At 39.9% G+C, this 141,494-nt stretch overlaps 12 protein-coding genes across 17 annotated transcripts; 7 read left to right on the top strand and 5 right to left on the bottom strand.

The window, feature by feature from the left end:
* Positions 1–3,872: 3,872 nt before the first annotated feature.
* Positions 3,873–8,392, top strand: LOC122010167 (GPN-loop GTPase QQT2-like). Its single transcript, XM_042566606.1, has 7 exons — positions 3,873–4,139; positions 4,232–4,381; positions 4,471–4,582; positions 4,659–4,885; positions 5,045–5,335; positions 7,638–7,843; positions 7,923–8,392. The coding sequence occupies exons 2-7, from the start codon at positions 4,310–4,312 to the stop codon at positions 8,203–8,205; spliced, it is 1,191 nt and encodes a 396-aa protein (XP_042422540.1). The 5' UTR covers positions 3,873–4,139; positions 4,232–4,309; the 3' UTR covers positions 8,206–8,392.
* A 2,335-nt stretch (positions 8,393–10,727) lies between these two features.
* On the top strand, positions 10,728–13,575 carry LOC122010164 (probable NADH dehydrogenase [ubiquinone] 1 alpha subcomplex subunit 5, mitochondrial). Its single transcript, XM_042566601.1, has 2 exons — positions 10,728–11,124; positions 13,200–13,575. Exons 1-2 carry the CDS (start codon positions 10,743–10,745, stop codon positions 13,382–13,384), a joined length of 567 nt encoding a protein of 188 aa, XP_042422535.1. The 5' UTR covers positions 10,728–10,742; the 3' UTR covers positions 13,385–13,575.
* Positions 13,576–13,602: 27 nt separating this feature from the next.
* LOC122010166 (probable NADH dehydrogenase [ubiquinone] 1 alpha subcomplex subunit 5, mitochondrial) lies at positions 13,603–15,630 on the bottom strand. 3 transcript variants are annotated; one of them, XM_042566603.1, is made up of 2 exons: positions 15,157–15,625; positions 13,603–13,730 (listed from the first exon to the last, which is right to left on the bottom strand). In XM_042566603.1, exons 1-2 carry the CDS (start codon positions 15,536–15,538, stop codon positions 13,633–13,635), a joined length of 480 nt encoding a protein of 159 aa, XP_042422537.1. In that variant the 5' UTR covers positions 15,539–15,625; the 3' UTR covers positions 13,603–13,632. The 3 variants fall into 3 exon arrangements, with proteins under 3 accessions (XP_042422537.1, XP_042422538.1, XP_042422536.1); XM_042566604.1 differs by having other exon boundaries at positions 13,609–13,760; positions 15,157–15,606; XM_042566602.1 differs by lacking the exon at positions 13,603–13,730 and adding an exon at positions 13,788–14,840 and having other exon boundaries at positions 15,157–15,630.
* A 12,255-nt stretch (positions 15,631–27,885) lies between these two features.
* On the top strand, positions 27,886–32,395 carry LOC122010163 (GPN-loop GTPase QQT2-like). The gene is made up of 7 exons (XM_042566600.1): positions 27,886–28,152; positions 28,245–28,394; positions 28,484–28,595; positions 28,672–28,898; positions 29,058–29,348; positions 31,641–31,846; positions 31,926–32,395. Exons 2-7 carry the CDS (start codon positions 28,323–28,325, stop codon positions 32,206–32,208), a joined length of 1,191 nt encoding a protein of 396 aa, XP_042422534.1. The 5' UTR covers positions 27,886–28,152; positions 28,245–28,322; the 3' UTR covers positions 32,209–32,395.
* Positions 32,396–34,692: 2,297 nt separating this feature from the next.
* LOC122010161 (probable NADH dehydrogenase [ubiquinone] 1 alpha subcomplex subunit 5, mitochondrial) lies at positions 34,693–37,540 on the top strand. The gene is made up of 2 exons (XM_042566596.1): positions 34,693–35,089; positions 37,165–37,540. Exons 1-2 carry the CDS (start codon positions 34,708–34,710, stop codon positions 37,347–37,349), a joined length of 567 nt encoding a protein of 188 aa, XP_042422530.1. The 5' UTR covers positions 34,693–34,707; the 3' UTR covers positions 37,350–37,540.
* A 27-nt stretch (positions 37,541–37,567) lies between these two features.
* Positions 37,568–39,596, bottom strand: LOC122010162 (probable NADH dehydrogenase [ubiquinone] 1 alpha subcomplex subunit 5, mitochondrial). 3 transcript variants are annotated; one of them, XM_042566598.1, is made up of 2 exons: positions 39,123–39,591; positions 37,568–37,695 (listed from the first exon to the last, which is right to left on the bottom strand). In XM_042566598.1, exons 1-2 carry the CDS (start codon positions 39,502–39,504, stop codon positions 37,598–37,600), a joined length of 480 nt encoding a protein of 159 aa, XP_042422532.1. In that variant the 5' UTR covers positions 39,505–39,591; the 3' UTR covers positions 37,568–37,597. The 3 variants fall into 3 exon arrangements, with proteins under 3 accessions (XP_042422532.1, XP_042422533.1, XP_042422531.1); XM_042566599.1 differs by having other exon boundaries at positions 37,574–37,725; positions 39,123–39,572; XM_042566597.1 differs by lacking the exon at positions 37,568–37,695 and adding an exon at positions 37,753–38,805 and having other exon boundaries at positions 39,123–39,596.
* Positions 39,597–47,373: 7,777 nt separating this feature from the next.
* LOC122012769 (GPN-loop GTPase QQT2-like) lies at positions 47,374–48,034 on the top strand. Its single transcript, XM_042569416.1, has 2 exons — positions 47,374–47,696; positions 47,776–48,034. Exons 1-2 carry the CDS (start codon positions 47,494–47,496, stop codon positions 48,032–48,034), a joined length of 462 nt encoding a protein of 153 aa, XP_042425350.1. The 5' UTR covers positions 47,374–47,493.
* Positions 48,035–50,588: 2,554 nt separating this feature from the next.
* Positions 50,589–52,355, top strand: LOC122010160 (probable NADH dehydrogenase [ubiquinone] 1 alpha subcomplex subunit 5, mitochondrial). 2 transcript variants are annotated; one of them, XM_042566594.1, is made up of 2 exons: positions 50,589–51,067; positions 51,385–52,135. In XM_042566594.1, exons 1-2 carry the CDS (start codon positions 50,686–50,688, stop codon positions 51,546–51,548), a joined length of 546 nt encoding a protein of 181 aa, XP_042422528.1. In that variant the 5' UTR covers positions 50,589–50,685; the 3' UTR covers positions 51,549–52,135. The 2 variants fall into 2 exon arrangements, with proteins under 2 accessions (XP_042422528.1, XP_042422529.1); XM_042566595.1 differs by having other exon boundaries at positions 50,598–51,067; positions 52,123–52,355.
* A 1,396-nt stretch (positions 52,356–53,751) lies between these two features.
* Positions 53,752–54,871, bottom strand: LOC122010159 (transcription factor MYB108-like). Its single transcript, XM_042566592.1, has 3 exons — positions 54,692–54,871; positions 54,469–54,598; positions 53,752–54,389 (listed from the first exon to the last, which is right to left on the bottom strand). The coding sequence occupies exons 1-3, from the start codon at positions 54,810–54,812 to the stop codon at positions 53,909–53,911; spliced, it is 732 nt and encodes a 243-aa protein (XP_042422526.1). The 5' UTR covers positions 54,813–54,871; the 3' UTR covers positions 53,752–53,908.
* A 9,824-nt stretch (positions 54,872–64,695) lies between these two features.
* Positions 64,696–68,133, top strand: LOC122010158 (probable NADH dehydrogenase [ubiquinone] 1 alpha subcomplex subunit 5, mitochondrial). The gene is made up of 2 exons (XM_042566591.1): positions 64,696–65,087; positions 67,758–68,133. Exons 1-2 carry the CDS (start codon positions 64,748–64,750, stop codon positions 67,940–67,942), a joined length of 525 nt encoding a protein of 174 aa, XP_042422525.1. The 5' UTR covers positions 64,696–64,747; the 3' UTR covers positions 67,943–68,133.
* Positions 68,134–70,255: 2,122 nt separating this feature from the next.
* Positions 70,256–71,378, bottom strand: LOC122010157 (transcription factor MYB108-like). Its single transcript, XM_042566590.1, has 3 exons — positions 71,197–71,378; positions 70,973–71,102; positions 70,256–70,893 (listed from the first exon to the last, which is right to left on the bottom strand). The coding sequence occupies exons 1-3, from the start codon at positions 71,315–71,317 to the stop codon at positions 70,413–70,415; spliced, it is 732 nt and encodes a 243-aa protein (XP_042422524.1). The 5' UTR covers positions 71,318–71,378; the 3' UTR covers positions 70,256–70,412.
* A 54,229-nt stretch (positions 71,379–125,607) lies between these two features.
* On the bottom strand, positions 125,608–127,122 carry LOC122010156 (galactinol synthase 1-like). The gene is made up of 4 exons (XM_042566589.1): positions 126,717–127,122; positions 126,297–126,623; positions 126,067–126,201; positions 125,608–125,968 (listed from the first exon to the last, which is right to left on the bottom strand). The coding sequence occupies exons 1-4, from the start codon at positions 127,038–127,040 to the stop codon at positions 125,744–125,746; spliced, it is 1,011 nt and encodes a 336-aa protein (XP_042422523.1). The 5' UTR covers positions 127,041–127,122; the 3' UTR covers positions 125,608–125,743.
* Positions 127,123–141,494: the final 14,372 nt, after the last annotated feature.

The following is a 141,494-nucleotide window of genomic DNA, read 5'->3' as shown; positions in this document are numbered from 1 at the left end:
GGAGGAGAGCCAGAGGGCTGTGCGGTGGGCGAGGTCACGTGGGTCCCGATCTGCGACGGCGTGCGATCTGGCGAGGCGATCTCGATCGGCGCCTGTGGTTCGCCCTCTTGGTTCGGCGGAAGGCTGGAGTTTCTTCGACGTTTTTTCCGAACTTCCAATGATGAATCCCCGGCCTGGGGGACCCCCAGCTCGGCTGGAGCAGAGGAAACAGGATCCGCCTCAACTTCCGTTGAAGCGGATTGGGTAACTTCTGTTTCAGGGGCGGACTGCGTCCCCCCCTCTCCTGCAGCTGCCGGTCGGCTGGGGATAAGACCCCGCTCGGCGAGTTCTTTTTTGGTAGCCGCCTCAATTTCCACGGCCTTCAATTTCAAATGATCGGTAGCCTTGGAGCGCCACATGACTTCAGCTGCAGTAGAAGAAATTAAAATTAGTTAGACACAAAAGGCGAAGGAAGTAAAGAGTCCTTACCCATGCGGTAGGGGAGATTGGCCCGAACGGGAGATAGTCCAAAAATGTACAGCACCCCCTTGAGAAGCAGCTGGTCGATTTTATACTGCTGACCGGATAAGCAGTTTGCCGCATGAAGGTAGGCCGGATTGCTTCTGAATTTGCCGAGCTCTGGCTGGGTCGGCACAGCGGTCTGCCATTTGGTTCGGAATGCTGGACGCTCGGGAAGCCGTATATAGAAGAAGAACTCCTTCCAGTGCTTGTTGGAGGTCGGCATGTTCTCAAAAAATTTGAAGCCTATTCTACTTTGGAAAATAAAAGTACCCAACTCGGATTGTTTGGGGTAGAAGAAGTAGTGGAATATTTCGGGGTCGAGTGGGATACTATGTAGCCTAAAAAGGACGACCACCCCGCTCAGTAGCCTAAAGGAATTCGGCACAAGTTGGCCGAGCGGGATGCGGAAATAATTACAAACTTCCAAAATAAATGGATGGGTAGGAAATCTAAGGCCGCCCTGGAATTGGTCCAGAAAAAAACAAATGGTACCGGTCGGCGGGTTATGGGGCCGGTCAGTCGGGCCGGCTACTACTATTTCATAGTCGTTCGGGATCCCGAAGGTCCTAACAGCGCGCCGGGTGCGCTCCTCATCGAACCTACTCTCCATACTCATATACCACGGACCGTGAACCGCGGTAGCGGGTGCAGAGGTGCTCGCCATGACTAAAGAAGGGAAGGAAGCCTAGCGATACTCGGAAACAAGGGAGCGAGAGGAGAGAAGAAGCTTACTGAGGGGAGATCAAAGGAAAGAATTCCCAGGAAGTCGAAAACCGCCGGAAAGCAAGCACGGGAAGTCGCCGGAGTAAGGTAGCAGCAGGCAGCTTCGATAGAGGACGCGCGATGAAACAGAGAGTGCGGCGTGACGGCAAGAACGAGGGCTTTATACAAACGAGACCGCTCAGCCTCGTCCGTCGGATGCAGGGCACAAGAGACAAGGTCATCATCTAGCCGTTCATTTCAAAACAAAGGGCGTCCCATCGTACGGAGCGTCACCGCCACTAGAGACGAGCCACGTGGCGCTCTATCACCGGGCGCCATTAATGCGCCCATACCGCGCATGCTTCGGCTTAATGAAAAAGACTTGCGCGATTTTCGAGAGGATTTATACAAGCAAACATCCACGTTGAGCGCCAAGGCATACAAAGCGAAGGGCCGAACGGCTCAAGGGATATCAGCAGCAGCGATAAGGCGACGACCGCCCACTCGGATACACAGTCCAGTCAGTCGGACTCACTGCCTCCTTCGACTAGACTTGAAGGGGAGACAAGTGATCCGGCGGAAAGAATGGGGGACCCACAGAGGGGGTCCCGTCCGAGCGGAATCAGAGATTACCCAGCCAAAGGTTTGAGTTTCCGACGCCCAAGCAGTAGAACCGGAGCCGAGTGGCCGAGCGGAGGTGTCCGCTCGGCCGAGGACAGAGTGGCCGAGCGGAGGTGTCTGTTCGGCCGGAATCGTGGCGAGGGAACAGTGCTTAGCCGAGCGGCCTATTCGCTCTGCTCAGGATATGGTATGTCAGCAAAGGCATGATGATTAAACTGTACGCAAGATTGCACTATTAAAGGCCCCACCATCACATCACGGAGAGGTTGATACAATAGCGGTATGGTCTTATGGATGCCCTTCTGACAGGCCCATACCTAGGCATGGTCGAAAGCAGGTGATTGCTTCGATTGGTGTGCCCAGGCTCCTTCGAGAGGCCTATATAAGGCCTCCACTTCTTCACCGGAGAGGGGGAAGTCTACATTTTCTAAGCCACTTTCTTATTCCTTCGCCTAACTTGAGCGTCGGAGGGCCGTCGCCGGGACACCCCACCCCCCCCCCCCGGCTCGGTTTTGTTGCAGGTTCGCCGAAGCACTCGAGGATCCAGCAGGGAACGCCGCGTCCCCAGCGTCCGTTGACTCCTGGTTCGGACAGGATCAACATACTTTTTAAAGAGGACTACTTTTCCCACCCCTCTTACACTCTCCCCTCCCGGTCCCACTTGATTGTTTACCTTTATACCCTTTTCCCTTATTCTCTTTTCCCTTATTCTTAAGTCCACGGTTTTTTTTTTAAATTTTGTTTTTTTGTTATTGGTTTTTTTTTAATCATTTTTTTATCAATTTTATTTTTTTTAATAATTATTTTATTATATGTTTATAATTTTTTTATTTATTTTTAAATTGTAAATTTTAGGAGTTATTATTTGTAAAAAATTTAAAAAGTATAAAAATATTTATATTGATCAGAATAAAAATTATATAAATGAAACTAATAAAAATACTAATAATTAATAGTAACACATTTATATCTTATGAATAAATATTTTTTTCAAATGAAGAGTACATGTATTAATACATAAAAAAATACATAAAAATATATAAAAATAAATTTTTTAATTAATATTATCTTCAAATTATGCTCCCGACACGTTTGATGGTGACGTGTTTATTATTTTGTATCACAAATGAACATGTGCCTTATAATGAGTGATCCATCCTTTAGCTTTGTTCGATGAATGTTGTCATCACCATGTTGGAATGGGTGGTACAAGGTAATGAGGGTGTAACAAAATTTGTACGAAGCGATTGTCAATATGGACAATAGCTATTTCTCGACGTTCTTGGTTTGAAATTGGAGGAGTTCTTAATAGCAAATGAGTAAAAAACTCTCAACATTCTCACCAAATGTATACAGTACAAGATTGTACCTTGATATAAAATTAAAAAATTGATAAAAATAATAATAAATAAAATTGATTAAAAATAAAACTAAATAAAAATTAAATAAAATAAAAAAAATAAAATAATAAATAAAATTGATTAAAAAATAAAATTAAATAAAAATGAATAAAAAAAATTTGATAAAAATAATAAATACAATTGATTAAAAAAATAAAACTAAATAAAATTTAAAAATATATAAGTACTGATGAGAAAAAATAATAAATAAAATTAATTAAAAAAATTAAATTAAATTAAAATGAAAAAAAAAGAGGAGGATAGAAGTGTCATTTGGAAGGGAGAGAGAGGAGAGGGGGAGGGGGGTGCTGTCAGATGGGAGGGGGAAAAGTAATTTATCTTTTTAAATCATGAAAAATATTTATTCTAGTATAATAATCCTTTATTCAAATAAGATTAATCATCCAATATAATATTTTATATCAATGGTGAATTAATCGGTTGATGCCAATATATAAAAGCTAAGTAACCACCCATATACCAATGCTACCGATCCGTGAGAATTTTGGCTATTTAAAAGCTACTTAAATCGGTGAATCAAACAACATTTATTAAAGTTTTAATCCGAATAACTATTTTAAAGACGGGCACGTTCTGACAATATTTATCAAATTGTGAGCATTCATATTGACTAAAAAAACTTTTTCTTTTTCTTTTTAATCATTTCCCTACAGTTTCCTGAACCCTAAACTTCCTTCTCTCCTCACCACCGCCGCCCCGACCGCCGCGCAGCAGATCCATCAAAGCTACGCCGCCGAAGCTTATTGCCCTACCTCTGCACCCGCCTTGGTCGAGCTCCGCCACTACGCCGCTACAGACGGGTCGGCCGCCCCCTCCGTTATAGCCGAGCTTCACCGTCTCATACCACGTCTTCCTCTCCTCTCCCGAAAAGCACGACGAACGTATCGCGAACAGGTACTTGTCAAAAACCCTAGTCCCGAAGTCTTTATTCGTAGCACACTATCGCGAGCGTCCATACCCATTTGCTTCACCGTCGTTCTCCGGAGAACGTATCGGCGTCGTCCTTACCTCCCTCCTGCACCGACTTATTTGCTCGAGGCAATTTAGTACCCCGGTGGCATATCATGGATGTGGATCCGAACCCCAATTCGAGCATACAGATGCTCATAGATTCGAAAGAACCAGTTGCTGATAAGGTTGGAAACAGTTAATTATCCCTTATTTTTTCTATTGGTGATCGTTTTTTTTAGTCCCTGTCCCTCATGCCTGTTTGCCAATTCGAAAGGGAAAGGCGAAGGATGATCTCTCAGACTCGATCAAGGGCTTGCAGATATCTGATTCATCAAGTATTACGTTCAAAAGGAAACCTGTTATCATCATCCTTGTTGGAATGGCAGGTATGTTATAGAATTGTTATCTTCTTTTTTTTTCCTCCAAGTTTGTAATTGCAGCAGTGGTTTCCCATTTTTGTAGGGAGCGGTAAGACTACATTTCTCCACAGATTGGTCTGCCACACTCAGGCTTCGAACATTCGAGGCTATGTGTTGAACCTTGACCCGGCTGTGATGACCCTTCCTTTTGGTGCAAATATTGACATTAGGGACACTGTTCGCTACAAGGAAGTAATGAAGGAGTACAATCTTGGCCCTAATGGTGGAATTATGACATCACTGAATCTCTTTGCAACAAAGTTCGATGAGGTTGAATATTTTTCTGTTCTTCTAAGTTGTGAGCATCTAGTTTTGTAAAAGTTTCGGTTTTCCTTCAGATGTTTCTAGTTTCATGGATTAACAAATCATAGCCTCTTTTTGGCAATGAGATAGTTTAGTCTCAATCATTCCACGTCGTGTGTTTTGTAGGTAATATCAGTCATAGAAAGACGGGCTGATCAGCTTGACTATGTTTTGGTGGATACACCTGGCCAGATTGAAATTTTTACTTGGTCAGCTTCTGGAGCAATAATTACTGAAGCCTTTGCTTCGACATTTCCCACGATAATTGCTTATGTTATGGATACACCTCGCTCTTCAAATCCAGTTACTTTTATGAGCAATATGCTATATGCTTGTAGCATACTCTACAAAACGAGGCTGCCTTTAGTACTGACTTTTAACAAGATTGATGTGGCTAAACATGGATTTGCGTTGGAGGTATTCTAGTTCCTACTCCGTTACTTCTTCCTTGTTTTTCATATTATTTTTTTGTCATCCTGAAGATATTAGCTTGACTGGCATGCTCTTGAATGTATTTAGCATTCTTAACTAGTAGAGAACCAAAAACACAAATGCATATCGGCTACTCTGATCACTACCTATCAAACAACAAACTTACCTCGTCTCCTCAGAATTATTCTGCCCTCTAGATTTTGTTAAACATGATGCATACTTCTTCATGTTGACAATAGCAAGTGTCTTAACCTTTTTGAATAAATACTGATGTGCTTACTTCTTGTGTTTACATTATAGACAAGACATTTGTATAAATCATAACCTTGTCACTGGCTCGTATATGTGCTTATCTATTATTGTCTTTGTGTTGTAAGTCCATAGTGGAACATTTTCTATATTATAAATCATGTCAGAATTATCCATTGAATTAGTTAATTCTGTAAAAAACAGACATGGTAAAGAATCTCATACTCATTTACTAATTTTGAAATTATCCATCTAATTTGGAAATTTAGAATCTCAAATTCTTTAGACATGGCAAAGAATAAAATATGGGTCTAATGAAATTAAGAGATGAAGTAAAGAGCTTTGAATGTGGGAAGTTACACTTGCTGCTGTAAAAATTTTATGATAAGTTGCTTGAAACGAATACAAGGTAGACAAGGAGATCAGAACATCAAGCAAATAGGTCTGAATAGATCTGAGAGAGTGAGAGAAGAAGTCTGCTTTGTCTGTCTCTGTTATTGTTTAGTTGTCTCAGCTTTACTCATTGCGATTTTATTTTTGAGATAGCCATCCTACTTCACTAATAACTGTCTTTGGTGTGTCTTCTCTTTTGGCATGTAAGAAAAAGTCATTTAAACTATATTCTTGCCTTTTTTAAACTTTACAATCCATAAAAATATTCCTTGATCTTCCCAAACTTTTAAATCCACATGGTACTTTCAATTTAAAGATACTTTTGGGAAGCCTTAAGTCAAGTCCTCCAACTCAGTCAAACCAACTATTTCGCCATTTTAAGTTTTCTCCAAACTGAACACAGTTAGCCTCTGTTTGGATGGGGGTGAGGGAAGGTTTATTAACGGAAGGGGAAGGGAGGGGAAATAAAGTATCTATGTTTCCCTTTGTTTGGGAGGGAGGGAGGAAAGGTTCATTAACGTAATATATATTACCTTGTTTGGGAGGAAGGAAGGGTAATGAAGGTTAAATATATAAAACTACAAATGTATTCTCATTGACAAGATAAGGTTATATTTTCCCGCTCTTCTCTTCTCTTCTCTTCTCTTCTCCTCCCTGATCTTTCCCCAACTCCTCTCAAATTCCCTCCTTGTAAATGTCCTCAGGACCTTGTGCCTGTACTATCGGCATGAAAATTAAACATCTTGTTTCACTGGACTGGTTTGGATAGAAATTTGAGTAACAAGAGTACTTAATTTACATCAAAATCTAATATAAACTAAGTAATATTTTAATTGGATGAAGCAATGTTGTCTGGGGAAACCGGAGTGGTGTTGCAGGAGGCTCCGGTGCTTTGGCTGCTGTTCCTAGTGGCTCAGCCTCCGCCGCCGCCGCCGCTTCTGCTGCCGGAGAAGGCCCTCTTTTGCTGAGTCATCAAATTGATCTCATGCGGAGAAGAGCATGGCAGAGGCCATGTCGATTGGGGGAGATTGAGACAGAGGAGAAGGTGAAGTGAGGGCCTACGGGAGGAGGAAGAGAAGGAAGGCGAGAGGAAGGGAATTAATATTATGAAACAGGGATAAAATTGAGATAATTTTTTTTGATTCCCCTTACCCTTGGGGTGCAAGAAAATCCTCCATGTCATGGGTAAGGAAGGTTAAAGCTAACCCTTCCTTACCTTTCTTTCCTTAGCTCACTCCCTTCCAAACAAGGTTTGGAGTACCCCTTCCCTTTAGTTACCCTCCCCTTCCCCTTCCCTCACCTCCTCCCAAACAGAGGGTTGATGTCTCTTTCCTGAGACTAAAGAGGATTGTGTCTATCTTTTCTTGTTTCATTGGAATCCATGCTCCAACTTAAAAACAAGATGACACCAAATTTGTGACGTTACCTTCTTCATAGTTTGTGTTCTCCCACAGCAGAGGCCGATAGTAAAGTGTTTTTTTTTTTTTTTTTTTTTTGCTGAAATCACTCAGAAGATTGAGGAAATCACTGATTTCCGTTTCACTTAACCTTTGCGTAATAAACTTAACCTAGGCTACATATTAATTTGCATGTACCTCATAATTTCTTTTTCTTCACAATTTACAGTTCATTGTTCTGGTATCAGTGGATGCAGGATTTTGAAGCATTTCAGGCAGCATTGGACACTGATTCATCCTACACATCAACTTTAGCAAGAAGTCTTGCTCTGGCGCTCGAAGAGTTTTACAAAAATATGCACTCCGTGGGAGTTTCAGCAGTTTCTGGTGATGGAATGGAAGCCTTTTTCACTGCAATTGAATCAAGTGTTAAAGAATACATGGAGAACTACAAGTAACAACCAACCACCGAACTTATTTTGTTCTAAAATCGACTTCAATTATTATTGAAATTTATTCCATTTTCTATACAGAGCTGACCTCGACAAGAGAAGGGCCGAGAAACAGCGTCTAGAAACTGACCGCAGGAAGGAAAACATGGAGAGACTACGCAAAGACATGGAGAAATCTAAAGGGCAAACAGTCGTACTTAACACTGGTCTAAAAGACAAAGGATCTCTTAAGATGGAGGAAGAGGAAGAGGAAGAGGAAGAGGAAGAGGAAGAGGAAGAGGAGTTGGAGGATATTAGATTCTCTGAGGAAGAGACAGAGGAAGATGATGGTGAAGATGAAGAGGTTGCGCACTTTGGTTTTTGATACTTCCAGTACAGTTTGTGTCTTACTGAATGTTGTCGAACTGGTAGTAGGTCTTTATTCAACTGCTGCACTTGTTCGTAAAGTGTTCATCTTGTAGTTTATTTTTCTTAGTCTTTTTGGTGCATACGAGACTTGCTGAATGCTTTGCTGAATGCTTTCCAAAATGAATATAATGTTTTTTTGTATATGTTTTTATCTGTTTTTGTTTATATCATATGAATTGATTTGCATTTATCTTTTATCATAGACGACATTTATCATAATTTGAATGGTAATTTCAAAAGAATAAAATGGAAGCGTTCTGTTATTTTGATGTTATTAAATATTAAAAGGTAATTTTTAGGTGGCGTTTAGTTAAATGATGGGAATGATTTTGATGCTATTAAATATTAAAGGGTAATTCTTAGGCGGTGTTTGGTTAAATGACGAGAATGACTATGAGTATGAGTTTGATAATGAGGTGGAATGAGAATGAGAATGAGAATGAGAATAAAATATACTTAGTTATATGAGTTTGGTTGATTCTCATAAATTTAAAAATTATTTCTAAATTATCATTTCTAAATTCATAATTCAAACACTATCTTCTATCATTTCACTCCCTTGTGCCCAAATTCATCAATCAAAGATTCCCTTAACGGGCGTTTGATATATATTTGGCAATGAAAATGATAATGGATTTTGATTGAGGGGTTAATGATAATGGGAATGATTACTGGATTGATGGTGCTTGGTATACATACTGGAATGAATATTATTCCCATTAATGTTGCTTGGTTTGACTTAAATTATGGAATGAGAATCGACCAAAATTCTCATTTTACCCTTATAAGTAAAATATAAAAATAATCACATAGAGTCATGAACTGAACAATTTTATTAAAAAAACACAACTCTGTCAACGGTTTTACATAATCAAAACATCTATCACAATATCAAAAATGATAGAAGCAAAAAAGTATTCATCAAATCCAACGACATCACAAACATATTATTCCAAGCAACTGAGTATAAAATCTTCAACTTCAGAGGGATCCAAACTGAACAATAACTCAACCTTCACAAGATCTTCACAAATTACTTGAGCAACCTTATATTTGTTTTTACCAACAAAATCATATTTATCCAACATCTCAAGAACTTGTGGCATTTTTGAAGATTTACCTTGAACCCAAGGTGACATTGACTCAAATTATGAGCTAACAGTTTGCATAAATCCCTCAACCTATGCACTGAGTAATTTGAAGTCAAAATCGACATTTTGCACCGATGTTAGAAATCGAATAAAGAGAAGATACCCTCTTGCCCATTAGTTTATTAGGAATAAGCAAGTACTGTGAAATATTAATTCATCGCCATAGATTAATAGAAGACAAAACCTGATGAATAGATTTCGCATGGCCTCTCCATTTTAATTTTTTATATGATTAAAGAAAATATGTATGCTTTAGCAGTTAATTAATGCCATGTTAATTAATTTACTATGACAAGTTACATTTGATTGTGTTCACATTTTACTGATGCATACAGAATTAAAATACATTCACATTTTACATACGACAAGTTACACAATTAATTTTATTGATACGTACACATAAAGAAATCGTCTGTCACAACTTACCAGGGGTGGCCGAGAGGAAGAGGTGTTGGCGGCCGGGTTGGGGAAGAAGAAGCGCGGGCGACCGACCGGGGAAGCAGAGCCACGGGCGGGGTCGGGGAAAATGAATCGCGGGTGGGGTCGGGGAAGAAGAAGCACCGGTGATCGGGCGAGCAGCCGGGGAAGCAATGCGGGTGGGCCAATGAGCGGGGAAGCAAAGACGCGACAACGAGCGAGGAAGATAGACACTGAGATGAAACACGCAAAGTAAAAGAGAAAAAAAAAAAGAAAAGAAGAAAAAGGCTCGGAGGAGAGGGGTTGGGTCGTGAAAAAGAAAACCAAATGAATAAGGAGGAATGAGTTTAACAATAACCTAGGAGTGGGTGGGTTATGAAATTAGGGCTATCAAATTTATATTTTGATTCTTATTCTCATTTACCAAGCATCAAGAATGAGAATGAGGTCTGGGGTTCGAATGGGTCTTAGGGTTTAGAATGAGTCCCCTCGGATAGGTCTAGTGGCTAGCACATGAGGTGTTGCCACAATGAGGTCTGGGGTTTGAATCTCTACAAAGCCGAGGTAAATACCTCCTTTATGTGCTAGTCACTATTCCAAAGGCTAGTAGCTGCCCGTGATTTACATTCTCCGTATTGGCCTTGGGACGGATTGGCGGGGGCGCTGGGAACGAGCATATTCACCTTTTACCGCAAAGAATGAGAATGAAACAAATTTCATTCCCACTCCAACATCATAAATCCGCCTACCCAACACCTCCTTAAAGTAATCATTGAGGATATTTTAGCAGTTCCAATATCCCTAAGATGAGCCCAGAATTTTTAGCCCATGAATCGTCAAATTACTGGACCTATCGATAGACGATTTGGAGCCGTCGGATCGGATTCCGCAGTCATCCTGGAGTTGCCCTTTTCTGTCTGTTTATATGCGCTCTTCCACGGTGATCGAGTTCGATTTTGAGGCGAAGATGTTCCTGCGGCGAGTGCTGTTGGGCGGCGGATGGCGGGCTATGTCGACGCAGGTAGGGAAGAAGGTGAAGGAGACGACCGGGATTGTGGGGCTCGACGTGGTGCCTAACGCCCGCGAGGTGTTGATCTCCCTCTACACCCGCACCCTAAGGGAGATCCAGGCCGTGCCCCCGGACGAGGGCTACCGCAAGGCCGTCGAGAGCTTCACCCGCCAACGCCTCAACGTCTGCCTGGAGGAGGATGACTGGGAGGAGATCGAGAACCGCCTGGGGTGCGGCCAGGTCGAGGAGCTCATCGAGGAGGCGAAGGACGAGCTCACGCTTATCTCCAAGATGATCGGTTCGTACCTCTTTATTCTTAGTCCTTTCAATTCTGTTGATGTTTGTTTTTATCTATGCGTTGGTTTGACGTTGGATTTGGCGATTTCTCCAGTAGATCTGCGTGGTAGATTCTATTTGCTTTCCTTCGCTGATTTTCAATTAGTTAAAGGATCATTTCGGCATTTAACAATTAAAATTAGATAGTATTAACAGTTTCTTCAAAATGAGATCTTTTAGGGTCCTATGATATTTTGATGGAGATTCAATACTGTTGGGCTGTTCTGGGTGGCAATTTTTTTTTTCTTTCCTGTCCATTTCGTGGAGTTCGATTGCAGAGTACTCTGTCACGATCTTGATTTTGGGAGTGTGTCTCCGTGCGTTGAGGCACTATGTGACAGCTGAGGGAAGAACCTTCAAGAGATTGATTGGACGGATCATTCCCCGTCTTCTTCTTCTGCATCCCTTTGTTGAAACCTGGATGTCTTATATCTATTGTTAATATCTATTTATAGAGTTATATCATGAAGCAGTAAACTGGTTTTTACAAGTTAATCATGGTTAGGGTCTGTACTTTGGCTGGCAATGAGTGACGAGGATGATACTGCTGTTTACTTTGCTAGATGGGTTAGAATGGATGGAATACTGGGAAAACTGAAATGGGGTTTCTTACTTCATTTTGATTCCCCTAATTGGGTGGATCAAGTTGGGATTGATGCTTTCCAATACTTTTGTTCTTATGCATCTTCCAATCTGTCCATCCAAGCAAACAACACAGTGGAAATGCTTATAAGCTATCCATCTTGATCAATCTATCCAACTGTTAAAACACAATAACCAGTAGGTTCTCTGCCCTTCTTTTTTGCCTTGTTAGCTTTAAAAGGATACTCACACTTAATCTAGAGATTTCCTTGCTTGTGGAGTAAGCTCCAATAATAGGAAAATAGACAGTGCATTAGACCCAATCTTTGCATCCTAAGTCTGCATTTTGTATGCTTTTCAGCATTGACATTTGGCAATCCCAATTAACGTCCCTTTCACTCTGAGTCTTCTAGCCGTCCTTGTTGCATGACTGTGATTGTTGCTTAGTTCATTTATCTTCATCTGTTGATAACCTCTTCCACTTCGTTTCGTCCCATACTCTCTGATTACTGCAGACTCAAAGCTCACACAATTCTGGTTAATAGAGAAGTCTCTCAAAAAAACATTTTCTTCAAATTTTATACATAACAATCTTGTACTCATTTTTTTTGATGATGTGGGTCTTTCTTATCAGCTATTTGTGCCAGAATGCCTTCCCTCACATACTCTATTGCTTGTGTGCATGGCCTAGGAATCAATTTCTGGTCGTATATCTTTGTCACAAATTTGTAACGTTTCTCCATAGTTTCCTTAAGATTGAGCCAACGCTTGTTGTTATGGTCATTCATTCTATTGAAAGAATCTTCATTCAAGAACTCTACCTGAATTTCTTATTTCATACACTGCATATTACTAAAGCAAATAATCCATGAAAATTTCAAAATTGACCATTCTCAAACTGATTGGATCCACTATTTTTATAAGAAATCTCGAGCTTGCTTTCCTTCTAGAGGTGTGTATGTGCGTTTCTGAAGAAACACACCAATTGTAGTAGTAGATAGAAATAGTAACTCCCAACAATTTATCTTCAACTTCTCTTATTTCAAGAAACTAATCACTACAATGATCTTTGATGGTGACAAGTATACCTAAAATTTGAATGATATGGATATTTTTTGATCCAACTATTCTTATTAGCCCTGATATTTACAGTTAGGCTAACTTAATATGGTCTAATATATTTCATGTACTTCCTAATTTGCTTTTGTGAACATTATGTTAGTTTCAAAAAGTTGATAGCTAACAATTCTAGTTAGCCTTGGATATGAAGTTGCATCATAGAATATGAAACCCGAAGGGAGACTTATTCCTTATTTAGATCCCTACACATCTCGTCAAGCATCTGTTCACTATGCTCATGGATGTTTCCAATATCATTATTCTCTTTCATTAACTATTTTGTATATTTATTCCTCACAACTTCTTAAGGCTAGTTGTCTTTATATTGCAATGCAGAGTGGGATCCATGGGGAGTTCCTGAGGACTACGAATGTAAGGTTATCGAAGATAACACTCCAATTCCTAAACATGTTCCACATCACCGACCTTCCCCTCTCCCCAATGAGTTCTTTAAGACGTTGGAGGCCTTCACGACAGATTCGCCTCCCAAGGATGAAACTGCACCCCAGTTAAAAACTTGAATGCTCACTCTTTTGCTTGGTTTGACAATATATATTTCCAGCATTTTTTGGTGCTAATGATGGACCGAGCTTTCACTTATGAAAATAATATCGCTAGGATTCAAAAATGTTTTAATTCCCTGAAGGACACAATTGCAAGACATTGTTAGGCAACTCCATAATGAATTGCTATGCTTATTTGTGTTTGTGTATGACTGATCTTAGTAAGGTGATTTTAGCTTTTGCAAGACCAATTGTCTTATGAACCTCTACCTGAACCGGGCTGTTGCTTGCCGACGTGGACGACGCCTGAGCTTACCGGTGTTGGCAACGGCAAAAAGTTTGATGAACGCAGTGAATTTTGCACCTGCAACAAGTCTCCTCAGCACCTACTGATCTGTGAGTTATGCATTAGTTATGCTTAGCAATTAGAGGAAACATATGGTCGCATGGTAAGTATGTTAGAGAAACTATCCAAACAAAAATTCCTCACATTTTTCTCATTTCACATTGTCGATAGATTTAAATCTCATTTAATATTAGTGTAATACTCTTAGTTAACTCGTCTTTGTCACTATTGCTTGAAGCTTAAGTGCCTAATTATGCGTGTAATGGTGGGGGCCATGGGCTCATGGCTAATGGCTACCACCAAATATAAGCACGCGTGGAATGATATGGTATTATAATTCTTGCCACTCATTAGTCCTGAGGCGTAGCCAAAGACCCAAACGAGCTCTGACTTGTCAGACCACTAAAATAATCATATAAGCACGCGTGAAAGGGACGTTGATTGGGATTGCCAAATGTCAATGCTGAACAGCATACAAAATGCAGACTTAGGATGCAAAGATTGGGTCTAATGCACTGTCTATTTTCCTATTATTGGAGCTTACTCCACAAGCAAGGAAATCTCTAGATTAAGTGTGAGTATCCTTTTAAAGCTAACAAGGCAAAAAAGAAGGGCAGAGAACCTACTGGTTAGTGTGTTTTAACAGTTGGATAGATTGATCAAGATGGATAGCTTATAAGCATTTCCACTGTGTTGTTTGCTTGGATGGACAGATTGGAAGATGCATAAGAACAAAAGTATTGGAAAGCATCAATCCCAACTTGATCCACCCAATTAGGGGAATCAAAATGAAGTAAGAAACCCCATTTCAGTTTTCCCAGTATTCCATCCCTTCTAACCCATCTAGCAAAGTAAACAGCAGTATCATCCTCGTCACTCATTGTCAGCCAAAGTACAGACCCTAACCATGATTAACTTGTAAAAACCAGTTTACTGCTTCATGATATAACTCTATAAATAGATATTAACAATAGATATAAGACATCCAGGTTTCAACAAAGGGATGCAGAAGAAGAAAACGGGGAATGATCCGCCCAATCAATCTCTTGAAGGTTCTTCCCTCAGCTGTCACATAGTGCCTCAACGCACGGAGACACACTCCCAAAATCAAGATCGTGACAGAGTACTCTGCAATCGAACTCCACGAAATGAACAGGAAAGAAAAACAAAATTGGCACCCAGAACAGCCCAACAGTATTGAATCTCCATCAAAATATCATAGGACCCTAAAAGATCTCATTTTGAAGAAACTGTTAATACTTTCTAATTTTAATTGTTAAATGCCGAAATGATCCTTTAACTAATTGAAAATCAGCGAAGGAAAGCAAATAGAATCTACCACGCAGATCTACTGGAGAAATCGCCAAATCCAACGTCAAACCAACGCAAAGATAAAAACAAACATCAACAGAATTGAAAGGACTAAGAATAAAGAGGTACGAACCGATCATCTTGGAGATAAGCGTGAGCTCGTCCTTCGCCTCCTCGATGAGCTCCTCGACCTGGCCGCACCCCAGGCGGTTCTCGATCTCCTCCCAGTCATCCTCCTCCAGGCAGACGTTGAGGCGTTGGCGGGTGAAGCTCTCGACGGCCTTGCGGTAGCCCTCGTCCGGGGGCACGACCTGGATCTCCCTTAGGGTGAGGGTGTAGAGGGAGATCAGCACCTCGCGGGCGTTGGGCACCACGTCGAGCCCCACAATCCCGGTCGTCTCCTTCACCTTCTTCCCTACTTGCGTCGACATAGCCCGCCATCCGCCGCCCAACAGCACTCGCCGCAGGAACATCTTCGCCTCAAAATCGAACTCGATCACCGTGGAAGAGCGCATATAAACAGACAGAAAAGGGCAACTCCAGGATGGCTGCGGAATCCGATCCGACGGCTCCAAATCGTCTATTGATAGGTCCAGTAATTTGACGATTCATGGGCTAAAAATTCTGGGCTCATCTTAGGGATATTGGAACTGCTAAAATATCCTCAATGATTACTTTAAGGAGGTGTTGGGTAGGCGGATTTATGATGTTGGAGTGGGAATGAAATTTGTTTCATTCTCATTTTTTTTGGTAAAAGGTGAATACGTTCACCCCTAGTATCCCGTCAATCCGTCCCAAGGTCAATACGGAGGAGGTAAATCACGGGCGGCTAGTAACCTTTGGAATAGTGACTAACACATAAGGGAGGTATTTACCTCGGCTTTGCCAAGATTCGAACCACATACCTCATTGTGGCAACACCTCATGTGCTAGCCACTAGACTCATCCGAGTGGACTCATTCTAAACCCTAAGACCCATTTGAACCTCAGACCTCATTCTCATTCTTGATGCTTGGTAAATGGGAATAAGAATCAAAATATAAATTTGATAGCCCTAATTTCATAACCCACCCACTCCTAGGTTATTGTTAAACTCATTCCTCCTTATTCATTTGGTTTTCTTTTCACGGCTCATCCCCCCTCCTCCGAACCTTTTTCTTCTTTTCTTTTTTTTTTCTCTTTTACTTTGCGTGTTTCATCTCAGTGCCTTTCTTCCTCGCTCGTTGTCGCGTCTTTGCTTCCCCGCTCGCCGGTCCACCCGCGACTGCTTCCCCGGCTGCTCGCCCGATCACCGGTGCTTCTTCTTCCCCAACCCCACCCGCAATTCTTTTTCCCCGACCCCGCCCGTGGCTCTGCTTCCCCGGTCGATCGCCCACGCTTCTTCTTCCCTGATCGCCTACCCCCCCTACTGCCGCCAACGCCTCTTCCTCTCGGCCACCCCTGGTAAGTTGTGATAGACAATTTCTTTATGTGTACGTATCAATAAAATTAATTGTGTAACTTGTCGTATGTAAAATGTGAATGCATTTTAATTCTGTATGCATCAGTGAATGTGAACACAATCAAATGTAACTTGTCATAGTAAATTAATTAACATGTCATTAATTAACTGCTAAAGCATATGCATTTTCTTTAATCATATAAAAAATTAAAGTGGAGAGGTCATGCGAAGTCTATTCATCAGGTTTTGTTTAGATCAAGAGCTTGCTGCTTCTATTAATCTATGGCGATGAATTAATATTTCACAGTACTTGCTTATTCCTAATGAACCAATGGGCAAGAGAGTCTCTTCTCTTTATTTGATTTCTAATTACCTTTGTGAAACAGATCATTCCATCTGTGCAAAATGTCGATTCTGACTTCAAGTTACTCAGTGCATAGGTTGAGGGATTTATGTAAATTATTAGCACACAATTTGAGTCAATGTCACCTTGGGTTCAAGGTAAATCCTCAAAAATGCCACAAGTTCTTGAGATGTTGGATAAGTATGATTTCGTTGGTAAGAACAAGTATAAGGCTGCTCAAGTAATTTGTGAAGATCTTGTGAATGTTGAGTTATTGTTCAGTTTGGATCCCTCTGAAGTTGAAGATTTTATACTCAGTTGTGTGGAATAATATGTTTGTGATGTCGTTGGATTTGATGAATACTTTTTTACTTCTATCATTTTTGACGGGTATTTCTCACCACTCTATCGGAATCTGCACACAGGTGGTTTCGGAGACTGCCGGACGGCTCTATCACTAGCTTCCAGGAGTTCCGAACGGCATTTCTTCATCACTTTGCGAGCATCCGACGTTATCAAAGGACAAGCGTCAGCCTGTTCACCATCAAACAAGAACCAAGAGAATCTCTCCGGGCGTATATACAGCGATTTAATCAAGTAGCGATGGACATCCCCACGGCCACCCTCGGAGACAATGGTAAACACATTCACGCAAGGCCTGGAGGGGGACTTCTTCCGTCTTCAAAAACCGCCTGCAGACTACACCACATGCTACACCCATAATGAGTATATAAATGTGAAGAGGCGGAGGCCCGACAAGGGAACTCATGACGCAACGTCTGCCCAAGCCGAACTGGCATCACGCCCATCACCACCAAGAGGACCAAGAGCCGAGGCATCCCGCATCATGCGAAGTCCCATGTCCAAGAGGTAGCGGCCGAGCGGGCAAGGATGAAGAAAAAGAGGTATGGACCCCATGTTTTGCTCTTATAATATCGACCCCACAACACCCGGATCGCCGAGGCTCGCCTCAATCACCCATCCCAGACGACGGGTGGCCTCGCCGATCGCTTTTCACCCGATCACGCAAGAAGGCATCAAGAGTCCTCGGCGAATATATAGGAGAGCTCCTCAATGCTTTCCTCCAAGGCATGAAGATCGCCTCAAGGTCCAATGAGCAATAGCGGAGAAAGTTGGAGAAGAATCATGTGAAATATTATTGCGGGTGGGCCGACCGAGGAGATTCACACAGAGCGAGAAAAGTGAGCGCTCGGCAGCTCAGAATCCATGAGGTGGGTTGCAGGCAAGAAAAGGCGAGCGGACCCGAGGTCAGTTTCGGGCAGCCCCATGACGATGCCCTCATCATCAAAGCGGTGATAGCCAACTACACCATCCACCGTATCTTCATTGACACTGGCAGCTCGGTCAACATCATCTTCAGAAAGGCCTTTGATCAACTACAAATCGATCAAGCCGAGCTGCTGCCCATGACAACCCCCCTCTACGGGTTTATGGGCAATGAGGTTCTTCCTGTCGGACAGGTAAGACTGGCTATCTCCTTAGGGGAAGAACCGCTCCGGAGAACGAGGACAACAAACTTTGTGGTGGTCGACTCCCCTTCATCCTACAACGTGATACTGGGGCGACCGGCGTTAAGCGAATTCCGAGCTGCTGTGTCGACGTTCTATCAGAAGATCAAATTCCCGATCGAGGACAAAGTCGATGAAGTACGAGGAGATCAGTTAGCCGCTCGGAAATGCTATGTGGAAATGGTCCGAGCCGAATCCAGCGCCGCGCGAAAGGCTCCACGGATCGAGGTACACGCCATAACCGAGAAGCCCCCTGCTTTAATTTATGATGAACGGGAGGAGGTTCAGATCCATCCGAGCCGCTCGGAGGCTACAACCTTTATTGCCGCCGACCTGGAGGACGAACAGAAAGAAGAGGTGGTCAAATGCCTCCAGATGAATTATGACGTCTTCGCCTGGTCGACGCATGAGTTGCCCGGTGTCTCCCCCAGCATAGCCCAACATAAGCTTCACGTCCGGCCGAACGCTCGGCCAGTAAAACAAAGGAGAAGAGATTTCAGCGCCGAGCAGAATATTATCATTCGAGCGGAGGTAGAAAGGCTCTTAGAGGCCGGCCACATACGGGAGGTTCAATTCCCAAGATGGTTAGCAAATGTGGTGCTCGTCTTCAAGCCGGGCAACAAATGGAGGGTGTGCATCGACTTCAGAGATCTGAACAAAGCTTGCCCGAAGGATTTCTACCCTCTGCCCCGAATCGACCAGCTCGTAGATTCTACAGTCGGATGCGAGCTTATATATGTCACCCCGGGCGCCTACCGAAGGCTATCGTGAAGTCTTGGCTACTTGGGAGGATCGAGGGAAAAGGTTAGCTTCGTTACCTTAGGACGGGGCGTATTGCTCTGATTGATGGATTCGGACTGAAGAATGGGAGCAACATATCAAAGATTGATGGGCGGGTCTTCCGCTGAGCAAATCGGGCTGCTGGAGGTCTATGTAGATGACATTCTCATAAAATCATAGGCGGCCACTTTATGCAAAGATATGGAAGAAACCTTCCATACTTCGGAAATATGAGGGTCAAAATAAATCCTCATGAAAGTGTTTGTTACAGTAGCCAAAGGAGGGCGTTTCTTGGGCTATTGAAGCGAGCGGGTATTGAAGCTAATCTAAGGGTGAGAGCTCTTGAGGACATGCCCACCTTGAAACATGAAAATCTGAGGTGACGGTCAGTTCTGTGTATCCGCTTCATCTCAAAATGGGCGAGTCTTGGATTCTTCAAAATCCTCAACAAAAGCTACAAAGTTCCAATGATATGATCGGAGGGCCTTTGAGCAGGCGTCATAAGTCCCATCTTGGCTAAGCCAAGCTGGCCAGGCAATTTGCACATTATTTATCACCTCAATACGGCGGTGCCTTAGGATCAGGGCAGATCCGATCGGGAGGCGGGAGCAACCTGTGTATTTCTTAAGCTATTTATTGAAAAATGTTGAATGTCGCTACACCGCTCTTAAAAAGTTAGCATATGGGCTAGTCTTAGTCGCTCGGAGGTTATATCTCTATTTTCTCTCTCATCCAATCATAGTATTAATCAATAACACTTAGGTCGAGTGTTCATCAACTCAGAAGCTTTAAGAAAATTAATCAAGTGGACTACAGAGCTCAGCGAATATAACATACAGTATCAACCTTGAACGACTATTAAATCTCAAGCCTTAGCCGATTTTGTGATTGAAATACAAAACCTGGAACCAAAAGAAACATGAAAAATCTACGTGGATGGATCGCCCACTCAGCAAGGCAGTGGGGTGGGAATTCTTATGATATCACCCTGCAAAGACAGGCTACAGTTATTCATTCAACTATATTATCGAGCAACTAATAATGAAGCAGAGCACGAAGCATTATTTAGCCAGTGCGAGCCGCTCGGCCGCGTTGGAGCCGTCCGGGTCATCCTCTATTCAGATTCCCAGTTGGCTGCTCAGCAAATCTCAGGGATTTTCAAGATAAATAGTACAAGGCTCAAGCTCTACGTGGAGGCTATTGGAAAACTTAAGCTCAACTTTAGGGAGGTGATTATTCAGAAGATCCCCCGGGCGGAGAATCAAGTGGCGGATGAATTGGCCAAGCTGGCAAGCGCGTTATCCCCGGTCGGCCCTCAGAAGCCGATCGAGCAAGTATCTTTAGTAGCACATGTCGATCGGATGGAGGGCATCACATACCCGAGCGACTGGAGGACAACTATTGTGGAGTTTTTGCGCTCGGGAGCTACCCCATCCGACCGGGAAGAAGCTCATTTACTAAAGAGAAGGGCTAGTCGGTTCACCCTCGTAGGAGATCAACTCTACAAGAAGGCCTTCTCCCGTCCGCTCTTAAAATGCGTCAGTTGGGAAGATGCCGAGTACATCCTTCGGGAAGTGCACCAAGGTTCGTGCGGTGGACATCCGGGCGGACGGTCGTTAACCAGGAAGATTTTGCTAGCCGGGTATTTTTGGCCAACACTTGAGATCTTTGCGGATCGTTGCAAATTGTCTATCTGTCGGTACTTGTACAATTTTTGTACAGGGGAATTTAAACAGAACAGAATTCCAACGCTTTCACGACCAAGGGGGCATGAACATCATAGGACCATTTTCCATGGTAACCGGTTAGCGGAGGTTCTTGCTCGTTGCTGTGGACTATTTCTCAAAATGGGTGGAGGTCAAACCATTAGCAAAGATAAGTAAACAGATGGCCATCAAGTTCCTCTGGCAAAATATCTTATGTCGATTCGGCATCCCCCGACGGCTTGTCTCAGACAATGGAAGGTAATTCGCCGGTCAAAGGCTCAAAGAATGGTGCGAAGGCTATGGTATCCAGCAGGCTTTCACCTCGGTGGCTTACCCCCAAAACAATGGCCAAGCGGAAGTCATCAATCGGGATATCCTCAGAGGATTATGAGTTCGGCTTGACCATGCAGGAGGCAGCTAGGTCGACGAACTCCCTAGCTTCCTATGGGCCCTACGCACAACCCCAAAGGAGGCGACCTATGCGATGCCATTCCATCTGATGTATGGTGGTGAAGCACTAGTCCCAGTGGAAGTCGGAGTGGAGTCCGATTGGGTACAACACTATGACGAGGAGAACGTCGAGCGGAGACTGATGGAGCTAGATTTGGTCGATGAAGCATGGGACAAAGTTGTCGATAAACGTCTGATGGCGTACCGACAACGTATGAAACAGAGCTACAACCGTCGCGTGATCCCCAGAGCCTTTCAAGTAGGCGACCTAGTTTGGAAGAAAGTTAAGCCGGTCGGAGATGTCGGCAAGTTGGAAGCTCCCTGGACAGGACCCTTTGAAGTGGTCGAGAAGCTCCGTTCGGGCGCTTATTACCTCAAGGATGCGGAAGGTCGGATGCTGGATCGGCCATGGAGTGCAAATCACCTTCAGCCATATAGAGCTGGGTGAGAGGTGCACTTTTGCTCTATTTTGTGTAAATTCAAGATAACTGTACTCCTTTTATCGCAAGAAACAAATTATTCCCAAGGCATTCTGGGTTCATAGCCGAACGGCTGGTTATCCGAAGGCCCCCGAGCCGCTCGGCCGGGAGACGGTCCGGCGTCTATAAACCCTCCGGCCGGGAAACCGGGAGACGAGCCGGCGTCTATAAATCTCCGAGCAGAAGACCGACGAGCTCCGTCGTTAAAAATCGAGAGACGGTCCGGCGTCTATAAACCCTCGGTAGAGCCGGGAGGCGGTCCGTGATACATAAACCCTCACGTAGGAAGCGGGAGACGGTAAACTCCCATAAATCTCAGAGGCGAGGAAGGCCAAGCGAGCTCGTCGTTAAAATCGAGACGGTCCGGGCGTCTATAAACCCTCCGGCGGGAGCAGGAGGCGGTCCGGCGTCTATAAACCCCTCGGCCGGGAAGCTGGTGGCGTCTATAAACCCTCCCGGTAGGAAGGCAGGAGGCCGGCCCGGCGTCTATAAATCCACGACGGCAAGCCGAGCTCCGTCGTTAAAATCCCGAGAGGCGGTCCGGCGTCTATAAACCCTCGGCCGGGAAACGGGAGAGCGGTCAGCGTCACTAAACCCTCAGGAAGGAAGCAGGGAGGCAGTCGGCGTCTATAAACCTCGGTAGGCCAGGAATGGCGTCTGTATCGTCTCGGCGGAGGCCAGGCCTCCGTCGTTAAAAATCGAGAGAAGGCGGTCCGAGCGTCTATAAACCCTCGTAGGAAACCGGAAAACCGGTCAGTGCAAACCCTCCCGTGGGAGGCAGGAGGCGGTCCGGCGTCTATAAACCCTCGTGGGAAAGGCAGGAGGCGAGCCGGCGTCTATAAATCGGCCGGAAAGGCAAGCGAGCTCCGCCGTTTAAAATCGAAACTGGTCCGTCTATAAACCCTCGTGAGAGCCGGGAGGCGGTCGTCGATAAACCTGGGAGACGAGCCGGCATCTATAAATCTCCGAGCAGAAGACCGACGAGCTCCGTCGTTAAAAATCGAGAGACGGTCCGGCGTCTATAAACCCTCCGGCCGGGAAACCGGGAGACGGTCCGGCGTCTGTAAACCCTCCGGCCGGGAATCCGGGATCGACGAGCACCATCGTTAAAAATTGAGAGTCGGTCCGGCGACTATAAATACCCCGGGCGGACGAACGAATACCAGAGAATAAGAAACCGCGGAAACCACAAGTATTAAAACATTTAGGCCCGCTCGGGCGCTGGTCCTTCGATACTTGGCGTTTGTTGAGTTCACACAGGCTAGATACGTGCAGAGCGAGTAGGCCATCCCGCCCGGACTTTGTTTAATGGGTTAAGCTGATTGGCCGCGTGACGGGGAACACTTAGAGCATGACTAACTCTAAGCATAAACGTTAAGCAAACAGAAGAATATTATGGATAATGATCAGGAAGACGCAAGCAAAGACATAATTGCATTAAAAGGAAAGCATGCTGAACGGCAAGTACAAAAAGTTGCGCTCGGCGTAAGAAACGCAAAAACAAGATAGAGACAAGGAACACTCCTCACTCGGGGTCTTCGAAGTTGAAGAAGCCGTCCGGAATATCGTCTATCATGACCGCCAGATCGGAGGCGGGAATGTGCATTCCCGCAGGAAGGTGGCCACCCTTCTTCAAGTAGGCTATAGTGACCTTAACGGCCTCGGCAAAGGTTGAAGAGACGCTGCCGCCAAATTTCGTGCCAAACCTCTCCGAGCGGAGGTAATCTTGACGAACAGCGGCCAGACGAATCGACTCTTCTTCCTTGTACTTTCTGAACGCCACCCGGGAGGCAATTAGTGAATCTTGGAGAACTTTCTGGTCCACCTCCGCTTTAGTGCGTTCAGCTGAGCGCCCATCCGTTCGAGTTAGTTGGGTTTCCAGCTCCTTAGATCGCTGATCTGGGGCTAGGACTTCAACTTTCATCTTTCGGATCGAGATCGCCCAGCTTCTTCATTGCATTGGCGCGCTTCACGTCTTAGTCGAGCTTCTTCACCAAGCCTTCAAGTCGAGCCACCTCTGTAGCAAAGTCGACCTTCTGTTGACCTGTGACATGTTCAACCTCAACAGCCGATGGACCCCGAGACTTGAGTTTTTCCATGAGATCCTCCAGCTCCAAAGGCGATGACTAGTGGCGATGTGCTCCGCCCAATCTTTGTAAGTGAAATAATAAAATCGGGAGACGAACAGAGTAGCATGTACGGAAGAAAATGAACTTACACAGGTGGCTTTCTTTGCATTGTGATTATCGGCTTATTTAGGCGTCATAAGACCACCAGATCTGATCGTCCTCGAAAAGTTTGGCGGCGGACCCGTCAGGTTATTTAATGAGCAGGGCTTGATGGCGATCGGCGGACAATAAATATTCCTCCGAAGAATGAAGGGTAGTCTTGATGGTCGGGTGGCCCGGCGTATACGTCGTACGCCGTCGCTGGCGAGACTCCCCTATGGTCGGTTAGCCCAACCGTCGTGGCGACGGCGGTCCTGGAGGAGAGCCGAGGGGCATGCGGTGGGCGGTCACGTGGGTCCCGATCTGCGGCGGCGTGCGAGGCGATCTCGATGGGCGCGTAGTTCGCCCTCTTGGTTGAAGGTGAGTTTCTTGACGTTTTTTCCGAACTTCCGATGATGAATCCCTGGGGACCCCACTTCGGTGGAGCCAGAGAAAGCAGGATCGCCTCGACTTGGTGAGCGGATTGGGTAACTCTGTTCGGCGGTGCGTCCCCTCTCCGCCATTGCCGGTACCGAGGATAAGACCCGCTCGGCCGAGTTCTTTTTAGTAGCCGCCTCAATTTCCCTGACCTTGATTTGAAATCATCGGTGATTGGGCGCCACATGACTTCAGATGGGGAAAAAAGGTGGTTAGACACAAAGGCGAAGGAAGTAAAGAGTCCTTACCCGTGCGGTAGGGAGATTGGCACGACGGAGATGGTCCAAAATGTACACCACTTGAGAAGCGTTGGTCGATTTTATATCGTGTAGGATAAGCGGTTTGCCGCATGAAGGTAGGCGGATTATACAATTTGCGAGCTACGGTGGTCGGCCTACAATGATACGCCATTTGGTTGAATCTTTGGGTCGGGAAATAGTATATAGAAGAAGAACTCCTTCAGTGCTTGTTGGAGGTCGGCGTGTTCTCAAAAATTTGAAGCCTATTCTACTTTGGAAAATAAAAGTACCCAACTCGGATTGTTTGGGGTAGAAGAAGTAGTGGAATATTTCGGGGTCGAGTGGGATACTATGTAGCCTAAAAAGGACGACCACCCCGCTCAGTAGCCTAAAGGAATTCGGCACAAGTTGGCCGAGCGGGATGCGGAAATAATTACAAACTTCCAAAATAAATGGATGGGTAGGAAATCTAAGGCCGCCCTGGAATTGGTCCAGAAAAAAACAAATGGTACCGGTCGGCGGGTTATGGGGCCGGTCAGTCGGGCCGGCTACTACTATTTCATAGTCGTTCGGGATCCCGAAGGTCCTAACAGCGCGCCGGGTGCGCTCCTCATCGAACCTACTCTCCATACTCATATACCACGGACCGTGAACCGCGGTAGCGGGTGCAGAGGTGCTCGCCATGACTAAAGAAGGGAAGGAAGCCTAGCGATACTCGGAAACAAGGGAGCGAGAGGAGAGAAGAAGCTTACTGAGGGGAGATCAAAGGAAAGAATTCCCAGGAAGTCGAAAACCGCCGGAAAGCAAGCACGGGAAGTCGCCGGAGTAAGGTAGCAGCAGGCAGCTTCGATAGAGGACGCGCGATGAAACAGAGAGTGCGGCGTGACGGCAAGAACGAGGGCTTTATACAAACGAGACCGCTCAGCCTCGTCCGTCGGATGCAGGGCACAAGAGACAAGGTCATCATCTAGCCGTTCATTTCAAAACAAAGGGCGTCCCATCGTACGGAGCGTCACGCCACTAGAGACGAGCCACGTGGCGCTCTATCACGAGGCGCCATTAATGCGCCCATACAGCGATACTTCGGCAATGAAAAAGACTTGCATGTTTGAGAGGATTTATAGAAAACTCATCGCCTCAAACATTTGAAGGACAATGAAATGGCGATCCAACATGGGGCGATAAGAGCACGAGCCCTGCTGATATAACGATAATGATATATAGAATCTTCAAGGAAACAAGGACATCGGCCGAAACTCACAGAGTGCCCGTAGTTCCTCCACTTCCGCTCCAAGACGGGGGTTGAATGGAAAAACGAGACGGAGTTCGGAGAGAAAGGAGAGGGGCGGTGGCCGGCGAGGACGGCTCGAGCAACGGAGTTCATGGTCGAAGATACGTGGCGGCGGCAGATGCGGCAGGGACGGAATTATGTCTGGCATGATGATTAAACTGTACGCAAGATTGCACTATTAAAGGCCCCACCATCACATCACGGAGAGGTTGATACAGTAGCGGTATGGTCTTATGGATGCCCTTCTGACAGGCCCATACCTAGGCATGGTCGAAAGCAGGTGATTGCTTCGATTGGTGTGCCTAGGCTCCTTATTCACCGGAGGGGGGGAAGTCTACATTTTCTAAGCCCCTTTCTTATTCCTTCGCCTAACTTGGGCGTCGGGGGGCCGTCGCCGGGACCCCCCCCCCCCCCCGGCTCGGTTTTGTTGCAGGTTCGCCGAAGCACTCGAGGATCCAGCAGGGAGCGCCGCGTCCCCAGCGTCCGTTGACTCCTGGTTCGGACAGGATCAACATACTTTTTAAAGAGGACTACTTTTCCCACCCCTCTTACACTCTCCCCTCCCGGTCCCACTTGATTGTTTACCTTTATACCCTTTTCCCTTATTCTCTTTTCCCTTATTCTTAAGTCCACGGTTTTTTTTTAAATTTTGTTTTTTTGTTATTGGTTTTTTTTTAATCATTTTTTTATCAATTTTATTTTTTTTAATAATTATTTTATTATATGTTTATAATTTTTTTATTTATTTTTAAATTGTAAATTTTAGGAGTTATTATTTGTAAAAAATTTAAAAAGTATAAAAATATTTATATTGATCAGAATAAAAATTATATAAATGAAACTAATAAAAATACTAATAATTAATAGTAACACATTTATATCTTATGAATAAATATTTTTTTCAAATGAAGAGTACATGTATTAATACATAAAAAAATACATAAAAATATATAAAAATAAATTTTTTAATTAATATTATCTTCAAATTATGCTCCCGACACGTTTGATGGTGACGTGTCTATTATTTTGTATCACAAATGAACATGTGCCTTATAATGAGTGATCCATCCTTTAGCTTTGTTCGATGAATGTTGTCATCACCATGTTGGAATGGGTGGTACAAGGTAATGAGGGTGTAACAAAATTTGTACGAAGCGATTGTCAATATGGACAATAGCTATTTCTCGACGTTCTTGGTTTGAAATTGGAGGAGTTCTTAATAGCAAATGAGTAAAAAACTCTCAACATTCTCACCAAATGTATACAGTACAAGATTGTACCTTGATATAAAATTAAAAAATTGATAAAAATAATAATAAATAAAATTGATTAAAAATAAAACTAAATAAAAATTAAATAAAATAAAAAAAATAAAATAATAAATAAAATTGATTAAAAAATAAAATTAAATAAAAATGAATAAAAAAAATTTGATAAAAATAATAAATACAATTGATTAAAAAAATAAAACTAAATAAAATTTAAAAATATATAAGTACTGATGAGAAAAAATAATAAATAAAATTAATTAAAAAAATTAAATTAAATTAAAATGAAAAAAAAAGAGGAGGATAGAAGTGTCATTTGGAAGGGAGAGAGAGGAGAGGGGGAGGGGGGTGCTGTCAGATGGGAGGGGGAAAAGTAATTTATCTTTTTAAATCATGAAAAATATTTATTCTAGTATAATAATCCTTTATTCAAATAAGATTAATCATCCAATATAATATTTTATATCAATGGTGAATTAATCGGTTGATGCCAATATATAAAAGCTAAGTAACCACCCATATACCAATGCTACCGATCCGTGAGAATTTTGGCTATTTAAAAGCTACTTAAATCGGTGAATCAAACAACATTTATTAAAGTTTTAATCCGAATAACTATTTTAAAGACGGGCACGTTCTGACAATATTTATCAAATTGTGAGCATTCATATTGACTAAAAAAACTTTTTCTTTTTCTTTTTAATCATTTCCCTACAGTTTCCTGAACCCTAAACTTCCTTCTCTCCTCACCACCGCCGCCCCGACCGCCGCGCAGCAGATCCATCAAAGCTACGCCGCCGAAGCTTATTGCCCTACCTCTGCACCCGCCTTGGTCGAGCTCCGCCACTACGCCGCTACAGACGGGTCGGCCGCCCCCTCCGTTATAGCCGAGCTTCACCGTCTCATACCACGTCTTCCTCTCCTCTCCCGAAAAGCACGACGAACGTATCGCGAACAGGTACTTGTCAAAAACCCTAGTCCCGAAGTCTTTATTCGTAGCACACTATCGCGAGCGTCCATACCCATTTGCTTCACCGTCGTTCTCCGGAGAACGTATCGGCGTCGTCCTTACCTCCCTCCTGCACCGACTTATTTGCTCGAGGCAATTTAGTACCCCGGTGGCATATCATGGATGTGGATCCGAACCCCAATTCGAGCATACAGATGCTCATAGATTCGAAAGAACCAGTTGCTGATAAGGTTGGAAACAGTTAATTATCCCTTATTTTTTCTATTGGTGATCGTTTTTTTTAGTCCCTGTCCCTCATGCCTGTTTGCCAATTCGAAAGGGAAAGGCGAAGGATGATCTCTCAGACTCGATCAAGGGCTTGCAGATATCTGATTCATCAAGTATTACGTTCAAAAGGAAACCTGTTATCATCATCCTTGTTGGAATGGCAGGTATGTTATAGAATTGTTATCTTCTTTTTTTTTCCTCCAAGTTTGTAATTGCAGCAGTGGTTTCCCATTTTTGTAGGGAGCGGTAAGACTACATTTCTCCACAGATTGGTCTGCCACACTCAGGCTTCGAACATTCGAGGCTATGTGTTGAACCTTGACCCGGCTGTGATGACCCTTCCTTTTGGTGCAAATATTGACATTAGGGACACTGTTCGCTACAAGGAAGTAATGAAGGAGTACAATCTTGGCCCTAATGGTGGAATTATGACATCACTGAATCTCTTTGCAACAAAGTTCGATGAGGTTGAATATTTTTCTGTTCTTCTAAGTTGTGAGCATCTAGTTTTGTAAAAGTTTCGGTTTTCCTTCAGATGTTTCTAGTTTCATGGATTAACAAATCATAGCCTCTTTTTGGCAATGAGATAGTTTAGTCTCAATCATTCCACGTCGTGTGTTTTGTAGGTAATATCAGTCATAGAAAGACGGGCTGATCAGCTTGACTATGTTTTGGTGGATACACCTGGCCAGATTGAAATTTTTACTTGGTCAGCTTCTGGAGCAATAATTACTGAAGCCTTTGCTTCGACATTTCCCACGATAATTGCTTATGTTATGGATACACCTCGCTCTTCAAATCCAGTTACTTTTATGAGCAATATGCTATATGCTTGTAGCATACTCTACAAAACGAGGCTGCCTTTAGTACTGACTTTTAACAAGATTGATGTGGCTAAACATGGATTTGCGTTGGAGGTATTCTAGTTCCTACTCCGTTACTTCTTCCTTGTTTTTCATATTATTTTTTTGTCATCCTGAAGATATTAGCTTGACTGGCATGCTCTTGAATGTATTTAGCATTCTTAACTAGTAGAGAACCAAAAACACAAATGCATATCGGCTACTCTGATCACTACCTATCAAACAACAAACTTACCTCGTCTCCTCAGAATTATTCTGCCCTCTAGATTTTGTTAAACATGATGCATACTTCTTCATGTTGACAATAGCAAGTGTCTTAACCTTTTTGAATAAATACTGATGTGCTTACTTCTTGTGTTTACATTATAGACAAGACATTTGTATAAATCATAACCTTGTCACTGGCTCGTATATGTGCTTATCTATTATTGTCTTTGTGTTGTAAGTCCATAGTGGAACATTTTCTATATTATAAATCATGTCAGAATTATCCATTGAATTAGTTAATTCTGTAAAAAACAGACATGGTAAAGAATCTCATACTCATTTACTAATTTTGAAATTATCCATCTAATTTGGAAATTTAGAATCTCAAATTCTTTAGACATGGCAAAGAATAAAATATGGGTCTAATGAAATTAAGAGATGAAGTAAAGAGCTTTGAATGTGGGAAGTTACACTTGCTGCTGTAAAAATTTTATGATAAGTTGCTTGAAACGAATACAAGGTAGACAAGGAGATCAGAACATCAAGCAAATAGGTCTGAATAGATCTGAGAGAGTGAGAGAAGAAGTCTGCTTTGTCTGTCTCTGTTATTGTTTAGTTGTCTCAGCTTTACTCATTGCGATTTTATTTTTGAGATAGCCATCCTACTTCACTAATAACTGTCTTTGGTGTGTCTTCTCTTTTGGCATGTAAGAAAAAGTCATTTAAACTATATTCTTGCCTTTTTTAAACTTTACAATCCATAAAAATATTCCTTGATCTTCCCAAACTTTTAAATCCACATGGTACTTTCAATTTAAAGATACTTTTGGGAAGCCTTAAGTCAAGTCCTCCAACTCAGTCAAACCAACTATTTCGCCATTTTAAGTTTTCTCCAAACTGAACACAGTTAGCCTCTGTTTGGATGGGGGTGAGGGAAGGTTTATTAACGGAAGGGGAAGGGAGGGGAAATAAAGTATCTATGTTTCCCTTTGTTTGGGAGGGAGGGAGGAAAGGTTCATTAACGTAATATATATTACCTTGTTTGGGAGGAAGGAAGGGTAATGAAGGTTAAATATATAAAACTACAAATGTATTCTCATTGACAAGATAAGGTTATATTTTCCCGCTCTTCTCATCTCTTCTCTTCTCTTCTCCTCCCTGATCTTTCCCCAACTCCTCTCAAATTCCCTCCTTGTAAATGTCCTCAGGACCTTGTGCCTGTACTATCGGCATGAAAATTAAACATCTTGTTTCACTGGACTGGTTTGGATAGAAATTTGAGTAACAAGAGTACTTAATTTACATCAAAATCTAATATAAACTAAGTAATATTTTAATTGGATGAAGCAATGTTGTCTGGGGAAACCGGAGTGGTGTTGCAGGAGGCTCCGGTGCTTTGGCTGCTGTTCCTAGTGGCTCAGCCTCCGCCGCCGCCGCCGCTTCTGCTGCCGGAGAAGGCCCTCTTTTGCTGAGTCATCAAATTGATCTCATGCGGAGAAGAGCATGGCAGAGGCCATGTCGATTGGGGGAGATTGAGACAGAGGAGAAGGTGAAGTGAGGGCCTACGGGAGGAGGAAGAGAAGGAAGGCGAGAGGAAGGGAATTAATATTATGAAACAGGGATAAAATTGAGATAATTTTTTTTGATTCCCCTTACCCTTGGGGTGCAAGAAAATCCTCCATGTCATGGGTAAGGAAGGTTAAAGCTAACCCTTCCTTACCTTTCTTTCCTTAGCTCACTCCCTTCCAAACAAGGTTTGGAGTACCCCTTCCCTTTAGTTACCCTCCCCTTCCCCTTCCCTCACCTCCTCCCAAACAGAGGGTTGATGTCTCTTTCCTGAGACTAAAGAGGATCGTGTCTATCTTTTCTTGTTTCATTGGAATCCATGCTCCAACTTAAAAACAAGATGACACCAAATTTGTGACGTTACCTTCTTCATAGTTTGTGTTCTCCCACGGCAGAGGCCGATAGTCAAGTGTTTTTTTTTTTTGCTGAAATCATTCGGAAGATTGAGGAAATCACTGATTTCCCTTTCACTTAACCTTTGCGTAATAAACTTAACCTAGGCTACATATTAATTTGCATGTACCTCGTAATTTCTTTTTCTTCACAATTTACAGTTCATTGTTCTGGTATCAGTGGATGCAGGATTTTGAAGCATTTCAGGCAGCATTGGACACTGATTCATCCTACACATCAACTTTAGCAAGAAGTCTTGCTCTGGCGCTCGAAGAGTTTTACAAAAATATGCACTCCGTGGGAGTTTCAGCAGTTTCTGGTGATGGAATGGAAGCCTTTTTCACTGCAATTGAATCAAGTGTTAAAGAATACATGGAGAACTACAAGTAACAACCAACCACCGAACTTATTTTGTTCTAAAATCGACTTCAATTATTATTGAAATTTATTCCATTTTCTATACAGAGCTGACCTCGACAAGAGAAGGGCCGAGAAACAGCGTCTAGAAACTGACCGCAGGAAGGAAAACATGGAGAGACTACGCAAAGACATGGAGAAATCTAAAGGGCAAACAGTCGTACTTAACACTGGTCTAAAAGACAAAGGATCTCTTAAGATGGAGGAAGAGGAAGAGGAAGAGGAAGAGGAAGAGGAAGAGGAAGAGGAGTTGGAGGATATTAGATTCTCTGAGGAAGAGACAGAGGAAGATGATGGTGAAGATGAAGAGGTTGCGCACTTTGGTTTTTGATACTTCCAGTACAGTTTGTGTCTTACTGAATGTTGTCGAACTGGTAGTAGGTCTTTATTCAACTGCTGCACTTGTTCGTAAAGTGTTCATCTTGTAGTTTATTTTTCTTAGTCTTTTAGGTGCATACGAGACTTGCTGAATGCTTTGCTGAATGCTTTCCAAAATGAATATAATGTTTTTTTGTATATGTTTTTATCTGTTTTTGTTTATATCATATGAATTGATTTGCATTTATCTTTTATCATAGACGACATTTATCATAATTTGAATGGTAATTTCAAAAGAATAAAATGGAAGCGTTCTGTTATTTTGATGTTATTAAATATTAAAAGGTAATTTTTAGGTGGCGTTTAGTTAAATGATGGGAATGATTTTGATGCTATTAAATATTAAAGGGTAATTCTTAGGCGGTGTTTGGTTAAATGACGAGAATGACTATGAGTATGAGTTTGATAATGAGGTGGAATGAGAATGAGAATGAGAATGAGAATAAAATATACTTAGTTATATGAGTTTGGTTGATTCTCATAAATTTAAAAATTATTTCTAAATTATCATTTCTAAATTCATAATTCAAACACTATCTTCTATCATTTCACTCCCTTGTGCCCAAATTCATCAATCAAAGATTCCCTTAACGGGCGTTTGATATATATTTGGCAATGAAAATGATAATGGATTTTGATTGAGGGGTTAATGATAATGGGAATGATTACTGGATTGATGGTGCTTGGTATACATACTGGAATGAATATTATTCCCATTAATGTTGCTTGGTTTGACTTAAATTATGGAATGAGAATCGACCAAAATTCTCATTTTACCCTTATAAGTAAAATATAAAAATAATCACATAGAGTCATGAACTGAACAATTTTATTAAAAAAACACAACTCTGTCAACGGTTTTACATAATCAAAACATCTATCACAATATCAAAAATGATAGAAGCAAAAAAGTATTCATCAAATCCAACGACATCACAAACATATTATTCCAAGCAACTGAGTATAAAATCTTCAACTTCAGAGGGATCCAAACTGAACAATAACTCAACCTTCACAAGATCTTCACAAATTACTTGAGCAACCTTATATTTGTTTTTACCAACAAAATCATATTTATCCAACATCTCAAGAACTTGTGGCATTTTTGAAGATTTACCTTGAACCCAAGGTGACATTGACTCAAATTATGAGCTAACAGTTTGCATAAATCCCTCAACCTATGCACTGAGTAATTTGAAGTCAAAATCGACATTTTGCACAGATGTTAGAAATCGAATAAAGAGAAGATACCCTCTTGCCCATTAGTTTATTAGGAATAAGCAAGTACTGTGAAATATTAATTCATCGCCATAGATTAATAGAAGACAAAACCTGATGAATAGATTTCGCATGGCCTCTCCATTTTAATTTTTTATATGATTAAAGAAAATATGTATGCTTTAGCAGTTAATTAATGCCATGTTAATTAATTTACTATGACAAGTTACATTTGATTGTGTTCACATTTTACTGATGCATACAGAATTAAAATACATTCACATTTTACATACGACAAGTTACACAATTAATTTTATTGATACGTACACATAAAGAAAGCGTCTGTCACAACTTACGAGGGGTGGCAGAGGAAGAGGTGTTGGCGGCTGAGTAAGGGGGGGAAGCGTGGGTGACCAGGGAAGAAGAAGCGCAGGCGGGCGGATGCCCGGGGAAGCGAGCCACGGGTGGGGTCGGGGAAGCAGTCGCGGGTGGGCCAGCGAGCGGGGAAGCAAAGACGCGACAACGAGCGAGGAAGATAGACACTGAGATGAAACACGCAAAGTAAAAGAGAAAAAAAAAAAGAAAAGAAGAAAAAGGCTCGGAGGAGAGGGGTTGGGTCGTGAAAAAGAAAACCAAATGAATAAGGAGGAATGAGTTTAACAATAACCTAGGAGTGGGTGGGTTATGAAATTAGGGCTATCAAATTTATATTTTGATTCTTATTCTCATTTACCAAGCATCAAGAATGAGAATGAGGTCTGGGGTTCGAATGGGTCTTAGGGTTTAGAATGAGTCCCCTCGGATAGGTCTAGTGGCTAGCACATGAGGTGTTGCCACAATGAGGTCTGGGGTTTGAATCTCTACAAAGCCGAGGTAAATACCTCCTTTATGTGCTAGTCACTATTCCAAAGGCTAGTAGCCGCCCGTGATTTACATTCTCCGTATTGGCCTTGGGACGGATTGGCGGGGGCGCTGGGAACGAGCATATTCACCTTTTACCGCAAAGAATGAGAATGAAACAAATTTCATTCCCACTCCAACATCATAAATCCGCCTACCCAACACCTCCTTAAAGTAATCATTGAGGATATTTTAGCAGTTCCAATATCCCTAAGATGAGCCCAGAATTTTTAGCCCATGAATCGTCAAATTACTGGACCTATCGATAGACGATTTGGAGCCGTCGGATCGGATTCCGCAGTCATCCTGGAGTTGCCCTTTTCTGTCTGTTTATATGCGCTCTTCCACGGTGATCGAGTTCGATTTTGAGGCGAAGATGTTCCTGCGGCGAGTGCTGTTGGGCGGCGGATGGCGGGCTATGTCGACGCAGGTAGGGAAGAAGGTGAAGGAGACGACCGGGATTGTGGGGCTCGACGTGGTGCCTAACGCCCGCGAGGTGTTGATCTCCCTCTACACCCGCACCCTAAGGGAGATCCAGGCCGTGCCCCCGGACGAGGGCTACCGCAAGGCCGTCGAGAGCTTCACCCGCCAACGCCTCAACGTCTGCCTGGAGGAGGATGACTGGGAGGAGATCGAGAACCGCCTGGGGTGCGGCCAGGTCGAGGAGCTCATCGAGGAGGCGAAGGACGAGCTCACGCTTATCTCCAAGATGATCGGTTCGTACCTCTTTATTCTTAGTCCTTTCAATTCTGTTGATGTTTGTTTTTATCTATGCGTTGGTTTGACGTTGGATTTGGCGATTTCTCCAGTAGATCTGCGTGGTAGATTCTATTTGCTTTCCTTCGCTGATTTTCAATTAGTTAAAGGATCATTTCGGCATTTAACAATTAAAATTAGATAGTATTAACAGTTTCTTCAAAATGAGATCTTTTAGGGTCCTATGATATTTTGATGGAGATTCAATACTGTTGGGCTGTTCTGGGTGGCAATTTTTTTTTTCTTTCCTGTCCATTTCGTGGAGTTCGATTGCAGAGTACTCTGTCACGATCTTGATTTTGGGAGTGTGTCTCCGTGCGTTGAGGCACTATGTGACAGCTGAGGGAAGAACCTTCAAGAGATTGATTGGACGGATCATTCCCCGTCTTCTTCTTCTGCATCCCTTTGTTGAAACCTGGATGTCTTATATCTATTGTTAATATCTATTTATAGAGTTATATCATGAAGCAGTAAACTGGTTTTTACAAGTTAATCATGGTTAGGGTCTGTACTTTGGCTGGCAATGAGTGACGAGGATGATACTGCTGTTTACTTTGCTAGATGGGTTAGAATGGATGGAATACTGGGAAAACTGAAATGGGGTTTCTTACTTCATTTTGATTCCCCTAATTGGGTGGATCAAGTTGGGATTGATGCTTTCCAATACTTTTGTTCTTATGCATCTTCCAATCTGTCCATCCAAGCAAACAACACAGTGGAAATGCTTATAAGCTATCCATCTTGATCAATCTATCCAACTGTTAAAACACAATAACCAGTAGGTTCTCTGCCCTTCTTTTTTGCCTTGTTAGCTTTAAAAGGATACTCACACTTAATCTAGAGATTTCCTTGCTTGTGGAGTAAGCTCCAATAATAGGAAAATAGACAGTGCATTAGACCCAATCTTTGCATCCTAAGTCTGCATTTTGTATGCTTTTCAGCATTGACATTTGGCAATCCCAATTAACGTCCCTTTCACTCTGAGTCTTCTAGCCGTCCTTGTTGCATGACTGTGATTGTTGCTTAGTTCATTTATCTTCATCTGTTGATAACCTCTTCCACTTCGTTTCGTCCCATACTCTCTGATTACTGCAGACTCAAAGCTCACACAATTCTGGTTAATAGAGAAGTCTCTCAAAAAAACATTTTCTTCAAATTTTATACATAACAATCTTGTACTCATTTTTTTTGATGATGTGGGTCTTTCTTATCAGCTATTTGTGCCAGAATGCCTTCCCTCACATACTCTATTGCTTGTGTGCATGGCCTAGGAATCAATTTCTGGTCGTATATCTTTGTCACAAATTTGTAACGTTTCTCCATAGTTTCCTTAAGATTGAGCCAACGCTTGTTGTTATGGTCATTCATTCTATTGAAAGAATCTTCATTCAAGAACTCTACCTGAATTTCTTATTTCATACACTGCATATTACTAAAGCAAATAATCCATGAAAATTTCAAAATTGACCATTCTCAAACTGATTGGATCCACTATTTTTATAAGAAATCTCGAGCTTGCTTTCCTTCTAGAGGTGTGTATGTGCGTTTCTGAAGAAACACACCAATTGTAGTAGTAGATAGAAATAGTAACTCCCAACAATTTATCTTCAACTTCTCTTATTTCAAGAAACTAATCACTACAATGATCTTTGATGGTGACAAGTATACCTAAAATTTGAATGATATGGATATTTTTTGATCCAACTATTCTTATTAGCCCTGATATTTACAGTTAGGCTAACTTAATATGGTCTAATATATTTCATGTACTTCCTAATTTGCTTTTGTGAACATTATGTTAGTTTCAAAAAATTGATAGCTAACAATTCTAGTTAGCCTTGGATATGAAGTTGCATCATAGAATATGAAACCCGAAGGGAGACTTATTCCTTATTTAGATCCCTACACATCTCGTCAAGCATCTGTTCACTATGCTCATGGATGTTTCCAATATCATTATTCTCTTTCATTAACTATTTTGTATATTTATTCCTCACAACTTCTTAAGGCTAGTTGTCTTTATATTGCAATGCAGAGTGGGATCCATGGGGAGTTCCTGAGGACTACGAATGTAAGGTTATCGAAGATAACACTCCAATTCCTAAACATGTTCCACATCACCGACCTTCCCCTCTCCCCAATGAGTTCTTTAAGACGTTGGAGGCCTTCACGACAGATTCGCCTCCCAAGGATGAAACTGCACCCCAGTTAAAAACTTGAATGCTCACTCTTTTGCTTGGTTTGACAATATATATTTCCAGCATTTTTTGGTGCTAATGATGGACCGAGCTTTCACTTATGAAAATAATATCGCTAGGATTCAAAAATGTTTTAATTCCCTGAAGGACACAATTGCAAGACATTGTTAGGCAACTCCATAATGAATTGCTATGCTTATTTGTGTTTGTGTATGACTGATCTTAGTAAGGTGATTTTAGCTTTTGCAAGACCAATTGTCTTATGAACCTCTACCTGAACCGGGCTGTTGCTTGCCGACGTGGACGACGCCTGAGCTTACCGGTGTTGGCAACGGCAAAAAGTTTGATGAACGCAGTGAATTTTGCACCTGCAACAAGTCTCCTCAGCACCTACTGATCTGTGAGTTATGCATTAGTTATGCTTAGCAATTAGAGGAAACATATGGTCGCATGGTAAGTATGTTAGAGAAACTATCCAAACAAAAATTCCTCACATTTTTCTCATTTCACATTGTCGATAGATTTAAATCTCATTTAATATTAGTGTAATACTCTTAGTTAACTCGTCTTTGTCACTATTGCTTGAAGCTTAAGTGCCTAATTATGCGTGTAATGGTGGGGGCCATGGGCTCATGGCTAATGGCTACCACCAAATATAAGCACGCGTGGAATGATATGGTATTATAATTCTTGCCACTCATTAGTCCTGAGGCGTAGCCAAAGACCCAAACGAGCTCTGACTTGTCAGACCACTAAAATAATCATATAAGCACGCGTGAAAGGGACGTTGATTGGGATTGCCAAATGTCAATGCTGAACAGCATACAAAATGCAGACTTAGGATGCAAAGATTGGGTCTAATGCACTGTCTATTTTCCTATTATTGGAGCTTACTCCACAAGCAAGGAAATCTCTAGATTAAGTGTGAGTATCCTTTTAAAGCTAACAAGGCAAAAAAGAAGGGCAGAGAACCTACTGGTTAGTGTGTTTTAACAGTTGGATAGATTGATCAAGATGGATAGCTTATAAGCATTTCCACTGTGTTGTTTGCTTGGATGGACAGATTGGAAGATGCATAAGAACAAAAGTATTGGAAAGCATCAATCCCAACTTGATCCACCCAATTAGGGGAATCAAAATGAAGTAAGAAACCCCATTTCAGTTTTCCCAGTATTCCATCCCTTCTAACCCATCTAGCAAAGTAAACAGCAGTATCATCCTCGTCACTCATTGTCAGCCAAAGTACAGACCCTAACCATGATTAACTTGTAAAAACCAGTTTACTGCTTCATGATATAACTCTATAAATAGATATTAACAATAGATATAAGACATCCAGGTTTCAACAAAGGGATGCAGAAGAAGAAAACGGGGAATGATCCGCCCAATCAATCTCTTGAAGGTTCTTCCCTCAGCTGTCACATAGTGCCTCAACGCACGGAGACACACTCCCAAAATCAAGATCGTGACAGAGTACTCTGCAATCGAACTCCACGAAATGAACAGGAAAGAAAAACAAAATTGGCACCCAGAACAGCCCAACAGTATTGAATCTCCATCAAAATATCATAGGACCCTAAAAGATCTCATTTTGAAGAAACTGTTAATACTTTCTAATTTTAATTGTTAAATGCCGAAATGATCCTTTAACTAATTGAAAATCAGCGAAGGAAAGCAAATAGAATCTACCACGCAGATCTACTGGAGAAATCGCCAAATCCAACGTCAAACCAACGCAAAGATAAAAACAAACATCAACAGAATTGAAAGGGACTAAGAATAAAGAGGTACGAACCGATCATCTTGGAGATAAGCGTGAGCTCGTCCTTCGCCTCCTCGATGAGCTCCTCGACCTGGCCGCACCCCAGGCGGTTCTCGATCTCCTCCCAGTCATCCTCCTCCAGGCAGACGTTGAGGCGTTGGCGGGTGAAGCTCTCGACGGCCTTGCGGTAGCCCTCGTCCGGGGGCACGACCTGGATCTCCCTTAGGGTGAGGGTGTAGAGGGAGATCAGCACCTCGCGGGCGTTGGGCACCACGTCGAGCCCCACAATCCCGGTCGTCTCCTTCACCTTCTTCCCTACTTGCGTCGACATAGCCCGCCATCCGCCGCCCAACAGCACTCGCCGCAGGAACATCTTCGCCTCAAAATCGAACTCGATCACCGTGGAAGAGCGCATATAAACAGACAGAAAAGGGCAACTCCAGGATGGCTGCGGAATCCGATCCGACGGCTCCAAATCGTCTATTGATAGGTCCAGTAATTTGACGATTCATGGGCTAAAAATTCTGGGCTCATCTTAGGGATATTGGAACTGCTAAAATATCCTCAATGATTACTTTAAGGAGGTGTTGGGTAGGCGGATTTATGATGTTGGAGTGGGAATGAAATTTGTTTCATTCTCATTTTTTTTGGTAAAAGGTGAATACGTTCACCCCTAGTATCCCGTCAATCCGTCCCAAGGTCAATACGGAGGAGGTAAATCACGGGCGGCTAGTAACCTTTGGAATAGTGACTAACACATAAGGGAGGTATTTACCTCGGCTTTGCCAAGATTCGAACCACAGACCTCATTGTGGCAACACCTCATGTGCTAGCCACTAGACTCATCCGAGTGGACTCATTCTAAACCCTAAGACCCATTTGAACCTCAGACCTCATTCTCATTCTTGATGCTTGGTAAATGGGAATAAGAATCAAAATATAAATTTGATAGCCCTAATTTCATAACCCACCCACTCCTAGGTTATTGTTAAACTCATTCCTCCTTATTCATTTGGTTTTCTTTTCACGGCTCATCCCCCCTCCTCCGAACCTTTTTCTTCTTTTCTTTTTTTTTTCTCTTTTACTTTGCGTGTTTCATCTCAGTGCCTTTCTTCCTCGCTCGTTGTCGCGTCTTTGCTTCCCCGCTCGCCGGTCCACCCGCGACTGCTTCCCCGGCTGCTCGCCCGATCACCGGTGCTTCTTCTTCCCCGACCCCACCCGCGGTTCTTTTTCCCCCGCCCCGCCCCCCCCCCCGGCTCTGCCTCCCCCGTCCCTCCCCCCCCCCCCCCCCCCCCCCCCCCCCCCCCCCCCCCCTCCCTACTCGGCCGCCAACGCCTCTTCCTCTCGGCCACCCCTGGTAAGTTGTGATAGACAATTTCTTTATGTGTACGTATCAATAAAATTAATTGTGTAACTTGTCGTATGTAAAATGTGAATGCATTTTAATTCTGTATGCATCAGTGAATGTGAACACAATCAAATGTAACTTGTCATAGTAAATTAATTAACATGTCATTAATTAACTGCTAAAGCATATGCATTTTCTTTAATCATATAAAAAATTAAAGTGGAGAGGTCATGCGAAGTCTATTCATCAGGTTTTGTTTAGATCAAGAGCTTGCTGCTTCTATTAATCTATGGCGATGAATTAATATTTCACAGTACTTGCTTATTCCTAATGAACCAATGGGCAAGAGAGTCTCTTCTCTTTATTTGATTTCTAATTACCTTTGTGAAACAGATCATTCCATCTGTGCAAAATGTCGATTCTGACTTCAAGTTACTCAGTGCATAGGTTGAGGGATTTATGTAAATTATTAGCTCACAATTTGAGTCAATGTCACCTTGGGTTCAAGGTAAATCCTCAAAAATGCCACAAGTTCTTGAGATGTTGGATAAGTATGATTTCGTTGGTAAGAACAAGTATAAGGCTGCTCAAGTAATTTGTGAAGATCTTGTGAAGGTTGAGTTATTGTTCAGTTTGGATCCCTCTGAAGTTGAAGATTTTATACTCAGTTGTGTGGAATAATATGTTTGTGATGTCGTTGGATTTGATGAATACTTTTTTACTTCTATCATTTTTGATATTGTGATAGATGTTTTGATTATGCAAGACCGTTGACAGAGTTGTTGCCACCGTATTACGTTTTTTTAATAAAATTGTTCAGTTCATGACTCTATGTGATTATTTTTATATTTTACTTATAAGGGTAAAATGAGAATTTTGATCGATTTTCATTCCATAATTTAAGCCAAACCAAGCAACATTAATGGGAATAATATTCATTCCAGTATGTATACCAAGCACCATCAATCTAGTAATCATTTCCATTGTCATTAACCCCTCAATCAAAATCCATTATCATTCTCATTGTTAAATATATACCAAACGCCCCCTAAGGGAATCTTTGGTTGATGGATTTGGGTAAAATGAATGAAATGATAGAAGATAGTGTTTGGATTATAAATTTAGAAATGACAATTTAGAAATGATTTCTAAATTTATGAAAATCAACCAAACTCATATAACTAAGTATATTTTATTCTCATTCTCATTCCACCTCATTATCAAACTCATACTCATTATCATTCTCATCATTTAACCAAACACCACCTAAGAATTACCCTTTAATATTTAATAGCATCAAAATCATTCCCATCATTTAACTAAACGTCACCTAAAAATTACCTTTTAATATTTAATAACATCAAAATAACACAACGCTTCCATTTTATTCTTTTGAAATTACCATTCAAATTATGATAAATGTCGTCTATGATAAAAGATAAATGCAAATCAATTCATATGATATAAACAAAAACAGATAAAAAAATATACAAAAAACATTATATTCATTTTGGAAAGCATTCAGCAAAGCATTCAGCAAGTATCGTATGCACCTAAAAGACTAAGAAAAATAAACTACAAGATGAACACTTTACGAACAAGTGCGGCAGTTGAATAAAGACCTACTACCAGTTCGACAACATTCAGTAAGACACAAACTGTACTGGAAGTATCAAAAACCAAAGTGCGCAACCTCTTCATCTTCACCTTCATCTTCCTCTGTCTCTTCCTCAGAGAATCTAATATCCTCCAACTCCTCTTCCTCATCCTCCTCCTCTTCCTCATCCTCCATCTTAAGAGATCCTTTGTCTTTTAGACCAGTGTTAAGTACGACTGTTTGCCCTTTAGATTTCTCCATGTCTTTGGGAGTCTCTCCATGTTTTCCTTCCTGCGATTAGTTTCTAGACGCTGTTTCTCGGCCCTTCTCTTGTCGAGGTCAGCTCTGTATAGAAAATGGAATAAATCCCAATAATAATTGAAGTCGATTTTAGAACAAAATAAGTTCGGTGGTTGGTTGTTACTCTTAGTTCTCCTTGTATTCTTTAACACTTGATTCAATTGCAGTGAAAAAGGCTTCCATTCCATCACCAGAAACTGCTGAAACTCCCACGGAGTGCATATTTTTGTAAAACTCTTCGAGCGCCAGAGCAAGACTTCTTGCTAAAGTTGATGTGTAGGATGAATCAGTGTCCAATGCTGCCTGAAATGCTTCAAAATCCTGCATCCACTGATACCAGAACAATGAACTGTAAATTGTGAAGAAAAAGAAATTACGAGGTACATGCAAATTAATATGTAGCCTAGGTTAAGTTTATTACGCAAAGGTTAAGTGAAAGGGAAATCAGTGATTTCCTCAATCTTCCGAATGATTTTAGCAAAAAAAAAAACACTTGACTATCGGCCTCTGTCGTGGGAGAACACAAACTATGAAGAAGGTAACGTCACAAATTTGGTGTCATCTTGTTTTTAAGTTGGAGCATGGATTCCATTGAAACAAGAAAAGATAGACACGATCCTCTTTAGTCTCAGAAAAGTGACATCAACCCTCTGTTTGGGAGGAGATGAGGGAAGGGTAACTAAAGGGAAGGGGTACTCCAAACCTTGTTTGGAAGGGAGTGAGCTAAGGAAAGAAAGATAAGGAAGGGTAAGCTTTAACCTTCCTTACCCATGAAATGGAGGATTTCCTTGCACCCCAAGGGTAAGAGGATTAAAAAAAAATTATCTCAATTTTATTCCTGTTTCATAATATTAATTCCCTTCCTCTCGCCTTCCTTCTCTTCCTCCTCGCGTAGGCCCTCACTTCACCTTCTCCTCCGTCACAATCTCCCCCAATCGACATGGCCTATGCCATGAGTTCAAACCCTCTGTCCCCAATATCACCTGTCCCCGTATCCCACTCATCGCCCCAGCCCACTGTTGGCGGCCTCCGGCCGCTGCCCCAATCAATACTATAACCCTTGGGGAAGGTGAACCCAAGGGGGTCGCCATCAGCACGATCGGTGCCGGAATCCGGCCGGATCTAAGCAAACTTTCCTCTACCGTTGATCTAAGCCCCTGCTATGATCCGGCCGGATTCCGGCGCCGATCGTGCCGCTGGCGACCCCCTTGGGTTCACCTTCCCCAAGGGTTATAGTATTGATCGGGGCTGCGGCCGGAGGCCGCCAGCAGTGGGCTGGGCCGATGAGTGGGACACGGGGACAGGTGAAATTGGGGACAGAGGATTTGAACCCATGGCAGAGGCCATGTCGATTGGGGGAGATTGAGACGGAGGAGAAGGTGAAGTGAGGGCCTACGCGAGGAGGAAGAGAAGGAAGGCGAGAGGAAGGGAATTAATATTGTGAAACAGGGATAAAATTGAGATAATTTTTTTTTATTCCTCTTACCCTTGGGGTGCAAGAAAATCCTCCATTTCATTGGTAAGGAAGGTTAAAACTTACCCTTCCTTACCTTTCTTTCCTTAGCTCACTCCCTTCCAAACAAGGTTTGGAGTACCCCTTCCCTTTAGTTACCCTTCCCTCATCTCCTCCCAAACAGAGGGTTGATGTCACATTTCTGAGACTAAAGAGGATCGTGTCTATCTTTTCTTGTTTCATTGGAATCTATGCTCCAACTTAAAAACTAGATGACACCAAATTTGTGACGTTACCTTCTTCATAGTTTGTGTTCTCCCACGGCAGAGGCTGATAGTCAAGTGTTTTTTTTTTTTGCTGAAATCATTCGGAAGATTGAGGAAATCACTGATTTCCCTTTCACTTAACCTTTGCGTAATAAACTTAACCTAGGCTACATATTAATTTGCATGTACCTCGTAATTTCTTTTTCTTCACAATTTACAGTTCATTGTTCTGGTATCAGTGGATGCAGGATTTTGAAGCATTTCAGGCAGCATTGGACACTGATTCATCCTACACATCAACTTTAGCAAGAAGTCTTGCTCTGGCGCTCGAAGAGTTTTACAAAAATATGCACTCCGTGGGAGTTTCAGCAGTTTCTGGTGATGGAATGGAAGCCTTTTTCACTGCAATTGAATCAAGTGTTAAAGAATACATGGAGAACTATGAGTAACAACCAACCACCGAACTTATTTTGTTCTAAAATCGACTTCAATTATTATTGAGATTTATTCCATTTTCTATACAGAGCTGACCTCGATAAGAGAAGGGCCGAGAAACAGCGTCTAGAAACGACCGCAGGAAGGAAAACATGGAGAGACTCGTAAAGACATGGAGAAATCTAAAGGGCAAACAACAGTACTTAACACTGGTCTAAAAGACAAAGGATCTCTTAAGATGGAGGATGAGGAAGAGGAGGAAGAGGAGTTGGAGGATATTAGATTCTCTGAGGAAGAGACAGAGGAAGATGAAGGGGAAGATGAAGAGGTTGCGCACTTTGGTTTTTGATACTTCCAGTACAGTTTGTGTCTTACTGAATGTTGTCGAACTAGTAGTAGGTCTTTATTCAACTGCTGCACTTGTTCGTAAAGTGTTCATCTTGTAGTTTATTTTTCTTAGTCTTTTAGGTGCATACGATACTTGCTGAATGCTTTCCAAAATGAATATAATGTTTTTTGTATATTTTTTTATCTATTTTTGTTTATATCATATGAATTGATTTGCATTTATCTTTTATCATAGACGACATTTATCATAATTTGAATGGTAATTTCAAAGGAATAAAATGGAGGCGTTGTGTTATTTTGATGTTATTAAATATTAAAAGGTAATTTTTAGGTGACGTTTAGTTAAATGATGGGTATGATTTTGATGCTATTAAATATTAAAGGGTAATTCTTAGGTGGTGTTTGGTCAAATGATGAGAATGATAATGAGTATGAGTTTGATAATGAGGTCGAATGAGAATGAGAATGAGAAATGAGAATAAACTATACTTAGTTATATGAGTTTGGTTGATTTTCATAAATTTAAAAATAATTTCTAAATTGTCATTTCTAAATTTATAATCCAAACACTATCTTCTATCATTTCATTCCTTTTACCCAATTCCATCAACCAAAGATTCCCTTAGGGGGCGTTTGGTATATATTTAACAATGAGAATGATAATGGATTTTGATTGAGGGGTTAATGACAAAGGAAATGATTACTAGATTGATGGTGCTTGGTATACATACTGGAATGAATATTATTCCCTTTAATGTTGCTTGGTTTGGCTTAAATTATGGAATGAGAATCGATCAAAATTCTCATTTTACCCTTATAAGTAAAATATAAAAATAATCACATAGAGTCATGAACTGAACAATTTTATTAAAAAAACGTAATACGGTGGCAACAACTCTGTCAACAGTCTTGCATAATCAAAACATCTATCACAATATCAAAAATGATAGAAGTAAAAAAGTATTCATCAAATCCAACGACATCACAAACATATTATTCCACACAACTGAGTATAAAATCTTCAACTTCAGAGGGATCCAAACTGAACAATAACTCAACATTCACAAGATCTTCACAAATTACTTGAGCAGCCTTATACTTGTTCTTACCAACGAAATCATACTTATCCAACATCTCAAGAACTTGTGGCATTTTTGAGGATTTACCTTGAACCCAAGGTGACATTGACTCAAATTGTGAGCTAATAATTTACATAAATCCCTCAACCTATGCACTGAGTAACTTGAAGTCAGAATCGACATTTTGCACAGATGGAATGATCTGTTTCACAAAGGTAATTAGAAATCAAATAAAGAAAAGAGACTCTCTTGTCCATTGGTTCATTAAGAATAAGCAAGTACTGTGAAATATTAATTCATCGCCATAGATTAATAGAAGCAGCAAGCTCTTGATCTAAACAAAACCTGATGAATAGACTTCGCATGACCTCTCCACTTTAATTTTTTATATGATTAAAGAAAATACATATGGTTTAGCAGTTAATTAATGGCATGTTAATTAATTTACTATGACAAGTTACATTTGATTGTGTTGACATTCACTGATGCATACAGAATTAAAATGCATTCACATTTTACATACGACAAGTTACACAATTAATTTTATTGATACGTACACATAAAGAAATTGCCTGTCACAACTTACCAGGGGTGGCCGAGAGGAAGAGGCGTTGGCGGCCGAGTAGGGAGGAGGAGGAGGAGGAGAGGGGGGGGAGAAGCGCGGGCGATCAGGGAAGAAGAAGCGCGGGCGATCGACCGGGGAAGCAGAGCCACGGGCGGGGTCGGGGAAAAAGAATCGCGGGTGGGGTCGGGGAAGAAGAAGCACCGGTGATCGGGCGAGCAGCCGGGGAAGCAGTCGCGGGTGGACCGGCGAGCGGGGAAGCAAAGACGCGACAACGAGCGAGGAAGAAAGGCACTGAGATGAAACACGCAAAGTAAAAAAGAAAAAGAAAAAGAAAAGAAGAAAAAGGTTCGGAGGAGGGGGGATGGGCCGTGAAAAAAAAACCAAATGAATAAGGAGGAATGAGTTTAACAATAACCTAGGAGTGGGTGGGTTATGAAATTAGGGCTATCAAATTTATATTTTGATTCTTATTCCCATTTACCAAGCATCAAGAAGACGATCAGAAGACAAGCAGTAGCTCCTGCTACTAACCTGATCGGTCCCAAACTTACCCTTTCTACTAACCTCATTGGTAAGGAAGGTTAAAACTTACCCTTCCTTACCTTTCTTTCCTTAGCTCACTCCCTTCCAAACAAGGTTTGGAGTACCCCTTCCCTTTAGTTACCCTTCCTTCATCTCCTCCCAAACAGAGGGTTGATGCCACTTTTCTGAGACTAAAGAGAATCGTGTCTATCTTTTCTTTTTTCATTGGAATCCATGCTCCAACTTAAAAACAAGATGACACCAAATTTGTGACGTTACCTTCTTCATAGTTTGTGTTCTCCCACGGCAGAGGCCGATAGTCAAGTGTTTTTTTTTTTTGCTGAAATCATTCGGAAGATTGAGGAAATCACTGATTTCCCTTTCACTTAACCTTTGCGTAATAAACTTAACCTAGGCTACATATTAATTTGCATGTACCTCGTAATTTCTTTTTCTTCACAATTTACAGTTCATTGTTCTGGTATCAGTGGATGCAGGATTTTGAAGCATTTCAGGCAGCATTGGACACTGATTCATCCTACACATCAACTTTAGCAAGAAGTCTTGCTCTGGCGCTCGAAGAGTTTTACAAAAATATGCACTCCGTGGGAGTTTCAGCAGTTTCAAGTGATGAAATGGAAGCCTTTTTCACTGCAATTGAATCAAGTGTTAAAGAATACATGGAGAACTACAAGTAACAACCAACCACCGAACTTATTTTGTTCTAAAATCGACTTCAATTATTATTGGGATTTATTCCATTTTATATACAGAGCTGACCTCGACAAGAGAAGGCGTCTAGAAACTGACTGCAAGAAGGAAAACATGGAGAGATTCCGCAAAGACTTGGAGAAATCTAAAGGGCAAACAGTCGTACTTAACACTGGTCTAAAAGACAAAGGATCTCTTAAGATGGAGGATGAGGAAGAGGAGGAGGATGAGGAAGAGGAGTTGGAGAATATTAGATTCTCTGAGGAAGAGACAGAGGAAGATGGAGGGGAAGATGAAGAGGTTGCGCACTTTGGTTTTTGATACTTCCAGTATAGTTTGTGTCTTACTAAATGTTGTCGAACTGGTAGTAGGTCTTTATTCAACTGCTGCACTTGTTCGTAAAGTGTTCATCTTGTAGTTTATTTTTCTTAGTCTTTTAGGTGCATACGATACTTGCTGAATGCTTTGCTGAATGCTTTCCAAAATGAATATAATGTTTTTTGTATATTTTTTTATCTGTTTTTGTTTATATCATATGAATTGATTTGCATTTATCTTTTATCATAGACGACATTTATCATAATTTGAATGGTAATTTCAAAAGAATAAAATGGAAGCGTTGTGTTATTTTGATGTTATTAAATATTAAAAGGTAATTTTTAGGTGACGTTTAGTTAAATGATGGGAATGATTTTGATGCTATTAAATATTAAAGGGTAATTCTTAGGTGGTGTTTGGTTAAATGATGAGAATGATAATGAGTATGAGTTTGATAATGAGGTGGAATGAGAATGAGAATAAAATATACTTAGTTATATGAGTTTGGTTGATTTTCATAAATTTAGAAATCATTTCTAAATTGTCATTTCTAAATTTATAATCCAAACACTATCTTCTATCATTTCATTCCTTTTACCCAAATCCATCAACCAAAGATTCCCTTAGGGGGCGTTTGGTATATATTTAACAATGAGAATGATAATGGATTTTGATTGAGGGGTTAATGACAATGGAAATGATTACTAGATTGATGGTGCTTGGTATACATACTGGAATGAATATTATTCCCATTAATGTTGCTTGGTTTGGCTTAAATTATGGAATGAAAATCGATCAAAATTCTCATTTTACCCTTATAAGTAAAATATAAAAATAATCACATAGAGTCATGAACTGAACAATTTTATTAAAAAAACGTAATACGGTGGCAACAACTCTGTCAACGGTCTTGCATAATCAAAACATCTATCACAATATCAAAAATGATAGAAGTAAAAAAGTATTCATCAAATCCAACGACATCACAAACATATTATTCCACACAACTGAGTATAAAATCTTCAACTTCAGAGGGATCCAAACTGAACAATAACTCAACCTTCACAAGATCTTCACAAATTACTTGAGCAGCCTTATACTTGTTCTTACCAACGAAATCATACTTATCCAACATCTCAAGAACTTGTGGCATTTTTGAGGATTTACCTTGAACCCAAGGTGACATTGACTCAAATTGTGAGCTAATAATTTACATAAATCCCTCAACCTATGCACTGAGTAACTTGAAGTCAGAATCGACATTTTGCACAGATGGAATGATCTGTTTCACAAAGGTAATTAGAAATCAAATAAAGAGAAGAGACTCTCTTGCCCATTGGTTCATTAGGAATAAGCAAGTACTGTGAAATATTAATTCATCGCCATAGATTAATAGAAGCAGCAAGCTCTTGATCTAAACAAAACCTGATGAATAGACTTCGCATGACCTCTCCACTTTAATTTTTTATATGATTAAAGAAAATGCATATGCTTTAGCAGTTAATTAATGACATGTTAATTAATTTACTATGACAAGTTACATTTGATTGTGTTCACATTCACTGATGCATACAGAATTAAAATGCATTCACATTTTACATATGACAAGTTACACAATTAATTTTATTGATACGTACACATAAAGAAATTGTCTATCACAACTTACCAGGGGTGGCCGAGAGGAAGAGGCGTTGGCGGCCGAGTAGGGGGGGGAGTAGGAAGAGGGGGGGGAGTAGGAGGAGGGGGGAGGAGGTTTGGGGGGGGGGGAAGCAGGCGATCAGGGAAGAAGAAGCGTGGGCGATCGACCGGGGAAGCAGAGCTACGGGCGGGGTCGGGGAAAAAGAATTGCGGGTGGGGTTGGGGAAGAAGAAGCACCGGTGATCGGGCGAGCAGCCGGGGAAGCAGTCGCGGGTGGACCGGCGAGCGGGGAAGCAAAGACGCGACAACGAGCGAGGAAGAAAGGCACTGAGATGAAACACGCAAAGTAAAAGAGAAAAAAAAAAGAAAAGAAGAAAAAGGTTCGGAGGAGGGGGGATGAGCCGTGAAAAAAAAACCAAATGAATAAGGAGGAATGAGTTTAACAATAACCTAGGAGTGGGTGGGTTATGAAATTAGGGCTATCAAATTTATATTTTGATTCTTATTCCCATTTACCAAGCATCAAGAATGAGAATGAGGTCTGAGGTTCAAATGGGTCTTAGGGTTTAGAATGAGTCCACTCGGATGAGTCTAGTGGCTAGCACATGAGGTGTTGCCACAATGAGGTCTGTGGTTCGAATCTTGGCAAAGCCGAGGTAAATACCTCCCTTATGTGTTAGTCACTATTTCAAAGGCTACTAGTCGCCCGTGATTTACCTCCTCCGTATTGACCTTGGGACGGATTGACGGGATACTAGGGGTGAACGTATTCACCTTTTACCAAAAAAAATGAGAATGAAACAAATTTCATTCCCACTCCAACATCATAAATTCGCCTACCCAACACCTCCTTAAAGTAATCATTGAGGATATTTTAGCAGTTCCAATATCCCTAAGATGAGCCCAGAATTTTTAGCCCATGAATCGTCAAATTACTGGACCTATCAATAGACGATTTGGAGCCGTCGGATCGGATTCCGCAGCCATCCTGGAGTTGCCCTTTTCTGTCTGTTTATATGCGCTCTTCCACGGTGATCGAGTTCGATTTTGAGGCGAAGATGTTCCTGCGGCGAGTGCTGTTGGGCGGCGGATGGCGGGCTATGTCGACGCAAGTAGGGAAGAAGGTGAAGGAGACGACCGGGATTGTGGGGCTCGACGTGGTGCCCAACGCCCGCGAGGTGCTGATCTCCCTCTACACCCGCACCCTAAGGGAGATCCAGGTCGTGCCCCCGGACGAGGGCTACCGCAAGGCCGTCGAGAGCTTCACCCGCCAACGCCTCAACGTCTGCCTGGAGGAGGATGACTGGGAGGAGATCGAGAACCGCCTGGGGTGCGGCCAGGTCGAGGAGCTCATCGAGGAGGCGAAGGACGAGCTCACGCTTATCTCCAAGATGATCGGTTCGTACCTCTTTATTCTTAGTCCCTTTCAATTCTGTTGATGTTTGTTTTTATCTTTGCGTTGGTTTGACGTTGGATTTGGCGATTTCTCCAGTAGATCTGCGTGGTAGATTCTATTTGCTTTCCTTCGCTGATTTTCAATTAGTTAAAGGATCATTTCGGCATTTAACAATTAAAATTAGAAAGTATTAACAGTTTCTTCAAAATGAGATCTTTTAGGGTCCTATGATATTTTGATGGAGATTCAATACTGTTGGGCTGTTCTGGGTGCCAATTTTGTTTTTCTTTCCTGTTCATTTCGTGGAGTTCGATTGCAGAGTACTCTGTCACGATCTTGATTTTGGGAGTGTGTCTCCGTGCGTTGAGGCACTATGTGACAGCTGAGGGAAGAACCTTCAAGAGATTGATTGAGCGGATCATTCTCCGTTTTCTTCTTCTGCATCCCTTTGTTAAAACCTGGATGTCTTATATCTATTGTTAATATCTATTTATAGAGTTATATCATGAAGCAGTAAACTGGTTTTTACAAGTTAATCATGGTTAGGGTCTGTACTTTGGCTGACAATGAGTGACGAGGATGATACTGCTGTTTACTTTGCTAGATGGGTTAGAAGGGATGGAATACTGGGAAAACTGAAATGGGGTTTCTTACTTCATTTTGATTCCCCTAATTGGGTGGATCAAGTTGGGATTGATGCTTTCCAATACTTTTGTTCTTATGCATCTTCCAATCTGTCCATCCAAGCAAACAACACAGTGGAAATGCTTATAAGCTATCCATCTTGATCAATCTATCCAACTGTTAAAACACACTAACCAGTAGGTTCTCTGCCCTTCTTTTTTGCCTTGTTAGCTTTAAAAGGATACTCACACTTAATCTAGAGATTTCCTTGCTTGTGGAGTAAGCTCCAATAATAGGAAAATAGACAGTGCATTAGACCCAATCTTTGCATCCTAAGTCTGCATTTTGTATGCTGTTCAGCATTGACATTTGGCAATCCCAATCAACGTCCCTTTGTGTTTGTGTATGACTGATCTTAGTAAGGTGATTTTAGCTTTTGCAAGACCAATTGTCTTATGAACCTCTACCTGAACCGGGCTGTTGCTTGCCGACGTGGACGACGCCTGAGCTTACCGGTGTTGGCAACGGCAAAAAGTTTGATGAACGCAGTGAATTTTGCACCTGCAACAAGTCTCCTCAGCACCTACTGATCTGTGAGTTATGCATTAGTTATGCTTAGCAATTAGAGGAAACATATGATCGCATGGTAAGTATATTAGAGAAACTATCCAAATAAAAATTTCTCACATTTTTCTCATTTCACATTGTCGATAGATTTAAATCGCATTTAATATTAATGTAATACTCTTAGTTAACTAGTCTTTGTCACTATTGCTTGAAGCTTAAGTGCCTAATTATGCTTGTAATGGTGGGGGCCATGGGCTCATGGCTAATGGCTACCACCAAATATAAGCACGCGTGGAATGATATGGTATTATAATTCTTGCCACTCATTGACCAGTCCTGAGGCGTAGCCAAAGACCCAAACGAGCTCTGACTTGTCAGACCACTAAAATAATCATATCAATTTCATTAAAATCAGATTATTGTGGTGGTTTCACATGGTTAGCGAATTTATTAATTAGGCTCGGACCATATTCTTTGCCTCTCTCCATACAATGGTAAGCCTCTTCATTTATTCACGCAAGAATTTTAGTAGCATCAAAATGATATTCTTGATAGCATTCTTATGATACGATTTTCATAGCCCTGTAGACCTATTTTAAAGGTTCCTAAAAGAATAAAGAAGTATCTTTTAGGGCATATTTGATTGAAGATTATTATTGATCCACACACCATCCTCCGGTAAGCATCGTTGGTCCAGGTGATCCTGCCCACTCGTTGCACACAAACCTGGGGAGTCGTCCGTCGACAGTGCTGCCTACGTAACCTCGTCGTCCCTATGCCTGCACACCAAATAATATTATGTTATTTTATTTTTATAATTTTAATTGTATAATTATCTGATAATCATATAATTAAAATTACGTGTGATAGTTTAAATCGGATTGAGGTTATCATATGCAAGGAGCCAAGATACTATCTAGATTACGTTAATCTCGACTCCAATATAGCTGGTCGAATAGAAATAAAATCATCCTCCAACGGATGTGATATAGTAGTAAAGTAAATAGAATACTGGACCGTTCGCTATGAGTACTTTATGATTTATCATAATTTGATGAGAAATTTTCATAGGACTGAATCAATCACTCTAAAATCTTAAATTATCAAATAAAAATAAAATAAAATCACTAATTTAATTTGTCATTCAATTCATTAATAAAATCATCAATCAAATATAAAGCGAAAAGATTCATTTCTATTTGCTGTTTAACTTTCCTTCTAAGCAAACATTTGCTAAATTGTTCCCATGTCATGCATCCGATACAATAATTCTGAATAAGTTACGAATAAATAAATGTATCCGTTATAATTAAATAAAAGTATTTAAAATATTTGATATATATACATACATCGCACGCAACAAATATAGAGACGGCGACTTCTTCCACTATCTCAGTGTATTCCATCCCCAACCAAATAAGCATTCATCATCATTATTCACCTCTAATAACAAATTCCCATCATTTAATCTACTATTAATCATCGAGTTGCTTTGTTATCGAATCTCGAATCCAATTAATCATGCACAGGTTCATCCAAAGAATCACAGTGACAGACAAAAAAAAGGAAATTATTTGAAGAAGATGATCGATGCGTGCAGTTCTTCTCCAGAAATAAGATATTTTTTATGCTTCTTTCTTCATTGATTCCGGTTAAAATTGTTGCTGCAGCAACCAGATGTCGTCCGCGCTCCACAGATCGTCCCCTGCTGGCCACACCATCTGCTCCAAGTCCGGGAAGTCGAAGGCCTTCGGCAGCGACTCCGGCCACAGCTCGCCGCCTGGATGCATCAGGCCGCCGGAAACAGGAGGCTGCGGCGAGAACTGCGCGCTGACCGAATCCACCGACGACGACGACGCAGCGGCGGTCGAATTCTCCGGGCTGGGCTTTGCCTCCGTCTCCGTGATCGCCGGAGTCGCAACCCCGAACTCCGCAGCGGCGGACGTACTGGAGCCTCCGCCGCCGATTCTCTCCAGGAGGCGGGGCATCCACAGGTAGCGCACGACGTCCCTGAACTGCTGGCTGCCGGCGTCGCATTCGAGCTGCTTCGCGTGCTTCTGCACCCGCGTCCTCCAGTAGTTCTTGATCTCGTTGTCGGTTCTCCCCGGAAAATACTGCGCTATCTTCGACCATCTTCGCAAGAACGCAGACACAATCAAATCATCAATTTCGCCAAACAACACACCAAGAGATCAAGAATTCGACGAGCCACCTGTTCCCCCACCGCGAGTGGAGTTCCAAGATGAGCAGTTGCTCCTCCGGCGTGATGTTGCCCCTCCGTACGTCCGGCCGGAGATAGTTCAGCCACCGGAGGCGACAGCTCTTCCCTGTCCTCCTCAGCCCTGTTTTTTTTTTAAAAAAAAAATCCCATTTTTTACTCTTCCCCGGAAAGAAAAACAGAGCACTCTGTTCCGGTGCAGTGAGTGAATGAGTACCTGCGCGACGAGCCAGCGAATTCCACTTCCCCTCGCCATTGACGGCGATGTAGTTCATCAGGGCGCGGTCCTCCTCCCTCGTCCAAGGCCCACTTCTCAACTCCAGCTCCTGGACCTCCATTGTCCGCTTCCTCTTTGGATGTTGTGGTGGATCGGGACGGAGAAGGAGAAGAAGACGAAGGGGGGTTTTGTAGACATGACAGGACAGGAGGCGCAAATAAACACGTGATGAAAAGGGAGGGGAGCCGCAACGGGGTATAGAATAGATTAAGGGAGTTTAAAGACAAAAGTGATGGCTTTTGATGGAAAGGCAAACAGCGTTGCGTATCAGAGCTTTTTAACTTTTGACAAAACACTTACTCGATCGTTCGCCAAGTGGAACACTTCTGTGAGCGTGAATCCAAGAAACAGAGCTAAATTTGTTTTGCTCCTCCCTTCTCTAATTTTGTTTTTTTTGTTAGAAAATTAAATTAAAAAAATCGCTCCCACGGATTAACTCGTTATATATATTTATACACTTGTTCGGTACCTATTTTCAGACGATTCTCATATATCTGGCCATCCGAATGTTCTTTAAGGCATCTTAAATTTTAAAAGTGAATTAGGACGTCTGAAAGGAGCTCTGAGTATCTGGACATATGAGGATCATTTATTGGGCAAAAGGTGATAATGTTCATTCCCAGCACTCCCGTGGACTTCGCCCAAAGCTATCATGAGGGAGGTTAATCACGGTAATCGGAGAAGTTAGTGCGCAGTGGGAAGAGGGACACGGGGACCAGGGATTTACGCCCTGACTACCCCGCGGTTCGAATCCATGATTTCTTTGGGCAATCTTCTATGCACTAACCACTCCGGATAACCCCGTGGGGCCATATGAGGATCATTTATGAATATGGATCGAATGGATGTACAGGTTAACAAATCACTCTCTTTAAATATAATGAGATGTTAACTTGGACACTCGTTCGGTGTACATGTCTGGGAGATTCTCACATGTCCGAGCGTCTCAATTCACAAAAGTGAATCGGGCATTTGGGAGGGGCTCCCAGCACCCGCACTTATAAGGGTCGCCTATGAGTGTGGACTAAATGGGTGTGTAGGCTAATAAATCTCTCACTTTATATATAATGAGATGTTAACTTGGACACTCATTCGGTACACACTCCTGGGAGACCTTCGCATGTCCGGACGTCCCGATTCTCAAAAGTAAATCGGGGCGCCTGGGATGGCTCCGAGCATCTGAACCTGTGAGGATCGTCCAGAAATATACATCGAATGAGTGTGTAGACTAACGAATCTCTCTATATATGAATGAGTATTTACTCAAATAAATTTTGAGATTACTTTTCAATTAATATAAAATACCTTGATGGATGAATGATCTTATTATGTAAAGGGTCACTATGCTAGAGTAAAATGTCCCTCGTGATTTATCTATCTATATCTTATCGTGGCACCGATAATACTGAATCGCTTAAGATGAGCGATATCACTTTTGCTCTAGAAGTTTACATTCGCTAGCTTAAATATTTGCACATAAATTTTATTATTCTAAATTTTTTTAGTTGATATCATGTATTCAATTTATATTGATTAATCTTGAGATGATAGACTTACCCTATAGAAATTTTCTATTGCTCATCCAAATAATTTACGAGTCCAGCATTTTTAGATTAATTATTTATTAAAAAATTATTTATTAATTTATAAAAATTTAATCCTTATATAATAATTAAACATTTTCTTCCACTAGTGTTATATAAGGATGAATTAGGTAACATTAAATTTAAAATGATCAGTCAAGTCCACGAATATTTTTCACTAATTATTATGATAAATTATGAAGCGCTTTCAATGGATAGCTCAGAAACTTAATATTCTATAATTACGTATTTTATTTGAAGAAAAAGTTTTATAAGTGTGTTGGAGATCAAATTATAAATATCTAGATCATAACCCAACGCTCTTATGCCGCCATAGCTCTGGGGCTCCATTAGTATTATATAATTTGTGTGGTGGACGGTGACACACCTCATGTACTTCCAAAAAAAAAAAAAAACCAAGAAAAGCCTCAAAGGCTGCAGCAGCCTCCTGAGCAAGTCGGCTCAATGCAAAGATTGAGAAAAAGATGAACTCTAGTGCTTAGTTTATGACCTAAAGGATCCATGCTGTTGCTAATCAGGGGTTTAAAGTCTGTACTTAAGCAAACCGCCAGATGCTTTTGTCGCCAAAAACAAAATTAATGTGAACGACAAAGCTAGCACATCAATTTCTTAATTCCACACTTTATAAATCATTCATACTTGACTTTTGCTTGATACCTACTTAATTTATTATAATGAAATAAGAGATCAATTTTCGATTGATACATATCTTATATACTATTATATGATTTACCTCCTTTCACATATCTTATACTGAACTTTTGTCCCCGAAATCATGATGTAGTGGCATAACTCTCTTTTATTGTTTCAAGTATTTAAGGATCGATCCTTAAATACTTGTCGGTGGATTGATGGATAAATTTCTATGATTAATCTAAAAATGTTGGACTATCTACTATGAATACTTTTTTATTTATCTTAGTAGTAAATAGAAAATTTATATAAGATCAAAAGATAACTCTTAAGATTAATCAGCATAACTTAAATTGATGATACCAACTAAAAAAACAACAACAACAAAAATAATCATCATCTATGTAGAAATTGCTGAAAGGTCAAGCACAAGCTGAGTTACCTTTAAGTCATTAATTAAGAAGTGTATGAGTTCATTTCTAGAAGCAGCAATATAATTGAGCCATGTGATGCATGTCAAGTGCATGGCATATCACATATATTTAAAGGGTTTGGCACAAGAGAAGAGAAGAATTTGTTCTTGTGTGTTAACCAAAAGAAGGGACAAGCAATCACAAGTAGCAATAAACAAAGTATTCCAAAAGAATTTGAATATCACATATATTTTCAAACTCGAATTCAAATATTAATATTTTTATATTATTCGACTCCATTCGTATGATTTGCGCCTCTAATTCAGCCAAATCTCGATAAAGAGGAACCAATTAGGATTCATGAGTATTCCCAAGTATCACTAATGATTAACAATCATATTTGTATTGTTCATGCAGTAGTGTATACAAGTGCTGACAGTGCGTGCCACGTCAAAATACTCATCTGTGTTGCATATATTCTTATTCTGAACTTTTAGAAAGAAAAAAAATAAACAAATTTAAATATCACACTCTACAGCTGGCTTAGTTAAATCCAAGAAGACATCACAATTATAGTAAAAACAGCTTGTTCTATTATCTACCTTGATCTTTTTCCTCGTAAAAAATTATAGAGATGATGTGTTGGACACGATGGATTGGTGGTTGATTGGTAGAAGAACTTTTTCTCTAAGAAAAAATTTTCCTTCGATCCTGCGCATAAGGAGACGAGCTAACAAAATGTCAGTGCCTAGAAACCAGGGGGAGTCCCTAGCGAAGGCTCTCCGACGCTCAAGTCAGTACAAATCAAGACGGATGGATGAGGAACAGCAAGAATGTGTGCGCAAGAGTAAAGTTACAGATATTCTGATAATGTACCTTCATCACGGAGAGAACTCCCCTTTATATACCTCCTCACCTAACCGCTACAGTCGTGAGGTGGCAAAAAGTGTCAGAGTTTGTTATGTAAAGGGAATTGAACAACTTAGGTAATGTATAATAATTATCCGAGGAATCTTCTCTTTACTCACATATATACCTCTTTTGTCATTTGTAGTTTATGTTTTACTCAGGTCGATGAAGGAAAATGCTGTTATAAATGGCCTGCTGATGGAAGACACGATGATCCCTGAAGAAGTTTCCAAAAGAATATTCCCTGACACATAATTGTTATGCTGATAAGTTATTAGGATATTGCCTACTGAATATATCCCGACCGGTCCTTAAGGCCGATCGTCTTTGTTGAGCTGCTCGGTTATATTCTGTATGGTCGGCTCTGTTATGTATTGTACTGCATGTATCTTGGTCGGCCAGTAAAATTAACCGCTTTTATATCTGTCTCGGCATTAAGCCGCTCAATTATGTTCTGCACATCATTGAGACATTCGTTCTGAGAATGATAATATAATCCCTTGGTCATGTTAGAAATCTGTTTGAGAAATAAGAGGAAGCTTGGTGCTTCTCGGAAGTCTATCTGATAACCTATGCTTTGTTGGAAATCCGTTTGGATAATAATATGAGGATAAGTGCTTTAGACCCGAATGACCTTTTACCCGCCCGGGGCTTTACTGGAAATCCGTCCGGATAGTAGTGTTCGAAAACACGGCCTAGGCGGCCGCCTAGGCGCTGTGCGGTAGCAGCAGACCGTGCCGGAAACCCCCCAGGCGGGTGACCTAGGCGACCCTCGGCGGCTTTTGGTGGGCCTCGACGTAGATATTTAAGTTTTAGTATTTTGTACCTAATTTGCTCGTTTCCGTGTGTGCTTACGTTTTCGTCTTCTCTCATCGTCGCTGTAAGGCTTCGTCGCTCCGTGGCTTGGTAAGTTTTTAGGTTTTTTTTTCTGACTTACTGTTTTCGAACACTGCTTTTTGTTAATTTTTTTTGTTTCTCCCGTTGAGTTGTCGTCGTGGTACGTCTCCGGTTGCGCCGGGCGCGTCCGCAGCCGCTGGAAGTGTCGCAGGACGCGTCCGGCGGCATCTCGTGATGCTTCCAGCGGCACTGGAAGCCGCCGGAAGTGACACCGGACTTTCCCAGACGCGCCGGATGTGTCCAGCGAGGCTTCCGACGGCGTTGAACACCTCCCACGAGGCGTGAGAGGCGTCTGATCGCGGCGTCGGCGTGTGTTCACTGTACATAATTTGTATTAGGATTTAATAAAATCAAACAACTCCTAACCTAGATAATTTCAATAATAGGATTTCATAAAGCTGAATTAAATTACCCCAATTATATATATTTAAAATTTAATTTGTTTAATAAATATTATTAATTTATATAAAACAGATTTAAATATATAAATAATTTAATTTAATTTTTTTAATAAATATTATTAATTTATATAACAGATATAAATATTATATTTAAAATTAAAAAAATCTAATAAATATTATTAATTTATATTAATCAGATTTAAAAATATAAAAATTATATTTAAAATTTAAATTTTTTTAATAAATATTATTAATTTATATAAATCAGATTTAAAATTTTTATATATTATTACTTTATATTAAATTATTAATCAGATTTAAAAATTTAAAAATTTAAAATTATATTAAAATTTAAAAAATTCTAATAAATATTATTAATTTATATAAATCAGATTTAAAAATATATTTAAAATTTAATTTTTTGATAAATAGCTAATAAATTTTATTAATTAAATTAAGATATATAAAAAAAATATTCTAAGACTTGTTAATGCTATATTTTGTACCGTATAATTAAATTTTATTATGTTATATATAATTTTCAGGTTATCATAATGGCAAGCAATCAATCTTTGACAGCATCCGTCACTCAACCCAAATCCGGGATTCTTAGAAGAAAGTCAAATGGCATCGGATGGGGGTTTGAGATGTTGATTGATCCTATGAACCTTGACAAAATTAAATGCAAGTTATGTGGAAAAACAATGTCAGGGGGAGTTTATAGGATCAAGGAGCACATTGGAAATATACCTGGAAATGTATCTGGTTGTCGAAAAGCATCTCAAGAAGACAAAAATAAGTGCAAACAGACTATTTTAAAAGGGAGGAACTGAAAGAAGAACAAAATAATGGAAGAGCAAAGTTGTAGAGCAGAGGTGGCTATTTCTCTAGACGTAGAAGGAGGTCTTGAAATTGAAGGGATGACTGGAATTAAAAAACCTCTTCCACTTGGCCCCATGGATAGATATGCATCAGTAATTGCTCCAGAAAATGTAAGTTCAAGTGGGTGTAAAGTGTTTTGTTAAAAAAATATAAATGAGATTTTTTTTCAAAGAGAGAACTCAACAAGTTCAACAATATGTTGGGAGATGAATTTATGAAAATGAAATCTCATTCAATGCTGTTGATAATGATAGCTTCAAGCAACTAATGGAGGCAGTGGGTCAATTTGGACTAGTATTCAAGCCTCCAACTCAATATCAACTTAGGGAGCCACTGTTGAAAGCCGAAGTTGAAAGAACAAAACAATTGCTGAAGAAACATGAAGAAGAATGGGCAAAGAATGAGTGCTCAATCATGACAGATGCATGGAATAATAGAAAAAGAAGAAGCATCTTAAATTTGTGTGTTAATTGTAAGGAGGGTACTACATTTTTAGAGTCTAAGGAGTCTTCAGATTACAGCTCAACTTATTTTTGAGTATATTGACAAGTGTATTGAACAAGTAGGAGCTCAGAATATTGTTTAGATTATAACAGACAATGCCACCAACAATATAGTTGCAACTAAATTAATGAAAGAAAAACGACCTGGGATCTTTTGGAGTTCATGTGCAACTCACACTGTTAATCTCATGCTTTAAAGTATTGGCAAACTTTCACGATATAAAAAGGTGATTGAGCAATCCAAGACTTTTACCATTTTCATCTATGCTCACCATAAGACTTTATCATTAATGAGAAGTTTCACGAATAAGAGAGACATAGTCCGACCAGGAGTTATCAGGCTTGCATCAAATTTCCTCACATTGCAAAGTTTGATTGAAAAAAAAAGATAATTTAAGGGTCATGTTAACAAGTGATATGTGGGAGAAATGTAAATGGTCAAAAACAAACAGAGGAAAATTGGCTTACTCTACAGTGATGAGCATGCGTTTTTGGAATGGCGTGACACTTTGTTTGAAAATATTTGCTCCTTTGGTAAGAGTTCTTCGATTGGTAGATGGAGATAGAAAGTCATCGATGGGGTTTCTATATGGGGGAGCTTCTTCAAGCTAAAAAAGATATCAAGGTGGCTCTGAACAATGTGGAATCAAATTATCAGCCTATCATAGTCATTATTGAGTCAAAAATGAAGGATAGACTTGATACATCATTGCATACCACTGTTTTTTTGTTGAATCCTTATTTTTACTATAAAGATAATTCTATTGCTCTTTATTAGGAGGTCGCGACGGAGATTTTTGAATGCATAGAAACTCCAATGAGTTAGATCTACAAGATACAATTATTAACAAGGAATTTCCAAAATATAGAGATAAGACTGGATTATTTGGAAAAACATTAGCAGCAAAAGCATGTGAAAAAAATGATGATACATTTGATCCATGTGAATGGTGGAGTACATACAGTGCTCACACACCTAACTTGCTAAGGGTGACATTGAGGATACTTTCATTAACTACAAGTTCATCTGGGTGTGAAAGAATTTGGAGTACATTTGAAGAAGTAAGTTTTAAACTTTCAGTTTTTAATTAAATTAGCTATAATTTTTAACGTCTATACTGCATATTCAGGTACTAACTATAATATTTACTTTCTGTCTTTCTCTGTTTTTTTTAAGAATCATACAAAGAAAAGAAATAGGTTGGATGCCAACAGGTTGAAGTGTTGAACAATCTAGTATTTGTCCAATTTAATATTAGATTGTTGAACAAACAAAAAAGAGAAAAAGAAAGTAATGTCGATGTCCTTCTTGCAAAAGATGCTTCAAATACACAAGGTTGGATTGTGGATGGTGGGGAAGATGATAAAGTTGAACTAGGTTCCGGACTCACTTGGCAAATGGTTGATGAAGCAAGTGGAACAAATGAAAATCTACAACCTCGAAGAAGCTCTAGAGTGAGAGAACTTCATAAAGATGATTTTGCATACGAAGAAGAAGAGGAGGATCACAATAATGATATTGAGTTTGTGTCCGATGAAGAACAAGTTATTGAAAATTATGAGAAGAATAAGTAGAATAAATATGAGTCTAAGATATTATTAGTTGTGTAATTTTGAACTCATTTTATTAAGACCTGATTTATGTTATTCAACAATTATATTTTGCTTAGTGGTTACTGGTTCATAATGATGTAATCTTGAATTGAACCATTGCTACTGTTTTCTAATGTTTTCCACCACTAAAGTTGTTTTACCTTATGGCAAGGTTTTAAAATTCGAATTGGATATATGTTCTACTATTTACTACATGATTATGATAACTTACTGCATGTTCTAGTGTTCAATTGTTTCTTTTACTCGTATTTACTGAGTCTAGTATATTTTCATTGCACAAAATTGTTAGTTTTCTTTTATAGTTTTTCATTTTTTGGTATTGGAAAGTATGCATTTATTTCAGCATACATAGTTAGATCTCTATTGCTATGAAATTGTTTAAGACAACATTTAGATTTGCATATGATATTGTCCACAGTCCACATAAATTAAGGAAGTGAGGGCTTACGCGAGGAGGAAGAGAAGGAAGGCGAGAGGAAGGGAATTAATATTATGAAACAAGGATAAAATTGAGATAATTTTTTTTTATTCCCCTTACCCTTCCTTGGGGTGCAAGAAAATACTCCATTTCGTGGGTAAGGAAGGTTAAAGTTTACCCTTCCTTACATGTTCTTTCCTTTACTCACTCCCTTCCAAACAAGGTTTGGAGTTCCCGTTCCCCTTAGTTACCCTTCCCTCACCTATTCCCAAACAGAGGGTTAATGCCTTTTTCTGAGACTAAAGAGGATCGTGTCTATCTTTTCTTGTTTCATTGGAATCCATGCTCCAACTTAAAAACAAGATGACACCAAATTTGTGACGTTACCTTCGTCATAATTTGTGTTCTTCCATGGTAGAGGCCGATAGTCAAGTTTTTTTTTTTTTTTTTTTTTTGCTGAAATCACTCATAAGATTGAGGAAATCACTGATTTCCCTTTCACTTAACCTTTGCGTAATAAACTTAACCTAGGCTACATATTAATTTGCATGTACATCATTATTTCTTTTTCTTCTTCACAATTTACAGTTCATTGTTCTGGTATCAGTGGATGCAGGATTTTGAAGCATTTCAGGCAGCATTGAACACTGATTCATCCTACACATCAACTTAAGCAAGAAGTCTTGCTCTGGCGCTCGAAGAGTTTTACAAAAATATGCACTCCGTGGGAGTTTCAGCAGTTTCTGGCGATGGAATGGAAGCCTTTTTCACTGCAATTGAATCAAGTGTTAAAGAATACATGGAGAACTACAAGTAACAACCAACCACCGAACTTATTTTGTTCTAAAATAGACTTCAATTATTATTGGAATTTATTCCATTTTCTATACAGAGCTGACCTCGACAAGAGAAGGGCCGAGAAACAGCGTCTAGAAACTGACCGCGGGAAGGAAAACATGGAGAGACTACGCAAAGTCATGGAGAAATCTAAAGGGCAAACAGCCGTACTTAAAACTGGTCTAAAAGACAAAGGATCTCTTAAGATGGAGGATGAGGAAGAGGAGGAAGAGGAGTTGGAGGATGTTAGATTCTCTGAGGAAGAGACAGAGGAAGATGAAGGCGAAGATGAAGAGGTTGCGCACTTTGGTTTTTGATACTTCCAGTACAGTTTGTGTCTTACTTAACGTTGTCGAACTGGTAGTAGGTCTTTATTCAACTTCTGCACTTGTTCGTAAGCTGTTCATCTTGTAGTTTATTTTTCTTAGTCAGGTGTATACGATACTTGCTGAATGCTTTCCAGAATGAACATAATGATTTTTGTATCTGTTTTTATCTGTTTTTGTTTATATCATATGAATTGATTTGCATTTATCTTTTATCATAGACGACATTTATCATAATTTGAATGGTAATTTTAAAAAAATAAAATGGAAGCATTGTGTTATTTTGATATTATTAAATATTAAAGGGTAATTCTTAAAGTTTATAAAATCATTGAGGATGATTTAGCAGTTCTAATATCCCTAAGATGGGCCCAGAATTTTTAGCCCATCTATCGTCAAATTACTGGGCCTATCGATAGACGATTTGGAGCCGTCGGATCGGAATCCGCGCGAGATCGATGATCGGTTCCGAGCGAGCCCATCCTGGAGTTGCCTTTTCTATCTATCTGTTTATATGCGCTCTTCCGAGCGAGATCGATTTTGATCCTTCGAGGCGAAGATGTTCCTGCGGCGAGTGCTGTTGGGCGGTGGATGGCGGGCTATGTCGACGCAGGTAGGGAAGAAGGTGAAGGAGACGACCGGGATTGTGGGGCTCGACGTGGTGCCCAACGCCCGCGAGGTGCTGATCTCCCTCTACACTCGCACTCTCAGGGAGATCCAGGCCGTGCCCCCGGACGAGGGCTACCGTAAGGCCGTCGAGAGCTTCACCCGCCAACGCCTCAACGTCTGCCTGGAGGAGGATGACTGGGAGGAGATCGAGAACCGCCTGGGGTGCGGCCAGGTTGAGGAGCTCATCGAGGAGGCGAAGGACGAGCTCACGCTTATCTCCAAGATGATCGGTTCGTACCTCTTTATTTTTAGTTCCTTTCAATTTTTTTGATGTTTGTTTTTATCTATGCGTTGGGTTGATGTTGGATTTGGCGATTTCTCCAGTAGATCTGCGTGGTGGATTCTATTTTCTTTCCTTCTCTGATTTTCAATTAGTTAAAGGATCATTTCAGCATTTAACAATAAAAATTAGATAGTTTAGTTTCTTCAAAATGAGATCTTTTACGGTCCTATGATATTTTAATGGAGATTCAATACTGTTGTGCTGTTCTGGGTGCCAATTTTGTTTTTCTCTCCAGTCCATTTCGTGGAGTTTGATTGCAGAGTACTCTGTCACGATCTTGATTTTGGGATTGTGTCCCCGTGCGTTGAGGCACTATGTGACAGTTGAGGGAAGAACCATCAAGAGATTGATTGGACGGATCATTGCCCGTCTTCTTTTTCTGCATCCCTTGGTTGAAACCTGGATGTCTTATATCTATTGTTAATATCTATTTATAGAGTTATATCATGAAGCAGTAAATTTTATTCTCTCAAATGTCTTAATTAAAATCAATTGAATGCTTAATCTTTAATTGTATAACCTAGTCTCATTTGGGGATTGAGAGCATAGATCACTTTCAACTGTCTTGTTCTTTGGCTTCCCTATGTTTGATGTGGTAGAAGAAGATGAAAGGATGAAGGATCGGTGGTGTCTCAGAAGAAAGGGAGAGAGACCATAAGAATTAAAAGTTATCATATACTAACGTATGCCTTTTGTTTGAATTACTAGTTTACCACAAAAATGCTTTGTACTGAGAGATTTAAAACTTTGCCAAGTACTAACTAATACTATAATACTATCTTTTGGATTACCATTTTACTATAAAAAGTATTCTCTAAAAATGTTAACAGAAAGAAGCATATTTACTGCTGCTTGTTGATTTCCACAACTTCAGGACCTAAAATTTGAACCTTTTTAGTTCCTTGATTACTGCTGCTCTCTATTTTTTAGCCTTGAATTTAAAGGTATGCTTTGAGCATGTGTTAGTGGTCAGTCACAACTTATCTTGGTTTGGATTCTATTCAGATTAGACATTCCTTTGGCGTCGGTTTTTACAAGTTAGTCATGGTTAGGGTCTGTACTTTGGCTGACAATGAGTGGCGAGGATGATACTGCTGTTTACTTTGCTAGATGGGTTAGAATGGATGGAATAGTGGGGAAACTGATTGGGGTTTCTTACTTCATTTTGATTCCCCTAATTGGGTGGATCAAGTTGGGATTGATGCTTTCCAATACTTTTGTTCTTATGCATCTTCCAATCTGTCCATCCAAGTAAACAGCACAGTGGAAATGCTTGTAAGCTATCCATCTTGATCAATCTATCCAACTGTTAAAACACAGTAGCCAGGAGGTTCTCTGCCCTTCTTTTTTGCCTTGTTAGCTTTAAAAGGATACTCACACTTAATCTAGAGATTTCCTTGCTTGTGGAGTAAGCTCCAATAATAGGAAAATAGACAGTGCATTCGACCCAATCTTTGCATCCCTAATCTGTGCGTTAAACCCGATCTTTGCATCCTAAGTCTGCATTTTGTATGCTGTTCAGCATTGACAATTGGCAATCCCAATCAACGTCCTTTCACTCTGAGTCTTCTAGGTGTCCTTGTTGCATGACTGTGTTTGTTGCTTAGTTCATTTATCTTCATCTATTGATAACCTCTTCCACTTGTTTCGTCCCATACTCTCTGATTACTGCAGACTCAAAGCTCACACAATTCTGGTTAATAGAGAAGTCTTTCAAAAAAACATTTTCTTCAAATTTTATACATAACATTCTTGTACTCATTTTTTTGGATGAAGTGGTTCTTTCTTATCAGCTATTTGTGCCAGAATGCCTTCCGTCACATACTCTATTGCTTTTGTGTATGGCCTAGGAATCAATTTCTGGTTATTTATCTTTGTCACAAATTTGTAATGTTTCTGCATAGTTTCCTTAAGATTGAGCCAACGCTTGTTGTTATGGTCATTCATTCTATTGAAAGAATCTTCATTCAAGAACTCTACATGAAATTCTTATTTCATACAGTGCATATTACTAAAGCAAATAATCCATGAAAATTTCAAAATTGACCATTCTCAAACTGATTGGATCCACTATTTTTATAAGAAATCTCGAGCTTGCGTTCCTTCAAGAGGTGTGTATGTGCGTTTCTGAAGAAACACACCAATTGTAGGAGTAGTAGATGGAAATAGTAACTCCCAACAATTTATCTTCAACTTCTCTTATTTCAAGAAACTAATCACTACAATGATCTTTGATGGTGACAAGTATACCTAAAATTTGAATGATATGGATATTTTTTGATCCAACTATTCTTATTAGCCCTGATATTAACAGTTAGGCTAACTTAATATGGTCTAATATATTTCATGTACTTCCTAATTTGCTTTTGTGAACATTATGTTAGTTTCAAAAAGTTGATAGCTAACAATTCTAGTTAGCCTTGGATATGAAGTTGCATCATAGAATATGAAACCCGAAGGGAGACTTATTCCTTATTTAGATCCCTACACATCTCGTCAAGCATCTGTTCACTATGCTCATGGATGTTTCCAATATCATTATTCTCTTTCATTAACTATTTTGTATATTTCTTCCTCACAACTTCTTAAGGCTAGTTGTCTTCATATTGCAATGCAGAGTGGGATCCATGGGGAGTTCCTGAGGACTACGAATGTAAGGTTATCGAAGATAACACTCCAATTCCTAAACATGTTCCACATCACCGACCTTCCCCTCTCCCCAATGAGTTCTTTAAGACGTTGGAGGCCATCACGACAGATTCGCCTCCCAAGGATGAAACAGCACCCCAGTTAAAAACTTAAATGCTCACTCTTTTGCTTGGTTTGACAATATATATTTCCAGCATTTTTTGGTGCTAATGATGGACCTAGCTTTCACTTATGAAAATAATATCGCTAGGATTCAAAAATGTTTTAATTCCCTGAAGGACACAATTGCAAGACATTGTTAGGCAACTCCATAATGAATTGCTATGCTTATTTGTGTTTGTGTATGACTGATCTTAGTAAGGTGATTTTAGCTTTTGCAAGACCTATTGATGTCTTATGAACCTCTACCTGAACCGGGCTGTTGCTTGCCGACGTGAACGACGCCTGAGCTTACCGGTGTTGGCAACGGCAAAAAGTTTGATGAACGCAGTGAATTTTGCACCTGCAACAAGTCTCCTCAGCACCTACTGATCTGTGAGTTATGCATTAGTTATGCTCTTTAGTTATGCTTAGCAATTAGAGGAAACATATGGTCGCATGGTAAGTATGTTAGAGAAACTATCCAAGCAAAAATTCCTCACATTTTTCTCATTTCACATTGTCGATAGATTTAAATCTCATTTAATATTAGTGTAATACACTTAGTTAACTCGTCTTTGTCACTATTGCTTGAAGCTTAAGTGCCTAATTATGCGTGTAATGGTGGGGGCCATGGGCTCATGGCTAATGGCTACCACCAAATATAAGCACGCGTGGAATGATACAATATTATAATTCTTGCCACTCATTAGTCCTGAGGCGTAGCCAAATACCCAAACGAGCTCTGACTTGTCAGACCACTAAAATAATCATATCAATTGCATTAAAATTAGATTATTGTGGTGGTTTCACAAGGTTAGCAAATTTATTAATTCGGCTCGGACCATATTCTTTGCCTCTCTCCATACAATCGGAAGCCTCTTCATTTATTCACGCAAGAATTTTAGTAGCATCAAAATGATATTCTTGATAGCATTCTTATGATACGATTTTCATAGCCCTGTAGACCTATTTAAAGGTTCCTAAAAGAATAAAGGAATATCTTTTAGAACATATTTGGTTGAAGGTTATTGTTGATAATTTTAGTTATGATTATGTTATTTAATCTTGTTTAGTTCAAGTAATGAGTGAATATGCCCATCATGTCAGTAAGTGGGGGCATATAACTTAGAATGTGATTATTTTGTAAGTGTGGGATTTTACGTGATTCTAGTGTTAATAAAATTTATTTTCTAAAATTATCTTTCAATTTTTTGCCATTTCGGACTAAAATACTTTCAAAGTTTTTTCAAATCTCAATTTGACTGAGATATAACAATGCCTGTCGTTGTTGGAACTGCCCTGGGCCACCAGGCCTGACTGCTCCTTTCTGTTGTCCAATTGCCTTTGAGAGACCCTCCACGCACCATGCTCCGGTAAGAATCGTTGCACACAACCCTGGGGAGTCGTCCGTCGACAGTGCTGCCTACGTAGCCTCGTCTTCCCTATGCCTGCACACCAAATAATATTATGTTATTTTATTTTTTATGATTTTAATTGTATAATTATCTGATAATCATATAATTAAAATTATGTATTATAATTTAAATCGGACTGAGGTTATCATATGCAAGGAGCCAATATACTATCTAGATTAAGTTAATCTCGACTCCAATATAGCTGGTCGAATAGAAATAAAATCATCCTCCAACGGGTGTGATATAGTAGTAAAGTACATACGAGGATCTGAGTTTGCATAAACTGTTTTTTTATTTATTTTGTAGGCTATCAGCCACTTGAATTATACTTCTTGAACTAAGGTGCTGAAGATGTCAAGTTATTATATATTTATAGAAATTTTTCCTTTAAATAGAATACGTAATTACAAGATGTTGAACTTTTGGATCGTTCGCTCGCTGTAAGTGCTTTATGATTTATCATAATTTGATGAGAAATTTTCATAGGACTAAACCAATCACTCTAAAATCTTAAACTATCAAATAAAAATAAAATAAAATCACTAATTTAATTTGTCATTCAATTCATTAATAAAATCATCAATCAAATATAAAGCGAAAAGATTCATTTCTATTTGCTGTTTAACTTTCCTTCTAAGCAAACATTTGCTAAATTGTTCCCATGTCATGCATCCGATACAATAATTCTGAATAAGTTACGAATAAATAAATGTATCCGTTATAATTAAATAAAAGTATTTAAAATATTTGATATATATACATACATCGCACGCAACAAATATAGAGACGGCGACTTCTTCCACTATCTCAGTGTATTCCATCCCCAACCAAATAAGCATTCATCATCATTATTCACCTCTAATAACAAATTCCCATCATTTAATCTACTATTAATCATCGAGTTGCTTTGTTATCGAATCTCGAATCCAATTAATCATGCACAGGTTCATCCAAAGAATCACAGTGACAGACAAAAAAAAGGAAATTATTTGAAGAAGATGATCGATGCGTGCAGTTCTTCTCCAGAAATAAGATATTTTTTATGCTTCTTTCTTCATTGATTCCGGTTAAAATTGTTGCTGCAGCAACCAGATCTCGTCCGCGCTCCACAGATCGTCCCCTGCTGGCCACACCATCTGCTCCAAGTCCGGGAAGTCGAAGGCCTTCGGCAGCGACTCCGGCCACAGCTCGCCGCCTGGATGCATCAGGCCGCCGGAAACAGGAGGCTGCGGCGAGAACTGCGCGCTGACCGAATCCACCGACGACGACGACGCAGCGGCGGTCGAATTCTCCGGGCTGGGCTTTGCCTCCGTCTCCGTGATCGCCGGAGTCGCAACCCCGAACTCCGCAGCGGCGGACGTACTGGAGCCTCCGCCGCCGATTCTCTCCAGGAGGCGGGGCATCCACAGGTAGCGCACGACGTCCCTGAACTGCTGGCTGCCGGCGTCGCATTCGAGCTGCTTCGCGTGCTTCTGCACCCGCGTCCTCCAGTAGTTCTTGATCTCGTTATCGGTTCTCCCCGGAAAATACTGCGCTATCTTCGACCATCTTCGCAAGAACGCAGACACAATCAAATCATCAATTTCGCCAAACAACACGCCAAGAGATGAAGAATTCGACGAGCCACCTGTTCCCCCACCGCGAGTGGAGTTCCAAGATGAGCAGTTGCTCCTCCGGCGTGATGTTGCCCCTCCGTACGTCCGGCCGGAGATAGTTCAGCCACCGGAGGCGACAGCTCTTCCCCGTCCTCCTCAGCCCTGTTTTTTTTTTTTAAAAAAAAATCCCATTTTTTACTCTTCCCCGGAAAGAAAAACAGAGCACTCTGTTCCGGTGCAGTGAGTGAACGAGTACCTGCGCGACGAGCCAGCGAATTCCACTTCCCCTCGCCATTGACGGCGATGTAGTTCATCAGCGCGCGGTCCTCCTCCCTCGTCCAAGGCCCTCTTCTCAACTCCATCTCCTGGACCTCCATTGGCCGCTTCCTCTTTGGATGTTGTGGTGGATCGGGACGGAGAAGGAGAAGAAGACGAAGGGGGGTTTTGTAGACATGACAGGACAGGACAGGAGGCGGCAAATAAACACGTGATGAAAAGGGAGGGGAGCCGCAACGGGGTATAGAATAGATTAAGGGAGTTTAAAGACAAAAGTGATGGCTTTTGATGGAAGGCAAACAGCGTAGCGTACCAGAGCCTTTAACTTTTGACAAAACACTTACTCGATCGTTCGCCAAGTGGAACACTTCTGTGAGCGTGAATCCAAGAAACAGAGCTAAATTTGTTTTGCTCCTCCCTTCTCTAATTTTGTTTTTTTGTTAGAAAATTAAATTAAAAAAATCGCTCCGCGGATTAACACGTTATATATATTCATACACTTGTTCGGTGCATATTTTCAGACGATTCTCATATATCTGGGCATCCGAATGTTCTTCCAGGCATTCTAAATTTTAAAAATGAATCGGGACGTTTTTGAGGAATTCTGTGTACTTGGATCTGTGAGGATCGGTTATGAGTGTGAACCGAATGGGTGTGTAGATTAATAAATCTTTCTCTTTTTATTTAATGAGATGTTAATTTGGACATTCGTTCAATGCACACTCCTGGGAGATTCTCACATGTCTGGGTGTCTCGATTCGTAAAAATTAATCAGGGCATCCGGGAGAGGCTCCGAGCATCCGGACTTATGAGGATCATCTATGAGTATGGACCGAACGGGTGTATAGACTAATAAATCTCTCACTTTATATATAATGAGATGTTAACTTGGACACTCATTCGGTACACACTCCTGAGAGACTTTTGCATGTCCGAGCGTCCCGATTCTCAAAAGTAAATTGGGGCGCCTGGGAGGGGCTCCGAGCATCTGAACCTGTGAAGATCGTCCAAGAATGTGCATCGAATGAGTGTGTAGACTAACGAATCTCTCTGTATATGAATGAGTATTTACTCTAATAAATTTTGAGATTACTTTTCAATTAATATAAAATACTTTTATGGATGTATGATCTTATTATGTAAAGGGTCGTTACGCTAGAGTAAAGTATCTCTCAAGATGTATCTATCTATATCTTATTGTGGCACCGATAATATTGAACTGCTTGAGATGAGCGATATCATTTTTGTTCTAAAAGTTTACATTCGCTAGCTCAAATATTTGCACATAAATTTTGTTATTCCAAAATTTTTTAATTGATACCGGGTATCTCATTTATATTGATTAATCTTGAGATGGTAGACTTGCCCTATAGAAATTTCCTATTGCTCATCCAAATAATTTACTAGTCCCGCATTTTTAGATTAATTATTTATTAAAAAAATTATTTATTAATTTATAAAAATTTGATCTTATATAATAATTAAACATTTTCTTCCTTATATAACAATGAACTAGGTAACATCGAATTTAGAATGATCAATTAATTCTATGAACATCATTGTCCACTAATTGTTATGATAAATTAGAAAGCGCTCTCGATAAATGACTCAGAAACTTAGTATTCTATGATTGTGTATCTTATTTGGAGAAAAAGTTCTATAAATGTGTCGGGGCTCAAACTATAAATATCTAGATGACAATTCGGCGCTCTTATGCCACCATAGACCCGGGGCTCCATTAGTATTATATAATTTGTGTGGTGGGCGGTGACAAACCTCATGTACTTCCAACAAAAAAAAAAAAAACAAGAAAAGCCTCAAAGGCTGCAGCAGCCTCCTGAGCAAGTCGGCTCAATGCAAAGATTGAGAAAAAGATGAACTCAAGTGCTTAGTTTATGACCTAAAGGACCCATGCTGTTGCTAATCAGGGGTTTAAAGTCTGTACTTGAGCAACACTTCCAGATGCTTTTGTCCCCCAAAACAAAATTAATGTGAACGACAAAGCTAGCACACCAATTTCTTAATTCCACACTTTATATATCATTCATACTTGTTTTTTATCCTCACCTGATACCTACTTGGTTTATTATAATGGGATAAAAGATCAACTTTTGATAAATATATATCATATAAATTGATCCTATGATTTACCTTCTTTCACATAATCTGGAATAAGCTATGAGTGACGTATGGAATGAGCATAATCATCTTTTACTACAATATTATAATACTTAGATTTTGTCCTTAGAGTCATGTCACTTTTTACTGCACTGCTACGATACTTGGATTTTGCCCCTGAACTCATGGCATAGTGGATCCTTTTTTATTGTTTCAAGTATTTAAGGATCTAGTTTTAAGTTCGGTGAATTAAAAAATAAATTTTTATAATTAATCTAAAAATATTAGATTGATGGATCATCTGCTATGAGTACTTTCTGATTCATCTTAGTGACAAATAGAAAACTTATGTAGGATCGGAAGATAACTCTTAAGATTAATGAGTAACTTAAATTGATGATACCAACTAAAAAAAACAAAAAAAAAAAAAATCATCATCTATGCAGAAATTGCTGAAAGGTCAAGCACAAGCTAACTTCCCTTTGAGTCATTAATCAAGAAGTGTATGAGTTCTTTTCTAGAAGCAGCAATATAATTGAGCCATGTGATGCATGTACAGTGCATGACATATCACATATATTTAAAGGGTTTGGCACCAGAGAAGAGAAGAATTTGTTCTTGTGTGTTAACCAAAAGAAGGGACAAGCAATCACAAGTGGCAATAAACAAAGTATTCCAAAAGAATTTGAATATCACATATATTTTCAAACTCGAATTCAAATATTAATATTTTTATATTATTCGACTCCATTCGTATGATTTGCGCCTCTAATTCAGCCAAATCTCGATAAAGAGGAACCAATTAGGATGCATGAGTATTCCCAAGTATCACTAATGATTAACAATCATATTTGTACTGTTCATGCAGTAATGTAAACAAGTGCTGACAGTGCGTGCCACATCAAAATACTTTTATGTGTTGCATATATTCTTATTCTGAACTTTTAGAAAGGAAAAAAAATAAACAAATTTAAATATCACACTCTACAGCTCGCTTAGTTAAATCCAAGAAGACATCACAATTCTAGTAAAGACATCTTGTTCTATTATCTACCTTTAGCTTTTTCTCTACTGATGCTATTTGAAAACTATAGAGATGATGTATTGAGTATGATGAATTGATGGTCGATTAGTAGAAGATCTTTCTCTCTAAAAAGAAGTTTTTTTTTCGATCATACGCATAAGAAGACGAGCCAATAAAATGTCAGTGCCTAGAAATCGGAGGGAGTCCTTAGCGAAGACCCTTCGACGTTCAAATCAGTACAAATCCAGATGAGTAGTTGAAGAACAGTAAGAACGTGTGCACGAGAGTAAAGTTGCAGATGTTCTGAGAATGTACCTTCACCACGGAAAGTACTCTCCTTTATGTACCTCCTCACCTAACCTCCACAGTCATGAGGTGGCAAAAGGTGTCAGAGTTTGTTACGTAAAGGAAATTGAACAACCTAGGTAATGTATAATGATTATCCGAGGAATCTTCTCTTTACTCACATATATACCTCTTTTGCCGTTTATAGTTTCTGTTATTACTGAGGTTGAAGAAGGAAAATGCTGTTATAAATGGCCTATTGATGGGAGAGACGATGATCCTTGTAGAAGTTTCCAAAAGAATATTTCCTGACACATAATTGTTGTTCTGACAGGTTATTAGGATATTGTTTGCTGAATATATCTCGACCGGTTCTTAAGGCCGACCATCTCTGTTGAGCTGCTCGATTATATTCTGTATAGTTGGCTCTGTTATATATTGTACTGCATGTATCTTGGTTGACCAATAAGATCAACCACTTTTATATCTATTTCGGCATTAAGCGGCTTAGTTATGTTTTGCATATCATTGAGAGATTCGTTCTGAGAATGATAATATAATGCCTTGGTTATGTTAGAAATCTGTTTGAGAAATAAGAGGAAGCTTGGTGCTTCCTGGAAGTCTATCTAATAACCTATGCTTTGCTGGGAATCCGTTCGGATAGTAATATGAGGATAAGTGCTTTAGACTCGGGCGACCTTTTACCCGGTCGAGGCTTTACTGGAAATCCGTCCGGATAATAATATGACTCTAAGTGCTTTAGATCCAACCGACCCTTTGCCCGACCGGATCTTGTATAGAGAGATTTGCGAGCCTCAAGGAAATCTACCCGTACTTTGACCAACCTACGGTTGGTCGACTGTGAGAGGGATTGATCATCCTAACCAGCTTAGAAGGCTGGCCGCCTCAAAATCCAATCAACTATTGGATGATCAAATGTGTTATCTTTTAGGTAGAGTACTGGGCTCCGTATATTTGACCGGCTTAAGGGTTGGTCAGTTATTACTCGTCCGACTTATAATCCAGTCGGGCTAGACCTTAGAACCTTAATATTGGGTGAATGAAGAAGTCAGTCAGGAGATGCTCTCTTCCATTGACTTTGATCACCGCATGATCATCTTAACTTTGGCTGTCACATCATCTCCTGGGTCCGCTCGTTACATCCCGTATCATCTAGTTTCAAGCACTATTAAAAGTTACTGGTCTCATTTTGGAGTTCATCTTGTTTAGTTGAAGATTAGTTGAATCGATCGATCAGTTGGTGATGTATTGATTGGTTATTGTTGTGTCGATAGGGATGATTATGCCACCAAGAGGGAGGCGGCTACGATGTGAAGAATGACATGATTTGATCAACCTAAACAATTATAGTTAGCTCTATATTTGATCTCTTTATGTATTGTGTATTCTAATTACTTTCGGGAACAAATTTAATATTCGACTGGGTAATAACTTATTTATATTTATTCAATATATATAAGATTAAATAAATAAATAAATTTGGATAACTTGATAAATTAAATAAATAAATTGAAATATATATATATATATATATATATTCAACTTGTTAATTAAATTTTTATTAACATACTAAATAAATAAATAAACTTTCAAAATAAATAAATAAGTTTATATTATCAAACCTAACAATCAACTAAATAAATTTAAAATGTATATCCAAATAAAGTAAACTTAAAACTAAATTTAAATCAAGCTCAAACTTTACAACAAGAAATCATGTCAAATTTATCATCATCATCAGTGCTCCCTAAGCACTACCAGGTACTGCCATTTCTAAATACCATCCGTTCATATTACTTTTGATCATCAAAAGCAAAGAGTTGTCCCTAACGCTATGGTACACTTAAATATTCATAGTTCCGTCTTCAAATACAACATATTTATACGATTTTTTTTTTTTAAATAGAATGCACAACTACATAATGCTAGCCTTCTAAATTATCTATTAAAAGTATTTTTATTTATTTATTTTGATGATTAATAAATTTTTTTTATAGGATCGAATGGATTGCCCTACAGTTAATGTTACTAGTTCATCAAAAAAATTTTAATCAAAAGCAAAGAGTTCCACCGTGTTCCTTGCACCATGCACTAGACATGCGTTAGGCAAGACTTTCACACTGAACAAAATACCTCTTTTATACATAAAAAAAGAAAGTTGAAGGCACCCAACATTTTTTTTATCAATTTTTTTATTCCAATATGTCACAGTAAAATAAATTAAAATTTTAATTCAACTTATTCAAAAAAAATATAACACTTTTATAATATATATTTTTTATTAATTTAGTCAATAATACATAAACCTATCAACTGCGCTATAACAGTTAACAGTTTAATAGCCATTAAATAATTATTATAATATTATATAGCTATTAATGATTGCTATAATTTAATTAAATTTAAACAACATTGGTCGGTAATTATTTTTTGTTATAGAGTATTCGACACTTAATATTTTTAATTAAGTTGAATTAATTTATTCTACTATGTTGTAATAGATATTCTATAATTCTACACTATCAGAGGATATTTTTAAAATAAAAAATATATTAAAGTACTATTTTATTTTTTTAAAAGGACACTTTTGATAATTTTTAAATAAGTTAATATTTTTGATAAATTAAATCGATTTATTTTAATATGTTATATGAGATACTCTATCTATTACATCATCACTAAAATAAAAATATTTTAATAGATGGAGCCGCACTTTTATTTTATTTTATTTTTATAAAAAACATTCTTTGATAATTTTAATAATTAGGGTAACTTTTACCTTTTTTTCTATTTTTTTTCTTTTCTAAAATTGATATCATATATCTAATTTATATGGACTAATTCTAAAGGTACTTAATCCGATCTTATGAAAATTTTCTACTAGCCACTAGAATAAATCAAAAAACATTTCAGTAGATAACCGATAAATTCAATATTTTTAGGTCAACCATCTATTAAAATAAATTCATTCATTAATTCATCAAAATTAGGATCCTTAGATATCTGAGAAATTAAAAAAAGACCCTACCATTGCACCAATATTGTCCGAGGGCAAGATTCGACCACAGTTCGGAATCGATGGTTCAACGATTTAAATTAAGGGCTCGATAGTTCAAAATTGATGGTTCGACGGTTCGAAACTACCGGTTCGACCATTCTTGAGGGTCGACTCTTAACTTTATCCGTCAAAGACAATTATAGTTCACGGTTCATGCACGGTTCACTACAATTCACGATTTATGTACAGTTCACCATGATTCAAGATTATTATATTAAAAAATATAAATTATAATTCATAAAAATAAAGAAAAGCTTACATTTATTTAAGTTGCTTAGGTATCCCCTTAAGGTATAGGGGAATCAAAACTTATATAGTTCTTTTATCTTTTTACCCTATTACATTATGAAGTTACATTGTTATTCACTTTTATTTCCCATTCTCGAATCATTTTTTCTTTCAGTATCAAATTCTTCGATTTCGTCATCTGAATGTTACATTTCTTAGATTTTTTTTTTTCTGATCTGGTCCAATCACCGAGTAATGATGGGGCTTCCAACTAGTCAGGAGATAAAGTCGATCGTTGTTCATCCAATATGCTATTGTCCGTACTGAATGTCTATTCCACATCAATTATTGACACTAGACAAATTAAATTTTTGTGAGATCATGGAGAGAACGGTAAATCTTTGAGCCATCGGTGACAATTACTTTAGGATATCGAAATCTATTTCACTATATGCTTCATAAAATCAAAAGAAATCATAAAACAATTTTTAAGTTTTTATGTGGAACTTGAAGTTTCGTCCATGTTTTTAATAAAATTTATGCTTTTGTAAATTTTAAATTACTACTACTAGTATTTTGTATTTCAGAAATATTAAATTATATTCTATATTTTATACTATATTCTTTATAAATATTATTATAATTAGGAGAAGAAGAATCTCTAAATAGAATTAAAGTGTGTAATAAAAACATTTCGTAAAAAAATCTAATTTATATCTAGGGTCTAAAACAAATACAACTAAATAAATTTTAGTAATATGAAAAAAAATATTTTTCCCATTTTATTTTCATTGCCAATACACAAGAAGATAAAAATTCATTGATGTTTTTTTTCATTTAAAATTAATACTATATTACAAAAAATTCCTTAAACTAAATGAGAAGTAGGATAATAAAAATTAAAAAGTTATTCGGTTGAATTATTATTTTTTTTAAAAAAATTTTACAAATACTACTATAAATATTTCATTTTTATTAAAATAAATATATATTAACATTATTAATATTTTGTAAAAAATGAATATAATAATTATCTATATTGAAATGAATCTGGCAATAATTGATATGTTGAATTCCAATGCACGAAAATTTTTAAAGTCTCATTCCATTATTTTTATAAACTTTATCTCATTATTTCATTATAGATAGATGTGGCCATAAATATGAAATAATATTTTTATTTGGTTCAATATGATTTACTAAAATTCTTAATTTATTTTGAATATATAAATTTAAAACATGACAAACACAATAAATATGAAAAAATTAACCACCAATAACATGTTGACATATAAATTTAAGTTCTTCAAGTATTAGAAATAACATTATCAAATAATATTTAAAATATTTACTAATTAATTCATATTCTTCTAAAATAAAATATAATAATTATGAGATGTCGTAATCATTAAAAACTCTATAAGCTAATAATTTTTTTTGAATATTTGAAGAGTTATTTATCCAATGGAAAGTCATACTTATATATAAATATATTTGTCAATGATCACTCTAAATATCATTTTATTTAATATACTAAATTCTTCAATTAATTCTCCCTTGTTTTATTAATTTTTTAATTGTACGAGTAAGTGTAGTTATAGGAACACATTTAAGAGATAGATTAAGAGATTCTTTATAAAAATCTTCAAAAGTGCATTTAGATCCAAAACTAAATGAAAGATGTTCTTCTAGCTAATGATTTTCCTAATTTATTATCATAATATAAAAATAAACTAGAATAAATACTTTCGTTAGTGGAAAATCTACATAATTGTATTATAGCACGGTCAATTCCAAATTTTGTTAGGTGCTTCACTTCTACGTGTCATTTCAATGAACCATAGCCTCCACCTATTTGGAATTTGTAAGAAGTATTGCAGTACTTACATTTTACATTTAATTTTTTCAATGGAATAGTGATCTTATCAAAATGTTTAGTAAAAAATAAAAGATTTTAAAGGAGAAACTTCTGAAACGTTAGAAGTAATTGCATCGGCATTGCCTTGTGTATCGGGTGTCGTAGTCGGATTCGGAAGTTGCTTGGTCTCATCATTGGTGGATTGAATGATCGGATTCGCTATTTTCTTGCCCCTCCGAAATAGAAATGATGATGAACCTCTTCACCCTTGTCCCCCTTCTTGCCCTCGACATCCTCCATTATAGTCAAAACTCAAAAGAGAAAGTCGAAAGTGTGTAGAATTAGCCTCGAAAGTGTGTAGAGATTCCGGAATTGAGAAATGAGATTATGAGAGTAGAGAAGATGTAAGTGAAGATAATGAAATAAGCTTTCTATTTATAAAGTTTGGAGAGTAATAGATACTAAATCATAAATAAAAAAAATGATCAAATGACCTCAACCGTTGAAAAAATATATAAAAACCTCTTTTTTTTCATCCCAGCGACAATGGTCTGAACTGTCGGGTTTCAATGGTCCAACATTAAACAAACAAAAAAAAAAAGACAATTGAATCATTGGTTCGAACCAGCAGTTAACTGTCAATTGACGATTTTTGGAAGAGTTGAATATAACTGGCCAGAGCATCCAACCGGATCAGTTATAGTTTTTGAACCAGAACCATATCAATAAATATCCAACCCATTGACCCGATTCTAGATCTGATTCTGACCTGACCCGGGGTTGAATCTAGGGGCAACTTTTACCCTTCTTGTTACATAAAAGAAAACAATTAAAAACTTAGAGAGGTGCATGTTAAACAAATATCCACCCTTTACACGCTAGTTAAAACATTATATTCTTTAGCATGAGCCATCAGCACCGACACGCCATGGTGATGAAACATATAAACTATGTGGGTACCACATTGCATCCATGAGGAGGGTGATGACTAACAAAAAGGAAAGAAAGGGGCATAATCCATTCACAAGTGTATAATAATTAGTAAGTGGGTTCAAGTTTCAAAAGGTAAATAGAGACTTGAATGTTATATATATAAAGACATGTTATCCCATACATCGTGTACACATCTTAACAAATTTTAATTTAAAATTTTTATTGGGCTTAATACTCTAACTCAACCTCTAAATTTTAAAAAATAAATCTTATTAACATAATTAAAAACTTTAAATAAATAGATAAATAAGGAAAAAATCACCGTTTCCTTGTGAGGGTCCGACCACCCATGAGGGGTGTACATGATAAAAAGTTTATCTATATATATATATATATATATATATATATATATATATGTCTAAGATGCTTGTATTGGTATAATTTATACTAATAATCAAACTCAGGTTTTAATATATGACAAGTGATTTAAAGTTAGATGTTGTGTGTTCTAACTTATTTACCAAGTGTGCAAGACTGCAAGACTTGATCGAACCTGACAACATGCTGAAGTTCTGTTAGGTCTGAAGGGCCTAATAACTGGCAGGAAGTCCAGTTAGGTTGATATCTAACAGGAAGTCCAATTGGATCTTAGGACCTGACAGCTAGCTGAAGTCCAAATGAGACATCTGAAAGGAAGACCTGATGGGTCAAGAGTTGAGTGAGTTTACAATTGGTAAGTGAGGTAAGTACTAGAGTACAGAGATCTAGTGAGGACGAGCCCCAATAGGGCAATATGCGCTGATCTAACTTAGATCCATTTTAGAAGTCTAAGTTGAAACCAAGACTAGATCCTGGTCTTGGTAAGATATGATTTAATTATTAATTTTAATTCATATTATGCTTGTTGTGCTAAATCTGTTGTGCAAGAAATCAAAGCTGTAAGTTGGTTGGAAAAAGAGGCGCCTGGATTTGGCTGAACCCACCCACACATGCAGTTAAGTTGGCATGCTTCAATTGGTCAGTACATGTCAACGATCCAGGCGCTCAGGGGTGGTCTAGGCGCCGGGGGTTGGATAACTCAGTGTCAAAGCAGAATCGGATAGGCTTCAGTGCAATTGCCTGAGGGTGGTCCAACGCCTGGAAAGACCTATAAAACAAGCTTTGACCAACAACATCAGAACATCATTCAATACAATTTTTATACTCGCTTACTACTTCGAAAATTGCTCTACGACGCCAAAACGCTCCTCTGATGACTACGCCTGAGCTTCAACATAAAGTCGTTGGTATACATGTATTTAAATTATTTGCACTTTAACTTTTTATATCCTTGTAACTATTCGATTCATATTAGTGAATTTCTCGTCGAAAAGGTCCAAAGTGCCTAGGTCTTGGAGTATGAGCCGTCGAAGGCTCCGAGCCAAGTAAAATGCTTGTGTTTTGCTTTCTCGTGTTTTCTCTTTCTCACTTAGTTTATTTTTCCGCTGCACACTCGCTTTCAAAAGAAAAGAAATGATTTTTAAAATCACGTGATTCACATCCTCCCTCATATGTTAACAATCTTACAACATGGACTTAGGAGAACATGCAAGTACCCGATAGCTAAGGAGGATCAGAGATGACAAACCTTGGCAGAAGACGTAAGCGAGTGAGAAGGATTGCAAGAGAAAGGAGCTGATGGACTCGATGCATCCAAGATACAAGGAGCTATGGAAGAGTACTCCAGCAGAGAGAGGGCACAAAGGAGCGAATCGGAAGGACTTGTTGTATCTGAGGGATGAGAATCTACAAGGAAGATCGCGCAAGGCGATCGAGACGAAATTCAAACAACTACATGTCCGGGCGATCGAGAATCATCCAGGCGACTAGAGAAGATGAAGTCAACAAATAGTCAAGTGTAAGGTTGACCATATCCAGATGTCTGGAAAGCTTTCAGACGACCAGAAGCCAATTACTGAGTCATCTAGGACTGCTATCAAAATGGATCAGAACGACCATGCCAACGAGTTTCCAGGTGATCAAAGAGCCTCCCGTCGACTGAAAAGCTTGAAAAACAAAATACACAACACACTCGTATTATTTTTCTTTCAGTTCTATTTTAGTATTCTCATGCTTAACCATTGTAAGTGGCTTCTTTGCCTCCAAGTCATTTCCGAAGAGGAGAAAATGTTGGAGTTTACGTAGTTCTTGGACTAGCAACCTGAGGGCTATAAATCAAGTAATTTGTCTAGCCCCTTTCTTTTTATGTTTGCATTTTATTGTTAATGTGCATGTGTCCTTGCTAGATCGTTAGTAAGAAAAATAGATTTTTAAATTTGTAGATCGCTATCCACCCCTCCCCTCTAGCAATTCAAACTATTTCCGCTGCACTAATAATATATATATATATACTTTCTTCAAAGATAACCTTTATGCTGACCTTCATTTTCCTCTACATCCAATTTTTTCTGTAGTTTGAGCCTACTTCCACATCCCCCTACAACAACTAGCACCTAACTCCTTTAGGATACTATGTGGGGTAGTAATACTGTTCAGCTTGTATAGGATTTCCCTACATCCCTATGTTTTTAACTACTTTATTATCCAAAAAAATTTGAGTCGGACATTTTTATTTTCCATGCCTGAGTGGGCATTGTATACTTTAAAAAATGGCCTCTTCTAACAAGGGTTGGAAATCCCATTATTTTTACCTTCGACTCCTCGACCCTGTGTCTTCCCGATCGACTAGCAAATAGAGCTACCCAACCCTCCCGAGTAAGGCAAATATCGTTGGGAGTCGGTCTACCTTAAAGTCGCTGCTTAGCTAACCAACTTAAAGTATCATATTCACAAGTTGTTACTCAAGGGCGTATTATATATATATTTGGGTTGAGTCCTATTCGTAGTCCGTTGCCTAACTCTTTTGGTGAGAAATCCCTCTATCTATTGTTTTTTATTCTAACTGATTTTCTTTTCTTTTTTGCAGCTAAAGTAATGTGAAAGGTTTTGCTGAGCGAGTCCACCAAATTAACTGATGAACAACTTGACATTCGCGGAGCCGCCGAGCTGGAGAGCCACGAGCTCTTACCAATCGAACTATATGAAGGGCCGATCAATGAAGAAGGAGCGAGCCAAGTGGCAGGGAGTGTTGCAACCGCTAATACTGACGAACTGTCTCTAGAGCACCCTTGCTTGATGCCCATCGTAGTTTCTTCAAAGTCCACGACTCTGGCTGAACTCTTGATCCACCACCAACATCACAAAAGGTGCAGCATGGAGACTCCTGTCCGATCGACAACCTCTGTTCAATAGGCATTCGCTATCGCATCAACTACGCGACCACCATCCGAGTGGAGAGAGAGCTCTACCTCCGCGATTCCTAAAGTGGAGGTCGGTCAGATCTCTCATATTTCCTCCGATCGGACTCCCTCGTTATCCAAGTTGCCTGCCGAACCCCTCCTTGCTCAACCTATAACATATCTGATGTCGCCACCAACTGAACCAGTGCGACCAATATCAATGGTAGACTCATCTCCTCTCTCTAAGTCTAAAGGTAAGTCAAAATCCACTTCGATAGAGCCAGTGGACTAGACAATTAGAAGAAAATACGAATCATCCTAAGGCTACCTACTCAGGACCTACCAAAACCACATTCTACCGAGTCACTAGCTCCAGAACACCAGGTTAGGATCCAAGGACCCTAGGTCCAGATTTAGGTACATGCACGGGCTTGAGCATCCGCCAGTTCCCCCTGTTGGTGCGGTTAGCACTAACAGTCTAACTCAAGTTTTTATGAATGACAAAGTAGGTTAAGTTAGTTTCATTGTGATCTAATACTTTGAATAAGTGTGCAGGAGAAGTCCAACTTGTAACAACCCAAATTTCCTCATTTCGAGTTCTAAAAGTAATTTAAAAATATTTAAAATACCTTAGAAATATTATAGAGATTTTTAAAAAATTTTAAAGTATTTTTATGTAATTTTTGGAGTTCGTTTGATATTTTTACCAAAAGGAGGAAGTTTCAAAAAAACAAATAAGTTTGGCCGAGGTTCGAACCTGCGACCTCCGGCCAAGCCAACTCTTAAGCGAATCCGGCTGACCAAGTGTCTCAGCAGACGATGCTGATCAGATAGGTAGGGAAATATATTTAAGGAATAGCATTTAATAAGAACTCTAGGTATAATAAAGAGGGAACTTAGGTTTTACTGTGACCTAACCTAATTCCTCTCCCGAATTCTTTCTCTCCTCTGCTCTTCCCGTGCGACGGCGACTCGGGCGACGAAGAAGACAACCCAGGGCACGTCTCCAGCGGCCGGCCAAGGCTCGATCCGAAGGGTTTCTTCGCCGGATTGAGATCCTCTAGTCGAGTGAATCCGTAGGCACGAGGAGGAAGTTGGATTTCCAAGCTCTCCGCAAACCCTAGTTACCTCTCATCCGGCTGTAAGCTCAAGAACACCATTGTAAGTTGCTTCTCACCTGTGGTAGGAGTAGTTCCGGATCTTGTTTTCCTTGAGTTCGAAGTATGTTGTAAGATTTTCTTTTAGTCTTTAGATTTCTGCTGTGTACCTCAATGAAAGGAAATAGGGTTTGTGTGCTTGTTTAGCTTGTGGTTGCTTGCTTTGGATCTTTGTGTTCTTGAATTTGAAGCATGCTGTAAGGATTGGGGGATTTTATGTTTTTGCTGCCGTGAGTTTCATTAAAGAACAAAAGGGGAATTGTTAGGTTTGATATGTAGTTATCTTTTGGTATTAGTTTCCTCACACATGTAGTTTTGAACTTATGGTATGTGTTATAGCATTTCTGCTATAGGTTTTTTGTTAAACCCGAACAAAAACAGCCATGAAGCTTAGTACGGATGACTTTCTTCCCTTTAGTATGCAATCCCTTGAAGTTAGCATATCAAACTTAGATTTCCTTGTTATCTTAATAGCATCTCAGTTTTAGCATCCCAGTTTTATTTGTTTTTCTCAGCATATTTGTAGCTTAGTTTTTCCTTGCTATACTGGGCACGAACAACATATTTGTAGCTTAGTTTTTCCTTGCTATACTGGGCACGAACAACATATTTGTAGCTTAGTTTTCCTTGCTATAGAATGAGTATGTGCACCATTGATTCCTTTATTTCTAGTTCCCTTGCTATAGAATGAGTATGTGCAGTATTGAATCCTTTATTTCTAATTTTCCTTGCTATTAAACATGCATGAGCAGATTTATTTCCTAGTTTTATTTGCCATGAGTTGAGCATGACCAGTTTCCTTGCTATTAGATATACATGAGCAGAATTTTCTAGTTTTCATTTGCTATTAGATAAGCAGATTTTTCATGTTGCTATTAGTAGAACACGAGCAGTATTTTCCTAGTTTTCCCTATTGCTGTTATTTGAGCATGAGCATATTTTTAGTTTGCATTTAGTTCCTAGATTTCTTTGTGTAGCAGTAGGCGTGCACAACAAATGAAGCAATGCAGATCTTTAATTTCATTTAGCTATAAGAGAGATAAAGAAAAGAAAGAAAAAGGCCAAGACCTTAAGTAGATCTCAAAGTCAAGACTTTAGAGATTTTGGCACACAATGTGCTTGTTAAAATGCCAAGACATTTAAAGAAGAAATAATTAAGATAATAAGATATTTTACTTTAAAGAGGCTAGTACCTGACTTCCAAGGTTGTCGTTAAATAAATCCAGGTGATCAATTCCAAGGTCTTGGCCCTGGTAAGACCAAGGTCTTTACCCTCATAGGACTTGTGACTAGCTACCACAGTCTCTATTAGGGAGCACGCTTTGGTACTACGCCTGGGCCCAAGAGAAGTTGATTATTATTTTGAAGTATTAAAGTATAAGTTTTTGGAACAAATGAAACAAGCTTCACTTATGTTTAGAGTCAGCAAGTTTAGTTTCTTTTAATTGGAAGCATGCAGAATTAGTTTTATTTGTTTCCTGATTAGTTTATTGAGCATGATTAGCCTTATCTTCCAGCATGCAATTTTATCCTTGTATATTATGAGTATGCAAATTTTAGTGCTTGCTATTGAATATGCATGAGCAGATTTATTTCCTAGTTTCAGTACTTTTAACATGAGCAGTATTGAATCTTATTTCCATTTTTTTGCTATGGATTTGAGCATGAGCAGTATTGAATTATATTGCTATTTCTTTGCTATTAGATTATCAAGAGCAACTATATATATGCTTTATTTTTAGAGCATTCAGTTTCTAGTTCTTCTTGTATACATGCATATCCGAGTTTTTGTGAGTTAGACAGCGCTTACTAAGCATTCGCTTATAGTTTGCATTTCCTCTTACTGCAGATAAAAGAAAGGAAAAGCTATAGCAAAGGAGGGCGACAAGGAGGTGCGGATGGATGTGTGTGATGCCAGGACTATGGGAGAGACTTGGGACATTATTAAGATTCCGTGTTTTAGTTGATAAGAATTTATTAAGATATTCTGTATTTTAGACCATTTGAGATTGTACCTTATACACCATGTCATTTGAGATTATTCATGTTTTAGATCGCATGCTGAGATGAGTTATGTTTAGTAAGTAGATATTTGTGTTTTGCATTGAGATATAGTTTTATATGTTTCCTGCTATTATGAGTTATATGTGTATGTCAGTATTATATTATATTTTAGTCCTGCTGTACTGCATATACTCTGCCGAAATTAAGTTTTCTAAAAAAAAATTTAAGTACAGTTTGTTATACTAGTTAAGCAAGGATCTATAGTAGTTAAGTAACGGTCACCCTTAGAGAGTAGTATAGTATGAAGGGTGGGTGTTACACAACTAGATCGACGGGCTGACCTGATAGCTGTCACGAAGCCCAACTATGTTGACAGGCCGACCTGATAGCTAGCACAAAACCCAGCTAGGTCGATGGACCGACCTGATAGCTGGCACGAAGTCTAGACTGGTCGACGGGTTGACCTGATGTCTGGCACAAAGTCTAGCTAGGTTGACGGACTGACCTAATAGCTGGCACGAAGACTAGATGGGATGACAGGCTGACCGAACGTCTGACAGATAAGTTAAGGTAAGTCATTGGAGGGGAATGACTTGGTGAGGGCGCGTTCCCCGTTCGAGGGAACATTAGTCGTCAATCCAATTTATTACCATTTCGGGATTCTAAGTTGAAATCGTGACTAGATTTCGGTCTCGGTAAGACGGAATCTAATTACTACCCTTTTCTTTAATTATACTAATCTTTGTTTTGCAGGGTAGTATAATTTGCATTTGCCTCGGACTAATGTTTTCTTGCAGGAAATTGATTGCTGGAAAATGGGGGTCCGGGCGCTCGGAAGGCAAATTTTATCCCCTCAGTTGTCTCAACGTGGAGTTCACTGGTTAGATGGGCTATGTCACAGTCCAGGCGCCCGGAAGGGATCCGGGCACTCGGAGCTTCCTATATAAGGAGGCCTCACCCTGGAGCACAACACGACAAGGTCTTCCAACGACTGTTCTACTGCGCTATGCTCCTACGACGCCGCTTCTCCGAGAACCGGCTAAAGTTTTCTTTCTTTCATTATTGTCGGTATTTTTATTAATAGTTCTTGTACTCAATATTGTAATCTGATTTTGCAAATTATTAGTGATTGCCCAACGAAAGCACTCAACGAGTGCGGGCCTTGGAGTAGGAGTCGACCAAGGCTCTGAACCAAGTAAATTGGTTTGTTTTAGCATTGTTTTTCTTTTATTCTTCCGTTGTGCTTACTCTAATTCGATATGATAATTTTTCGATCGCTATTCACCCCACCTCCCCTCAAGCAACTTTCACGATCCAACAAGTGGTATCAGAGTATGTACCGCTCTGATTTGATGCAACCACCAATCAGACAAAAGGGGTGGATTTTTTTGTTTTCTTTTTCGGCTTTAAGTTTTTCAAAACAATCCAAACTAGTATTGTTGCCTTTTTGGATCTTTTTCATAGCAAGTTAAACTGAATTGGTGCAACACTAATTCAGTCTTAAAATTATTTTCTTTCTCCCACACTGCTAATCCAAGATCAAGTCTTGGAATTTCTTTCTCCTTGTTTTTTGTGTGCAAGGTAAAATGTCTCAAATCGAAGATTTCAACACAGTCTACCCCCCTCTATTCAACGGTGATGATTTCTTCTACTGGAAGAAGCGAATGGAGGTCTATCTAAAGACTGACTTCAACCAGTGGTTTAGCATCACCAGAGGCTACAAGGCGTCAGTCGACAACTCCGGAAATCCACTAGACCTGGAACAGTGGACTCCGGACATGAAAAATAAAGCCTCGACGGACTTCAAAGCCCTCAACACACTGCAATGCGGGCTAACGAGGGAAGAGCTGAACCGAGTGGGCTCACACCAAAATGCGAAGGAATTATGGGGCAAGCTCGTCGAACTACACGAAGGAACAAGCGACGCCAAGGTAACTAAACGTGATCTCTTTCTAAATAGATTATTTAATATTAAGATGCTGGAAGGAGAAACGACAAGTCAGCTCCATGCGAGGATCAAAGATATCCTCAACGGGCTTCACGCGATAAGCCACCAAATGGAGAACCGAGATTTGATCAGGTATGCTCTAAACGTGTTTCCTCGAAATGTATTGTGGGCATCCATCGTGGATGCCTACAAGATTTCTAAGAATCTTTCTAAGTTGAAATTAGACGAACTATTTTGCGAACTTGAGTTACACGAGCAAACTAACGGCAAAACCGAGAAAGGTATCACTTTGTTTGCAGGTTGCTCTAAGGAAAAGACAAAGACCAAGCCTGAACCTGAAGATGAGTCTGACCAAGATTCGGAAGACGAAGAGTACCTGGTGAACTTGGTAAGGAATATGTTCACCAGGAGAAAGAAGAATTTCAGCAGAAAAGACCTGCAGAAGATCAACTCCACAACTGAACCAAGAAACGTGACCTATTTCGGCTGCAACAAGAAGGGTCACTACAAGCACGAGTGCCCAAAATTGAAGAACGAGAAGTCAAATATAACCAAGAAGAAGACACTCAAAGCGACGTGGGACGACTTATCTTCAGAAGAATCGGAGGCCGAAGATCAGAAGCACCAAAGCCACCTCGCGCTAATGGCCGGCGAATCAGAGGACGAATCGGAACACGGGTCCAAACCCGAATCGAGCCACAAGTCCGTACTCGTTTCCGAAGGTCCCAAAGAGGTATACCTTAGTCTAAATAAGAAATTTTTTAAAGTCATTGCATACTTAGATAGAAAGCTACTACAATTGAAAATGAAAATAAAATGCTCCTTGAGGAAAATCAAAATCTCAAGGAACAAATCACAAACTCTAATCCAACTCAATCTTTAACACTTAAGGAGGAAAATTCAACACTAAAAGTTGAAATTAATAAATTAAAAGGGCTTTTAGAGAAATTTACATTTAGATCTAAAAATTTAAAATTATTTTAAAATTTAAAATTTAAAATTATTTTATCTTAAAAATTAATTTAACTTAAAAATTATTTTAAGAATTTAACTTAAAAATTATTTTAATTTAAAAATTATTATAAAATTAATTTAACTTAAATATTATTTTAAAATTTTAACTTTTAAATTATTGTAACTAAAAAATTATATAAAAAAATATATTAACTTAAAAATTATTTTAAAAATCTAACTTTTAAATTATTTTAACTTGAAAATTATTTTATAAATTAATTTAACTTAAAAATTATTTGAAAAATTTAACTTATAAATTATTTTAACTTAAAAATTATTTTAAAAATTAATTTGAATTAAAAATGATTTTAAAATTTTCACTTAAAAATTATTTTAAAATTAATTTAACTTAAAAATTATTTTAAAATTTAACTTTTAAATTATTTCAACGTAAAAATTAATTTAACTTAACTATTATTTTAATTTAAAAATTATTTAAAGATAATTTATTTTTAAAATTATTTTAAAAATTGAACTTTTAAATTATTCTAACATGTAAATTATTTTAAAAATTTAACTTTTAAATTATTTTAACTTAAAAATTATTTTAAAAATTAACTGAACTTACAAAAAATTATTAAAAAAATTAATTTAACTTAAAAATTATTTTAAAATTTTAACTTTTAAATTATTTTAACTTAAAAATTATTAATTTAACTTACAAATTATTCTAAAAATTTAACTTTAAAATTATTTTAACTTAAAAATTATTTTAAAAATTTAAGTTTTAAATTATTTTAAATTTTAAATTATTTGAAAATTTAATTTAACTTAAAAATTATTTAACTTAAAAATTATTTTAAAAATTAATTTAACTTAAAAATCATTTTAAAAATTAATGTAACTTAAAAATCATTTTAAAAGTTAAGTTAACTTAAAAATTAATTTAACTTAAAATTTATTTTAAAAAATTAATTTTACTTAAAAATTATTTTAAAAATTAATTTAACTTAAAAAAATTATTTAAAAAATTAATTTAAAAAACCAATCATTTAAAAAAAATAATTTAACTTAAAAATCATTTTAGAAATTAATTTAACTTAAAAATTATTTTAAATATAATTTAACTTAAAAACTGTTTAAAAATATTTACCTAAACAGGTAAACTTAAATCATTACAAGTAAAATGAAATTCAAACTCAAACTAATCTTAATTCCTACCTTTGTAGGAAACCAAGTGGATCTTGGATAGTGGTTGCTCCAAACATATGACTGAGGATCACATCAAATTCACTGAGCTAACCTACAAAAGTTTAGGAATAGTTACCTTTGGGAATAACGGTAAACTCATGGTAATTGGTATAGGTAACAATGAACTTAGAACTGACTTTATTATTACAAAAGTATTACTCGTTGAAAATTTCAAATATAATCTTCTTAGTATTAGTCAATTATGTGACACTAGATATAAGGTTAGGTTTTTATCTTCAGAATGTTTAATCAAGCACTTAGATAACCCTTCTATAAGTTTAAAAGGGTTTAGACAAGACAACATCTATGCAATTAACCTAATCACTTCTTCAATTAAGTGTTACTTAACACAAAAAGAAGAAATTAAATCTGGTTATGACATAGAAGAATGTCACATACTAACTTCATAAATATAAGTAAATTAAATGGATTAGTTAGAGGATTACCAAAATTACCTAACTCAATAATTTGTAATACTTGTCAACAAGGAAAACAAACAAAATCTACTCACAAGATAACTAATCAACTTCAAACAAACTCAATACTAGAACTTTTACACTTAGACTTATTTGACTCCCATGGAGTCAAATCAATAAATGGTAGTTTATATTATCTAGTAATAATAGATGATTATTCTAGATTCACCTGAATAAAATTCTTAAAAGATAAAGATGAAACATTTGAAATATTTACGAATTTTTGTAAACAAGTTGAAAATGAAAAGGACCTAAAAATTAAAAGAATTAGAAGTGACAACGGAGGTGAATTTAAAAATCATAACTTCAACCAATTTGTCTTGAAAATGGATATCATCACGAATTCTCATGTCCTAAAACACCTCAACAAAAATGGAATTATAGAAAGAAAAAAATAGAACTTTATTTGAAGTCTCTAGGACAATGTTAAATGAATATAACGTACCTAAATATTTTTGGGCATAAGCTGTTAGTAAAGCATGTTATGTGTAAAAATAGAACCACACTAAATAAAACTCATGATAAAATCTTCTTTGAAATATATTATAATCAACAATCCAATATCAAATATTTTAAAGTATTTGGGTGCCCAGCCTACATACTAAACACAAGAGAACACTTAGGAAAGTTTACTTCTAAAATAGAAGATGGGATTTTTATAGGATATTCACTAAACAGTAGAGGTTATAGAATTTATAATAAAGTCACACTAAGAATTGAAGAAACCTCAAATGTGAAATTTGAAGAGTTTAATCAAAACCTAGAACAAACTCAGATTCAACCAATTGATTATGTTCAAGGTAACAATAATCAGGCGGAAACCAATGAATCTTTAAATAACAAAGAAGAAGATCACCTCCAAGTGAATCAACACCCTAGAACCATAAGAGTCAACCCAAATCACCCAATTGATTAAATAATTGGTGATCCAGGCCTAAGGTTTCAGACTACGTCATCATTTAGAAACCTAAGTCAAATATCCCTAATTTCAAAATTTGAACCCAAGTCTATAGATGAATCCTTACTTGACCCAGACTGGATCATAGCTATGCAAGAGGAACTAGCCCAATTTGAGAGAAACCAAGTATGAGACTTAGTACCATCACCTAAAATAAAAAGGTAATAGAAACAAAATGGGTGTTCAGAAATAAACTAAGCAAAACTGGGGAAATCACTAGAAACAAAGCTAGGCTTGTTGCTAAAGGGTTTAATCAAGTAGAGAGACTTAACTACGATGAAACTTATGCCTCAGTAGTTAGACTAGAATCCATTAGAATGTTACTTAGCTATGCATCCCATAAAGGGTTTAAACTATATCAAATGGATGTCAAATCTGTCTTTCTAAATGAACTAATAAAAGAAGAAGTCTATGTAGGACAACCACCTAGGTTTGAAAATTTTGATCATCCTGACTATGTCTTTAAGCTAAAGAAAGCCTTATACGGACTTAAGCAAGCACCCAGGGCATGATATAAAAGGTTGACCTCTTACCTAATATCCAAAGGGTTCAACCAAGATCAAATCGACCCAACCCTATTTGTCAAATCAATAAAAGAGGATATCTTTATAGTCCAAATCTATGTAAATGACATAATCTTTGGATCAACCAACTCAGAATTTTTACAAGAATTTACAACTCTAATGGAACAAGAATTTGAAATGAGTCTAGTAGGTAAATTAACTTACTTTTTAGGATTACAAATCAAACAAATAAATGAAGGTAATTACATTTATCAACAAAAATATACTAAAAAATTACTTAAAAAATTCGGGATGGGAAATACTAAAGAAATAAAAACACATATACCAGTTAACACAATCCTAAATGACGACCCTAATGGAAAACTAATTGACTTAAAATATTATAGGAGTACCATAGGTAGCCTACTATACTTAACTGCAAGTCGACCCGATATTTTATTTGCAGTTAGTATGTGTGCTAGATACTAAACCTATGCTAAAGAATCTCATTTGACTCAAGTCAAGTGAATCTTTAGGTATCTTAAAGGAACATCCAATGTAGGAATTTGGTATCCTAAAACTAACAATTTTGAACTAATAGGCTATTCTGACTCAAAATTACGTTGGCTGTAAGTTAGACCGTAAAAGTACAAGTGGTGAATGTCAACTACTGAGTCCATCACTTCTCAGCTGGTTTAGTAGAAAGTAACACTGTGTTGCTCTATCTACTACTGAGTCAGAATACATAGCTATAGGAGAATGTGTCGCACAACTATTATGGATGATGCACACCTTAAAAGACTTTAATTTAAACCTTACAAATGTAAAAGTATTAATTGATAATGTTAGCTCAATTAATTTAACAAAAAATCCTGTGCATCATTCAAGAACCAAACACATTGAAATTAGGCACCACTTTATCAGGGATCATGTTACTAAAGGAGATATTGAACTCAAATACATTAAGTCCAAGTCTAATTTAGTTGACATACTCACTAAACTCCTCCCGCAAAGTGAGTTTAGTAATCTACGTCAAAAATTAGGAATGTGTTTAATAGACTAGGATTATCAAAAGTGCAAAAGTATTTTCAAAAGTTGTCTTTAAAATTCTAGGATAAAACTTTTTATATATTTCTCAAAATTTCCTATTTTTAGATTTTAAAAATCAGTTTTAGCCTTAGAATAGATCAATCCTTTAGAAATCATGCTCCTATAGATCTAAGGTTTGAACATCTCACCAGCACACTAGGGTTAACTTGTTTGTGTGTTTCTGAACTTAGAAAGGGGTGAGACGTATAGGCAGATTGCTTGGACTTAAGATGCTTATCTCACTGCATTGACATAAGTCTGGGCGTTAAATACAAAATAAATATCAATTAGGTTAAGTTATTCAGCTTAGTCAAACACTAACTGAATACAAATTAACTTAACCCGACTAACTAAATGAAAGCTGCTATCCTTTGATAGTTAGTAAGTAATTAAATGGTTAGATAGTTGAAGTTATTTTTGTCAGGTTCGAGGAGAGGATTAATTGTTTTCATACTTATTATTTTCTCCTCTTTGAAAATAGTTTTGAAAAATTACTTTTAAAACGTATTTTTCATTTCTTAAAAATTGTTTTGAAACTTACTTTAATTTTTAAAAAATGGCTTTCAAATTTTTTTTTTCAAAAACTTATTTATTTTTTAAAATAACCTTCAAAGACTTATTTTTAAAAATAGATTTCAAAAACTCATTCTTGAAAATGACTTTCAAAAACTTAGTGTTGAAAATTGACTTGTTTTTGAAAATTAGTTTTAAAATTGACTTTTACAAACTTATTTTTGAAAGTAAACTCTTACAAACTCATTGTTAAATTGACTTATGTTTGAAAATTGTTTTTGAAAAATTGCCTTTAAAAAAGAATCACTTCAAGTTTTTGCAAACTTAAAAACTACGTTATTTTGGCAATTATACAATGTTAGTTTTTTGAATATATGCTACCTTTCAAAAACTTAGGAGGTGCTTGGTAGGCGGGTTTCAGATGCTGAAATGGGAATGAAATCTAGTTCATTCACATTCTTGATGCTTGGTAGATGGGAATCAAAATCAAAATATGGATTTGATACCCCTACTTTCATAACCCACCCACCCCTAGGTTATCGTTAAATCCATTCCTCCCTATTCATGTGATTTTTTTTTGATGGCCCAACCCCTTGAGCCGAACCTTTTCTTCTCTTTTGATTTTCGCATTTCTGCATCTTTCTTCCTCACTCGCCGATGCGCCTCAACTCGCTTCTTTGCCACAGTCTGATTTGTCGAAGGTGAGTCAGTTGCCTCAACTTGTCTTTCTTTCTCTTTTGATTTTCGCATTTCAGCGTCTTTTTTTACCTAATTTTCGTCAATCGAAATTAGTGTCCTTTATTTTCTATTGCATCTTTATTTTCTATTGGTGACAACAGTGGTCCTTTTTCTAGGACTATGGAACTCGATCGTCGTTTTGGAGATCTCTCTCTTCAATGGATGTAGTTTTATCATTTTTGATATTGTGATAGATGTTTTAATTATGCAAGACCATTGACAGAGTTGTTGCCACCATATTACGTTTTTTTTAATAAAATTGTCCAGTCCATGACTTTGTGTGATTATTTTTGTATTTTACTTATAAGGGTAAAATGGAAATTTTGGACGATTCTCATTCCATAATTTAAGCCAAACCAAGCAACATTAATGGGAATAATATCCATTCCAGTATCTATACCAAACACCATCAATCTAGTAATCATTCCTATTGCCATTAACCCCTCAATCAAAATCCATTATCATTCTCATTGGCAAATATATACCAAGCGCCCCCCTTAGTTATTTTGAAAAAGTTTGACAATGTTGAAAATTTAAAAGCAACTTTTTCTCCCCCAGGACAACATGAAATTTTCTGTTGTCAGATTTATTTTCTTTTCCATTACAATTTTTTTTCTATGCTTGCTATTATTTTTGATGCATGCCAAAGGGGGAGGGTTAGGTAGTTAGTGGTTTAAGTTAGTTAGCAACAAACTTAAAAACCAAGTCGTTGATTGCTACTTACTTTTTGCATATTTTTCACTAACTTATCCCAGGTTGTCATTGCATCAAAAAGGAGGAGATTATTGATGCGATTAGCACTAACAGCCTAACTCAGGTTTTGATGAATGATAAAGTAGGTTAAGTTAGTTTCATTATGATCTAATACTTTGAATAAGTGTGCAGGAGACGCCCAACTAGGTCAACGGGCTGACCTGATAGCTGGCACGAAGCCCAGCTAGGTCGACGGGTCGACCTAATAGCTTGCACGAAGCTCAGCTAGGTCGACAGGCTGACTTGATAGCTAGCACGAAGTCCAGACTAGTTGACGGGCTGACCTAATAACTAGCTCAAAGACCAAATGGGTCGACGGGCTAACCGGACATCTGGCAGGTAAGTTAAGGTAAGTCACTAGAGGGGAGTGACTTGGTGAGGACGCGTTCCCCGTTTGAGGAACCAGTAGGTGTTGATCCAACTTAGAACTATTTCGAGAATCTAAGTTGAGATCGTGACTAGATTCTGGTCTCGGTGAGACAGAATCTAATTACTACCATTTTCTTTAATTGTACTAATCTTTGTTTTGTAGGGTAGTATAATTTGCATTTGCCTCGGATTAATATTTTCTTGCAGGAAGTTGATTGCTGGAAAATGGAGGTCCGGGCACTCGGAAGGAAAATTTTATCCCCGTAGTTGCCGCAACGTGGAGCTCACTAGTTGGCTAGGCTACGTCATAGTCCTGGCGCCCGGAAGGGATTCGGGCCCCCAGACGATCCGAGCGCCCGGAAGGCAAATTTTATCCTCATAGTTGTCGCAACGTGGAGCTCACTAGTTGGTTGGGCTATGTCACAGTCCAGGCATCCGAAAGGGATCCGGGTGCCCGGAGCTTCCTATATAAGGAGGTCTCACCCTGGAGCACAACACAACAAGGTCTTCCAACGACTGCTCTACTGCGCTGTGCTCCTGCGACGCTGCTTCTCCGATAACCTGCTAAAGTTTTCTTTATTCCATTATTGTAGGTATTTTTCTTAATATTTCTTGTACTCAATATTGTAATATGATTTTGCGAACTATTAGTGATTGCCCAACGAAAGCACTCGACGAGTGCGGGTCTTGGAGTAGGAGTCGACCAAGACTCCGAACTAAGTAAATTAGTTTATGTTAGCATTGTTTTGCATTTATTCTTCCGTTGTGCTTACTCTAATTTGATACGATAATTTTTCGATCGCTATTCACCCCCCCCCCCCACCTCCTCTAACGACTTTCACGATCCAACACCCCCGAGGTGCTAATCGACCGCTATAGTCTAGGGGGCCATTGGTGTAAGTCCCTTAACACCGTTACTCTTTTTATTTATTCTTTATAAGTTTTTTTTTATTTTGACAGTTCTGGGTTGATAGCTTATCACTTAGCCAAAAATTGGCCCAGCTAAACCATGAGCACAAGAAGTTGTAGGATTCGATCGGCCAAGCGGACACTTCCAATGATCTATTCGATCGACTTTCACAAGAAGTAGCTCAACTGAAGAGGGAGCTAGAGACCCAATCTGAGTAGTTACTCGGGTCTGCATGGGCATTAAGCTTGGAGAAAGACAAAAATCATGACCAAGTAGTCCAGCTCGAAAGGCTAATGTGGCAGGACCAAAACTATGAGTCATGCATCAACTCAACTAACACTAGAAAACTTAGGGCTATTGATTACTTGGGTATTAAAAACAAAGAAGCCCGCACTCTTGCCTTAGTCCGTTGGTGGCCGACAAGAGGGGAGGGTTGAATTTTCCTGCACAAACAAACTCAACCCTTTCTCGACTTATAACTTAATTAAGAACACTTGCAATAAAAGTTAAGAGACTAATTAAACAGACAAAGACACAAAGAGAATTACTTGGTTTGCAATTAGAAGATTGCTAATCCAAGGAAAATGAAGCGCACTTTATGAAGATCTCCTTCAGGCGGAGTAGCCTCTTACAACGTTAACAGCTCACAATTGATAGTAGTGTTGGATCGTGAAACGTCGATAGAGGGGGGGTGAATATCGATTCAAAAAATAACGTTAAGAGTTAAGCGCAGCGGAATTTAAAAATAATAGACACAGTAATTTTACTTCGTTCGGAGCCTGTGACGACTCCTACTCGAAGGCCCGTACTCCGTGAGTACTTTCGTTGGGCAATCACTATCAATTCGAATGATGGTTACAAAAATAATTAAGTACAAGAATCGACAGAAATAAAATACCGACAAAAGAAGAAGAGTTAGACTTAAGAAGGCGCTTTGTCGGAATAGCCTCGCGGCGTCGCAGGAGCGTAGAGCAGCAGAGCAAGCAGTAGATTCTAAGTTCTGAATTGATTGTGAAGCTCCACCCCTGGGGGTTCTTTTATATGCTGCTCCGGGCGCCTCGATCCCTTCCGGGCACCCTGGTGCGACGTGGCAAGTCTAATCAGCGAACTCCATGTGGCAACGACTCGGCTTGGATAAAATTCACCTCCGGGCGCCCGGATCCCTTCTGGGCGCTCGGACCTCCGGGCGCCCGGACCCCTCTTCTCCAGAAAGTCCTTCTCCTGCAAGAAAAGGTTAGTCCGAGGCAAATATACCCTGCACCACAGATTGTTAGCACAGTTTTATAGATAAGCAAATTGAGTATGAATTAGCAAAAAGAGTATGACTTAGATTCTGTCTTTCCGAGACCGGAATCTAGTCACGATCTCAACTTAGATATCCGAAATGGATCTAAGCCGGATCGACGCCTAATGTTCCCTTCCCGAGAACGCGTCCTCACAGTCACTCCCCTCCAGTGACTTACCTCACTTACTTGCCAGACGTCCAGTCAGCCCGTCGACCCATCTGGACTTCGTGCCAGCTATCCGGTCAGCCCGTCGACCTAGCTAGACTTCGTTCTTAAGCGTCCGGTCAGCCCGTCGACCCGCTTGGACTTCGTGCCAGCTATCCGGTCAGCCCGTCGACCTAGCTGGGCTTCGTGCCTAAGCGTCCGGTCAACCCGTCGACCCGCTTGGACTTCGTGCCAGCTATCCGGTCAGCCCGTCGACCTAGCTGGGTTTCGTGCCAGACATCCGGTCAGCCCGTCGACCTGTCTGGACTTCTCCTGCACACTCGATCAAAGTGTCAGACAACAACAAACTAACTTAACCTGATTTGTCATTTATCAAAACCTGGGTTAAATCGTTAGTGCTAACCGCACCAACAATCTCCCCCTTTTTGATGGAATGACAACCCGGTTAAGTTAGTGAAAACATATGCAAAAACAACATGCATTTATGTGATTTTTAAGTTAGTTTGTATTTTCAGTTTGGTTTAGCTAACTTAACCACCTAACCCTCCCCCTTTGTCATTCATCAAAGGAACTAATGTCAAGTAAGCATAAATACAAACTTCAGACAAAATAATAAATAATGTCAAGTTAATCTGGGGGAGTTTAAACTTTTTGAAAACTTGTTTAAAGCATTAGCTCCCAAAACTAAGTTTTGAAATTTATTTTTCAACACTAAGTTTGTAAAAGATTCAATTTTCAAAATTAAGGAAAATGATTTTGAGAAGCTTAGTTTGTAAACTTAAGTTTGAAAAATCTAATTTCCATAATTTTCAATAACAAAGCAATTTTTAAAACTAATTTTTGTAAAATATAACGTTCAAATCAAATTGTCAAAATTAAGTAAGATACAATTTTTAAGAACTAGATTGTTAAATTCAATTTTCAAAACTAAGTTAAATCAATTTTCAATAAAAAGTAAAACTCAATTCTTAAAAACAACTTAGTTTTATAGGAGTTAGTTTTCAAAAATAGGTTTAAGAAATTTTTAGAAAAACATTTTTCAAACACAAATGTTAAAATATTTGAAAAGTCAGTTTTCAAAGACTAAGTAAAAGGTTTGTGATTTAAAACAAACAATTTTGAGTTTTTATTTTAAATTTTCACAATTTTAAACAAGTTGATTTTAAACTTTGATTTTCAAAAGTAAGTTTAAAATTCAATTTAAAAAAACTGAAGTAGTTTTATTTCTCCCCCTGAACCTGACATTAAATCAAATGTCTAACCAGTTTGTTACTGACTGACTTATCAGAAGATAGCAGCTTTCACTTGGTTAGTCAAGTTAAGTTCAACCTTAACTTGATTAATGTATGTTTTGTATTTAACGCCCAGACTTATATCGATGCACTGAAATAAGCATCTTAAGTCTTAGGCAAGTGCCCTATGCATCTCACCCCTTTCTATGTTCGTCAAACACGAGCAAGGTAAGCCTAGGGTTTTGGTGAGATGCTCACAAACTAGTACTATGGGTACATGCTTTCTAAGGATGTTGAACTAGTCTAAGGCTAAAAGTGTCTTTTAAAAATCTAAAAATAGGAAAGTTTTGAAAATGAAACATGTTTAACCTATAATTTGAGAACAATCATTTTTGAAAATATTTTTGAAATTTTGAAAATCCTAGTCTATTAGGCACATTCCTAGTTTTCTAGGCAAATTGCTAAATTCACTTTCAGGGAGTGGTTTGGTGAATATGTCAGCTAGGTTTGACTTGGACTCAATGTACTTGAGCTCAATGTCACCCTTAGTAACATGATCCCTGATAAAGTGGTGTCTGATTTCAATGTATTTGGTTCTTGAATAATGCACTGGATTTTTTGTTAAATTGATTGAGCTAATATTATCAATTAAAACTTTTACATTTGTGATTTTTAAGTTGAAATCTTTTAAGGTGTACATCATCCATAATAATTGGGCTACACATTCGCCTATGGCTATGTATTCTGACTCAGTTGTAGCACAATGTTGTTTTCTACTAAACCAGCTAACAAGTGATGGGCCTAGTAGTTGGCATCCACCACTTGTGCTTTTAAGGTCTAATTTGCATCCAGATAATCCGAGTCGAATACCCTATTAATTCAAAGTTATTGGTCCCGGATACCAAATTCCTACATTTGTTGTTCCCTTAAGATATCTAAAATTCTTTGACTTGAGTCGAATGGGATTCTTTAGCACAGGTTTATCTAGCACACATACTAACCGCAAATAAAATATCGGGAGTTAAGTAAAGTAGACTACCTATTGCACTTCTATAATACCTTAGATCCACTGGTTTTCCATTTGGGTCATTGTCTAAGATTGTGTTTACTGTCATAGGTGTTTTTATTTCTTTTGTATTTTCCATTCCGAATTTTTTAAGTAATTTTTTAGTGTATTTGTGTTGATAAATATAATTTCCTTCATTTGTTTGTTTGATTTGTAATCCTAGGAAATAGGTCAGTTTTCCTACTAAGCTCATTTCAAATTCTTGTTCCATTAGGTTAATAAATTCTTCTAAAAAGTCTGAGTTAGTTGAACCAAATATTATATCATCTACATATATTTGTGCTATAAATATGTCGTTATTTAGTAATTTAACAAACAAGGTTGGGTCAATTTGACCTTGGTTGAATCCTTTGGATGTTAAGTAAGATGTTAGCCTTTCATACCATGCCCTGGGTGCTTGTTTAAGTCCGTATAATGCTTTCTTTAACTTAAAGACATAATCAGGGTGTTCTAGATTTTTAAACCCAGGAGGCTGACCTACATAAACTTCTTCTTTTATTAGTCCATTGAGAAAAGCTAACTTAACATCCATTTGATATAGCTTGAATCCCTTATGGGCTGCATAACTTAGTAACATTCTAATGGATTCTAATCTAGCTACTGGGGTATAGGTCTCATCATAGTCAAGTCCTTCAACTTGACTGAACCCTTTGGCAACTAGCCTAGCTTTATTCCTAGTAATTTCCCCAGTTTCACTTAATTTGTTTCAAAATACCCATTTTGTTTCTATTATTTTCTTATCTTTAGGAGGTGGTACTAGATCCCAAACTTCATTACGCTCAAATTGAGCTAGTTCTTCTTGCATAGCGATGATCCAATCTGGATCAAGTAGAGATTCAGCTACAGTTTTGGGTTCAATTTTTGAGATTAGGGAAATTTGACTTAGGTTCCTAAAGGATAATCTGGTCTGAACCCTTAGGTCTGGGTCACCAATTATTTGATCAGTTGGATGGTTAGGGTTGACTCTTATAGTTCTAGGGGGTTGATTTACTTGATTGTGTTCATCTTCTTCATAGTCTAGGGATTGATTGATTTCTTCAGAATTATTATTTTCAATAGGTTGAAGTTGAGTTTGTCCTTGGGTCTCTTCAAATTTTATATTTGTGGTTTCCTCGATTTTTAACGTAATTTTATTATATATCCTGTAACCCCTACTGTTTAGAGAATATCCTACAAAAATTCCATTTTCTACTTTAGAGGTAAATTTTCCTAAGTGTTCTCTAGTATTTAAAATGAAGGCTGGACACCCAAATACTTTAAAATATTTTATGTTGGGTTGTTTGTTATAAAATATTTCAAAGAAGGTTTTATTATGTCTTTTATTTAATGTTGTTCTATTTTGCACATAGCAGGCTGTACTAACAGCTTCTGCCCAAAAATATTTAGGTAAGTTATATTCATTTAACATAGTTCTAGAGGCTTCCAATAAAGTTCTATTTTTCCTTTCTACAATTCCATTTTGTTGGGGGGTTTTAGGACACGAAAATTCGTGATGGTAGCCATTCTCAAGACAAAACTTGTTAAAATTATGATTTTTAAATTCTCCCCCGTTGTCACTCCTAATTCTTTTAATTTTAAGATCTTTTTCGTTTTCAATTTGTTTACAAAAGTTTGTAAAGATTTCAAAAGTTTCGTCTTTATGTTTTAAGAATTTTACCCAAGTAAACCTAGAATAATCATCTATTATTACTAAACAATATAAGTTTCCATTTGTGGATTTGATTCCATGGGAGTCAAAAAGGTCTAAATGGAGAAGTTCTAATATTGAGTTGGTTGGTGGCTGATTGGTTGGTTTGTGAGTGGATTTTGTTTGTTTACCTTGTTGACAAGCATTACATATGGTTGAATCTAGGTTAGGTAATTTTGGTAAGCCTCTCACTAGTCCATTTAGTTTTCTTATATTTCTAAAGTTGGTGTGAGACATTCTCCTATGCCATAACCAAGTTTCTTCTTTTTGTGTTAAATAACACTTAATTGAAGAAGTGGTTAAGTTGATAGCATAGATGTTGTCTTTTCTAAAACCTTTTAGGCTTATAGTAGGATTATCTAGATGTTTGATTAAACACTCTGTGGATAGAAATTTAACCTTATACCTAGTATCACACAATTGACTTATAGTTAGGAGATTGTATTTAAAATTCTCGATAAGTAGAACATTTTTAATTATGAAATCTATTTTTAATTCAATATTGTTGGGACCTTCAGATGCGGCTAGAGAGGGGGGGTGTGAATAGCCGACCCCAAATTCACGTTTCTTCCTACAATTTGAGTTAGCGCAGCGGAAATAAAAAGTAGAAACGAAAATGGAGAAGATCAAACCTCAAACATGACGATATAACGAGATTCGGAGATGATACTCCTACTCCTCGGCGTGTCCGTAAGGTGGACGAATCCTATCAATCCGTCGGTGGATGAGACCCCGGAAAATCGGCTAATGAAAACTCCTTCTGGGTGGAGAAACCTCGCCACAATCTCTCTTGCAACAGCAAGATCGGAGTACAAAAAATACAACAAGAAGCCAAGAACAATATGAATGTAAAAACACTAGTTTGCTTGCCTTCTCGTCGACTGGTGATGAAGCAACCACTTCACGCCAACAACAGCAGCAACTGATCAGTTGGAGTCCAGCCGAGGAAGCTCACACGAAGCTTCAGTAATGGAGAGCTCAGCAAAGCTCTGATCGCAAGAAACAAGAAGCAGCAAGAAAAAACCGCCTCCTCTACTGTAGAGGCCCTTGATTTATATGAACCTGCGAAGAAGAAGAAAGAAGAAATCTAGCCGTTGTGTGTCAACGGCTAGACCTAGACCGATCAGGCTCCACCCTGATCGGTCCAGGATGGATCTGATCGGTCAGGGGACCGATCAGGCCCTAGGCTGATCGGTCCCCAGACCGATCCCAACTCTCACAGAGAGTTGGTTACGATCCCTGATCGGTCTGTGGACCGATCAGGCCCTAGGCTGATCGGTCCCCAGACCGATCCCAACTCTCACAGAGAGTTGGTTGCCAGAGCCCTGATCGATCTGTGGACCGATCAGGCCATTCCTTCTCCCAATCTGTTTGATTACTGATCGGTCACCAGATCGATCATATGACCCAGTGTATCACTGGATCGGTTAGCAGACCGATCAGATTTCCCAGCCTTAAACCCTAAAGCCTTCCTGATCTAGAGAACGAGCTACCGAGCCCTCTCTGACCTAGTCCGGAGAACGAGCTACCGAGCCCTCTCCGACTTCCACGTCTGGTCCAGAGAACGAGCTACCGAGCCCTCTCTGACCTAGTCCGGAGAACGAGCTACCAAGCCCTCTCTGACTTCCACGTCCGGTCCAGAGAACGAGCTACCGAGCCCTCTCTGACCTAGTCTAGAGAACGAGCTACCGAGCCCTCTCCAACTTCGTCCGGTCCAGAGAACGAGCTACCGAGCCCTCTCTGACCTAGTCCGGAGAACGAGCTACCGAGTCCTCTCCGACTCCATCCAGTCCAGAGAACGAGCTACCGAGCCCTCTCTGACCTAGTCCGGAGAACGAGCTACCGAGCCCTCTCCGACTCCATCCAGTCCAGAGAACGAGCTACCGAGCCCTCTCTGACCTAGTCCGGAGAACGAGCTACCGAGCCCTCTCCGACCTCCCATGCCAAGCTTCCATACTTGGACTTTTCCCCGTGCCAAGCTCCCTGCTTGGACTTTTCCGTGCCAAGTCTCCATACTTGGACTTTTCCCGAATCAGGGCAACTCAAATCGGGTCAATCAGGTCAACCTTGACCAAAGGTTGCACCCACAATCCCCCAAGTTCCTATTCTTGTCAAACATCAAAATATACCTTCTCTATTCTTGTCAAACATCAAAATATACCTCGAGTCATGTCAACTCGAGTCGGGTCACCCAGGTCAACCTTGACCTAAGGTTGCACCAACAAATATTACCTATACCAATTACCTTGAGTTTGTCGTTGTTTCCAAAGGCAACTATTCCTAAGCTTTTGTAAGTGAGTTGAGTGAACTGGGTGTGATCTCCAGTTATGTGTTTGGAGCAACCACTGTCCAAAATCCACTTGTTTCCTACAATGAGTAGGGATTAAGATTAGTCTTTTAATAATTTTAAAATAATAATAATTTTTTTAAGTTAATTTAATTTAAAATAATTTTTAAAATAGTTTTTAAAGTTAATTTAATTTTTTTTTCAAATAATTTTTAAAGTTAGTTTAATTTTTAAAATAATTTTTAAAGTTAGTTTAATTTAAAATAATTTTTAAAGTTAGTTTAATTTAAAATAATTTTTAAAGTTAATTTAATAATTTTTAAAATAATTTTTAAAGTTAATTTAATAATTTTTAAAATAGTTTTTAATTTTTTAAAATAATTTTTAAAGTTAGTTTAATTTAAAATAATTTTTAAAATAATTTTTAAAAGTTAATTTAATAATTTTTAAAATAGTTTTTAAAGTTAATTTAATTTTTTTTAAAATAATTTTTAAAGTTAATTTAATAATTTTTAAAATAGTTTTTAATTTAATTTTTAATTAATTCGAAATTTAATTTTAATTAATTTTATTTTAATTTGAAATTTGAAATTTAAAGTTTAATTTTAAAATTAATTAATTTAATCCTTAGTCATCTCACCCGATCTAAGTTTCAATCAGGGAATCCTATAATTTTGTGAGATGAATTAGATTTAATTATAGAGTTTGGTTTAACTTGTGTTAGATTCAGGTTTAGCTTTGGTCTCAACAAATATACATTCTTCGGATAAACTTCTAAGCTTGGTGAGTCACTTGGACGTCATTAGAAGTAACCAACCTTTCGAGGTTTTCCGAATAGTCCTATCCATGGAGCTTAGTACTAAACCTTGGTCTAACTAGTTAGGATCTATTTAAGGGTAGCTTCGGTCAGTTCCACTTGGTCAAATGCACCAGATCGAAGCCATATCTTTCTAGACATGCGATGCCCATGCTTCCCTAACGTACTATCATCCAAAAACTTCACCAGTACCATGATTCAAGTTAAACTGGGTCCCTTTTTAACTAATCCTAATTACCCTGCTGGGTTAGTTTATTTGGGTTACCCTGTCGGGTAAGTTAGTTTTGGAGGTGCCAGCTATTCTGGAGCCTCCCCCTGAATTATTGGCCTTTAATTTAAATTTTCGTTTTAGGTTTGTGTCTATTTCTTTTATAGTTATAATTAACTTGGTGATAATTTATATTTTGTTGAGTTTTAATATGTTTAAATTTTGAATTCTTTGATTTAGATTTGTATTTTGATTTTTGATTTGGTTTATTGGAGTTTATATAATATATTTTTTCTTTAGGTATGGAATATTGATTAAGTCCTACTTGCGTGGTCAAACACGCTTTCGGAACCCAAGCTTGATTAGTTGATTTGTATTGAGTTATTAATGATTTAAAAGTTTTATTTGAGTTCGACTTGTATCCAAGTCCGGTTTTATTATAACACGCCTTTTGATTATTCAGGATTAAGTCTAGATTTTTTTGATCTTGTAGTGAGTTTTTCTAGTATTTCTTTTAACTTATTAATTTCTGATTTTAATGATAAATTCTCTTCAAGTGTTAGATCTTGAGTTGGATTTAAATTTTTGATTTGTTCCTTGAGGTCTTGATTTTCCTCAAGGAGTGATTTGTTCTCATTTTCTATTTTAACCAATTTACTATTTAAGCAGGAAATAATTTTTTAAAAAAATTTGTTTAAATTGAAAAATACCTCATCCGGGCCTTCGGAAACGAGTGCGGACTCGTGGCTCGATTCGGGTTCGGACCCGTCTTCCGATTCATCTCCCGATTCGTCTTCCGTTTCGGCTTCGCGGGCCATCAACGCGAGGTGGCTCTGGTGCTTATGCTCTTCTACCTCCGATTCATCCAAGGAGTCGTCCCACATTGCTTTGAGGGTCTTCTTTTTGGTCGGCTTCGGTTTGTCGAGTTTCAGTCTTGGGCATTCGTTCTTGTAGTGCCCCTTTTTGTTGCATCCGTAGCAAGTCACGTTCTTTTGTTCCGCGGGAGAACTGATCTTTTGAAGGTCCTTCTTGCTGAAGCTCCTTTTTCTCCTGGTGAACATTTTTCTTACCAAGTTCACCAGGTATTCTTCGTCTTCGGAATCTCGATCGGAATCTTCTTCAGATTCATACTTGCTGTTCTTTTCTTTGGAGGAATCTGCAAATAAAGCAACACCTTTCTCGGCTCCAACATTAGTTTGTTCATGGAGTTCTAACTCACAAAAAATCTCGTCTAACTTTAATTTAGATAAATTTTTAGAAATTTTGTAGGCATCTACGATCGATACCCACAAACTATTATGTGGAAAAGCATTTAGTGCGTACCTTATTAAGTCTCTGTTTTCCATCTGGTGGCCTATCGCGTGGAGTCCATTGAGGATGTCCTTGATCCTCGCGTGCAGTTGACTTGTCGTTTCCTAAATATTTTATTTAAAAGTAAGTCTCTTTTTGTTACCTTTGCGTCGCTCGTTCCTTCGTGCAGCTCGATCAGTTTGTCTCATAATTCTTTAGCGTTCTGATGCGGTCCGACCCGATTCAGCTCTTCTCATGTTAGACCGCAGTGTAGCGTCTTGATTGCTTTGTTTTCCGTCGACGCCTTTTTCCTCATGTCCGGAGTCCACTGTTCCGGGTCTAGTTGATTTCCGGAGTTGTCGACTGGAGCTCGGTAGGCCTTTATGACGCTGAACCATTGATCGTAGTCCGTCTTTAGGTACACCTCCATTCTTTTCTTCCAGTATGAGAAGTCATCCCCGTTGAATAGGGGAGGACGTACTGTGCTGAAGCCTTCTAGTTGAGACATCCTACACACAAGTAAACAACGACAAAAAAAATATCCCAAGACTTGGTCTTGGATTAGTAGTGCGGGAAAAAAATAATAGAAGTATCTAAATTGGTGTTGCACCAATTTAGATTTAATTGCAACGAAAAAAAATTTCAAACCAGGTAATAATAACAGATTGGAATTAAGCGTAAAATCGAAAAAAAATAAAAGTTAATGTTTCACCCCCTGTCTGATTGGTGGTTGCACCAAATCAGAGTGGTACCTGGTCTGATACCACTTGTTGGATCGTGAAACGTCGATAGAGGGGGGGGGTGAATATCGATTCGAAAAATAACGTTAAGAGTTAAGCGCAGCGGAATTTAAAAATAATAGACATAGTAATTTTACTTCGTTCGGAGCCTGTGACGACTCCTACTCGAAGGCCCGTACTCCATGAGTACTTTCGTTGGGCAATCACTATCAATTCGAATGATGGTTACAAAAATAATTAAGTACAAGAATCGACAGAAATAAAATACCGACAAAAGAAGAAGAGTTAGACTTAAGAAGGCGCTTTGTCGGAATAGCCTCGCGGCGTCGCAGGAGCGTAGAGCAGTAGAGCAAGCAGAAGATTCTGAGTTCTGAATTGATTGTGAAGCTCCACCCCTGGGGCTTCTTTTATATGCTGCTCTGGGCGCATGGATCCCTTCCGGGCGCCCTGGTGCGACGTGGCAAGTCTAATCAGCGAACTCCACGTGGCGACGACTCGACTTGGATAAAATTCCTCTCCGGGCGCCCGGATCCCTTCCGGGCACCCGGACCTCTGGGCGCCCGGATCCCCTCCAGGCGGCCGAACCCCTCTTCTCCAGAAAGTCCTTCTCCTGCAAGAAAAGGTTAGTCCGAGGCAAATATACCCTGCACCACAGATTGTTAGCACAGTTTAATAGATAAGCAAATTGAGTATAAATTAGCAAAAAAGAGTATGACTTAGATTTCATCTTTCCGAGACCGGAATCTAGTCACGATCTCGACTTAGATATCCGAAATGGATCTAAGCTGGATCGACGCCTAATGTTCCCTTCCCGAGAACGCGTCCTCGCAGTCACTCCCCTCCAGTGACTTACCTCACTTACCTGCCAGACGTCCGGTCAGCCCGTCGACCCGTCTGGACTTCGTGCCAGCTATCCGGTCAGCCCGTCGACCTAGCTGGACTTCGTGCCTAAGTGTCCGGTCAGCCCGTCGCCCCACTTGGACTTCGTGCCAGCTATCCGATCAGTCCATCGACCTAGCTGGGCTTCGTGCCTAAGCGTCCGGTCAGCCCGTCGACCCGCTTGGACTTCGTGCCAGCTATCTGGTCAGCCCGTCGACCTAGCTGGGCTTCGTGCCAGACATCCGGTCAGCCCATCGACCTGTCCGGACTTCTCCTGCACACTCGATCAAAGTGTCAGACAACAACAAACTAACTTAACCTGATTTGTCATTTATCAAAACCTGGGTTAAATCGTTAGTGCTAACCGCACCAACAAGTAGAACAAAAAGAAAGAAATTACAAGTTGTTATCTGAACTACTAAAATTAAGGCTATATTTATAGCTCTGTTCCGAGCGCCTGGAAGGGTTTCGGGCGCCTGGAGTGGAATAGAATTCTATCCCCGATGCGTTGGTCAACGTACACGTCGATCTTGATAAAAGTTGAGTTCTGGGCATCCGGAATGGATCCGGACGCCCTGACCACCAAAGTCAACATGGTTGACTTTTTTTAGTCCGGGCCCTCTGTTCCGGTTCTGCTCACCTCGATCAGGATCTTCCGCTCCGGCTCCGTTCACTTGGGTGATTTCGACCACCGGAATAGGGCTCAACCGAGCTCAATTTCCGACCTTCTCCTCGAGTAGGCTTCCACTCCGGTTTCTCATCCCTCGAACGTCAACTACATTCTTCTCGTCCACCAGTGTACTCTTCCGCAGCACCTCATCCCTCGGACGCACCGAGCCCGTCGGCTTTCTCCCGTGTCGTCCTTTTCATTAGTCGTGTCTTTCGTTCGACTTCTTGTGCTCCTAAGCTCATGCACACTTAGACACAGGGATCAAGCCAAAACAGGACCTAACTTAACTTGGTTGACCATACCAAAAATAACCTTAGGGGTTCCAACAATCTCCCCTTTTTTTGATGTGAGCAACCCAAGTTAAGTTAGGGTAAAACAATCATAAAGTAAAGATAACAAAATTGCGATACCAAGTAAGTAAAGTTGCAATTATGAAAAAAAATTAAATTTAAATTTGAACTACCTCCCCCTAAACTTAATCTTCCCTTCTCTTCTCCCCCATTGATCACATAAAAAAATTGGGGTACTCAATCAAATATAAGGGTAAACAAAATAAGTTTTAAATGAAACTTGCAATTAAAAAATTTTCTAAGTGAAATTTGCAAGTCAAGTAAATATATTTTGATAAATGTTAAACCATTGACAAAAATTGAAAGCATTTAAATATTTCATGTTTATCAGTTTGTCAATTAAATATTTAATTTAGAAATTGACTTCCAGGCTATGGTAAGGCACTAGGTCTTCTTAGTTATTAGATCATCAACCACTTCTAGACAAAGCCTTTTAATGAATTCAAATATTTAATCTTTTATCTGAAAGCCCTAAGTCACTTTTAATTTATATAAGTTTTTGGAACCTAATATAGGTTCCTTTCTACATGATTAATCAGGTATTTTCTAGGGATATAAGATTTTGCTACTTTTCTGATTTGACCTTTGTAAAATTTATAGTACCAGTTTACTCCTTTATAGTTTCTAACATTTAAAGCAGAAACATTTGAACATGCAAAATTTTTTAAGTTTTCTTGATCCGGTGGTAAAAGCCCGGGACCCCCTAATGAGGGGTCAACGCCACGTGGAGGTCAAAAGGCCAGGTGGTCCGTCGAAGAAGGGTGAGCCGACCGGACTCATGAGAAAAGGGTAGGCCGATCGGTCTGACAGTAAACATCTGATGGTAAAAGGCGCCCTGACAGGGATCGGGGTTCCGACGCTCAATGAAACAGTAAATAATGACCTAGCGGAAGGCCTAAGAGAAGGCAGGACGCAATGGGTGCGCCGCCCGGCCGGGCCGGCGCAGGGAATTAGGGCAGTCCGGACGGCGCTCTCCGTCTAGCCGACCGGGCGGACGTCCTGGCCGGCGGTGGGTAAATAGGGACAGGAACATCTGCTGACAGCCGTCAAGTCGTATGGCTAGGCTAGCGTGATGGCACTGTTGCAGTATGGCGTCAGGTAAGCTTTCTGACAAACACATACCGAGGTATGGGCTGCGGACACGTACGTGCCTCGGTGGGCGTGTAGAGACTCTTTCACCGCTCTATATAAGGAGTAGCAGACTTCGCCGGAGGTACGCATTCTACGAGCTTTGGAGCCACTTTCTTTATCACTTGCTTGCCTGACTTGAGCGTCGGAGGGTCGCCGCCGGGAACCCCTTCCTGGCCCGACTTCTGTGCAGGGTCGCCGGAGCTTCGTACGACCAGTCGAAGACCCACATCAGCAACCGGAGAGCGCCACGTGCCCAGCGTCCGTTGAGTCAGCCGTTCGGACAGGATCATTTCTATTTATTCCTTTAATTTAGCATTTTCTTTATTAGACATGATTTTGCCAAAATTCTTTTTATTTCTAAGTTTTCATTTTTCATTTTTTTATTTATCATTTTTACTTTTTAACTTGCACATTGATTTTTCCATAGATTTAATACCAAAATAGAGTTGATCGGGAGGTAAGAGGCATACCTCACTTACCATATCAGACTTGAAGCCTGATTTTCCCTCTGCTTCATTGCATTCATCTGAAGTCGCTCCCCCTTCATCGATGCTGGCTTCTAAGGTGCTTTGCTCTTCATGGCTTGCCATCAGTGCTAGTCCGGCATATTCTTTTATTTCTGAATTAGATGATGAGCTGTCACCCCAAGTAGCCTTTAGAGTCTTGCACTTATTTTGCTTGGGCATCTTATCTTTTTCCTTTTTGAGTTCTGGGCAGTCCTCTTTTATGTGTCCTTCCTTTTGACACTGGTAGCATTGAACTCTTCTTCTATTTCTTAAATTTTTTCTATTATGTATTTCTTTAAATTTGTTAGATCTAAAAAAATTTCTGAATTTTATTACCATGTAAGCTTCTTGATCTCCTTCTGAGTCTGACTCGGCTTCATCCTTCTTGGTTGCATTTAGCGCTAGAATCTGGCTTGACTCTTTTGTTGTACCTGCATATATGGTTTCATGTAATTCTAAAGTAGAAAAAAATTTCTCTAGGGTACTTACCTCCAGGTCCTTTGAGATGTAGTAGGCGTCGATTATCAAAGCCCATTCTGGAGTCCTGGGAAAGACATTGAGTGCATAGCGTACTGAGTCCCGGTTGGTTACCGTTTCACCAAGGTTTTCGAGTCCAGCGATTAGTTCTTTTACCTTTGTGTGTAGATCGGCTACCTTCTCACCTCTTTCTAGACGGATATTCATTAGTTTGTTCTGAAGTATGTCTTATCTTGTGAGCTTGGCTTCGGATGTACCTTCGTGGAGTTCCAAGAATTTTTCTCAGAGTTCTTTGGTCGACATGTAGCTCCCGATTCGATTGACTTCTTGAGGAGGCAGCTATAACGCCCCGGCCCGGGCGGGCTCCACCCAGACTGAACCAGGAATGCTACCAGAATTGTCCATCGGGTTGACGACTAGCTCCACAGACCACCGGAGGTCCTTTCAGCGTGCTTTGTCCTCACTCGCACGCACCCTGGAAAACTTCCCAGGAGGTCATTCATCCTCAGATTACTCCAAGCCAAGCACGTAACTTTGGAGTTCTTAAGTTTGGGCTTCCGAAAAGGAAGGTGCACCTTGGTGATATGGATAGTACCATCTAACCTTTTAAGCCATACTTAACCAGAATCTCAGCAAGTGATATTCCACTCTGTTATTTGCTACAAAATCATTTTGTTCTTTCTTCGTCCAAAGACTCTCCTCCTTCTCCTCTCCGTTTTGATTTATAGGAACTACAAAACTATACTTGATTATTAAACGAATCTCAAAGACAGTTTTTAGAAATACCTCCATTCGGCGTTTCTAGTGTGTGAATTCTCCCTCGAATTTTGGTGGAACGATGCTTGGTCCGGCCATTGATCCTTTTGCTTCGGTCGGCAGTTACTCCTTCTGAAGCGTCCTTGGTCTTATACCAGTTGTTGGTCCCTTGGTGGCCGACAAGATGGGAGGGGTGAATTGTCCTATACAAATAAACTTAACCCTTTCTCGACTTATAACTTAATTAAAAACACTTGTAATAAAATTTAAGAGACTAATTAAACAGACAAAGACAGAAAGATAATTACTTGGTTTGTAATCAGAAGATAGCTAATCCAAGGAAAATGAAATGCACTTTATGAAGATCTCCTTCGGGCGGAGTAGCCTCTTACAACGTTAACATCTCACAGTTAATAGTAGAACAGAAAGAAAGGAATTACAAGTTGTTATCTGAACTACTAAAATCAGAGTTATATTTATAACTCTATTCCGGGCACCTCAAGTGGGATAGAATTCTATCCTCGACACGTCGGTCAACGTACATGTTGATCTTAATAAAAATTGAGTTCCGGGAGCCTAGAGTCCGGACACCCGGACTACTAAAGTCAACATGGTTGACTTTTTTCGGTCCAGGCCCTCTGCTCGCCTCAGTTTGGATCTTCTACTCCGGCTCCGCTCGCTTGGGTGATTTTGGCCATAGAATAGGGCTCACCTGAACCCAATTTCCAACCTTCTCCTCGAGCAGGCTTCCGCTCCGGCTTCTCGTCCATCGAACATTGCGTATGTTCTTCTCGTCCACCGGTATACTCTTCCGCAGCACCTCGTCCCTCGGATGCATCGAGCCTGTTGGCTCTCTCCTGTGCCGTCCTTCTCGCTAGCCGCGTCTTTCACTCGACTTCCTGTGCTCCTAAGCTCCTGCACACTTAGACACAGGGATCAAATCAAAACAAGATCTAACCTAACTTAGTTGATCACACCAAAAATAACATTAGGGGTTCCAACACTCTAGCCAAGAAGCTTGAAGAGAATAAAGCTGCTCTGCTTGCCAAACAAATAGACGAACGGTTGAACAAGAGACACAAGAGCTTCAACTCGCAGAGCACCAGAGAATCATTACTGAAAAGGAAACCAAGGTGAATGCTTTAAAAGTCGAGCTAGAGGCATCCAAAGCTGAGTTTGCTAAGTATAAAGATGGAGAGCCCAATCAAATGGAAGCCTTTAGAGTGGAGTACTTGTGCTCTCGAAGCTTTAATCAGATGTTGGTCGCTTGGGTTACAGGCTCCGCTCTCGTTTGCCTTCAATCTCACGAGCTTCATGCCGGCTCGACTTACCAACTCTGCTTTTGTTCACTTTTGATCTCTCAGTATCCTCTCTGCATTCGCATGGTATTCCCTTTGCATCCGCTTAGTCACCCACTCGGCATCGCGCGGTCACTCGCTCAGCATTTGACTGGTCGCCCGCTTAGTATTCACCTAATCTCCTACTTGGCATTCACCTAACCACCTATTCGCATTTGCCTAATTGCCCACTCGACACTCCTTTTGCTACTTAGCCCGACATTATTTTTGTCGTTCATTTGCCATCGTTTCCGTCGCTCGCTCGACATCGCTACTGTCGCTCGCTCGACATTGCTACTGTTGCTCTCTCGATATCCCCGTAGCTACTTGTTCAACATCATACGATAGGCCTAGTGATTGATAATTCATTTATTTGATACATCTTTTTGGGTGATGTTGGGTGATTTTGAGCTAATTACATTTGTTAATTGCCGCATTTTAGATGTTTACAAGTTTAGAATTGTTTTGAGCTTAAATGTATTTTTCCTCTTAATTCATGATATATTTATCTTAATTTGAATTTTGTCTTGTAGGACATTTAAATTGACACAAGATTCAAGTGGAGTCAAGCCAATTCAAGGGGAGGTTTGACTCATTCAACCAAATGAAGAAGTGCAAACCCTACTTGGGTTCAATTCAATTCTAACCCTACCAAACCCAAGTCTAATCTCCCATCAATTGCTCTAAAAATTCTATTCGAATCCAACCCAAGTCCATTGTGCTAGACCTAACCAAACCTGAGTATAAAACCCAGGTTGTGGCACCGTGAAGAGTGGCTTGCGCTATTGTTTATCGTGCCATCTTCTTCTTTGTGTGATCATATAGCCCCGTCCTGATTCCCAGATATGCATCTCAGCACGCATTCATTGGCATTATGGTCTCCAACCATCGACAATCAATTTCCGATCATCAAGAACGGTCGGCGAGAGGTTTCTCGATGGTATTCCATTTCCGTGATTCCCTGTTTTCGCCACTGATTTGGAGGCATTCATCCAATTTAGTGGTCCATCTTCACCTCGACAACACAGGTGGCATTCTTCTAGTGTTACTGAGCTTCTTCTATCGACATTCCATCATCCATAGCCTTCATCAAACTTGAACAGCTCTGGATTGCAGTATTCTATATTTCCACTTGTCGACAGTTCCGATTGGATTTCGCTCGCTCAACGAGGTTCTTGGGCGTTCTTAGCTCTTTAGGACTGAGCCTATAGCTAAGGTTCTATTCTCCCGACACCCCGTGAAGTTGTCATTGGGTTTCCTATGTGACGACAAGGAGAAGAAGTGTGGAGTGTGATTAGGGATTTGGGATGTTTTATTTCTTTGGATTTTGAACTTGTGTTGATGCAATTATGCTTTTCATGTTTTCATTTCTACAATTTCAGTTCGTTTTCAGCTTCTGCACACTTTGTTATGCAATTGCAATTCTGTTTTTGGTTCTTAGACTCTGAATTCTATTTTTTGCTTTTCAATTCTGCATTCCTTGTTAATTTTCAAATGGATCTTGCTACATTTGGTTAATTTGATTCTTGATCTTAATTGTTATTTAGTGTCTTTTAATTCTGGTTAGTTAGTTTAGTTGTTACTTTGTTCCGTTAGCTTAGTTCTTATTAATGAACAGCTAGAGTTAGTTGATTCATGTTGAGTTTTTAGTTGCAATTAGGGTTAGTATCTTGCTTTAGTTCAGAATTTACTTAGTTACAATTAGCTTACCTTTACTTGCATTGTCTTTCATTCACTAGATTAGGTTTTATTTAGTGCTTATTATTTCATTCCTTAATTTAATTCTATTAATGGTGAAATTATAACGTAGAACGACAATGCATTGTGAGTTTACTATTAATGGGTAGATAGAAAGTTGTTCATCTTATTAGGATAAATTTCATACATGTTTTGTTATTTCATTTGCTAGTCTTTAGTCCAAAAACCAAACAATCCCCATGTTTAAGATGAAAACCCCCAAAATAGTTCTAAATCTAAGACAAACATCCGATTGTTAGTTCTTCTAGAGATTCGACTTTGGGCCATTTATTATAATATTAACGTGTAGTTAAGAGGTTCATTGAATATAAATTGTTAATTTGATAAGTTGACTCGTGACACTCAATTTGGACTTTATCAGCGATCTCTCCCTGACTCGACAGTCTAAAAAATTCAATATTATTGATTCCTTCCAGCATAAGAGTCTAGTCAGTCAGACTCGTGCCTCCTTCGACTAGACTTGAAGGAGAGGCTTGTGATGTGGGGTATAGATTTAGCCATGTGAAGGCAAGGCCATAGAGGTCTTTTGACATTAGGAGGGTTTTTGGTTTTGAGATGGGCACTGTTCACGCGAAAGGGGAAGGGGCTTCTTCGTGTTTTCGGCGCCGCCAAGCCAACCTCCTCAAAGGCCGCCTCCACCTTTTGCCTTTGTTCGCCACCATCACCACCATGCACGTCGCCACTCTCGTCGCCTCCGGCTACTGTTGCCTCCCAATAGGCTGCTGTCATTGCCAGGCACTCCACCTTCGTTTCACTAGCCAACGCTGCCTCACCACATCTCTCCTCTCCATGTCGAGGTTGACGTCGACTCCTCTTCCCTCTTCCTCTCCTCTCACCAGCAGCTAGCCCCACCGCCGACGTCGTCTCTAGTGTCGAGGCTGCTAGCGCCGCATCCCTAGTGCTAGTAGCCTCCATAGCCATAGCCTATGCGCTGGCTCCGTCCCCTTCCGGTTGCAACCTCCATCGATCGACCCACGACCTCCACCGGCCTCACAGCGCCACCGCCGCTGCCAGCACTCCCACCGCTGGATCCAACTTGCCAGTACCCCTACCCCTAGGTCAAACGCTAATCCGACCTCAGATTTGTCTTGTCATACAATTCTGACGCTGATTTGGCCACTGATTTGCGCTAACATACGCTTCCAGTGTCAATCTGGCTTTGGATCCGACCATCGAGTCGTCCAACATTTGCGCCACTATTTCTAGCCTATATGCTATGTTCCAGCCTTTGAGTCGATATTGTGTTCCGACCTTCGAGCCAAGACTATGTTTTGGTCTTCACAGCATCCGGCCTATGGCTGTGTTCTGGCCTCTGTGCCTTGTTCCGACCTATGTGCTGTCGTCATATTCCGGCCTATATGCCACTGTCATATTTCGGTCTGCATGCTGCCTTTCAGATCCATTCTGTACCTAGCTCCATGTCGTTGTCCCTAGATCTAGCTCCTTAGCCGGCTCACATTCATCTACCCTTTAGAGCTACAACAACTCAATCAGCGTCATGACTAACTCGCCGGTCTACCAGAGGGTGCCCCCTGTGTCAGGGTATGTCACCATACTCATTCTTTATTTATTTCATCATTCTACTATTAGCCTATTCCTTATATATTTATAGGACCTGCCTCGAGCATCGAGGTGTCAGGGACCCGGGCAACCCGATCGCTATCTGTAGATAGCATTAATAAGAAGCCTTTTGATGACTCGATCAATCCAGAAGACAACTCACCACCCTTCTCCCTCCGGGGTCATGGCAATTCGGTCAGTATTCCAGCCATCTCACCAACAGTCAACTCTTCTCAACTTTTGGATATGATCAAATTTGGTGTCGTCTGTGGAAACTTCGCTTGATCTGGAATGTGAAGATGAACGACATCATAAAACTCTCTGCCATCATCATGGTCTCAAAAGATTTTGATGAACACATTATATTCTCTCCTGACTCCACAGGTATTCAGGAGTCGAAGGACAGAATCAGATCCTCAGCCGGTCAGCAGGTAGGTTTTCTATTATGTTCTCTCTTCGACCATAGGATCTACTACAGCTCCCCGATAAGAGAATAAGGACCTAGTTTCATGATCAGAGACTAGGGTCATAGATCCTTGATCGGACATTAGAGGCGCAACTCCTCGATCAAACACTAGGGACACAACTCCCCGATCAGAGACTAGGGACACAATTCCCCGATTAGATACTAGGACATATGTCCCCGATCAAATACTAGGGACACAACTCCTCAATTAGAGACTAGCGGCTATAGCTTCTTGATCATGATCTAGGGGCCTCACTCTCCGATTACGGACTAGGGGCCTCGCTCTCTGATTAGGGATTGGGGGCTTGGCTCCTTGATTAGGTGTGCTACAAGCTCTGCACTCTCCACCCATGGGGTTTTGCATCCTCTTACTGCTATAGGCTCTGCATCCTTCACTCATGGGGCTCTACACCCTTTTACTGTTACAGGTTCTGCACACTCTAGCCATGGGGTTATGCTCCCTCCTATTGCTATGAGTTCTTCTACTTCATATTGCTATGAGTTTCACTCCCTCAGTCGGTCAGCAAAGCTCAAACTATTCTCTCCCTGACTCCACAGACATCTGGGAGTCAAAGATCTGACTCCATGGGCATTTGGGAGTCGGTGGGACCGAGTTGGATTCTAACCGGTCGACGGGTTAGAGTTTTATTATATTCTCGTTCTTGAATCCGCATATGCTTGGGAATCACGGGATCAAGTTATTCTCTCCCTCAGTGGAATCAAATTATTCTCTCTCCCCAATGGGATCGAGTATTATTGTATTCTCTCTCTCAGCAGGATCAAGTTATTCTCTCCTCTAGTAGATTTTCTCCCTTAATAGGATCAAGTCTAATCATATTTGTTAGGACCTTCGGATGCGGCTAGAGAGGGGGAGTGTGAATAACCGACCTCAAATTATCATTTCTTCCTACAATTTAGGTTAGCGCAGCGGAAATACAATGTAGAAACGAAAGTGGAGAAGATCAAACCTCAAACACGATGATGTAACGAGGTTCGGAGATGATACTCCTACTCCTCGGCGTGTCCGTAAGGTGGACGAAGCCTATCAATCCGTCGGTGGATGAGACCCCGGATAACCGGCTAATATGAACTCCTTCTGGGTGGAGAAACCTCGCCACAATCTCTCTTGCAACAGCAAGAATGGAGTACAACCAATAGAGAAAGAAAACAAGAACAATATAAATGTAAAAACACTTTGCTTGCCTTCTCGTCGACTGGAGTTCGATGAAGCAGCAACTTCACGATGTCAACAGCAGCTGATCACCCAGTCGAGGGAAGCTCACACGAAGCTTCAGAAAATGAAGAGCTCAGCAAAGCTCAGATCGCAGTCTTCAGGAAGAAGAAGTTCTTCTTTCCACCTTCACTGTAGAGGCTTATATACTGCACCTGCGAAGAAGACAAAGAAGAATCCAGAAATCTAGCCGTTGTGACTCAACGGCTAGGCCTGGACCGATCAGGCTCCACCCTGATCGGTCTGGGAGGCATCTGATCGGTCTGTGGACCAATCAGGCCCTAGGCTGATCGGTCCCCAGACCGGTCAGCCATCTCTGTAAGGGTTGGCTTTAAAGCCTGATCGGTCTGTGGACCGATCAGGCAACGATCAGTAGCTTCCTGATTGTTTTCTGATCGGTCTGTGGACCGATCAGATAACCTACAGCGAACCACTGTTTGGTTACTGATCGGTCACCAGACCGATCAGATAAACCTGAGTATCACTGGATCGGTCACCAGACCGATCCAATGCCTTAGAGCTTCCCAGCCCTAAATCCTAAAGCCTTCCCGGTCTAGAGAACGAGCTACTGAGCCCTCTTTGACCTAGTTCAGAGAACGAGCTATCGAGCCCTCTCCGACTTCCACGTCCGGTCCAAAGAACGAGCTACCGAGCCCTCTCTGACCTAGTCTGGAGAACGAGCTACCGAGCCCTCTCCGACTTTATCTGCTCCAGAGAACGAGCTACCGAGCCCTCTCTGACCTAGTCCGGAGAACGAGCTACCGAGCCCTCTCTGACTTCATCCGGTCCAGAGAACGAGCTACCGAGCCCTCTCTGACCTAGTCCGGAGAACGAGCTACCGAGCCCTCTCCGACTTCATCCAGTCCAGAGAACGAGCTACCGAGCCCTCTCTGACCTAGTCCGGAGAACGAGCTACCGAGCCCTCTCCAACTCTGTCTGGTCCAGAGAACGAGTTCCCGAGCCCTCTCTGACCTAGTCCGGAGAACGAGCTGTCGAGCCCTCTCCGACTTCCCATGCCAAGCTTCCATACTTGGACTTCTCCCGTGCCAAGCTCCCTGCTTGGACTTTTCCGTGCCAAGTCTCCATACTTGGACTTTTCCCGTGCCAAGCTCCCTGCTTGGACTTTTCCGTGCCAAGTCTCTATACTTGGACTTTTCCCCGTGCCAAGCTCCCTGCTTGGACTTTTCCGTGCCAAGTCTCCATACTTGGACTTTTCCCGAATTAAGTCAACTCAAGTCGGGTCAACCAGGTCAACCTTGACCGAAGGTTGCACCCACAATCTCCCAAGTTTGTATTCTTGTCAAACATCAAGATACAACTTTTTTATTTTCGTCAAACATCAAAATATACCTCGAGTCAGATCAACTCGAGTCGGGTCAACCAGGTCAACCTTGACCTAAGGTTGCACCAACAATATTCTCTCTACGCCAGCATGCTACCATGAGTACTCTGGCCACAGACACAGATCTTCAATCTCAGTGTTAGCATGGTACCCCGAGTACCCTGGCCACAGACACATACTTATATTTCTTAACACCAGCATGGTACCCCGAATACTCTAACTGCAGACACAAATCTTTAGTCTTAAGCATGGTACCCCGAGTACTCTGGCCGCAGACACAAATCTTCATTCTCATCGCTAGCATGATACCCCGAGTATTCTAGCCGCAGACACAGATCTTCAGTCTCAGCGCTAGCATGGTACCCCCGAGTACCCTGGCCGCAGACACATCTATACATCTCAGCGCTAACATGGTACCCCGAGTACCCTGGCCGCGGACGCATACTTATACGTATCAACGCCAACATGTTACCCTTGACCACAGACACATACTTATACATCTCAACGCCAGCATGGTACTCCGAGTGCTTTGGCTACAGACACATATCTTCAGCCTCAGACAAACTCTCAGCATGTTCATCTCAGCTAGACTATTGACATATCAGTTTCAACTAGACTCTTGACACATTTATCTCAGCCAGAGTCTCAACTAGACTCTTGACACATTTATCCCTATTAGCACCCTCTTACTGCTATGAGCTCTGCTCTTTCATATTGTTACGGGTTCCGCTCCCATTGACTTCAGAGATTAACTTCTCCCGTTCGGGGTCGAGCTATCTCCACAGGTCTCGGATCAAGCTATCTCTACTGATCTTGGACCAGAGTATTATCATTAATCTTGGACCAGAACATCCCACGCGCTCCACACCGTTCAATCCCACAGGTTCCGCGCCTGCTCGACTTACGGACTCCGCTTCCATTCGCTTTTGATCTCTCGAGATCTGTTAACGCTCACCTTACGGACTCTGCTTTCATTCACCTTCGATCTCTCGGGATCTGCTCCCATTTGGCTTACGGGCTCCTCTCTCGTTTGCCTTCAATCTCACAGGCTCCTTGCCCTCTCGGCTTACAGACTCTGCTTTCGTTTACTTTCGATTGCTCGGTATCCTCTCTGCATCCACATGGTATTCCCTTTGCATTCGCTCAGTCGCCCACTTGGTATCACATAGTCACTCACTTGGCATTCGACGGGTCACCCGATCAGCATTCACCTGATCACCTACTCGACATTAGCCTAACCTCCTGCTCGCATTCGCCTGATTACCCACTCGACACTCCTTTTGCCACTTAGCCCGACATTATTTTGGTCATTCGTTCGTCGTCGTTTCGGCCGCTTGCTTGACATCGCTACCGTGGCTTGTTCGACCTCGCCATAGCTACTCGCTCAACATCATATGATGGGCCTGACGATCTCTCCCTGACTCGACAGTCATAAAAAATTTAGTATTATCGATTCCTCCTAACATAAGAGTCCAGTCAGTCGGACTCGCGTCTCCTTTGACTAGACTGGAAGGAAAGACTTTTGATGTGGGGTATAGATTTAGCCATATGGAGGCAAGGGCATGGAGGTCTTTTGACATTAGGAGGGTTTTTAGTTTCGAGATGGGGCGCAGTTCACGCAGAAGGGGAGGGGGTTTCTTCGTGTTTTCGGCATCGCGAAGCCAACCTCCTCAGAGGCCGCCTCCACTTTCTGCCTTTCTCTGCCGCCATCGCCACCATGCACGTCGCCAGCCTCGTGGCTTTCGGCCACTGCCGCCTCGCAATAGGTCGCTGTCGTTGCTAGGCACGTCTCCTTCGCTTCACCGGCCAACGCTGCCCCTCCAACCTCTCCATGCCGACACTGATGTCGACTCCTCTTCCCTCTCTCTCTTCTCTCGTCGGCAGCCAGTCCCAACGTCGACACTATCTCTAGCCCTGAGGGCGCTATCGATGCCTCCCTAGCGCCGAGGTAGCCATCGCCGCCTCCCTAGGGCCGAGGCTGCAGCCACCACCTCCCTAATGTCAGTAGCCTCCAGTGCCATAGCCCACACGCTGGTTCTACCCCCTTCCAGTGACCGCCTCCACCAGCTGACCCACGACCTCCGTCGACCTCACAGTGCCAGCATCGCTGCCGACACTCCCGTCGCTGGATCCGACTTGCCAGCACCCCTACCCTTTGGTCCGAAGCTAATCCAGCCTCCAATCTGCGCTGTCATACAATTCCAATGCCTATCCGATCACCGATCTACGCTGACATACATTTCTGGCGTCAATCTGGCTTTTGATCCGTGCAGTCATATGCTTCAGATGGTGATCCGACCATCAAGTCATCCGACATTCGGCCCATTATTTTTGGCATGTATGTCGTGTTTCGGCCTTCGAGCTGATATTGTGTTTCGCCCTTTGAGCCGAGGCTATGTTCCGGTCTTCACACCGTCTGGCCTGCGTGCCTTGTTCCGGCCTATACATTGCTGTTATATTCCGGCCTGCGTGCCGCTGTCATATTCTGGCCTGCGTGTCGTTGTCATATTTCAACCTGTATACTGCCTTTCAGATCCATTCTACACCCGACTCCGTGTCGTTTCACCCAGATCTAGCTCTTCAGTCGACTCACATTCATCTACCCTTTAGGGTTACGACAACTCGATTAGTGTCATGACCAGCTCATCGGTCTACCCAAGGGTGCCCCCTGGGCCAGGGTACATCACCGTACTCATTCTTTATTTATTTCATCATTCTACTATTAGCCCGTTCCTTATATATGCATGGGATCTACCTCGAGTATCGGGGTGTCAGGGACTAGGGCAACCTGATTGTTGTCTGTAGATAGTATTGATCAGAGGCTTTTTGACGACTTAGTCAACTTAGAAGACAGCTCACCCCCTTCTCCCTCTAGGGTCATGATAATTTGATCAACATTCAACTATTTCACTGACGGTCCACTCTTCTTAGCTTTCGGACTGGATCAGTCATGATCATATGTGCAAGGATTAAGAGTGTTTGAGGGTTCTTCGTCATGAGCAAAACAAAGAGAAAGGAATAACATAATCTTAAACCATTATGAATTCATATGAATTGGTCTCTGAACAATCTTATGAAGCACTCGTTAGCAGGTAAGAAAAAAGAGGAGGGAAGGATACAGAAAGCTAAGGAAAAGGAAAATTTGAAATTTTGTTTGGAAGTGAGTTGTGGGGAAATGAAGAAAAAGTAATGTAAGGAAAGGTAAATTTTAATATTTCTTATCCATAAAATGAAAGAATTTTTTACATTCAATTAGGATGCAAGGAAGGGTGAGAAGAATTAAAAAAAAAATTATTCTAATTTTATTTCTGTTTTATTATATTAATTTTAAAAATTATTATTTTAGGTATTTTTTTATGTTGCTACGAAAAATACTTGCACTGCCCGACTCACACCGCTAGACGTCGCACACCGTCAACACTGACGTTGACGCTGACTTCGACGCTGATGTCAATGTCGATACCAACTTCGACACTGACTTCGATGTCGACGTCGACTTTGACCCTAACGCCGACTTTGACATTAACATCAACTTCGACATCGATGTCGACGCTGACTTTAATAAATAAGTTACAATTGCTTGAATACGTAAGTCTTAACCAATAAATATATGTAAGATATACTAGGTTCTTAAACATGCAAATCTTTAACCAGAGTGTAATTTTATAACTTTATATATTTAATTTTTATTATCTTTACTTTCCTCACAAATACGATAACACAAATACGATAACACAAGAGAATATAAATATTTTATTTTTCTTCCTTTCCTCTTCTGTTAATGTACCATTGCTCATCTCATGCAAACAGAGAGTTAAATCCTAACAAAATTTGTTCAGACAAGGGAAGTTAATAAGGAATGCTGAGTATGGATCTTAACAAGTATGAAATATAGACAAAATTATATAATAAAATAATAACTTAAACAACTATTACACTTTAAAAATATAATATCACAATCATCTTATTAGTTTCATTTAGATCTAATCTTACTATGATAAGTAACACAACATGCATATTTTATCTTGATAAGTCCCTTTTCAATGATAAGATTTAAAATAATTAAGTTTTGTCTCAAATTTAATTGAATTACACAAAATGATAAACAAGGAAAAGGATGGTTATTTAATACTCATGTTTAGGGGTGAGCAGTCAACCTGTTAAATCGATTAACTTACTTATACCGACCTAAATCGAATCGAAAAAACAAAATTCGCCGGATATAGGGCCGGATGTAGGGTCATGATATTACATTATCCGATCTAGTATGGCCAGATAGTTTTTTATCCCAATAACCAAACCAACCCGATCCATGATCACCCCTACTTGTAGCAACTACTGCCGATAAGTTGTTACACGTTATAGTACCTACTGCAGATAAACTGCTACACGTTGTAGTAGCTACTGCCGATAAGTTGTTACACATTGTAGCAGCTATTGACGATTAGCTACTACAACTGTAATGAATAATGTCTATTATCATTTTAAAATATTTTATTATTTATTATTTTATATTTATATTTTATATTTCATTGGATATAGGGTCAAATACCCGTCAGATATTTAATACATAATAATCGCCGGATATAAGACCGGATGTAGAATCATGATATTACATTATGTAATTTAGTAGAACCGAATAATTTTTTATTCTAATAATTAAATTAACTCGATCCATGATCACCCCTACTCATGTTTTAGTCTAACGGCATCATTATCCTGGGTTGCAAGCCTAAATTAAGCAACTGTATTTCTTTTAGCAGTAATACATAGCAGAACACCGTAGCTACATCCCCGTGTGCGAAATAAGAGAGGATTAACAAAGGATACAAAAGATAGAATCGTCATAGTAAGCACACGTCAAGCTGCCGACGGCGCCGCCACATACTTGGCCGCCGCCCCGGCCTTGGAGAGCGCAGCTCGCAGCGGCTGCTCCGCCGCCGTTGGCGCGGTTATTATCAAGGCCGGCGATTTGTAGTCCAGGCTCTTGTCGTTGTATATCTCCCACCATTTTTGAACCAGCATCTTGATGTCCTCCCGGTCCATGTTCGCTTCCTTCCCCGTGTACCTCCACGGCTTCGATCCCTTGCAACCGTTCCACCAAAAATAAATCAGTTCGACCGATGGTTTATTAACAGAAGTCAATTAGAAGTGAGTAGTCGATCGAGTAGTTTCTATCTCACCGCAGCGCAGTAGTGAACGACTTGGACCTTTTCCAATTCCACCTTCTCCGGATGCCTCCAGAGCATGGCCAACACCAGGTTGTAGATCAAAGGAATCGGCTTGTAGATGTCCTTGAAGAACATGTTCAGGAAATCCTGGGACAACAACAACGACAACGCAATTACTTTCCCCAATTCCGTCGATTAAAATCACGAGACATTTCGTTTAGGATATCAATCAAACATCAAACCTGCTCCGCAAAGGGGGTAGGAGGCGTGATCTCGAGGGTGGCGAGAAGAGACTCGTAGGTGGCTATGTTGGGCTCGTGGACGAACATACCGGCGTTGAAATAGAGGGAAGGGGGCGGGCCGAGATCGGCGGCGGCGGGCCACGACACCTTGTCGGGGCACTGCTGGCAGTAGCCGATTTTGTACTGCGGCGTGTGGCTCCAAGTCTTCTCGCAGAAGCAGTCCATCACGGCATAGAAGTGGCCGTCCGGCAGATCGAAGAGGCGATCGATGTTCTCGTACACCTGGATGTCCGCGTCTAGGTAGACTATCTTCTTGTACTCCACAAACTGCCCCACGCCATTAACAATCAGATTGAAGATCCCCAAATTAAGGAAACAGAGGAGTAGCACCACCGATTTAGGGATGAGTTAATCGATTACCTCCCAGATCCGGAGTTTGGAGTAGTTGATGACATAATAGGCCATGGCGAACTGGATCTGGTTCTCCGGTGGGTAAACGGGCTCGATCTCGCGGACGATGCAGCCCTGCGAGACAAGGAGTCGGCGGTGGCTCTCCGGCACATCGGGGAGCACCGCCACCACCAACGGATAGGCGGATCGTACCTTCCTCAAACCCTTCGCCAGTCCCACCACCCCGTTTACGTAGTCGCCGTTCCCCGCTAAGAACGTCACGAACGCTGCCCTCGGCGGAGCCTGCTTCACCTTCCCGAGAAGCGCCGTCTTATCGACTATCTCCCCCGCCATCGATCGCACCTCCGACGAGAAGAAGATACCTATGAAGCAGCTGCTACGATTCAAATCGCCCTGCGATGAGTCTGGAGGAAGGGGCTTGAGTTAGTTAAATAGGCGCCGCGAGGCGATCGAAAACGGAAAGAACCGACGAGTATCACCGGTGGTTTACAGCCACGTGTCGGTATTCAGCCAATGGTACGTTCTCGATGGAGAATATTTTATTTGTAGAAACCGGAAACTGAACGAAGATTCACGACGACTGCGAGCGAGACTTCGCTTTAAGATCGACGATTCAATCGATGTACGGTCAGGACCAGCGGACAGTATTAGTCTACTGGGTGGTGCGGCGGTTAGGGTGCGGGACCCAGCGGGAATTCAAACGGTTTCATCGCCCGCCGTCCGTTATCCGATTGGAACGGACGAGATCACGTAGAAGACCTTGACGGGAAGTGGTGGACAGGAGGGAAGGAGAACCTTCGAGCCAAAGCTTGTGGCTGCGGAAAGTGAACAACCGGAACGCTCCACGTGTTAGAAAACTGGAACAGACATTTCGAGTGAGTTCCAGTGATTTTAAATCCGGTTCACGGATTGACTCGGTCCAGAATTAAAGAAAAGACGGTAAATATTACTGATCAGACAACTTTAAAAATACCTAAATCGCATATTTAATATTCATTTTGTCATTCTGCTAGTTCACTTTCGCTCACAGAATCGATTACGATATATGATGGAGCCACGTACAGGTCTACTCGGGCGGTGGCCTGGGGTCCAACCGTGGTGAGAAGGAAAGAAACTTAAATTCAGTGTAGAAGAAAAGGAAAAAAGAGAAAATTGAGGCTAGCCCGGGGTGATGTCTCGGTCGAAGCTTATGGCGTATAGCAGGGGTAGATGACCTGAACTGAACTGACTTCACCATTAATTATTATAATGTAGCAATCATTTTTGTATGTTTATAATTTTTTTTTAATGGGTTTCTAGATGGATTAATTTTTTAAAAAAATATTTTGTGATAAAAAATTCATTACTTTAGTATGGTGTATTAAATTGATATTTGAATACATAAATATACTCAATAAAATTAGATAAATACATAAACATAATTCCATATTATTTTAAGCTCTCTAAATTCATCATCAAATACATAAGATTTAATTCTATGTCATTATGCAATCTCTAGATCAATTAATTAATTTGATCAAAACTAATTGATCAATCTAAAAAGTTCAAAATAATATGGAATCGTATCTTATGTATTTATTTAGTTTTTTTTTATTATATATATATGCCTTACTACACTATAACAAGAGCATCAAATTTTTAAATGCAAATCAACTTTTTAGGGCATATTCATCTTCAAATAACTAATGTTCTCAATACATGACATATGAAAATAATATTTGAAGACGTGAATATAATAAGGAGAACTATACAAACACTAGCGGAGCCAGCTCGAATGATTTACCCAGGCTGTGGGCTACGCCGATGTCGTCACCCGGGTTGCTCTCTCCTTCTCTTTCATTTGCTTTCTTTCTCTAAGATAAACTTAAGCTTTTTTTCTTGTTGACTGCCGTTAGCTACCCGGACTATAGCCCGAGTAGCCTAGAATATGGCTCTGCCCTTGTATACGAATACATAGAACTTGATTTCATATCATTTCGAACTTTCTAAGCCTATCAGTAGATTTTGGTCTGGTCCATCAGTCGATTTTGACCGAAATCGAGTGATGGACCTAGATAGTTCATAATAATATGAAATCATATCTTATGTGTTCATCTAATTCTCATAATTATATACATATCCTTAAACATAAATTCAATATATCATATTAAAAGCAGCGAATTTTTTACACAAATCAAATTTTCTAGACACATTTATGTTTAAAAAATACTGCTCTGACATATGAAAATGATGTTGAGGGCATGAATATAATAAAGATAACTAGACAAACACATATGACATAGTTCCATGTCATTTTAAGCTCTCTATGTCCATCAATCAGATCTCGGATTTGACCAAAATCGACTTATAGATCTAAAGAGCTAATATAGAACCAAATCATGTGTTCGTCTAGTTTTTTATTATATTTATACTCTCAAATATCAATTCAATACACTAGAACAATGAATTTTTAATCATAAAAGTTTTTTTAATTATTTTTTAAAATTAATCGATAACTACATTATAGAAATTAATTAAAATTATTGTTCATAATCATTGAAATATACTGAATCGATTGCTACATTGTAGCATCGATTAAAAAAAATCAATTTGTATTTAAAAAATTATTGCTCTCAATATGACATATGAAAATGCTATTTGAATATATAGATAATAATCAAGAGAATTAGACGAACACATAAAATTTTGTTCTATATTGTTCCGAACTCTCTAAGTCCATCAATCAGTTTCGATCAAAACCGATTAATAACCTAGAGATATTGAAATGAGATAAAATTAGATCCTATGTATTCATTTAATTTTTCTAATTATATTTGTACTCTCAAACATCAATCCGAATTGGCTTAACAGAAGCTGTTCAAACAGGCATAGGTCAACTAAATGGTATTCCCATAACTATTGACATTATGGATTTTCAGTTTATGAGGGTAGTATGGGATCCATAGTAGGCGAGAAAATTACTTCTTTGATCGAATATGCTACTAATCGATCTCTACCTATCATTATTGTGTGTGCTTCTAGAGGAGCACGCATGTAAGAAGGAAGTTTGAGCTTGATGCAAATAGTTAAAATTTCTTCAGCTTTATATATAATCATTTAGATAAAAAGTTATTCTAGGTAGCAATTCTTACCGATCCTACAACCGGTGGAGTAACAACCAATTTTACTATGTTAGGAGATATCATTATTACTGAACCTAATGCAACGATTACATTTGAGGTAAAAGAGTAATTGAACAAACATTGAATACGACAGTATTCGAAGGTTCACAAACTATAAAATACCGGAAAATGGTAGAAAATAATAAGGGAATTTTCTGAAATGTTTCAGGAATTTTTCGGAGCCCGTATAGACGAGTTAATGGGGATAAAAATGGGGCCCGGGAAAGCCTGTTTGGGTTACCCCATTTAAGCGAGGAAAAGTTGCTTTTTCTTTTTCTTTTTAATTTCTTTTTATTTTCTCTCGCGCCGAACCTGCGCGCCCGAGCCATCCTGACGTTGTCCTTCCCTCTTCTCCGATCCCTTGCCCTAACCGCACACGGCGGTTTTCTCCTCCCCCGAGCATACAAACCCATGGACGATCACTTCCCTTTCTCTCCTCGCCGGTGACGCCACCTCTTCACTGTCGCCGTGACGCCAAGAAGCACTGCACAGTGCCGACGCCGCATGGAAGTGCCGCCGATCTTCCTTGTGTGCCCTAGCGCCGCAGCTTCCTCTGCCATAACCCGGTCGATCCCTCTTCCTCCTCCCTCACGACGCCTCTGCCCTAGATCGGCGTCTCACGGGACAGCGCCGGCCTTCTCCACGCCGAGCCCTAATTTCCCGAGGTCGATTTCTTCCTCTACCCTCTGCCTAATGTCCACTGCCGACGCCCAAGTCTAGCAACCATCTGCCGTGCCTTAGACTCCACTGACGGGTCTTCCTTCTTCATCCACCAGTTGCCGGCAGAGATGCAAAAACGGGCTCTGAATTAGGTAAGGCAGATTTTTGGGTAGGGTTGTTCACTGTGGGATTTTTTATTTGGGCTCCTGTGATGTACCGATTGACGGTTCACTGTGGTAAAAGTCGCTAATTTCGTTGTCTTGCTGTTGGAGCAGGGAAGAACCACTACTGCTAGGGTTTTTGGGCGTTGATCATGCTGTTGTACTACCGCTGAGGAGTTATAGGGTAACAAAATCTTATTTATTATTAGACTTCCTGATTATTTGATTTAGGTTGTTAGTATAATTGATGATGAATTGAGGTATGGAATTAAGGATAAATTGGATTACTAGTTGATACATGATTAGTGTGATTGATTAGTTAAATGTAGGTTTTGATCTTAGACGTAGATCATGGTTATTGATTCATGTCTTGGATTAAACAGGAATGATTGAGGAGTTAGATGATCCAATTAGGGTTTATAATTGGATTTGGATTTATGTTAGCTTCTCGAGGATTTGATTTAGCTAATTTATTTATAAGTAATTAGCTAAATCTGGATATCATGTATTACAGGACTCTGGTTCGAGACGAGCACTTCGACGTGGAGATTGTTTAGCTCGGTCTACATTTAAGGCGGGTACCTCTTGACTTATCTTTTATGATATTGTCAATTGGATATGCATAGTATTTTATAGCTACAAGCAATGATCATGTTTGTCTTTGGTATGTCACAATTTGATACCCATAGCATGTTCTGTTTTATCGCTTGTTATGTATCCATGTTTATACCTCGTGATTATTGTCATGAATACCTTAGTTCCTAGAGTAAGTGACATACCATGCTTTATTGAGTTTAGGACTAGATTCTGGATTTTTATTATCTGGCTTGTGTACCTATATTTTTATATTATATCTGATCTGTGTACCTAGACCCTTTTGCTTTGATCCATGTATATCGTTGGTACATATTTTATGGAGGTGGATATGTTCAGGACCTAGGTTGTTATACCATAGAGGACCTGTATACCCTAGATTTGTGGATTTGATTTACTGGTACTAGGGTACACATTTATATATATATATATATGGATTTGGTTCAGGATATTGTCATGCTTAGTGTCATGCATCATTCGCATAATTGCATGCTGTGCGATTGTCAGCTCCATTATTGTTGAGCACATCGCCAGTTACATGTATCTGCACACACGACCACTCATGGGTTAGTGGTATATTCAGGCAGGGTGTGTTGCAGCAGGTGCTCTGTCAAGAGCTCCGTTGGTTCACTCATGGGTTAGTGTGACGCAGCATTGTAGCAGGACAGGGATCCCTCCCCGTCATTGTGTACCGGGAGATAAGAGCATTGAGCTCCCCCATTTATGATTTGGGGTAGGAGGATAGGTGTACTTCGACAGCATCCCGTCAACTCGGTCACTCATCAGGAGCAGTGACGGCAGAGTGCACGGTTGTCACAGTCCTACCCACTCGGTTTCACCATTTTGTATGAGATGGTTGACTGGCGTCAGGGGTGACCATGTCATTGGCATCATACGCATTGATGCATTTATTGCTTGTGCTTGCTGCATTTATTTGCTGCATTTGGTTGGATGCATATGTTTGACATGCATACAGGATTTATGACACTCTCGGTTTGACGACCCTTTTGTTCTGGATAGGAGTTCCTGGTGAGTACAGCTTCCTCAGTTACCTTTCAGTTTTGCATTTTTCCTATATATGATTAGAAACTGTATTCCATGTTTATTGCTGTTAGATATATATCTTACTAGGCATGTCTATTGGTATTCGCTGAGTTATTGATGTTAGGACCAAAAGTAGCTAGAGGGGGGTGAATAGCTCGTCGCGTTCGCTCGGTGCTTGGCGTTGCTCGGCGTTGCTTGTTTCTTCAAGAATATGCAGCGGAAAATACAGAAACAAATACAACGACGCTAACACTAGGATTTTACTTGGTATCCACCTCCAAAGGAGGTGACTAATCCAAGGATCCACACCACGCACGCACCCTCCACTATGAAACACTCCTTTTCGGTAACTACCGAGGGCGGAGAAGCCCTACAAGACTCTCGGTACAAGAAGAAGGAAAGGGAAACAAAATACAAGCACAAAGCTTACAATGAATGCAGAAAACCCTAACCCTAGCTCCTCTTTTTGCCTTTGATCCGCCTCTTGACTCGGAGAGCTTCCAAGAACCTTCAAGAACTGGCGATCACGAGCTTTGAGAGTGCTGTGGAGGAGCTAGCGAAGATTTGAGATGAAACGGTGAAGATGTACCGCAGCCATCGCACGCCTGCAGCTATAAACGACGCCAACGGTCAGATCCCGATCGATTCGAATGTTCCTAATCGATCGGGGAGGCTTTGGATCGATCCATGGATCGATCCAGAGCGCCTCTGTGCTCTGTGAAAAAGGCCTGGATCGATCCACGGATCGATCCAGCGCTTATCGCGCGAAGCAGCCGCGTCCCAATCGATCCACTGATCGATTGGGACATCTGGATCGATCCACGGATCGATCCAGAGGCTTTCTGTTCGCTGGGAGAAGCCTGGATCGATCCACTGATCGATCCAGCTCCTGGATCGATCCACTGATCGATCCAGCACTTGGTTTTTGCCCAAAACCAAGTTCCAAGACTCCCAAACCAACATCCGGCCAACCTTGACCTGTTGGTACATCATGCCTAGCATCTGGTCACTCCCTTGACCTGCCAGAACTTCCCACCAAGTGTCCGGTCAATCCCTTTGACCCACTTGGACTTTTCTCGTCGTGCCAAGTATCCGGTCACTTCCTTGACCTACTTGGACTTCCACCAGATGTCTGGTCAATCCCTGATCCATCTGGATTTTCCCTTGCCTGGCTTCACTCACCAGGGCTTCCACCTAGCTTCACTCACTAGGATTTTCCATCTGCCTGGCTTCACTCACCAGGACTTTCATACTGCCTAGCTTCACTCACTAGGACTTTCACCTGGCTTCACTCACCAGGATTTTCCTTCTGCCTGGCTTCACTCACCAGGATTTTCATTCTGCCTAGCTTCACTCACTAGGACTTCCTTCTACCTAACATCCCAGTTAGGACTTCCCAGTCAAGTATCCGGTCAACCTTGACCTACTTGACTCTTCTTCAATTAACATCTTATTGTCAAACATCTAAACCCAAACCAAGACTCAGCTTGGTCAAACAGGTCAACCTTGACCTGAGGGATATTGCACCAACAATCTCCCCCTTTTTGATGTTTGACAATACCACAATAACACTTACAATATCACATGTAAGTTAGGCTAATCCCATAGCCTCATTCTTCATGCCACTAGGTAATGAAAGCATAAGTTAAGCTCTTCATTCTCCCCCTAAGAGGGCAAACTCCCTCTTAGATAATGAAGGCCTAACTTACTCCCTTTTTCATTCTCCCCCTATTGGCACACATCAAACCATCTTTGAGCACACATCAACCCGTGCCTCAATTTTGGGCACTCTTCAACAAATGTCCCATTGTTGAAAACTCTCCCCCTGAAGAGTTGCTCATCGTTGTTCACAACTTCGCTCGTTGTGACCAACACGATAATGAAGGTCCCATACCCTTCATTAACCTTAACCCTACATTCTCCCCCAATGTAGGCAAATTCCCATCCTTGAGCATTATCCACTTGAAGCTACTTGAACAATGAGGATATCCACTCCCCATTAAAGTTCAAACACTCAACCTTGAGCATGTTCTTAACGGAAGGTTGACCACCTTCCAAGGTTCATGAAAAATAATTTTCATGTCTTTAAAGAGTCCCTCCCCCTAAAGACATGGTGGTAACTTCTGTCATTGCACCAACAATGACTTGGTATCCCCAAAACTTTAGGAAACCCAATTTTAGAAGTTTTGAGGTTCAAATATTCAAAATTTGAAACAAACCTCAACCTAAACTTCAACTTAGCCTTCCTTAACCAATCCATCCTTGTTTTCCACACAAAAACACCCTTTGTATGTATACAAATGTATTTTCAGGGGATTAGAATGGTTACCTAGACTAAAATAGGTTTAGAGTGCTGAAATCAGGCCTTCCCAGCCAAAATCAGCATCCTGGATCGATTGGAGTTGGGTTCCAATCGATTCAACCTATCTGAATCGATCCACTGATCGATTCAGGATGTGTGGATCGATCGGCTGATCGATCCAGCGAGCTTTTGCTCGCGAGAATTGCCTTATGAATCGATCCACGGATCGATTCAGGCACTCCAATCGATCCATGGATCGATTGGAGGCCTGAAATTGCTGAAATTCAATTTCAGCCAATTTCAGAAACCCCTAGAAAATTTTACAAAATTCCAAAAATCGTAAAAATTTGTGTATACATTATTTAGAGTATAATTTATCATGGAAAAATAGCTTTCTATGAAAATACATCATATTTTCAAAGATTGACACAAACTTGAAAACTTGCAAAAACTTTAGTATTTTCTTCAAGTTTGTGTCTAACTATTCAATGGTGATTACTATCAAAAGATAGCCTTCACCAAGGTTTTCCAAACACATTTTTTAAAAACATTTTCAAAACCAATATCCCATCATGTTCCTTGGGCATAATGCACATGACTTGTACATTAGCTTTCCCAATGATGGGAAAACACATAACTATGTGTTTTGATGAACCTAAAACTCAAAAGAATGCACTAACTCAGCATCTTGAGTTTTGTTCATCTTCCTAACATCTCACTTATATCGAATGTGCACTAAAACACATACAAGTCACTTTATAGTCCTTGTGAGATGTAAGATTTTGATTTTGCCCTAATCTAGGGATCATGCATATCTATCTAGGCATTCTAGAGTTATTAGACATCCACCTAGTATGTCACTTGTTAAAAATTTGTTGTTAAATGCCATTTGTCCTTAAGTACAAGAAATTAAACTTAATGCATGATTATGTTATGGCATACATCAAAAGGAAATAATTTTCAAAAGAAAATATCCTATAACTACATGATGTATGAATGTCATGACATGGTATTTTTGGATTTTTCATAATAAAACAATGAATGCAAAAATAGACATGATGTCATGGCATATGATGGGCAAACAATCATGGCAAGATTTAGCATAAATAAAATATACCTAGATTATCTATCTAAGTATCCTTAACCACTTAGCTAACTCAAAATACCACTAGTTTCAACTTAAACCTAGATTGCCCTAAAGTGCTTCAAGACAATGCCAAAGCCTAAATTGGCATTTCTAATTCCCTTGATTAATTTATGCCAATTGAAATTAAGCATATTGCTCAAATGTTGGCATATTTCATTTTTCCACAAGAGTAGCACTTTTAAATTAAGGCCTGGGTTGCCTTACATTTTTTAAGAGAACACCAAAATCCCAACTTGGTATTTCTCTATGAATTTCCAATTTGTGCCATTTTAAGATAAAATCAATTATTCCACCAATAGGCACAATTTACTCTTTCAAGGAGTAAATATTAGTTCCATTTCATTTTCAAAGGTTAACAAAAACCTTGAAAATGCTCCTTGAGTGTCAATTTCCTCAAAGTTGGGTTAACTACCCTTCTAATCGGAGTTGACACTCTCTAACCCATCTATGGGGTAGAGAAGATGCTCCTAGGAACCCAGCACCTATTGGTGCTCCTTGGATGCTCTAGATATTCACTAGGGATAACTTCCCTAGATACCTTCCTAGTGACCTTGTTTGGCTTCTTATAAGCCTTGGTCACTTTTTCTAGGTCAACTCTAGGGATAACCTCCCTTGTGACCTTGTTAGTGGCTTTCTTAGACTTCTTTGAAGTCTTAGTCACTTTGGTTGCAAAAATACTCTTAGGGATGACTTCCCTAGTATTCTTGGCTTGACCACTAGACCTAGGATTTGTTCCATAACTATATGGAACTCTATGGTAAGAGGGCACATCCTTCTTAGCCTTTGGTTTGTATCCCAAACCTCTATGGCCATTGGATGACTTTCGTACCCCTAAACCTAGGTTATGCTCATTTTGCCCTAATAGGATATTTTCCATCATTTTTAGGGTCTTTTCCATTTTATCAAGTCTTGACCTCAAGACTTGATTTTCCATCACTAAGTCCTTAGTTTTTGGTTTTCCATTAAGTCCATGAGCATTTTTGTTTCTAGGCTTGTAGCTACAATCCTTAGAGTTCTTGCCTAGACTTTTACCTACATTCCTAGCCTTATGTGTAGTAGTTTTAGCATGTAGGGTCACATGCTTTTCCTTAAAGCCCTCATGCTTTCTATTCTTATGGTAAATTGCATTAAAATGATAAAAATTTGAACTATCATGCTTTTTACCATAATGTAAAGGGATAGGCTCAATGGATGTTACCTTCTTCTTTACCTTAGAGGCTCCCCCTTGACTAGAGCTTCCTCCATGAGCCTTGAACACCTTCTTCCCCTTAGGGCATTGACTTCGGTAATGCCCCTTTTGATTGCAAGAGAAGCACACAATGTGCTCCTTGCTCTTCTTTATCCCGGGGGTGGTCTCCTTGGGCTTCTCCTTGCCCTTTTGTGAGACTTGGCCCTTCTTCTTGGCCAATTTAGGGCACTTGCTCTTATAGTGCCCATGTTCCCTACATTCAAAGCATATAATATGATTTTTATTATTAATTGAAATGTTTATACCTTTGCTTGTAGGGGTGGCATCTTCTCCTTTTGATCCGGAGGTAGAAGCTTCCTCTTGATCCGAAGATATTCCTCCATTCGATTTTGCTTGACTTGCGGAGGTGGAAGCTTCTTTATCCTCATCTTCTCTTGACCCGGATGTGGAGGATTCTTCTTGCTCTTGCTCCGGTGTCAATGAAGATTGCTCCCCCTCAATCCTAGAGGTGGAGGCTTCACCTTCTTCTTCATCCTCTTGTACATCAAACAAGGAATATGCTCCTTCCTTGCTCTTTTGATTGCACTCCTTTGAGGATGAAGCTTCTTGGACTTCCTCTTCTTCGGAAGTTGAGCATCTCTCAACTTCGGAGTCCTCCTCTTGATCTTGCTCCAATGAGTCACCCTCTTTGGATTCCTCTTGATTCGGTACAGTGGAGGGTTCTTCATGGATTGTTGCCAATTTGCTCCAAAGCTCCTTGGCATCGTTGAATTCTCCGATTTGAGCCAAAATGTGGCTAGGCAATAAGTTGACCAAAAGCTTGGTCACTTTATCATTTGCCTCGCTCCTTTTAATTTGCTCCAAGCTCCATTTGCTTTTCTTGAGAAGCTTGCCCTTGGAGTTTGTTGGAGCTTTGAAGCCTTCCATTAGAGCAAACCATTGCTCTATCTCCATCATAAGAAAATTTTCGATTCTTGATTTCCAAGAATCGAAGCTTGTGGATGTGTACGATGGAGCCACCCTTGTGTCAAATCCAAGTCCATCTTGGAATTGCATCTTGAAGTTGAGCTTCTTGAAATCTTTGACTTTTGATGAATTTGCTTCAACTTCTTCACCCTCTAGCTTTGCTTGTTTTGTTTTTCCCCTTCCGGCGATGATTCCGGTGAAGAGCGGCCTCACTCTGATACCACTTGTTAGGACCAAAAGTAGCTAGAGGGGGGTGAATAGCTCGTCGCGTTCGCTCGGTGCTTGGCGTTGCTCGGCGTTGCTTGTTTCTTCAAGAATATGCAGCGGAAAATACAGAAACAAATACAACGACGCTAACACTAGGATTTTACTTGGTATCCACCTCCAAAGGAGGTGACTAATCCAAGGATCCACACCACGCACGCACCCTCCACTATGAAACACTCCTTTTCGGTAACTACCGAGGGCGGAGAAGCCCTACAAGACTCTCGGTACAAGAAGAAGGAAAGGGAAACAAAATACAAGCACAAAGCTTACAATGAATGCAGAAAACCCTAACCCTAGCTTCTCTTTTTGCCTTTGATCCGCCTCTTGACTCGGAGAGCTTCCAAGAACCTTCAAGAACTGGCGATCACGAGCTTTGAGAGTGCTGTGGAGGAGCTAGCGAAGATCTGAGATGAAACGGTGAAGATGTACCGCAGCCATCGCATGCCTGCAGCTATAAACGACGCCAACGGTCGGATCCCGATCGATTCGAATGTTCCTAATCGATCGGGGAGGCTTTGGATCGATCCATGGATCGATCCAGAGCGCCTCTGTGCTCTGTGAAAAACGCCTGGATCGATCCACGGATCGATCCAGCGCTTATCGCGCGAAGCAGCCGCGTCCCAATCGATCCACTGATCGATTGGGACATCTGGATCGATCCACGGATCGATCCAGAGGCTTTCTGTTCGCTGGGAGAAGCCTGGATCGATCCACTGATCGATCCAGCTCCTGGATCGATCCACTGATCGATCCAGCTCCTGGATCGATCCCCTGATCGATCCAGCTCCTGGATCGATCCCCTGATCGATCCAGCACTTGATTTTTGCCCAAAACCAAGTTCCAAGACTCCCAAACCAACATCCGGTCAACCTTGACCTGTTGGTACATCATGCCTAGCATCTGGTCACTCCCTTGACCTGCCAGGACTTCCCACCAAGTGTCTGGTCAATCCCTTTGATCCACTTGGACTTTTCTCGTCGTGCCAAGTATCTGGTCACTTCCTTGACCTACTTGGACTTCCACCAGATGTCTGGTCAATCCCTGATCCATCTGGATTTTCCCTTGCCTGGCTTCACTCACCAGGGCTTCCACCTAGCTTCACTCACTAGGATTTTCCATCTGCCTGGCTTCACTCACCAAGACTTTCATACTGCCTAGCTTCACTCACTAGGACTTTCACCTGGCTTCACTCACCAGGATTTTCCTTCTGCCTGGCTTCACTTACCAGGACTTTCATTCTGCCTAGCTTCACTCACTAGGACTTCCTTCTGTCTAACATCTCAGTTAGGACTTCCCAGTCAAGTATCCGGTCAACCTTGACCTACATGACTCTTCTTCAATTAACATCTTATTGTCAAACATCTAAACCCAAACCAAGACTCAGCTTGGTCAAACAGGTCAACCTTGACCTGAGGGATGTTGCACCAACAATTGATAGAGCCGTCAATTTGGGTTTGGGCCCGTCGGGTTGGCCTGCCCCGCCAAACAATTTAAGCGGGTTGGGTTGGAATTTTATCAACCCAAGTCCGTTGTGGGCCGACTCGCCTAGGCCCGCGACCCTCGCGGGTCGGCCCGCTCGGGCTTGGGTTGGCCCGCGGGTTGAAAAACATATATAAGTTAAGTTTTAGGTCAATTTATTATCTTTTTTTGTTATAATTTTGAAATAAAAATGGTATTTTTCATCCAACATAAGTATTCGTTTGTGTTCATTTATATTTAAAATACATGTTTATGTATACATTTAATTGTAAAAAACTTTTTCGAAGTAAAATGTTGAAGATATGAAATATTTTTTAATTTTTTTAAAAAATTTTGATGGGCCTGCGGGTTGGCCCGCCAAACCCACAACCCGCCTTAGAATGGGTTGGGTTGGAAATTTCCCAATCCGCCAAGTTGGCGGGTTGGCCCGTCCCGCCCCGCCAAATGGTTAGCCCGCCACGGGTCGATCCGTCCCACCACGGGTTGGCCCATCTGACAACTCTAGTTGTTGAACTCACCCCGTGGACACTATCTTTTTCAGGTATAGGTGGTTTATGGAGTCGCTTGGAGTATCCTGTCTGCTGGTCCCCACGTCACATCAAAAGACCTGTCTCCGCTTGTGTTTATTTTGTTTTGCTATACGAAATTTGTGTATTTGGCTTTGTGTTCCGGTTTTATTTCCGGAGTGTTATGTTGTTGTGTGGTGTAAGCCTACCCGGCTAGCAGTGTTTTGTTTTGTTTTGTATGAGTTTGTATTTATGTTTTTCTGCTATGTTGGTTTTGATTTCACCGAGTGAGCTGATAAAAATATATATAACTGCGTAGTTGTTGTTATATTTGTCCAGCCTTGTAGGCTGAGATTATTAACTGCGTGGTTATGTATATATTTCAGCCACATGTGGCTGATGTATATTGTGTCTGTAGAAATGCTTCAGATTGTCACCTGTACAAGAGAGATGCTGTTGAAATTTCTTCGGACAGAGATTTTTCCGGGGCGTGACACAAACATCTGAGTAGTATTGACAACCACAAGTTTTTAATCATAAAAGACTTATAATTTTTTTATAATTTTTTTATAAATATAGCAATAGATTAAATAACTTTTTTATAAACATACCAAACTGATTATTATATTATAACAAACGATTCAACGAATAAAAGCGAACCAGCGGAGGGTAGAATGACTATTTAGTTAGTGATTTAGGCATTTTTAAAGTTATTTATGCAATTGAATACTACAAAACTTAAATTACGTGTGGTTTATTAATTTACCGAATAAAAGATGTATGGTATTTATAATAGATTCGTGTCTCGTTAATATCTTCAAGCGTTTATCTCACCGTCGTTTTCCAAGTGGACGACTAATTTCGCTTTCTGATGAAAAACAGTGGATGTAATGTTTTTATGTCGTAAATGAATGTATCGAATATCGGATTCTGGTCCACTTTTGATAAATCATGATCGTAATTCAATTCAGTCATAATTAGTTATGATTTTTTTTTTTTTAAATTCATCTTTCCAATCAAATTATAATTTGAATTGGATGGGTGGCTAGAAATCGCTCTTAACTTGGTGCTCAACAGTCCGGCTATTTATCCATTGTCAGGCTCCAGACAACTTTTGATCGTATTAAAAAAAAATCATAATTAATTATAATTAAATCATGATCATAATCTGACCCTATTATAATTATGGATCATCTCAGTATCTTGAAAGAAGCATCCTCCCACATTAAATGCACATCTGGACTTCCTAGATTTATGACCGGCGGAAACTTCGGAGAAACCGGATCAGATTTATCACCGGGGGAAATTTTC

Source organism: Zingiber officinale, chromosome 8A, assembly GCF_018446385.1.
Source record: "Zingiber officinale cultivar Zhangliang chromosome 8A, Zo_v1.1, whole genome shotgun sequence".
Lineage (NCBI taxonomy): Eukaryota > Viridiplantae > Streptophyta > Magnoliopsida > Zingiberales > Zingiberaceae > Zingiber > Zingiber officinale.
Note: the sequence above shows the minus strand (reverse complement) of the source record. Positions and strands in the feature narration are given on the sequence as shown.

What these genes read in the sequence shown, in the direction of transcription:
- LOC122010162 (XM_042566597.1), bottom strand. Translation starts at nt 39,504, where the DNA reads ATGCGCTCTTCCACGGTGATCGAGTTCGATTTTGAGGCGAAGATGTTC. An exon ending in GCTTATCTCCAAGATGATCG is followed by an intron (nt 38,806 to 39,122) that starts GTTCGTACCTCT and finishes GTTCGATTGCAG; the next exon opens with AGTACTCTGTCACGATCTTG.
- LOC122010157 (XM_042566590.1), bottom strand. Translation starts at nt 71,317, where the DNA reads ATGGAGGTCCAGGAGATGGAGTTGAGAAGAGGGCCTTGGACGAGGGAG. An exon ending in TTCGCTGGCTCGTCGCGCAG is followed by an intron (nt 71,103 to 71,196) that starts GTACTCGTTCAC and finishes AAAAAAAAACAG; the next exon opens with GGCTGAGGAGGACGGGGAAG. An exon ending in CACTCGCGGTGGGGGAACAG is followed by an intron (nt 70,894 to 70,972) that starts GTGGCTCGTCGA and finishes GTTCTTGCGAAG; the next exon opens with ATGGTCGAAGATAGCGCAGT.
- LOC122010159 (XM_042566592.1), bottom strand. Translation starts at nt 54,812, where the DNA reads ATGGAGGTCCAGGAGCTGGAGTTGAGAAGTGGGCCTTGGACGAGGGAG. An exon ending in TTCGCTGGCTCGTCGCGCAG is followed by an intron (nt 54,599 to 54,691) that starts GTACTCATTCAC and finishes AAAAAAAAACAG; the next exon opens with GGCTGAGGAGGACAGGGAAG. An exon ending in CACTCGCGGTGGGGGAACAG is followed by an intron (nt 54,390 to 54,468) that starts GTGGCTCGTCGA and finishes GTTCTTGCGAAG; the next exon opens with ATGGTCGAAGATAGCGCAGT.
- LOC122012769 (XM_042569416.1), top strand. Translation starts at nt 47,494, where the DNA reads ATGCAGGATTTTGAAGCATTTCAGGCAGCATTGGACACTGATTCATCC. An exon ending in GAATACATGGAGAACTACAA is followed by an intron (nt 47,697 to 47,775) that starts GTAACAACCAAC and finishes TTTTATATACAG; the next exon opens with AGCTGACCTCGACAAGAGAA.
- LOC122010167 (XM_042566606.1), top strand. Translation starts at nt 4,310, where the DNA reads ATGGATGTGGATCCGAACCCCAATTCGAGCATACAGATGCTCATAGAT. An exon ending in AAGAACCAGTTGCTGATAAG is followed by an intron (nt 4,382 to 4,470) that starts GTTGGAAACAGT and finishes CCAATTCGAAAG; the next exon opens with GGAAAGGCGAAGGATGATCT. An exon ending in CATCCTTGTTGGAATGGCAG is followed by an intron (nt 4,583 to 4,658) that starts GTATGTTATAGA and finishes CCATTTTTGTAG; the next exon opens with GGAGCGGTAAGACTACATTT.
- LOC122010156 (XM_042566589.1), bottom strand. Translation starts at nt 127,040, where the DNA reads ATGGCGGGGGAGATAGTCGATAAGACGGCGCTTCTCGGGAAGGTGAAG. An exon ending in CCAAACTCCGGATCTGGGAG is followed by an intron (nt 126,624 to 126,716) that starts GTAATCGATTAA and finishes GGCGTGGGGCAG; the next exon opens with TTTGTGGAGTACAAGAAGAT. An exon ending in TCGTTCACTACTGCGCTGCG is followed by an intron (nt 125,969 to 126,066) that starts GTGAGATAGAAA and finishes AACGGTTGCAAG; the next exon opens with GGATCGAAGCCGTGGAGGTA.
- LOC122010164 (XM_042566601.1), top strand. Translation starts at nt 10,743, where the DNA reads ATGCGCTCTTCCACGGTGATCGAGTTCGATTTTGAGGCGAAGATGTTC. An exon ending in GCTTATCTCCAAGATGATCG is followed by an intron (nt 11,125 to 13,199) that starts GTTCGTACCTCT and finishes ATTGCAATGCAG; the next exon opens with AGTGGGATCCATGGGGAGTT.
- LOC122010160 (XM_042566594.1), top strand. Translation starts at nt 50,686, where the DNA reads ATGCGCTCTTCCACGGTGATCGAGTTCGATTTTGAGGCGAAGATGTTC. An exon ending in GCTTATCTCCAAGATGATCG is followed by an intron (nt 51,068 to 51,384) that starts GTTCGTACCTCT and finishes GTTCGATTGCAG; the next exon opens with AGTACTCTGTCACGATCTTG.
- LOC122010161 (XM_042566596.1), top strand. Translation starts at nt 34,708, where the DNA reads ATGCGCTCTTCCACGGTGATCGAGTTCGATTTTGAGGCGAAGATGTTC. An exon ending in GCTTATCTCCAAGATGATCG is followed by an intron (nt 35,090 to 37,164) that starts GTTCGTACCTCT and finishes ATTGCAATGCAG; the next exon opens with AGTGGGATCCATGGGGAGTT.
- LOC122010158 (XM_042566591.1), top strand. Translation starts at nt 64,748, where the DNA reads ATGTTCCTGCGGCGAGTGCTGTTGGGCGGTGGATGGCGGGCTATGTCG. An exon ending in GCTTATCTCCAAGATGATCG is followed by an intron (nt 65,088 to 67,757) that starts GTTCGTACCTCT and finishes ATTGCAATGCAG; the next exon opens with AGTGGGATCCATGGGGAGTT.
- LOC122010166 (XM_042566602.1), bottom strand. Translation starts at nt 15,538, where the DNA reads ATGCGCTCTTCCACGGTGATCGAGTTCGATTTTGAGGCGAAGATGTTC. An exon ending in GCTTATCTCCAAGATGATCG is followed by an intron (nt 14,841 to 15,156) that starts GTTCGTACCTCT and finishes GTTCGATTGCAG; the next exon opens with AGTACTCTGTCACGATCTTG.
- LOC122010163 (XM_042566600.1), top strand. Translation starts at nt 28,323, where the DNA reads ATGGATGTGGATCCGAACCCCAATTCGAGCATACAGATGCTCATAGAT. An exon ending in TTGCAACAAAGTTCGATGAG is followed by an intron (nt 28,899 to 29,057) that starts GTTGAATATTTT and finishes TGTGTTTTGTAG; the next exon opens with GTAATATCAGTCATAGAAAG. An exon ending in AACATGGATTTGCGTTGGAG is followed by an intron (nt 29,349 to 31,640) that starts GTATTCTAGTTC and finishes TTCTGGTATCAG; the next exon opens with TGGATGCAGGATTTTGAAGC.